At 51.5% G+C, this 142,393-nt stretch overlaps 3 protein-coding genes and 1 long non-coding RNA gene across 6 annotated transcripts in view; 2 read left to right on the top strand and 2 right to left on the bottom strand.

The window, feature by feature from the left end:
- Positions 1-11,499, bottom strand: part of PPP5C (protein phosphatase 5 catalytic subunit) — a 20,940-nt gene extending 9,441 nt beyond the window's left edge. The window contains exons 1-5 of the mRNA XM_077318450.1: positions 11,237-11,499; positions 6,896-7,137; positions 5,000-5,147; positions 1,943-2,064; positions 1,165-1,230 (exon numbers count right to left, since the gene is read on the bottom strand). Coding sequence (XP_077174565.1) covers positions 1,165-1,230; positions 1,943-2,064; positions 5,000-5,147; positions 6,896-7,137; positions 11,237-11,357 — 699 coding nt within the window. The 5' untranslated portion in view covers positions 11,358-11,499. The remainder of the gene's footprint in view (positions 1-1,164; positions 1,231-1,942; positions 2,065-4,999; positions 5,148-6,895; positions 7,138-11,236) is intronic.
- Positions 11,500-23,413: 11,914 nt separating this feature from the next.
- HIF3A (hypoxia inducible factor 3 subunit alpha) lies at positions 23,414-72,478 on the bottom strand. 3 transcript variants are annotated; one of them, XM_077318655.1, is made up of 15 exons: positions 72,360-72,478; positions 50,288-50,478; positions 48,065-48,210; positions 46,451-46,535; positions 44,266-44,375; positions 42,831-43,045; positions 41,564-41,670; positions 40,409-40,556; positions 38,548-38,708; positions 38,186-38,448; positions 37,644-37,739; positions 36,881-37,260; positions 34,416-34,527; positions 33,450-33,555; positions 23,414-31,631 (listed from the first exon to the last, which is right to left on the bottom strand). In XM_077318655.1, the coding sequence occupies exons 1-15, from the start codon at positions 72,383-72,385 to the stop codon at positions 31,480-31,482; spliced, it is 2,298 nt and encodes a 765-aa protein (XP_077174770.1). In that variant the 5' UTR covers positions 72,386-72,478; the 3' UTR covers positions 23,414-31,479. The 3 variants fall into 3 exon arrangements, with proteins under 3 accessions (XP_077174770.1, XP_077174771.1, XP_077174772.1); XM_077318656.1 differs by lacking the exon at positions 72,360-72,478 and adding an exon at positions 69,360-69,495; XM_077318657.1 differs by lacking the exon at positions 72,360-72,478 and adding an exon at positions 52,839-52,976.
- Positions 72,479-74,124: 1,646 nt separating this feature from the next.
- Positions 74,125-83,842, top strand: LOC143828237 (uncharacterized). Its single transcript, XR_013227568.1, has 3 exons — positions 74,125-74,574; positions 78,418-78,537; positions 82,872-83,842. It is a non-coding gene; the product is annotated as an uncharacterized LOC143828237 (long non-coding RNA).
- A 12,782-nt stretch (positions 83,843-96,624) lies between these two features.
- LOC143828337 (forkhead box protein G1-like) lies at positions 96,625-97,638 on the top strand. The gene has a single exon (XM_077318703.1). It carries the CDS (start codon positions 96,625-96,627, stop codon positions 97,636-97,638), a length of 1,014 nt encoding a protein of 337 aa, XP_077174818.1.
- The last annotated feature ends 44,755 nt before the right edge of the window (positions 97,639-142,393 follow it).

The following is a 142,393-nucleotide window of genomic DNA, read 5'->3' as shown; positions in this document are numbered from 1 at the left end:
GGCAGCGCTGTTATGCAGAGGCAGGCCATGGCCGACCACCCTCTGTCTGTCTCTGCTGCAGCCGGGACAGCCTAGGCTAACTGAGTCTTCTCAGAGCACAGAAGCCAAGCAGGGTCAGCCCCGGTTAAGACTGGCCAGGGAGACCCCTGAGGAGGTGCAGGGTCGCTGTGCAGAGGCAGGCCATGGCCGAACACCTCCATCTGTCTCTGCCCTGACCTGGATGGTGCCCCCAACTCATCTGATTTCAGAAGCCAAGCAGTGGTGGGCCTGGCTAGTGTTACTTATTGAGAATTCCATTTATATCCCACCCCTCGCTTGCGTCTCGGAGCGGCTAAAAGGACCGTTAAAAATACCATACGAATAACAACAATAACCATGGCCATTAAAATAGTAACATCCAGAAAACTAAATGAAACCAGGAGGCTTCCAACTTCATTGGTCGCGAGTGAAGGCGTGTCCACCTGACCCGGGAACAACTGAGGGCGTCAGGATGGGAGAGCACTGAGGAAGCCCAAGGTCCCTACGGAGGCAGGCAAGGGCACATCCCCTCGGAACCTCTCACGCCCTGAACATCCAAGGGGCTGACATAAGCAGGTTGCAGCCTGACAGCCTTTTCCACTGCAGAAGCAGAGGCCAAAGGAGCTGCTCGGAGATGCCTCCCTATCAGCCCCCAGCTGCCTGCGGTCAAAGGGAGTCAAGCGCAGGGATAGAACTTCCTCCACCTGAGACGCTGGCCGGCCACTGCCGGTTGCAGAAGATGACATGGAGCTGGACAGGCCAACGGTTTAAGGTTGCATTGTACGTTCATATGCACACACAGAGAGAGCCTTCGCCTGCTCATAAAATTTGCATTTCAAGGGTTGCTGAGAAACCAGGACAGTTAAAAGATACACGGACAGGCCAGCTCGGGCTGCTGATGCAGCTCATGGAAAAAGCAGCAGGTCAGCACAAAGTATGAGATTGGGGTGGGGGGAGGGAGCCTCTTGGCACCTGACTGCAAGAGAAAGGAGGCAAAGACCTGGGGCTGGCCATTTTCACAGGCGGGAAGGCCTGGGCCACATGCAGGCAGAGATGAGCAGTATTTGGGGACAGGAGGGAAGGAAGGGAGCACCTCACCTGCCCTGACCCCAGAGATGAAGGCGGGGCACAAAGAGAGAGACGTACCTCTTTTAACGTCATTTCTACTAAGGTGGGGAGTTTCGATAGCACCTCTTTCACTTGCACCAAGATCTGCAAAATGCAAGAAAAGAAATTGGGGTGGGGATCAATACAAAATATCAAGAGTTAACAGAAATTCTAGCTGCCTAAATAGTATTCTTGCTGGCATTTCTGTAAACATTTTAAGAGACAAGCTTTTAGTCCTTGCACCTGCAGGAAGGGAGAGAAAAAGATAGGGAGGGAGGGAAAAGGTACTTAAGAACTCAGAATCCCTGGAAATCCCAAGGTAGGGTTGTCAACTCTGGGTTAGGAAATATCTGGAGCCTTTAGGGGTGGAGCCAGGAGTGGGTGGAATTTGGGGCAGGAAGTGGCATTATGCAGTGTGCAGAGTTGTAGAATGCTATGGAATCCACCCTTCCAACAGCCATTTTCTTCAGGGGAAGTGATCTCTTTAGTCTGGAGATGGGCTATAATTCTGGGGGATCCCCAGGTCCCACCTGGAGCCTGGCATCCCTATCCAAAGGAGTAGGAAATCTTCCCGATTCTCGGCCCCAGCCACGCTGCCGGGGTATGCAATCTCCACCCGATGCAACTTTAATTACAGACCAGGTGCAACAGTAGCTGCCTTCTGCTTAAATTATTCAAGGCAATTTTTACATCACGGCCCAGGAGTCATTAGGCCTGTTGGCGAAGTAGGTTAGATCTGATAGGCTATGGTGGCACTGATTCTGCGTCATCTCCGCCACGGCGGCTCTTGGGAGGGACGGGGGGCGGGGAGGGCTACCTGGTAGGCACATTTCCTGTGCAGCTTCTTCTGGTCCTTGTACCACTGCATGAGCTCCTTCATGAACGCAGGCGTCACCCTCCCATCCTCCAGCTTTGGGCCGCTGTACTCGTCTTCGATGGCTACAGGAAGCAGGAATAGGAAGTTTCACGTTAGGCAGGAAGGGGCTGAGCCCTCGCCTGGATAGCCCAGCCTAGCCAAATCTCGTCAGGAGCTCAGAAGCTAAGCAGGGTCAGCCTTGAGTCCTTTCTGGAGCAGAGATGAGCAAGAAAGAGGTGCTTGGGTTTGGCGCCCCGCTTTTTACTACCCAAAGGTGCCTCCTAGCAGCTCACAATGGCCTAGAGAGAGCTGGGGTTTTTTTATGCCTCGCTTTTCACTACCTGAAGGAGTCTCAAAGCGGCTTCCAACCACCTTCGCTTCCTCTCCTCACAAGAAACACCTTGTGAGATCAGTGAGAGAACTGGGACTGGCCCAAGGTCACCCAGCTGGCTACATGTAGAGGCACGGGGAATCAAATCATCCAGCAGGCCTCGTCTGTCTCAAAGAGGGTTACAATCGCCTACCCTTCAGACACCCCGTGTAGTAGGTGGGGCTGAGAGAGCTCTGAGAGAACTGGGACTGGCCCAAGGTCACTTGCATGTGGAGGAGGCGGCATGGGGGAGTCATGCCCCAATCTGGCAGGGATCTCAGCCCCTTGCCAGGCCTTGCCTTCACATTTCTCAGAGAAGGTGGGCACATTAAGGCCCTCTCTTTCAGTTACTCTGTCATGTCACGCTTCGTCATTTCTCCAGGCTAGAAAGTCCTGGCAGTTCAGCTGGCCTCCAAGCACGGCAGTTCCCTCCCTTGCATGCCCCTTTTACAGCTTTATCCGAGCCAGTTGTGCCTGCAGCGAGGCAAAGTGCTTGCAGAAGTTTCCAATACAGAATGCACGGCTCTCCACGGACCACGGGATGCAAAGGTCTAACTTGCTTAGCCAGGACTCCGGGATTAAAGGCCCGGCCTGTTTGAGCAGCTGGCCCCATTGTTAACACCGGTCTATTTATTTCGCCCTGATTAAGCCTCTCCATGCCGATATCTATTTATGATCCAAGATACTGATCTATTTTGGGCAATGGCAGGAAGCCTTGACACGGCCATCCTGGGGGGTAACGGCCTTAGTCATGAGGATGGGGGTGGATGGGCTTCCTTGGGAGGGAAGGGTGCTGTGGCTAGGCCGCCTGCACGGGAGCTCCTGATCCACACCCCCAGCAAGTTCAGAAGCGCTCGACGCTTACCATGTGCTTTAAGCAGCAACCTTTTACCCAGGGAGACTTAAACCTCCTAGAAGATGGATTCTGCCATAGTGTTTTCTTTTCAAACACAGCTCCCCAAGGGGACCTTAGTTCTAAGCAGTTTCCCAACTCCTATTTTTTCCAAAATGATGCATTAGATCAGGGGTAGTCAAACTGCGGCCCTCCAGATGTCCACGGACTACAATTCCCATGAGCCCCTGCCAGCGAACGCTGGCAGGGGCTCATGGGAATTTTAGTCCGTGGACATCTGGAGGGCCGCAGTTTGACTACCCCTGCATTAGATTCACACCAGACTGTCAACACACAGTGGGCTCTCAGATCCAAGCCTAATAAATTCCACACCTGAACTTCAGGACAGATTTGGCATCGAGCATGCCCAAATCAGTCCATGCAACCCTCCTGTTTTCCCATTCGTTGTGAAGAACTATTTTTATACCCCGCTTTTCACGGCTTGAAGGACTCTCAAAGTGGCTACTAAACAAATTTCCCTTCCTTTCCCCACAACAGACACTCTGTGACGTAGGAGGGGTCGAGAGAGCTCTGAGAGAACTGATATGCAAGAACAGCTCTGAGAACTGTGACAAGCCCAAACTTGCCCAGCTGGCTGTGTGGGGAGGAGGAGTGGGGAATCAAACCTGGTTCTCCAGATTAGGGTCTACTGTTCTTAACCACCACACTCTTTTTGGATTTGGGGCAACCAAACCTCCCAGTCCGGAGCTGCCAGATGGGATACTTTAGCATTGCTTTAGGATGCTTAGGGCTGATCCTGCGTAGAGCAGGGGGTTGGACTAGATGGCCTGCATGGCCCCTTCCAACTCTATGGTTCTATGATTCTATGATACAAATAAAAGTAAATGAAGGGGCTTATAATGGCAGGCAAGTTTCCCCGCCCTAGCAACCAACAGCAGCAAAGGAGTATGGTATAACTTCTGCAGCAAAGTGCACAGTTTACATGGGAGTAAACTGCTCTGCAGAAGCGGAATGCATGACCCCATTTGGATAACCCAGGGAAGCCTGATCCCCTCAGATCTCGGAAGGTAAGCAGGGTCAGTCACGGCTAGCACTTGGAAGGGTGAACACCCAGATTGTGATGTGGGGGAGGCAATGGGGCAACCACCCCTGGCAGCCAAACAATTTCAGGGTCTCCTGACTACATTACACACATGCAGCCAACGAATGGACTACATGGAACATAGCAACGAAACATCAAGGGAATCCATGCAGGCTCAATAAGCCGTTGAATGAGGGAGCCTCCGGACAGGAGTGTGAAAGTTATTCCAACAGAATAACCAATGTCCCGGTGGATTACCCTTGTGTGGGTAAACTTCGTCAGCGCATAATGTAACAATGGCCACTGCACGGTCCTGGAGAGAACACAGAGTGTTTGCCATTGCATCTCATTTGTCCACCGATTGTTACATTATACACTGACAAAGTTCACCGAGACAAGGGTCATTCCCCAGGACGTTTGTTATTTTGATGGAAATTGGCACACTCCTGTTAGGTTGAAATGGTTTACTGAGCCTGCATGGATTCACTTGGTGTTTAGTGACAGAACACATGGGCGGCTTGGAATATACTCCAAAATCCTCCGTAGCAAGCTGGAGCTCCACGGTGGGCATTCCCTTTGCCAACAAGCCAACGTGGAATGGGTTTTCCCTGAAACAGGAAGCTTCCATGGCCGCTCCTATAAAGTCCATTCCCTACAAGGTGTCCGACCAGACGCACCCTATGCCCCCCCAGACTGGGCCCCTCCCCCACTCACTCATGCTCTCTATGTCCAGGGAGTCCACCACGGACCGCTTGTGTTCCTCGCTGGCGATGGCGCGCTCAAAGGCCTTCTGCTTCACAATCTTGTTGCATTCCTGGTACTTCATCTTGGCATCCTTATCGTTCGGTTTCACCTTGACAACCTGGGCAGAGAGGGGAGACCCTCGTGAAGGCACACACATTTTGTATGTATTTTGGTTTTTTATATCGATTTTACTGGGGTTTTTATCTGAGTTCTGTAACCTGCCTCGAGCCTTAGGGGGGAGGCGGGTAATTAATAACAACAACAACAACAATAATAAACACCACCCACAACACAATAGCCAGTTTCTCTGATGGGGGAACTTAAATAACCCCACCCATCCCTTTCCTTTCCTTTCCTTTCCTTTCCTTTCCTTTCCTTTCCTTTCCTTTCCTTTCCTTTCCTTTCCTTTCCTTTCCCTCTCTGTCTCTCTGTAAAATCACATGTTCTTTGACCTTTATAATCACGTGGAAATTCTGAGACAGGGCTGTGAGCGTCACACCAAAATGGTACCTAAAGAAGGCAGAGCCAAAACAAGGATGGCTGCTTCACGGGATGCAGCCAAATTGAATACCTTGCCTCTGATGCTTTCTAAGAGGAAGGAAATGGCCAAGGGCAAGAGAAACCACACTCTGGCTATGGGAAGCCCAGGGGTCACCAGCCCTCCTGATTCTCCAGTGGAAAACCCTTTCAACTGAAAGAGGACAGCTAGTAACAAGCTCTCCCTTACAACAGACTCACCCAGTTTCTGAAAAGCTTGATGGGTGCCAAGCGATGCCATGTTGCCCATGGGCATCATGTTGGGGATCCCTATTCTAAACTTCTATTGGGTGTGGCAAAACTGTGGCTCTCCAGATGCTCATGGACTACAATTCCCATGAACCCCTGCCTGCACCTGCAGGTGCTGGCAAGGGCTGATGGGAATTGTAGTCCATGGGCATCTGGAGAGCCACAGTTTGGTGACCCCCGCAATACTCAAGTTCATCTCCATGTGACTGCAATCAAACCTCCACAATGTCATGAATGGCAGTCCCCCCCCCGAAAGAAAAAACAAAAAACAAAAAACCCTGCTCTTCTGAGTGAACAGCTGGCAAGGTTGGGGATCTCCCCTCATTTTCACTGTGTTTTCGAAAGGGTTAAGAATTTTAAAGAGTCCCTTGCACTGCTCAGAAGATTCCCCGGCTGCTGGCTCCCTAGAAAGGCCCACAGAATCCACTGTCCAATACAAGATGGCGGGAGCATGCCTAGGAGCTAAAACAATGGCAGGGTGCTATCATGGAACTGAACCCCAAGGTTCATAGAAACCAAACTCCAACACAATGCAGGAAATTGATAGCAACCTCCCCCTTCACTCCCCCCTGATCTGCGCTCAGAGGAAAATAAAAACCCTCCAGGATCCTCAGGCCAACCTGACCTTCCTGATTGCAAAGTAGCAATCACATTACCTTGGGCATGCAAGAAGGGGCTGTGAGAGCCAAGCACTGGCTCACCCCTTCCTGCCTGCTCTCTCACAGAATCAGCATGGCTGCCCAATGGCCATCTAGCCTCTTAAACCTCCAAGGAAGGAGAGCCCACCACCTCCCAAATAAGCCCACCTCACTGAGGAACTGCTCTGACCATCCGAATTAATTCCAACCCACTGACCCTCTGGGGCTGCAGGGAACAACTCTGCTCTGTCCTCTCTACAGCTGCCCCCCAATTATCCAAAGATGGCTCACCTAGCAAACCCAAAATGCACACTCTCGTCCATGAGGAGCTACTATTCAAAGTTGGGCTCTCCTTAGTTACTGCAGCATCCCCCTTGCAGGTAGGAAAATGGGAAGGGCATTGAGGGCAGCCGCTTCCCGGCCAGGACCCCTCCCCACTTACTGCCTCGTAGTCCCGCAAGGCCGCCTTGAACTTCCCCAGGGCCATGTTGCTGGTGGCCCGCCGGTAATAGCCTTTGATGTACTTCTTGTCCAGCTCGATGGACTTGGTGGCGTCGGCCAAAGCGTAGCCATAGCATTCCGTGCGCAGGTAGGCCAGGCTCCGGTTGCCATAATAGATAGCGTTGGCGGGGTTCAGCTCGATGGCCTGGGAGTAATACTTCACTGCATTCTCGTAGTCCTTTGCTGGGAAGGGAGAAGGAGAAGGGCTGTTATCAAAGAACTAAAACACTAGTTGGTGGCAGTACAAGAGCCCAGGGCGGTAACTAAACAGAGGCTTTCTCTGTGAGTCTATAGTAGGACCAAGCAGATTTTTCAGGCTATGAGTTTTTGAGAGCCAAAACTCCCTCTGTCAGATATTCCCGTCAGATACTTTTGCAGGGTCCTGTAGCAGCCTGGAGACCAATAAGATTTTCAAGGCATGAACCAGAGTCAAAGCTCCGTCAAAAGGACAAAGGGAGTTTTGAATTTTGAAAGCTCATTCCCTGTCTTGCTGGTCTCTGAGGCAATACTGAATTCACACCTCACTGATCAGCAGAGACTACGTCCACACAAGATAATAATCAGCGAAAGGGTCTTTTAGTGGAGGATATTCTAATAGTGCTTGCCTGCAGAATTGCATCTCCCCCCCCAAGAGAAAATGGTCTACAGAAAAATTAGAATCACCCCCCCCCCCGGTTCTCTTATTTGCATTTGACAGAAGGAAGCAGCTCTCCTCTATGGTTTGGAGGCACGTTCTAGGGAGAGAGGGGGTACGCTGTCTCAGAACCCTTTAGGGATGCAACATCAGTCAGGGACCAGGAGCTAAAAAGCACACGAAGGAGCCATTTGGCAGATATTACGTGAATGTGAAGAACTGCAGGTCGTACACAGAGTAAAAACCAGTGGAACTTCTCAGGGGAAAAAGAAACAGAAAAACACACTCCTTGTATATACACACACACACACACACACACACACACACGACCCCCGCACCACCAATGAATCCGTAAGACTGAGGATTAGGCACAATCCTGCACGAGGCAGTAAGCCTTCCAGGGCCACGGGCCAACACTGCCGAGCATTGCAGGACGGATGTAACCTGGGATTTGGCAGAGGAGCTTCAGAAGGCAGAGGACAGTCTGCAGTCTGCGGCCGAAACTTTTAATTATAGGCTTTGCCGCAACGTGGCCTTAGGGCATGGCTAAAAGGTAAGCCTCCTAATGGCCCAGAATCAGAAAGGTCTCCCAAAGCCACCCTGAGGCAGAGGCAGGAGCTGTCAAAGGCCAGGAGCCCTGGCCCAGGGCTTCCGTTACCTGGCCCAGGTAGGCAAGCCACTGACTTGCAAGCTCCAAGGACGAGGCTTGTGCCAGCCTGCCGTTTGGAAAGAGCTGGCAAAGCGATGCAGCTTCCCTTTCTCACTATCACAGGCTGCTATCTTATACAACAGGCGGTTGGTTTAGCAAGGTCAGGACTGCATACGCTGACTGCCAGCGGTTCTTCAGGCAATGAAAGATCTTTTGCATCACCTGCTACCTGGACCTTTTAAAAACTAGAGCATGCCACTAGCTGACCAGCCCCTTCTCCAAGGCAACGGGTACTTCCTGAACCTCTTACAAGGGGCACGCAAATGATCTGTGTGTACCTGTTTCTAACTGCATTCAACCCGCCCAAGAAAGTGGCTGAAAACAAAACTGGCCGCTAAGCTTCCAGGCACCCTGCTCACTGATGCCCTCAAAGGTCTAGAGCAGGGGTAGTCAAACTGCGGCCCTCCAGATGTCAATGGACTACAATTCCCAGGAGCCCCTGCCAGCATTTGCCACTGGCATCAATGGAGACCAACAACCTACAAGGTAACACGAGAGGAGCCCCTGAAACTGATAGGCAGTAGGTTCAGGATAGCTATTAAAATGTGAAATTGGCTGCTCAAGCGTGCCAAGGGGGCCACAGGAATAAGTGCCTTGAAAAGGGGATTCAGATAGCTGGATGGAGGAGAAGTCTATCAAAAGAAGAGTTGGTTCTTATATGCTGCTTTTCTCTACCCGAAGGAGGCTCAAAGTGGCTTACAGTCGCCATCCCTTTCCTCTCCCCACAACAGACACCCTGTGAGGTGGGTAAGGCTGAGAGAGCTCTGTTATCACTGCTCAGTCAGAACAGCTTTATCAGTGCTGTGGTGAGCCCAAGGTCACCCAGCTGGTTGCATGTGGGGGAGTGCAGAATCCAGCCTTGCTCACCAGATTAGAAGTCCACACTCCTATCCACTGCACCAAACTGGGACAGAGGGGAACTTCCACATTCAGAGGCACTAATGCTCTGAATCCCAGAACCAGGAGGCAACCTGAGGGGTAGGTCTCATCTTCCATACCCTGTTATTCCACCTCAAGAGGAACTGATTGGCCACTGTGTGAGATGGGATGCTGGATTTAGATGGACCCTGTTGGACCTCCAGGGGAAATAGTTGGCCCCTGTGCAAGGTGGGATGCTGGACTAGACAGAAGCTCCATGGTCTCACTCAGTAGGGCTTTTCCTTTATTCTTATCAGGGGAAAGCCTCGGCCTCCCTGCCCTGTGGCTGGCCCTCCAGAAAAACTGGCTGGCCCCTGGGTGAGACGGGAGGCTGGACTGGATGGACCCTCCCTAGTCTGACCCTGATGTTCTTATATAATGGCTAGAGAGACAGCTAGTAGGAGACCCAGATTCAAATCCTCATACAGTCAAGCTAAGAAGTCAACAACTCTCCCACAAGGAAGGGAATAAATTAGTACAATCCTAGTCCGGTTTTATACCCCTTGAATACCAGTAAGCCTAATGGATTTAGAAGAGAATAATTCTTTTTAGGATTATACTTCAATTTGCCAATGCTTGGTGAAGGAAGGGCAGGATAAAAATGGGTAGTTAACCGGCAATTCCTAGTTGTTATGAGCTGTCTGACGGTTGCACCAGCCAATGAGCAACGCGCTCCACTCCTCCACAGTGCATGGGACTGGCTGTGGGCTGAACGGGCAAGTGTCACAAGAAGGAAGAGCGAAACAAGTTGCAGGAAACACACGTGGCCACAAAGCAGAGCAGCAGTGTTCTGCCTCATCCAACACTTCCCACCCAGCCCTGAGGGACCAAATAAGAGTGTAACGTAAGCAAATAGGAGAAGGCATGTTGGATTAAGAAGAAGATGAAGAAGAGTTGGTTCTTATAAGAGTTGGTTCTTAAGCCAACGGACGATCCAGTCCAACACTCTGGGTCACGCAGTGGCTCATACCCAGGGGCCATCAGAAGGTCCCCCAGTGGGGCCAGAAATCCAGAAACCCTCCCACCACTGCCACGAAGCACCAAGAAGCCCTGTCCCTGACATAAGTGAAGAGAAACCATGTTGGATCAGGTCAATGGCCTATCCAGTCCAACAATCTGTGTCCCACAGTCACCAAAACTCAGGGGCCACCAGGAGGTCCCCCAGCAGGACCAGAACTGCAGAAGGCCTCCCACCATGGCCCCCCAACAGTATTGTTAATATCCAGCGGTCAAAGCACAGACCAGCGCTTTTCAACCTCTAAGGGGCAAAGACGCCTCCCTGGATGGGTCCCATCAGGAGCTGCTTTTTTCATCAGGAGCTGCTTTTTGAACAGACCCACAACCAATGCTCTTCTTGCATGCAGACTGAAGAAGAATCGGGAAGAAGAGGGGCATCCCTGCAGGGCTCCAGCTTATGGCTCATCCCACAGTTCTCAATGTTTGGCCCGCACTTCCAAGTTTTGCCGGGGGACTGAGCAGACACGTGGGGGCAGCTGAGAGGGTCCCAAGCTTGCCCCCCACGTGGAAGGTCTGAAGGTGAGGCTTGGTCCAGGTCGTGTGCAGAGCGCCCCCTCCCCAAAGCAAAGGTGGGCCTGCCCCTGCCAGGGTCTCCTGGCCCGAGAGTGTCGCAATCAGAAGGGCACCTCCCCCCCCCCCCACCCCCGAGCCCCTTTGCCCTCCTGGCCTTCTTCCCTCCCCAAACGCCCCCTCCCCAGGAGCCCTTTCCCTGGGGCCTCCCCCTCCTTCCCCCAATGACCCCTGGCCAGCCGCTGCCTAACAAAGGCCCTTTCCCAGGGGAAGCCCCCTCCCCACTGACTTCTCCCACCCTCGGGGGGCCAAAGCCCACCTTCCCCTCAGCGCCCTGCAGGAGCCCCCTCCCCTCTCTCCCGATTGGCTCCCCGCCTCCGAAAGCCTCTCCAGGATTGGCCGCCCTCGGGGGGCTCCCGCTCCCCATTGGCCCCTCCCCCGGGAAGCCCCTCCCCCTCGCTGGCCCCGCCCCTTCGCCCCGCCTCAGGCGTCACCCTTGAAGAACTCGTTCGCCTGCGTCTTGAGGGCCTCGGCGCGCTCCAGCGACCCCGCCTCGGCTTCCTGAGGCGGCCGCCCGGGGCTCCCGCTGCTCTCCGCCCGCTCTCCCTCCGCCATCGCCGCCGGGCCGTAAAGCGAGCTGCCCTGACGACCCGCGAAGGGAGGGGGGAATCCGGCGGCCGTCAAGCGCGGCCGTCGCAAACGCCACCTAGCGGGAAAGGGAGGGAGGAGGGCTCGCGCGGCCGCGCACGCGCAGCAGCGTCTCCGGGCTGTCTCCTGGAGGTTTCCCTGACGCAGGCGGGGGGGCTGGGCTCCAAGAGGGGCCCCCGGCCATTCAGCGCGGAAGGGGATTCCTCCGGTGAGGGGGCGGGGCCGGCGGCTTGAGAGGCCAGATGCCGACTCAGCGTGATTGGACAGAGCGCTACCTGGGGGGGTATGTGATTGGCTGGTTTAGTCAGAGCGCGCACGAGGTGGGGTGGAGGCGAAGCCTGATTGGACCACCGCCAGGCGGGGACGGGATTGGTGCAGACCTGGAGGGACTCATCCAGGGGCCGCCAGACTGGCTCTCCAGAGGTCCATATACTATAGTTCATATGAGACCCTGCCAGCATCTGCTAGCAGGGGCTCATGGGAATTGTAGTCCACGGACATCTACCGTCTGGCCACCCCCGCAGCTCTGTCTCTTTGCATAGCCTGCAATTAAATGTTGCTCTCGCCTAGCAGCGGGGCGAAGGGGAAAGAATGGACGCATTTCTGGCGGTTCTTGCTCTTACGTGGCCTGAGCAGAGCAAGCTGCCTTTTCTTGGTGCAGCAAGGTCAGGATCGCCTGCGCAGGCTGGCAGCGGCTCTCAGGCCAAGGTCTTCCACCGCAACTCCCCCTGGACGTTTCCACTGGAGAGGTCGGAGATTGGACCTTCTGCCGGGGATTGGCCATTGGGCCATGCCTCCTCCCCAAAACACCGTATACCAAAACCAAGGTCACTCTTGTGTGCTCAGGAGGGCAGCGGCTCTTCAGGGTCTCCGGCAGAGGTCTTCTCATCCTTGTAACTAGAAATGCTGAGGTTTGAACCCAGGACCTTACGCCAAGCAGATGCTCTGCCCCTTCCAATGATAATGATGTGCATATTCCTGCCACTCATTGATGCTAATAGAATGACTGTAAATTAATATTCATAAATGTCTTCGATAGTTTTGTGTTATTGAATAGGACACATTGAGTATTAATATTAATCGTAAAACAACAATGGAATATTGTCCTAACCTAATTTGTAACCTACCGCTTGGAATGGGATTGAAACCTGGAACCCAAAAAGGTCACAATAAAGAAAATGAATTTAAACCTCTGTTGGGTAGAAGACCATTTAAATAACTTAGTATTAATATTTATTAAAGTTAAAAACCCAAGGCTTATCACATAGCCTAAAAAAAGGCTAACTCTGTAGACAGCAATCTTTGTAATTCTTGTATTTTCTGTAGGCTGTTTTTGTTTCATGCCTGACCATTGATAAAAGCAGGGATGCTGAAATGCATCTGGTCAGTGGAGGCCTTGGGATGCAGGTATGCACGGATTTTATTGAGGCTAAAAGCCTTTGGTTTTTAACTTTAATAAACATTAGTACTAAATTTTAAAAAATTATGTTCTACCCCACAGAGGCTTAAATTCATTTTCCTTATTTTGAAGATTTGGTTCTTATACCCCACTTTTCTCTACCCAAAGGAGTGGCTTACAGTCGCCTTCCCTTTCCTCTCCCCACAACAGACACCCTGTGAGGGAGGGGAGGCTGAGAGAGCCCTGAGATTACTGAAGAATAAAGTTGGTTCTTATATGCCGCTTTTCTCTACCCGTAGGAGGCTCAAAGCAGCTTCCAATCGCCTTCCCTTTCCTCTCCCCACAACAGACACCCTGTGGGGTAGGTGAGGCCGAGAGAGCCCTGATATTCCTGCTCTGTCAGAACAGCTTTATCAGTGCCATGGCAAGCTCAAGGTCACTCAGCTGGCTGCAGGTGGAGGAGGAATGGGGATCAGACTCGGCGAGTATCTGGGCCAACAGCTTTCCCATGGGGAAGGAGCCGATCTTCCTGACCCAGCCTCATCCAAAAGCCTGGCGGAAGAACTCCATTTACAGGCCCTGCGGAACATTGACAGTTCCATCAAAGCCCTTAGCTCTTCTGGGAGCTCATTCCACCAGGTTAGAGCCAGGACCAAGAAAGCCCTGGCCCTGGTTGAGGCCAGGTGTGCCTCCCGGGGGCCAGAGATAACCAGCAGATTCCTACCTGCAGAGCAAAGGGCCCTGCAGGGGACATAAGGAGACAAGCTGTCCCTCAGATAAATGGGATCCAAGCCACTTAAAGGTAAACCAAAACCTTGAACCTGATTCAGAAGCTGCTTGGCAACCAATGCAGCTGCCTCAGCAGAGGCTGGACATGAGCCTTCCAGGATAACTTTGTGAGGACTCTGGCAGCTGCATTTTGCACCAGCTGTAATTTCCGGGTCAGAGACAAGGGAAGGCCTGCATAAAGGGAGTTACGGAAGTCTAGTCTGGAAGTGACCGTTGCATGGGTCACCATGGCCAGGTGGTCTGGGGACAGGTGGGGCGCTAGTAGCTGAGCCTGGCGCAGATGGAAAAATGCCACTTGAGCTACTCTTGTGACCTGAGTCTCCATAGACAGGGAGATATCTAAGATTTCTCCAAGATTCCTGGCCTCAGGCACAGATGTAAGCTGTACCCCATCAGGCAGGGCTTTCTGGCCCTGCCCCCTTCTTCCCAGCCACAGGACCTCCGTCTTGGAGGAGTTGATTTTTAGGCGACTCTTCCTGATACGGCTTCCAAACATCTGGCAAATGTTTCGGGGGGGCGGGATCTGGCCATCGATTCATCAGGAGATAGAGCAAGGTGTCATCTGCATATTGATGACAGCCCAGTCCAAATCCCCGTATGGTCTGTGCTAGAGGGCGCATATAGATGGTAAAAAGCATGGGTGAGAGTATCGCCCCCTGACAGCTCTTCACCCACTGTAACCCTCTGTGTCTGGTTATACTATGAATTTACACTGTAATATTCCTACGTTTTATGTAAAACACCACGAGCCTGAGGGGAGGGCAGCATAAAAATATAATTAACGAACAAACAAATAAAACTACCATTAAAAGAGAACATCCAACAAACTAAATAAAATCTAAAAGGCTTCCAACTTCATTGGCCCCTTCCTTTAATCTCTAAACCCACAAGTCACCCCAAACAATTTCTTTTCTTTCCTGCACGACGTCAACAAGAGGTTTCATAAAGGATGTTGTGGTGTTCTCTCTGACCAGTGCTGTAAGTTTAGCCATTTCAGTTAGCTCTGGCATCTTCAACAGCCTGCCCTCTTTTGTAGGGAAGCTTGTAATTTTGCAATTCTGGGCATAGAAAAGTCTTGCGTTTGTGGCAGGAAAGTAACTGTTGATCACAGAATCATAGAGTTGGAAGGGGCCATACAGGCCATCTAGTCCAACCCCCTGCTCAACGCAGGATCTGCCCAAAGCATCCTAAAGCATCCAAGAAAAGTGTGTATCCAACCTTTGCTTGAAGATTTCCAGTGAGGGGGAGCTCACCACCTCCTTAGGCAGCCTATTCCACTGCTGAACTACTCTGACTGTGAAAAACTTTTTCCTGATATCTAGCCTATATCGTACTTGTAGTTTAAACCCATTACTGCGTGTCCTTTCCTCTGCAGCCAACGGAAACAGCATCCTGCCCTCCTCCAAATGACAACCTTTCAAATACTTAAAGAGGGATATCATGTCCCCTCTCAACCTCCTGTTCTCCAGGCTGAACATTCCCAAGTCCCTCAACCTATCTTCATAGGGCTTGGTCCCTTGGCCCCAGATCATCTTTGTCGCTCTCCTCTGTACCCTTTCAATTTTATCGACGTCCTTCTTGAAGTGAGGCCTCCAGAACTGCACACAGTACTCCAGGTGTGGTCTGACCAGTGCCGTATGAAATGGAACTATGACATTTTGTGATTTTGATGTGATGCCCCTGTTGATACAGCCCAAAATGGTATTCGCCTTTTTTACCGCTGCATCACACTGCCTGCTCATGTTTAGTTTACAATCCACAAGTACCCCAAGGTCTCATTCACACACAGTGTTACCTAGAAGCGTATCCCCCATCCAGTAGGCATGCTTTTCATTTTTCTGACCCAGATGCAGAACTTTACACTTATCTTTATTAAATTGCATCTTGTTCTCATTTGCCCATTTTTCCATTGTGTTCAGATCTCGTTGAACTCTGTCTCTATCTTCCGGAGTATTTGCCAGTCCTCCCAATTTGGTGTCATCTGCAAACCTGATGAGTAGTCCCTCCACCCCCTCATCTAGATCATTAATAAATATGTTAAAAAGTACCGGGCCGAGCACCAAGCCCTGAGGTACCCCGCTACTCACCTCTCTCCAGTCTGATGATCCTCTTCGCACCTTCCTTAGCTTTCCTTCATTCTCACTGTGCTTTTGGACAATGTTGATTTTCGTTCTTTATTTGAGTGGTCCCCAACCTTTTTGAGGCTGGGGACCGGCAGGGCAACTGCCCCGCCCACGCATGCTGCACATGCGCACCCACGCATTGCGCATGCGCGGCCCTGATTCTCTCTCCCCCCCTCCCACAGTAAGAAGCTTCCTGGGGTGGCGGGGAGAGGGAGCCATGGCCCGGCTCCATGGCCTTCGCGGCCCGGCACCGGGCCACAGCCCAGTGGGTTGGGGACCACTGCTTTATTTCATTTGGGTTAGACCAAGTTCAGAACTTTGGAAGAGATTACTTATAAAGCAACCAAATACCTTCATGCAGATAGGTCAGGCAGGGTGGTAAAGATTAGAATGGCGGGGAGCAGCAGGCCTTTGTGGACTGGCCGATCTATTTTCTCCGTGGTTACGGACAGAGGGTAGCAATTGGAGAGAGACAGTCAACCTGCTGTGAACTCACCTGTGGAATTTCGCAAGGAGGGGTCCTCTTTCCAGTCTTATTCAACATCTTTATGCACCCTCTCACCCAGCTGGTGCAAAGGTTCAGGCTTGGGTGCCATCAATGTGCCGATGATACCCAGCTCTTCCTCCTGATGAATGGCTGTTCTGATTCATAGAATTATAGAATCATAGATTTGGAAGGGACCCCCAGGGTCCTCTAGTCCAACTCCCTGCACAATACAGGAACGCACAACTACCTCCCAACCCACAGTGACCCCAATATCATGTCCAAGTGATCCCCACATCAAAAATCTCCAGAAACCAGCCTGGCCTGGAGGGAATTCACCTACCATTCCACAGTGGCGATCAGCAATTCTGGGGGTATGCAAGGAAGGGCCCCAAGAGACGAAAACTGGCACATCCGTTCCTGCCCACCCACTCACAACCTGCCTAAGTTCATAAAATCAGCCTTTCTGGCAGATGACTATCTAGCCTCTGCTAAAAAACTTCCAACGATGGAGAACCCACCACCTCCCGAGGAAGCCTGTTCCTCTGAGGAATCGCTCTAACTGTCAGGAACCTCTTCCAGATGTTTAGCTGAAAATTCTTTTGAATTAATTTCAACCCACTGGTTCTGGTCAAGAGACAATGACTCTGCTCCATCTTCTTTATGACAGTATTTGAAGATGGTTATCAGATCACCTCTTAGTCATCTTATCTCCAGGCTAAACAGACCAAACTCCCTCAGCCTTTCCTCATAGGACTTGGACTTCAAACCCCTCACCATCTTCCTAGAATCATAAAATCATAGAGTTGGAAGGGGCCATACAGGCCATCTAGTTCAACCCCCTGCTCAACGCAGGATCAGCCCTAAGCATCCTAAAGCGTCCAAGAAAAGTGTGTATCCAACTGTGCCCTAGCCCTCCTCTGGACACGCTCCAATTTCTCTCTTCATCTTTCTTCAGTTGTGCCCCAAACTGAACACAGGACTCCAAGTGAGGTCTTACCAGAGCAGAGTAAAGCGGTAACATCACCTCACATGATCACTCTCAGAATCTTTTTCCAGGTGCCAGGAAGTGGTGACAAGGTGGCTCAAGCAGAGTTGTCTGAAGCTCAACCCTTAAAAGACAAAGGTCCTATGGCTGGGCAGGAAGGGACCATGCGAGGAAGCGCATCTTCCCGACCTAGACAGGATGCAGCTATCAGTAGCTCACTCCACCAGAAATCTAGGTGTGATCCTTGATGCCTCCCTCTCTGAGGAGGTGCAGGTAGCAAAAGTAGCACAGCTAGTGTTCTTCCACCTGCCCCAAGCCAAACTACTAGCGCCCTACTGCCCACAGAGATCCATGCGATGGTCACTAGACTGGATTTCTGCAACTCGCTGTATGCAAGCCTGATCTGGAAACTACAACTGGTCCAGAATGCAGCAGCCAGGGTTCTCGCAAGAATATAATGGAGGGTCCACATCTGGCCCATACTCTGCACTAGTTATCAGTCAAATTCTGGATCAGGCTTAATGTTCTGGTAATCACCTTTAAGGCCATACGCAGTCTGGGCCCAGTGTACCCGAGGGACCGCCTCTCTGCCTATGCCCCTCAACGAGCTCTGCGCTCCGCCACCTCCAACCGGCTAGTGATCCCTGGCCCCAAGGAAGCCCGGCTGACCTCACCCAAGGCTGGAGCTTTCTGTGTCCTAGTCCGCACCTGGTGGAACGAGCTCCCAGAGGAGATCAGGACCCGGTCCGAGCCAGCACGGTCCGACAGGACCTGCAAAACAGAGCTCTTCCGCCCGGTTTCTGGTCCAGGCCAATGATAACATAAATTGCTGCCCCCGCCCCCAGACGAGCACACTGCAGACAAAGAAATGTACCTGAAACATGTTATATTGTACTATGACTGATTCAAATGGGTCACTGTGTTGGTCTGAAGTAGCACAACAAAATGGAGCCCAATAGCACCTTTAATACCAGTGATTTATTCAAGGTGTGAGCTTCCGAGTGCTAACTGGTAGGGGAGTGCCAACTGTGAAGGATGAGCAAACTCTTTGTGATGGGATGAAATTAATTAAAAAAAAATTCCATCTAAACGTCCGGAAGAAGTTCCTGACAGTTAGAGTGGTTCCTCAGTGGAACAGGCTTCCTCGGGAGGTGGTGGGTTCTCCATCTTTGGAGATTTTTAAACAGAGGCTGGAGCCATCTGACAGAGAGGCTGATTCTGGGAAGGCAAAGGGGTGGCAGGTGACAGTAGATGAGTGATTGGGATGTGAGTGTCCTGCATTGTGGAGGAGGTTGGACTAGATGACACATGAGGCCCCTTCCAACTCTTATTATTCTATGACTCTATGATTTTATTGCTGTCATTTTATACTCCACACGAATCAAACAAAGTCGCACTTATCGGTAAGTAACTCTTCTTCATGGTGCATCTTCTGTGCATGAGCACCAGAGAGCTCTGCCTCCAGAGAGGTTCTTGCAGCTACAAGTCTTGAAGGGGTGCTGCATGCCGGAGCCAGAAAAAACAGAAGGAGCAAACCAACTATGCCCAGGGACAATGTGCTTCCCCGCAGCAGAGCCCCCGACCCCAATTCCTTTCTTGCTGCCAAAGCATAGAGTTGCCCCTCTCCAATCTTTTGCCTTGGAGGAATTCCTTTCCTGCTTTGCTGCTGTGGTTTTGGCTTCTGAATTGGAATGGTTGCTCTTTTCCAAAAATGCTGGTGAAGATGACCCAAGCCAATGAGTGTCACTTCTGTCTGTTTTATTTATTTATTTATTACATTTGTATATTTTGACTGGGTGAGGGACACGATGCTCCCGCATGTAAGGCCTGCCAACGGAAAGCATGTCAGTACTTTTCTCTGTGTTTACAGGCCTGCCCCTCTGGCAGATTCCCTCTCAGGCCGCTAGAGGATGGTAAAAGACCAGGACAGAGGCGTGCTGCTCCGCTAAGGACTTGGCTGGTTTGGGTGCCTCAGAATACCAAGGTGGCAATTCTGCAACTGGTTTCCTGGGACCAAGCCCTACTGAAGTGGGGAGAACTGTTTTCGGTCCCCGTGCCTCAGGTCGGGGTGCACAGCTGGTCCCGTCTGTCGTATTCAGTCATAGCTCCGACTCATTTTCACCAGGCTTTCACGGAATATCACTTTGTCCATGAATTTATTTATCGCATGACATAGTTTAATCACAGGAAGCATATAAAATATGTAGCCACGTAGGGTGCAATGGTTATGCAGACAGATTGGCCACTCCACCTAAAGACTCATATCTAAGTTTCAATTCCACTCGATCACAGCTGGGGGGGGGGGGGAGAGCAAAGAACTCTGTCACATCCCCCTGGGAAGCACGACATTCACATTCCTGTGACAGATGGGAAATAGTTTGCCGCTCTGCAAAACAATTGCATTTGGGACTAGGCTCTCCAGGTTGAATCCGGCTGCCAGAGGGGGGTGGGGGGTTCTTTCCAGGAGCTCCCCGATGTATTTATGTAACCCAAAAGCAACATCAGCACATTGGAGATGTCTGGGTGCAAAGCGCTGATTTTGGGGCAGAACTCTATGGTAGAATTTGCTTAAAAACATAAGAGTTTTGCCCCCAAACTAGAGTGTCCCCCCCCCCACAATCTCAGCGTGCCAACATCACTGTGAGATGATGTGAGCACATTGGTCACATTCTTCCAGGTTCAGTGAGTTGGCGTGCAGGATTTCATATACCTGCCCAGGAGAGCCCAGCCTCTCTTGTCCCCATGCGTGGCTTTCATCTGCAGGCAAACCATCCCTTTGCAGGGGTAGTCGAACTGCGGCCCTCCAGATGTGCATGGACTACAATTCCCATGAGCCCCTGCCAGCGTTTGCTCCACACCCAGCTTTCTGAAGTACTGTCTTTCCCCCTAAGGCCCTGCCAAGAGCTAAGGCCACAGGATAGCCGGAGCTACCACAGTTCCACAGGGCCTGCAAGATGGAGCTCTTCCACCAGGCATTCAGTCGCGGCTGGGGCTTGAGGATCTTTGGGTCCTTCCTCCCCTCTCCCTCTTTTCATTTTCATTGGTATCCTCCCTTATCTCATCACAGCACAGGGTCTCTGAGGCCTGCCTAGGGAGGTCAGGATAGTTTTAGAGAGGAGCAAACCAACTATGTCATTAGAAGGGAAGATATTGCGGCTGAAGCTCACTGACTTTGGACACGTCATGCGATCAAACTCGCTAGAAAAATCCGTAATGCTCGGCATGGTCTGCGGCAAAAGGAAACGTGGTCGCCAAAGGATCCGCTGGCTCGACACGATCAAAGCCGATACAGGGATGACCACAAACCAACTAAAATAAGCAGTCAGAGACAGGGACACATGGCAGTGATTTTCCTATAGAATCGCCGAGGGTTGGACTGAACGGATAACATCATCATCATCAAAGGAGGTAATGGTTAGGTGAATCATTGCTGTCTTGTGTTGTTACGGGTTGGCGGGGGGGTTTAAACTGCAGTTTTATTATTTTAGAATACTGTATTTCTGTAAGCTGCAGCAAGCCAGTTTTCTGAGATCAGCGGCCAACAAATCCCCAAACCAACCAAGCAAGGGCAAAGCCTGCCTGACTCTCCCATCCATAAAAAAATGGTCATTTGGTAGGTACTCAAGTAAGGGCCTTTTTAGTGGCAGCACCTGGGGAAGTCCATGTGGGCCTCTCACTTTCAATGCTTAGGAGGCAGCTGAAAATAGTATTAGTAGATGCAACCAATTCCTGAATTGTGGTTTTAAATTTTGGTTTCATGCTTCTCTGCAATTCTCATTTTCCCCACTTCCAAGTTTCTGTTCCTTCCAGTGTTGGGGGGGGGGGGGTCTGTCCCACATGTTCTCTTTTCAGCATAAAAACCTGCAGTTTAAAACCTGCATTCCTGGCTGGAGGGCACCTCTGGGCTGAGAGCTCTCTCTGCGTGAGCGACAGGAACCAGGGAGAGGGTACAGGAGCGGCAGCCATTTAGATGCCGACTGGAACAACAAAGAGAAGATGGGAAGGTGCAGGGCCTAGGAGATCTTGCCTTTCCCAGCATTTCCAGGGGCAAAATTAGACCAATGCCCGGGGGGGGGGGGGGAGCAGCAAGTTCCAGCTGATTTTCAGCAATCACTCGGGATTTTCAGGGCCAAAGACTTGTCAAAAGTATAGATTCAAATGGGAAGCCATGCTGGTCTGAAGTAGCACAATAAACTCAGGGCAATTCCGCACAGCGGGCCATTTCGCTAAGTCTGAGAGCTATTGAAAAGCGCTGGAAGCAAAAGCGGCAGGTCTCGGTAAAGCACACAGCCGGGTCAATTGAAAAAAAGGATCTCCCACTAGCTCTGCTATCGTAACACACAAGTTTCTAGTCTCGCCGAAATCGCAACAAAGAAGGCGATATTTTTCCGCGCTTCCTCCCTCCCCTGGCCGTCAATCAAAGAGAACAGCCAATTAACTGTTGTGTTCGTGTTTCCCTTTAAAAACGTTTTTTAAAAACACAAACAGACCAGTAGCAACGCATATTTGTTCATTCGATGTATTAGAAATACCTTTTTTTTGCTGGCTTAGGAGCTGGTGCTTATTCGTTTACACGTTCTGAAATTAACCCCCCCCGCCATGCTATTTCTGGCCAAAATTAGTGCAATGTCGAACGGGGGGCTATATTGTGCTCGGAAACTTTACGGACAATTGCTTGTGGAGGGATTTCAGCCATAGAAGCATCACTGGTTCGTTGCTTTGGCCAGTTAATGGGGAAAAAATAGCGATCGGGACGCCGGAAACTCGGGTGCGAGAGATTAGGGAGGGACATGCTTGCTACCGCTGTTTTGAGAACCCACGCGTCTTTTTTGGATGTGTTTCAGATTGTTCTCAAGAGACAAGCGGTTTTTTTAAGGGGGAATCCACTTTTATGGATTCCCGGAAAATCGCTACAATGAAGCGATTTTTGCGGGAGTGTTGCGGATTGTGTACGATGTTGTGAATAACCCAAAATAAATAGTGTTACACAATGGTAACACTTCGGCAACATTAGCGCTGTGCGGAACGGCCCTCAGAGTCCAGTAGCACCTTTAAGATCAACAAAGATTTATTCAAGGTGTGAGCTTTTGAGTGCTTGCACATGAAAGCTCACGCCTTGAATAAATCGTTGTTGGTCTTGCTATTGGACTCTGATTTATTGACAGAAGTAGTTTGTCCTTGCATAGCAACCCTGGACTTCCCATCCAAGATTGGTCCTGCTTAGCCTCTGAGATCTGACAAGATCGAGGTAAACTGGGTTATCTAGGACACGGCAGGCAAGCAGAGGTGGCTCGTTCTCACTTGCCTCTGCGTAGCAACCCTGGGCTAATAATAACAGTTGGAACTCTTTGGTGTTCAGTGACCCTGCTCATTAAACCCCTGTACAATGCAGGTTGCCTGCAGGTTAAGCAGAGGGCCCTTGGTCTGGGTTTCTTTTAGGTCCCCACAGGTTCGAAAGGGTTGTATAGTATTGAATTGACCCCTAGAGAGAGTGAAACACGTGTGGAGCAGGTGAACCCTCCCCCCAAATAAACAAGAATGTGGAAAACCCAAATTCTTAAGCTGCCTTGAGCTCCCTAACAAAGGTCGCTAATATACTGATTTACACATAAGCATTTTTGAATAAAGGTCTTTTTCCACTTTTGAGTTTTAAGTCTTCATAACACTCTTCTCCAGTTTTGATGGAGTGTGCATTTATAATTGCACACTAAAGATCGGGATTCACTGTTCTTCCCCCTTACACAATTCATGTCTGAGAAGAATTCATTTGTCCTACTCAGGAAATATAGTAACTTTGGAATGACAAACCATGCTGTAGGACAGCCACGCTGCAAACAAAAGGGCTAAAACAAGGACATCCAGCGGCCATTGTGTTCTTCTTGGGTGGTGGTAGGAATGTTTGACAGCATCTACTGGGCCCTCCGGACACCCCTCCTATCACAGATGCCTTCTGGATCCATCACAGGGGTGATTTCCAATCTGCTGGGTTACGGCCAAACATTAAAAGGTTTGATGGTGAAATGTTCAGTGACGTTGAGGCAGTGGGCAGAGTCTGATTCACAGAACGTGCTGCACCTGCCATGCTGGAGCACGTCTCCTGAGATCTATCTATGGTGAACTGGCCTGAGCTGTAAGGGAGGATGGCACAAAAATGTCAACCCATGAACAACAGACGCTGCGATCGCGGTTCAATCGGCATGGCCTGTCCCTGCGCAATAAAAGAAGCCACGCAGAGGCAAGTGATGTTACCAGACGTATTTTATGTCTCACAACAGCGATAGATACAGACGCAGCAGGAGGCAAACCCGATCCCACCACAGAGGGGGAAATTAAGCATACACAAGGGGGGGGGAGGAAACAATATAAAATAGATATAAAAGCAGATTTCCCCGAAGCCTGGACAGATGCTGCGTCCTCCTATAGCCTGCCCTCCCCGTCGGTGAAGCCCCTCCCACACCCCCATGTCATAGCCAGCAAGCCCTCCTGCGCCCAGCATAGGACATTGTGACACTGCAGTCGGTTGTAGCTGGAATATCGTGTGCGGACTGTGGCTGCAGCGGCACAATGTCCAATGAGGTGCGGACCCAACGCCTTCGTTGGCCCATGGTCTACTAACTCCGGGATATCCCATGCAGGGAATCTGCCCCTCCCTCTCCAGCCCCTGGTTCAAGAGCAGGCCTCTGTACACAGGATTTCCCATTCAAGAATGTCAGGGATCCTTCTGCTTTCTCACCCAGCATTTTACTTACCATCAGTTGGAACGGGGGGTCAGTAGAGAAGCAGTGCCCTCCCTATGACTCTGGGAGCAGTTTTCTGGTCAACACACACTCAGGTGAATGAAATGCTTGGAATTAGGGACTCCCCCAGCATCTCAAGTCAATTCAACCACCCCCAAAAGTCCCTTGTCAACACTGATCTGAGCTAAGGCTGACGTGTGCCTTCAACACTGAAAGCATATTTTCCTGATCCCTTGATGCCAGTGTCACCAATTCAAATGAGTGGCCGTGTTGGTCTGACGTAGCACAATAAAATCAGAGTCCAGTGGCACCTTTAAGACCCACAAAGATTTATTCAAGGCGTGAGCTTTCGAGTGCAAGCACTCGAAAGCTCACGCCTTGAATAAATCTTTGTGGGTCTTAAAGGTGCTATTGGACTCTGATTTTATAGTGTTACCGATGTAATCGCCCTAATGTTTGCAAGTTTAGCCCACTTCAGAATTTAGCTGTTTAACTTCCAGGGTGATTCTGTCTCTGGGCAGGTTTGCCTCTCCACTACAACTGCCAATCTGGACCACACCTCCCCGCAATCGCTCCCAATTTATTCCTAGGTGTTTGTTTGTTGACTTTGATGGCCAACATTGGATCCACTGGAGCAGGGCCCTCCAGCTGTCCATGGACTACAATTCCCATGAGCCCCTGCCAGCGTTTGCTGGCAGGGGTTCATGGGAATTGTAGTCCATGGACATCTGGAGGGCCACAGGTTGACTACCCCTGCACTGGAGGATCCAACTGAAGGTTGTCATAGAATCATAGAATCATAGAGTTGGAAGGGGCCGTAGGGGCCATCTAGTCCAACCCCCTGCTCAACGAAGGATCAGCCCAAAGCAGCCTAAAGCATCCAAGAAAAGTGTGTATCCAACCTTTGCTTGAAGACTGCCAGTGAGGGGGAGCTCACCACCTCCTGAGGCAGCCTATTCCACTGCTGAACTACTCTGACTGTGAAAAACTTTTTCCTGATATCTAGCCTATATCGTTGTACTTGAAGTTTAAACCCATTACTGCGTGTCCTCTCCTCTGCAGCCAGCAGAAACAGCATCCTGCCCTCCTCCAAGTGACAACCTTGTGAGCCCTCAGCCAAACAGGCACAAGCTAGATTCAACTGGCCCTGGTTGCTGCTATTTACTTACAGGCCAGTCAATATATCCTTGAGGAGCACACCAAAGGAGGAGTCTCGAAAATAAGGCCTTGACTTGACCAAGAACCAAGTTCAGTGGTTTTCAAGCTTTCCATCTTCAGGGAACACCTGCCACCTAAACCTGGTGACTTGGTGCCAGAGAATTCTGGCCGACATGCAATGTGCGCAGTCTGCCCACGCAGGGCCTCATAATCTTTGCACGGGAAAGGGGGGACCAAACCAAACCAATCGCCGGGAGAGCCCTAAATGGGTCTCCACCATCAGTACATGGTTGCTGGGTGGTGCCAGCGGTGCAGGATCGGGGTCGGTAATAGGAGGGGGGAACCTTAACTCTTTTTTCCTATCCTATCTTCCTCTTTTGAAATGTCACTTCCGTTTGCCCCATAGGGCAAGAGATACAAACATCAAGGAAATCCGTACACTACCCCCAGAGAGTTAGCTTGGTGGAGTGGTTAGGAGTGCGGCCTTCTACTCTGGCAAGCTGGATTTGATGCCCAGCTCTCCCACATGCAGCCAGCTGGGTGACCTTGGGCTCACCATGGCACTGATAAAGCTGTTCTGACGGAGCAGGAATCTCAGGGATCTCTCAGCCTCACCCACCTCACAGGGTGTCTGTTGTGGGAAGAGGAAAGGGAAGGTGAATGGAAGCCGCTTTGAGACTCCTTCGGGTAGGGAAAAGCGGCATATAAGAACCAACTCTTCTTCTTCGTTAGTGTCTTCACTCCTCGGGCAGGAAAGGATCACTGTAGCTACTATTTCCCAACCTAAAATGTCCAGGGTGTCTGATCTGGACTCTCCCAGCGGTTTGTTTAGAAAGGGGGTCCTTCCTAGCACACCCAAGGCCCTCTCCTAAGACACTTGTTGCAGGAAAGGGTGTCAGTCGAGGCCAATGCTCCGTCTGGACGGCCATTACTGATCTCAGCACAGAGGAGATCTGAGACAAGCTCCCCAAAAGTCTCAGGCGTCCCCGGCAGCCATTTTGAAAACCGACCTCCCCATTCAGTGCTGGCTGGCATGACAAATGCTTGGAGGGAAGGGGGGGCTATGTGCGTGTATAAGCGTGGCAGGAGGGGAGGTTGTGTCTCCCGGTTATGTACGCTTTGACATAATCTGTGACATGGCAGCTCGTTCTCTTTCGAGGGGATCCGGAGAAGTGAACCAGACAGATCCCCGTTGGGTCAGCTAAGGGGCTCCCTTTGAGCAGCCTAGCCAAATGCCACAGGTTGCCGAGTGGCTGCCGCTGACAGAAGGGGGGAGCCGCATCTCCTGCATAGCCCAGCCGCCACCACCACTAAATGGAGGGGCGGAGCACCAGGGCTTTCCTCGTGGCTTGGTGACTGCCACTCGGGACGGAGGGGCGTGTCCCTTGGTGCACCAGGTGCGAGTCCCCCCTTCATGCTTCTAACAGCTGGAGCGGGAAAGCTGATGACACATTCCTACTCCGGGGTGCCGAATTCAGAGGCCTCCCGTGCCTTTTTAGAGTTGCGGGGAAGTCAGAGAGAGAGAGAGCCGGCGGGCCTCCGTCCCCCGTCACGGTGCTTTTCATGACAGGAGACACGGCCCCCGGTGGACTTCCCCCGCTTTATGCCACTGTTCACAGCACAGGGGCGCTCGAATAACGGCCCCCCTCGGCAACGGGGCAACACCGCCCTTCTGGAAAAATAAAACAGGCAGGCAACCCGACTCATGGCCTAGCACCGTGGCAGCCCTATCCGTGGCCTAGCACCATGGCAATCCTACCCGTGGCCTATGCAGGCCCTGGGAATGAAGGGAGGTATGTGTGTGTGTGTGTGGAGCACCACGCATTGGGGGTGGGGCTACCAACCACCAATTGGAGCTGAGTGTTGACAGGTGGGTGGAGCTGGCCGCCACCCTCTCTGTGAAGGCTGACTGGAGGAAGTGGGGGGGAGAAGCACCACGGCCACCATGTGGCCTAAAACGCTACCCCAGGGACAGAATAGCACCTCATGCTCCGTTTGCATGATACGTCCCCGGAAGTAGGGATGGCAGGAGGGGGCAGCGAGCCGCCCCAGTCGATAGGGATGCCACCAAGTACATGAGATGAGCTGCCTCTGAAGAAGGGGCGGAGGCGTGCAGGGAGTCCATCGCCCCCCAGGCACGAGAACGAGTGCTTGTCACAGAGAGGGAGAGAGACACAACCTCCCCCCCTGCTTTATTTCCTGAAAAAAAGTTGCAGGACTGGTTAGAATCCAGAGGGGAGGGGGTTCGGACGGCAGCTAGGTCACAGTGTCAGGCTTCGGGGTCGGACGAGAAATTAAAACGCTACAACCCTACCATAATAAACAACGGAAACACTAGTCGAAAAAGGGGAGGGGCATAATCATTCACCACAGTCTCGGGGGTGGGGGAATCATAATAAAGAGAGACAAAAACGAAACCATGTAAAAATCGACAACGGCAGCGGCGGGGCGGGTGGCGAGAGCGGGACACCCGCCCCCAAAGGAAACGAGAAGAGTTTTGAGAGAGAGAGAGAAAGAATGACAACATCCTGTGTTCTTCACCTGGCTTTGAGATTCTATTGTTCTGTGCGTGTTATCGAGTGCGGCTTCTGAGAAACAACAAAAAAAAATGAGCTGCCTGGGCCACAAGCGGCCTGTCGTTGTGAGATTGCACATGCTTACGATTGTGTCTTGGTGCGTTGTTATCTCGGCGCGCGCGCGCATGTGTGTGTGTGTACGTGTGTGTTTCGCATGCAATGAACCTGGAACGGTTTGTACAACTTGGCACCCACTGCCGGGGCTCCTCCCCTCCCCCCACCCCCAAATATACCTACCCCATAACCTCAAAAAGCATAACACGAGGCAGGAGAAATCTGGGAGAAGGAAGCCTGTAAGGAAAGGAGAAGAGGTTGCCAGATGTGCTTGCCCAAAACAGGGGCTCCACTTCAGTGGGAAAAGCGGGGGACCTGGCTGACTTTGGTCCCCCCACCCCCTGTATTCTCCCATGCCACCTACGGTTGTTCTCACCAACCCGGAAGAGATCGGTGGGTTTTTTTGGTGCTGGTGAAATCTTCAGCGTTGAAGGCACAGGTGAATGGTGCAGCTCAGGCAACCTGGTTTGGGGCATCGTCCTTCGGAAACGGCGGTTCCCAAGGGACTTCCTCCGGGATGGAGGGGCAGATGCCCTTTTGATTTACCCCGCTCTCTTGGGTGTTGGAGGGGCGGGCTGAGGGCACGTGTGATCTGAGCATAGTGAAGTTTTTGCAAGGCGGGCGTTCCCAGTAGGAAGTGGGGGGGGAGAGACCGCAGCAGTGGCCTTAGCTCTGCGGTCCGTGTTGATGGAACCCTCCACCTACCTGCTTGCTTGGGTGCCCTCAACGCCCCGTGTAGGGCGGGAATGCAGAGCTTGTCCACCTGTGTATGCTTTCCAGCAAAGCTTCCTTCTCCTGCCTCTTTATGGGTCCTCCAGCGAACTATCGCGAGATGCGCTGGAATTGGGGAGCAGAAGGGAAGGTAGCCAAGCCATGTCAGAGGCAGTGCCTGGGGCGTTTGTTTCTCCCCGGTGCTCACCAGCTGACGGAGCCAGTATATGGAGGAAAAGGGGAATATCTTAGCCAGGGAGGGCCACGACGGCCATCTCCCCAATATCCACGTGCATGGCACACACACACAAACACACCCCAAGGGTCTCTGGCACTTCCTGCGGAAGTGGGGAGAAACCCTGATTTAGCTTACAGACTTTTCTTACTGAAGTTTAATCCAAGGGCACTGGCCTGGCGGGGGGGGCGGGGGGAGTGGTGCATTACGCTAAATAAGCCTGGACTGGGAGTTACAAAATCCAGTATTAACAACAACAATAAAAGTTTAAGTAAAAATGGCAAGGGAGAAAGAAGTGAGGTTTTAAAAACAAGACTCGTTTTTAAACTGAGACTAATGGGGAATTTTTGCCACTAAGTGGAGAAATAATTGAGGGGAGGTATTCACCAGCATCCCTGTGGGGTGGGGGCAAAGGATTCCTTTGACTTTAACAGTGCAATAGAAGAGAGGATTTCTGCCCGTACCACTTCCCCCACCTCAATAATATGGGGCGGGGGGGAGAAACTGCACTTACCTAGGTCCTCTCTACTGTTTGAACTGTAAAAGCCAGAGGAGGTCTGTCCTGCGTAAAATTCGGGGCAACTTTATGAGGAATGATGACTATCAGGAGTCTCTCAAATCGAAAGACATAGAAGAGGTAAGGCAATTGAATCTATTCACCAACCATAGCTGGTGCAGAAGTATGCAGGGTTTTGAGCTATACAGAACTCTTTGGACAGAATGGAAAGGTGACCCAGCTTCTGGGCAGTAGAAGGAGTTAAGGACCTGACATTTCGGTCATATCGTGGCCATTCCAATTCCTTTTGCACAGCGGCTGAGAACAGATCACCTTTCCATGCTGTTTTAGAACATCGTAGCTGAGATTGCAATCCTATGCATACTGGCCTGGGAGTAAACCCCGGTCAACGCAGTGGGGCTTACTTGAGAGTAAATATGCATTCAAGCAGGCTGGGAAAGGGTTAGGGCGAGGATCTCAAACCTGTACGCTGGAGTCGGTTCCATTCAATTCAACAGAGCAGGCCCCAAAGAAAGCGCGTTCAGGACGGGGGCAAGAGAAAGACGGAGGCTTTCTCTTCGAAATTTTACACCCCCCTCCACCAAACCCCTGGTCAAAACAGAAAAACTGGAATTAAATTTTAAACAAAATCAAATCCTAGTAAAAAAAAAATGCTGTTTTTTTTTTTTTTTCATATGAAGCTATTTTCAGGTTGGAATTGCATATATCTTACTGGATTGCTAATCCCAGTGGGTCAACGTCCCCTGTTAAATTCACTTGTCTTAAATCAATTCTGGGGTTTTCCAGGATTGTCTTCAAAAGCTTCTGATTCTATCAATAACATTTGGGTTCCTTAAAATTTGCTATGTAGTTTCCGATTCTTTCATCCCTGTTTGCTTGTCCAGCTCTTTGTGGCTTGCATGATGCTAAAAGCCGTATATTTTTTTGTTTGCTTTGCCTTTTTTTCCTAATAAAAAGTTTGCGATTTTTATTACAATTTTTAGGATTCATTGAGCCACAAAATTACCCCCACTCGATGAAAAAGAGGGTGGGAGGAGCTTCCTCCAAAAAAGCTAGAAATATTTCTGATAATAATACGAGGAGCTGAGGTCTAAAATCCTATTTTTAAACAGGTATTTTTTTAAAAATAGGTTGCCTCCCCTGATCTTTGCAATACATTCAGATCCTTTACGTTTTAAAACACGTGGCCATGACACCAAGAAGTGTTTCGGCTCCTGCAAGTGTAAACGGAGCTTAAACAGGGTCATAAATGTGGCCAAAAGCACCATGATTGCCTCTACCTTGCTGTAGAAAATAATTCAAACCTATTACATTTTTGGCCACTTCAGGAAAAAAACATTAATGGAATATGGGGTAGCAACCAAAAAGAAAAAATGGACCGTGACCAAAAATGTGTCTCTCGGTTAACTGAGGCGCTGTTGAGGCCCTCCGTGTCCCTTTGGTAAGGGCGAGGGGCTCGCTGAGGTAAATGAGTCGGGCGCTACCGCCAAAGAGGCACCTGAAGGATTCTGGGAAATAGAGGACAGGGGTCTCCTGAGAGGCGCACAGCTGACGTCAACCCTCCTCCCAAAGAGTCGTGCGATATTAGAGCAAGTCCCCCTTTCTCCCCATCCCAAGATCGGGTGGTCCCAGTTGACTTCAGGAATGGGTGGATTCGTGTGAGAAGCTGGGGACATGGACGAGGAAAATGGCCCCGCTTATGTTCACAGGCAACAGCTTTGGGGTTGGCACGAAACTGAGGACGGGGAAAGGACAGTGCGCAACGCACACTGCGTCCCTTATTCCAGAGGAGGCAGATGTAAGCCGGGGATCCTGGCCATCCCTGGCCGGACCGCCCCACGTCTCCCATTGTCGTTCTGCCTCCTCCTTTGGGAAATGAACGGCGCCGCGTCCTCTGACCGTTAGGTGGGACCGGGGTGCGCTGACGTCACCCCACCACCTGGCTTCTAGCCTCAGGAATATTCAAAGGATACGCATTCGGGGTCAGGCGGGCGGTTGTCCCTAAGGGGGCAGGCTCCTAGGTTCTGCTGGGCCTTCCTCCCTCACCATCTCCAGAGGAGAGGCTGCCCTGTGAGGGGGTCGGGACTGAGGTAGGAAGATTTCTAAGGACCCTGGCGGAGGCTGGGGGAGGCCGGGGGAAGAAGGCTTAGAGGAGGCGCAGGGCGAGGGGGAGGAGGAGGAGGAGGAGGAGGAGGAGGAAGGAGCCCCTCCAACTCTGCCTCTCATGGATGATTCGGGGTTGGATTTGGTTCCGTTTGTCCCATCTGCGAAGCAGGAGTGTGGTATGAAGTTGTGGCGGAGGCGTGGCTGCCTTCTCCTCAGGTGGCCTGGTCCAACTCAACGAGGAGCTCCTCCCCGAGCTGGAAATGCTCTCCACTGCGCACCGAAGCCTCGTCCTCACCATCGTACAGGGCCAGCTGAGAGAGCGCTGGTCCGTCCACCACAAAAGGCAGCATGTCCCCCAGGAGGCCTGGAGACGGGAGGGAGGAAGAGGCCAGACAAGGGGAGACAAGGAGGGGTAGAATATTGCAGGTGTTGAAACCAAAGTGGTGCCTTTGGGGGACAAAATACGGGATGATCATGGGGCAGCGGGTTCCGCAGGCTGCCTAGGACAAGGGAACTAACCCATCCTGGATTCAGGGCAGACCCAGAAGCCTACAGGGAACCCCAGATCGATCACCGGTGCTCCAGTGAGCAGCAGCATTATGACACTGGAGAGGGACAAAGGGTCCTCCATGCGATTTCTGCACAGTCCTATGGCCTGGTTTGCAGATCACAGATCTGTTGCCCTCACGGCTATCTGTCGTGCCTACGGACCAAGCAGAAGTGATTAAAGGAGAGCATTTCTTGGAGAGGAGCAGAGCTGGGACGTCACGGATCACCTCACGAGGTTACTTCTATCAGAGATAATGTCTTCCCTCCCCTCCCAGTTCCTGCCTTCTGCTGTTCTACCAGGAATCTCTGCTGTTACATTCGAGGGTTATCGTACCTAAATCCACCTGCTGATTGACTGAATTAACTTTGTTTTCCTTTGCTCTTAAGAGTCGAATGATGTTATTGTTCAAACGTGGTTGTTATTTTCTAACGGGCATATTGACTGCCCAGATAATTCCATCGTACTTGGAATCCACCTTGACTCTCAGGAAGACAGGTAGACTCCGAGTGATAATAATGAAACACAAAAGAAGGGGTAGTCAAACTGCGGCCCTCCAGATGTCCATGGACTACAATTCCCACGAGCCCCTGCCAGCAAATGCTACCCCTTTGACTACCCCTGCACAAAAGACATAGGATGGACTGCGATGCTCTTTTGCTACGCTGCTTGGGTCCGTGCAGAATTCACACAGCTCTTGTGCATCACTAAACTCATGTTTACTGGGGGCCCCAAATCCTCATTATTACGGACTTGTGTATTAAAATCTTACCTCGCCATGCATAGAAAACAAGAGGTTCCTAGGACAAGACTTCCAAAGAACCTTTTGCACAGGAGATATGTAACGATGCCGTGTAGAAAGAAACTCAGGGTAGAAGTAAGGGCAAGGGTCCCCAACGCGATGCCTGGGGGCAGCATGGGGGCTGCCAACCCCTTCCCTTGCACTTAGCATGTAGAGCAGGGGTAGTCAAACTGCGGCCCTCCAGATGTCCATGGACTACAATTCCCAGAAGCCCCCTGCCAGCGAATTGTAGTCCATGGACATCTGGAGGGCCGCAGTTTGACTACCCCTGATGTAGAGTATCTACCTCAAAGGCTGACAAGTTACTATGCCGGGCACTCTTACTCCATGTTTAAGCAGCCTCTTGTCACTCCCCCTCGCCCCAGTCCTCCTGAAGCCTGCCTATCAACATGGGCTGTGATGTCACTTCCAGGAGCATGGCAGGGAGGCGTGGCCAGCTGTTATCACACATGCTCCATTCCATCCCCCTTCAAGCCCTCTTAACCTAAAAAATTCTTTCAGGGGCTCCTCCATGGCCAAAAGGTTGAAAAAGGCTGGTTTAACTTATGTTAATACTTATGGCTTTGCGTCCCCTCTGACAGCATCCACCTTTCCACAAGTCAAATCCTACTGCACCATTCCACCCTGTGGAATCCGCCTGGAATCCCAGAAAGAAAGGCAGACTAGAAGTAACTTGAATAAACCAATGGTCCCTACTGGGACAGGACACAAGGGTACGAACCACGTCTGCAGGCTTGCGAGTTTTATCCCCGCTGCCTATTTAGGCCTGCCCACCCCACGGCCTTCGTCCGCACGTGCAAATCGGCCACAGAAACCAAGCATGCAATGCTCACTCATCGGCTCTTCCAGGGACAGTAGCTTCCTGCCCAAAGCCATGTTGCTCCCAAAGCCACGCTCAGATCTGGCGTCCAGACATTCCTCGACACTCAACAGGAAGCCCTGGAAGGAAGAGAAAAGGAGTCCCCTAAAGGAGGAGCTGGAGGACAGGGGAGGGGGCCAAACTGACACTTTTGTGCTTAGCTGCGATTAGTTATATTCTGGTTTTCTCCCCAGTTGGGGCACAAACAGTGGGTTTAGGACATTAGAAGAAGAATTGGTTCTTATATGCCGCTTTTCCCTACCCGAAGGAGGCTCAAAGCGGCTTCCAATCGCCTTCCCTTCCTCTCCCCACAACAGACACCTTGTGAGGTGGGTGAGGCTGAGAGAGCCCTGATATCACTGCCCGGTCAGAACAGCTTTATCAGTGCCGTGGCGAGCCCAAGGTCACCCAGCTGGCTGCACGTGGGGGAGCGCAGAATCGAACCCGGCATGCCAGATTAGAAGTCCGCACTCCTAACCACTACACCAAACTGGCTCTCGCATTTTCTCACAAGTGTAGACAGCTCCAAGAGGGGACTGGAGAAGCATGTGGTGCAAAGATCCATGCCTGGCTATGAGCCACAAGGTCTAGGCAGAACAGTGATGCTTCGTCTTCTTGGTGCTTGGGGGGCCACAAGGGGAGGGCTTTTTGAGCTCAAGCCTCACTGGTTGACCTCCTGAGGACCCCTGACACAGAGTGCCTGACTGGAGGGACCACTGGCCTGATCCAATATGGCTCCTCTTCTGCACTTTGATTTAGGCCAGGGCGAGAGTTTGTGACAGAACCAAGGTCACCCAACCTGCTACAAATGCTAGAAATGGGGATGACCCTCGGTCTTAGTCCGTCACTGCTGCCAATTGACCACGCTGGCTTTCGGTGTGAGCACACCCCGGGGCTGCAGGGAAGGGAGGGGGATGAGTGAGACAACTTTTGCACCTACCAGGCTCAGGGATGGCATCAGGAACCCGTCGGGCTCGTGGCCATGCGCCCGCTTGGGCGGCCCTGCCTCCAGGTAGATGTCCCCCTCTTCTTCCACACTCAGCTCCCGAGCCCTGCAAGAGGGGCAGGGAACAGAAGATTTGAGCCAAGTACAAAACCAAGGCAGACAGAAACAGGAGCAGGAATGAAATGTCACAGCGGAACAAGCCCCCACCCCAAACAAGGACATCCACCTGAGCCGTCTTGGCCCCCCCCCATCCCCGCCCCGACCTTCTTTTGATCTGCTGATTAGGGAAAACATATAAAAATTTGGCATCACAACACCTTTGAACCCCCACCCCTTGAAGTTCCCCACCTTTTCTTTGTTGTTACCCGCCCCGAGCCAACTGGAAAGGGCAGGCTATAAAATTACAACAACAATAATAATTATTATTAATATACTCTTCTGGACAGCCATTCTTTGGATGGCCCAGGCTGGCGCAATCTCATCAGAAGCCGAGCATGTCAGCCCAGGTTAGGACTGGGAGGGATTAGATAAGGGGAAGTGAAACGGCGGCCCTCCAGATGTCCATGGACTACAAATCCCATGAGCCCCTGCCAGCATTCGCTGGCAGGGGCTCATGAGAATTGTAGTCCGTGGACATCTGGAGGGCTGCAGTTTGAAGAGTTTACACTGGGGATCCTTGAGAAGGGTTATACTGAAGATTTATACGGCGGACAGTATTTGAGGCGGATTTTCTCCTGAAGGGGGACATGGTGGTTGAGGGCAATGATCCTGTCATGTCTTAATGTCCCCGTCCCCCTCAATAAATGCCCCCATAGAAACATTATAATCTGGAGAGATCTAGAGATTGTGGGAGGGGCAACGTTGATGACGGAGGCTGCTATTAAACGCAGATGCTGGTTTTAATGTCTTTAATATGTCCTTGATTTTAACCTAGAATTGTATGGTTTTATGATATACACCACCCTGAGCCGGCTTGCAGGAGGACGGTATAGAAAGTGTAATCAAAATAAATTAAAAAAATAGATCATCCAGCGCCAACATGCTGTCTGTCCCTGGCTCAAAAGAAGTACATCTGGCCTCAACCGGGCCCAGGGCCAAAAGGATCCGAATGCCAGGGGTAGTCAACCTGTGGTCCTCCAGATGTCCATGGACTACAATTCCCATGAGCCCCTGCCAGCAAATGCTGGCAGGGGCTCATGGGAATTGTAGTCCTTGGACATCTGGAGGACCACAGGTTGACTATCCCTGCTGTATGCAACCTGGTGGAATCTGCTGCCAGTCGAGATCTGAGTCCTATTGGAGTTCAGCAGGGCCTGTACAATGGCACTAAGGTTGAGACCAGACCAAATAAATAAAATCAACACATCTCCCCTCCCTTCCCAGAATGCAGCCCCTCCAAGTATACCAGCCCAGATGGCTGGATGAAATCGATACAAGGCTAGGAGGTGAGAAACTGGGCACTCGGGGTTGTAATTTTGTGGTTTTGCTGTTTTAGGGTTTTGTTAGAATTTATATAGAGAGCTTTTAACATGTTGTACACTGCCCCAAGCCAATCAATCAATTGATCGATCAATCAGTCAATCAAGCAATCAATCGATCAATCAAATACACATTTCCTGTGGGAATGCCAGCCAGAACAGAAAATCAGTCCTGGTTCCAGGGCAGAAACGAACAAACAAAGCCCAAAGCAAAAAGGGCTTAAGCCTTAAGGCATCAATTAATTAAACTCCTGGATGACTCTTCAAGGCCACAGTTGACCAGCAAGCGACGGAAAGGCTCACAGCCTTAATCTTTGCCCGATCCCAAGTCTGATGCAAGAGTAATCGGCTGAACGTGCCAGGAAGTGTGAACTCAGAGGCCAAGTAAAAGATCCTGTGGCCAAATGGAATTCACGGCTCAGTGAAAACTACGGGCTTCCATCTTCACGTTTCCACACAGGCCGGCAGTCATCAAAACAAAACCTCGCCTCTGCCCTTGTTTGTAACTAGCTCCACCCACACGTGGGCAGGGACCGGGAGCCCACAAACAGAAGCTCCCTGCTTGCACCTTCACCCTGGCCCTCGGATACCACCCTGGCATCGTGGTTTGATTTATGGGATGTGCTCCCGGCAGGGGTCTCCTACCTTTCTGAGCCCACAGGCACGTTTGGGCTTCTGGCATAGCATGGTGGGCGCAGCCACAAAATGGTGGCCATGGTTTCAGTCCCCACCCAACTGCCAAAGCAACACTTAAAAAAATAGACACAGCCGATGAAATCTCCACTAGCCAATCAAAAGTCTTGCTGGGCAAAAGTCCTACCTGGCCCCATCCATTACTAAAAACTCATGGGGGGGGGGGAGAAGGTGTACAGGCAGAGACCACGTTGGCGACTCCTGCGGTAGAGACTGGAAGCGCATTTTCAATGGAGCGGCTTAATCTGAATTTATTACTGGCTTGCCTTCCTCCCACGCCCCACTCACCTCTTCCTCCCTCCCAAGGGCAGAGCGGCCCCCGGGACGTGTGGGTTGGTCCCTTCCTCCAGCCCCTGGATCTTCACGGAGGCCACCATCTCCACCACTTGCCCCGCATCGCACTGGTCACTCTCTTGTGGCTGGGCGGGGCGGGGCTGGCTCAGGCTGGTGTCGCTGCCCCAGCGAGGAAGGGTGGGTGATTCGGGCGGGCGAGGAGACACCCCATGGAAGCTTCTGGAACGAGGCCGCGGAGGTGGCGAGGTTGGCCGGGTCCCCAAGTCCCCCCGCTTCTCGGCCAGCCACGGGGGGTGCTCGGTACTGCTCAGCTGGAAGTCGTCATCCATGGAGATGTAGGGAGCAAGCATCTCCAAGTCCAGGCCTTCATAGTCCTGCAGGGGGCAGCAGAGAGTTGTTGGCAACAAGGGAGGCGCATGACTCTCCCCGTTCCAGGGAATTCTCACCCCTGCGCGGTTTGGATCAGTTTGCAAAAAGGCTTAAAAATTAAGTTCGAGCTGGGGGTCTGTTTCAAACACACCACATTCTTAAATATAAAGAAGAATAAAATCATGGATAATGTTAAATTAAGGGACGGTAACACAGCAACATCACGGTTGGTCTGCTGAATCGTAACGCTGTTCTTCAAAGACTGTCTTTCGGATATTTGAATGTTTATATCAGATTGCCGTCCCCCCCCCCCACTCGCAAAAAAAGGAACTCTCAAACTCGGCAAAGGAACTGGAGACCCACACTTCCCTCTCCACCCCGGCAGTACCTGCAGCGCCGTCTCCACCGACTGAGTCTCCTTATTGGCAGCAAAGAGCTTCTGGACGTTCTCCATGTCAAAAAGTAGCTCATCCGGCAGGTCAGTCTGGAGAAATAGGAGCAGGAAAGAGAGAACGGAAAAGACTCTTCAGGACTAGGAAGTTGACCTCTCTCCTCCGCAGCAAAAAGGCAGGGCCACGTTTTTTCTGCTCACTTCTTAGAACTCGCTTTATTCTAGGCGTGGCCAAACTGTGGCTCTCCAGGTGCCCATGGACTACAAGGACCATGAGCCCCCGCCTGCTGGACAGCCAGTTTAGCTACCCCTGCTCGATACAATCCATTTCTCACAGGAAAACCTCACCACAAGGCGAGAAATGTCCATCTGTGTTTATCCACAGTGCCGTCTTATTCTTATTCCTCAGCCCGAGAGCCTTCATCCCTGCCTCTCCCTCTCCATGCACCCCCCACCACACCCCCCAAAAGCCATTCCTCCGTGATGAAGCTGCACAAGTCCTGCCAAACCTGCCCTCTGGCCCCCTTGTGCCCACATACCCCTGCGGTCTCGCCCAACAGTTTCCTGATTGGGCTGCTGTTTCCAGAAGTGTTCTTGACGGCCACGGCAGGTTTGGGAGCTGGCGCTGGGGGCCGCGCCCGCGGAGCCCCTCCAGGTGGGCTCGGAGCTCCGGGAGGGTCAAAGATTGGGCCCAGGAGCTTCTGGAGGTCGGGGCTGCAGAAGCGCTTGGGGTCCAGCTGCAGTTCTTCCTCGCTGATGTTGGCCGGACGCAGGAAGGCCAGGACCTTGGGCCCCCGCAGCTCTGGAGGAGGAGAGAGAGGAGAGAGCAGAGTTGTGGCTGGCCCCTGGTCCCCCCTCTCCCCCTCCTTCTCCAGTGCTCAGCCCCCCGATATCTCTGTACCGAAGCTGAGGTTGATAATGGTGTCCCCGCCGTTAGCATCCAGCTCCTCCAGGCTGCCGTCTGAGTCCAATCCTTCGAGAGTGGGCGGGGGCAGCCGGCGGTGTTCCCCTTGCCGGTCGGTCTGCTCCAGGGAGAGCACCAAGCCCACCTCCTCCACCTGGCTGTAGAAGGCCGACACGCCTGTTAGGGGGGTCACCATCCCGGCTGCACAACGCCTCCCTGACAAGGTAGGGTTTGGCTTGGGATGGGGGGGGGGGGTTCCACTCAGGCGGCCACAAAAGCAAAAGAAGCTGGTTTCTGCTAAAGGCAGACCAAGCAAGCATCTGAATCCAGGAGCCAGATTCGAGTCTCAGGAGCACCTGACGAGATTTTGGGGATACGGGCTTTCAAAAGCCAGAGCTACCTTTGTCAGATATGAAAGCAGCTTGAATCTGGGCCTTTAACCAGCAGGGCTCCCGCAGGTCACAGTCAGAGAAAGTGAGCGACAAATCAGTTCTGCTCCCACCTCCGCAGGGAGAAGTCCCCAAACCAGGACTGGGTTGTCGCTGCCCTCCTCCAGCATCTCGGATTACACCCTTTCTCCAAGAAGATCGCAAAAGTGTGTGTAGTTCCCTGTCCTCCTTTTAATCTTCACAGAAACCCTGTGCGGGAAGCTGGGGGAGAGGGGGCACAGGTGTGTGGCCCCAGGTCACCCAGCAACCTTCACAGCAGCAAAAAACAACACAGTTTGTGTGTACATAGATGCATGCAATAATACAATAACATGGAAGTAGAAAATTCTGAGTCCTGGTTATTATTCAGTCCTTGAAAGCTGAACTGGATTCCGGTATAACAAAGCCTGTTTCGTAACTTTCTTCAGCAGCATGAACTAAATTTGAGGACGCAAACTCTCAAGTAGATACTACAAAAATGCCTGCTGCAGTCTCTCCATTAAGAGGTGAGACACCAGCCGCGGTGAGCCAGGGGCCACTGAGATCGTACGTTTGTCTAATGCTGCTGAAGAAAGTTATGAGGGTCACTTCAAAAAGGACATGGACAAAATGGAGAGGGTTCGGGGGAGAGCGACAAGAATGAGGAAAGGCCAAGGGGCTTCAGAAAGTTCAGCCCGGAGAAGAAGAGATTGAGAGGCGACAGGATGGCTCTCTTGAAGTATAAGACAGCTTGTCCCTTAGACGAGGGCAGGGAGTGGTTCCTGTTGGTAGCAGAGAAGAGGACCCACAATAATGAGCATAAACTATGTGTAGAATGAGTGGCTAGCTCTCAGGAAAAACATTTTCACAGCCAGAGTAGTTCAGGAGGTGGGGAGCTCCCCCTCATTGGCCGTCTTCAAGCACCGGCTGGACAGATCCTTCTCCTGGATGCTGGAGGCTGATCCTGCACTGAGCAGGGGGTGGGACTAGATGGCCTCTATGGCCCCTTCCCACTCTAGGATTCTGTGAGTCTATGAAGCAGGTTTTGTTATATCAGAATTATGTTCAGCATGCATTCTAGAGAATTTATCCTTTGGGTCCCAAGGTCTGGATAATAAACAGAACTCAGAATATTTTATTTAAATATTGTATTATTGTGTACACATCTCTGTTTTGTCGCTGTTATCTTCTTTGTGTGCTCCTGTTGTTTGAGGACACTGCTGCTACTGCTGGAGGAGGATGCTGGCTTTAGCAGGAGGTAAACTTTTATTCTCATGAATCTGGCTTACCCGTTCCCCAGTGGAAAGCCCACCCATTTGAATAAGGGCAGCCTGTGCCAAGGCCGGCCTCACAACGCCCCCCCCCCCACATTCTGAAAAGCTCAGCAGGCACCTGGGCACCGTGTTGGGGAGCCCCACCCTCTAAACCGTTGCGTCCTCCCAAAATCTGACCTCAGGATGAAGTGCACGCAGACAATGCTCTCGGGCTGGGAGTTTTTGCTGCTGGAGATGACGGTGGCTTGGGTCTGAGCCCACAGGTAGCCTCCATTCCTGGCCAGGAAACGGTACTGTCCGGTCACAGCCTGCCCCTTGCTCAGCACTGCCAGAAGGAAGTGAAAGACAGGCAGGGGGACTGATCAGCTGGGGCGGAGTGGGAGGCGGCACAGGCTGGGCTCTCTCACTGTCCAAAAGTTTCAGTTCCTCCAATTTTTTTCCAGTTGAGAACCCCCTGAAATATTCTCCAGGCTTCGAGAAACACCACAAGTGGGGCGATGTTGCAGAATATGGCTGGGAAGCAGAGCTGTGGACACGCCCACCCGGGGCCCCTCCCCTCCCCACCCCCTCCAGGCCCATCAGTGGCCATTTTGGGAAGGAGGATGGGTCAGCATGACCATATATGGCAGTGGTTCTCAACCTGGGGGTCGGGACCTCTTTGGGGGTCGAACGACCTTTTCACAGGGGTCACGGCAGGGCAAGCAGCTTGGCCGTGGCGGGGGGGGGGGGCACCACCTCTATAGAGAGGGGGGGCACTTGGCTCTTGTGCCCCTTTCTTGCACGCCCAGGAAAACACCCTTTGGGATCAGGACGCAAATTTCTTCCAGGCGAGAGGTTCTGCTTGGGTGGTGGGTCATCACCCGGGCATGGAGTTTGGGTCACTGTGGGTGGGCAAGTAGTGGTGAATGCCCGGCATTCTGCAGGGCGGTTGGACTAGATGACCACAGGGGTCCCTTCCAACGCTGGGATTCTATGATTCTAAGCCAGGGGTAGTCAAACTGCGGCCCTCCAGATGTCCATGGACTACAATTCCCATGAGCCCCTGCCAGCATTCGCTGGCAGGGGCTCATGGGAATTGTAGTCCATGGACATCTGGAGGGCCGCAGTTTGACTACCCCTGTTCTAAGCCAAAAACGGTGTTCTCAGAACAGTCGTTTCCGTCCCCTCTCCCACATTCTGCACACAGCCAATACACCCCAAACGCCACCTTTCTCTGCCTGCCTCTGCTTTCCTTTTGCTGGAGGAAGGGTAATTAGTTTGTCACCCTCCCGAAAAACCAATAAAACCTGCGGGAGGAAAGGCGAGACCAGGCATGGGGCAGGCGTGTCTTACGGGTGTTGATGCTCTTGCTGACGGAATCCGAATCCAGGGCGTGGATGTACTCGTAGATTGAGCAGCCCAGCAGATCTCTGGGGGTGTATCCAGCCACCTCGGCAATCCTGCCCGGAGAGAAAGGCAGCCAGAGTGAGACAGGTGAGTGGCTTTCCGGGGGGGGGGTGTTAAAAGGAGCAGCTTCCCGAAATATGGCCCTGCGGCAGCCAGAGCCTCCCCCTAGCGTGTGTGGGGGAATCCCCAGGACTCTCGGCCGAGGGACAGAAATCCCTGTGCCACCCTGCCACTGAGAGGCCAGTAACGCCGCATTGCCGGCTGCCTCTGACCAGCGTGGGGACAGGGATGGAGGACTCTGTGAAGGAGGAGAGGGCCGAGGGCTAACAAGGGAGACGAGGAGGGAAAAAACCATAAAACGAGAAGCCCGCCAGTGTCACTGGCCAAGAACTGCATATTCATTGGGTGGATGAGGAGGATACGAGAACAGAGCATGTGATCCTGTAACGTGAAGGCCAGGCCTTATGAGACTGCCGAACAGTTTACGTTATGAGCTAGAAACAAGCAGACCGGAGGCCTAAAGGAGTAATCCTGCAGAAAGCCAGTGTGGTGCAGAGGTTGCAGCCTGGATCAGCTTCAAGGTTTTGGTGTTAACCTTCAAGGCCATCTGCGGGCCCCTCGTATCTGCAGGACCGCCTGTCTCCTTATGTCCCCCACGGGGCTCTTCGTGCCGTGGGTATGAACTGGTTGGAGGTCCCTGGCCCAAGGGAGGCTCACCTGGCCTCATCCAGGGCCAGTGATGGCTGGTTTAGAGATGAGAAGTCTTGCATCCCCTCCTCCCCAAGAAGCAGGGCCCAAGAGATCTCTTGAGAATCCACCCCCAGTGGGCCTCCATCTGGCCATCTCATGGCCTGGGCCCCAAAGGACTCCTGTTTGCCCTCCCAATGGTGCCTACCAAAATCCAAGCCACGTGGAATGGCCACAACAGGGTTTCATGGCAAAGCCTAAGAGGATGACGAAGAGAAATGTGGGAAGATGGATTTAGCTCTTCTGTGGGCTGCTCTCCATGAAAGGATTTTTAGTGGCAGCAAGGGAAGGCGGAAAGCTAGGCTTCCACCCACTGCTGGAAGCAGGGATTTGGTCTTATTTATTGCAGGCAACTTTTGACGATGGCTACTCTATATAAGGCACCCAGGAGTAGAAGCCACGAAGATGCTTTGCATTGAATCAGGCCCAGGGAAACGTCCCCCTCCCCCAGCTGCTTCCAGCTCACCTCTCGTCGCAGTAGGTGAACTTCATGTCCATGGTGTGGCGGCTGAGGAAGGTGCCGCTGTCCAGGGGTGTCTCGATGTTGGCCGGGTGCGGTATGGCCTCACAGATCAGCACCAGGCAACGCAACGGGGGCTCTGTGAAGCCCCCCTCCAGCTCCTTGTCCCCCGCTGGCTTGGCAGGGGCATAGGACCTCATGTGGCCGGCACAGTGCAGGACCTGCGGGGAGCAACAGGGAAGGTCACCAAAGCCAAAGAGAAGCCCTGTTGGAGCAGGCCAGTGGCCCTTCCAGTCCCGCCCTGGGTTCTGGCCCCACAGTGACCCAAACTCATGTGTCATCAGGAAGCCCACCAATGGGGCCCAAAAGTGTAGGCGTCCTGCTTATTTTGCCTTTGTGGATTAATCTGGGAGGGCAATTTTTATATCAGCCACGGCGATCACCAATTAGAGAGGCTGTGAATTAAGGGAAATTTTTAAACAGAGGCTGGAGAGCCATCTGACGGAGAGGCTGATTCTGTGAAGGCTCAAGGGGGTGGCAGGTGACAGTGGATGAGCAATTGGGATGTGAGTGTCCTGCATAGTGCAGGGGGTTGGACTAGATGACCCAGGAGGTCCCTTCTAACTCTATTATTCTATGATTCCTTGCGATGGATGTTCACTGAAATCCCCGTTTCACAAAGAGGACACTTTCTCCAGCTGCCTCTTCTTTATAAAGGAAAACATAAAAAGTGATACAACATTTATTCTGCCCCTTAAGTGTTAGCCCTCATGGCTTTTACTATAGAGCCCTGGAGTTCATGGACATCTGTTTGGCCATCCCTGTAATTAAACCAGAGCATAGAAATTGGGGTTTTTACCAATCTGCTAGAGCTGGTTTCGAGATGCCCCTCCAACCAACATGTCGGGATTTCTCCGACTTCGCCGCTCCTACCCGGGGACTCACCAACGAGAGGCGTATCACCTGGACCTTTATCCAACCCTGCAGAGTCGGGTCTGGGGGAGTCCTCAACGAGGAGCAGTGTTTGCACTTGGAGGACCGGGGAGGAGTGAGGAGCGGTCTTGGCCAGGCAAGGAGCCGCCCAAGATTGAAACGACGGATGCAAGACGCCGGAGCTTCTCCTTTAAGGGTTCGGTGGGCGGGGGATGCGAGGGAGGAAAGCTACTTAATGGGAGAGGTTGGCGTCAGTGAGGAGGTGGGGTTCGGGATAGTGCAAGAAACTATCACGAACCCGGGAGTTTCAGCCCGGGTTTCCCGGTGGACTCCATTCTGAGACGTCGACTATCTGCCTCAAGTGCTATTCTGACCTGCCTTCCCGTCTGTCGACACCGTGGCGGAGCAAAGAAGAGGAGCGGACCCCTCAAACCCTGACACAACACTCCTTCCCCGACCCACCCATGCATGCTGTGCCTTGCGCACTCTCCGTCCTGCGCACACTCACTTTCCAGGTGGCCGACTTCAGGTTGACAGTGCGCCCACGGGTGGTCAGGGTGCTCTTCATGCGCAAGGAGAAGCTGCGCTCCGTCTTCACTTCCTTCTTCTTCGAAAAACCTGAGGGAGGCGAGGGGGGCAAGAAACGGGCCATAAAGAGGCGGGGCAGGAAGACAGCAAGGAAGAAGAGCTGGTTTTTGCCTACTCCACTTTTTGCTACCCAAAATGGTAGCTGATGGTCACCTTCCCTTCCTCTCCCCACCACTGACAACCTGTAGGGCTGAGAGAGCTCTGAGAGAATTGGGACTACCCAGCTGGCTGCATGTGGAGGGAGAGTGGGGAATCCAACCCCAATTGATTTTATGGCTCATGTTATTATGTTTTAATGGGATTTTATGGGTTATACTGTTTCATTGTCCTATTCTGTAAGCCGCCTCGAGGCGACGTTGTTCAAGAGAGGCAGGGTATAAATTCTAAATCCAAAAAACTCAAAAAACAAAAAGGGTCTCGAGCTTAGCCACCGCAACTCTTAACCATGACCCCAAGGTGGCTCTCTGGTACTGGAACTTGCTAAGGCCCCTCCTCTCTGCCCTTCAGAGGTTCCACCCCAAATCTCCAGCTATTCCCCCCCACCCCACCCCACCCCACCCCACCCTGGGAGCTTGCTCCCCTACTCTGCAAGGGCTGTGTAAAGAAACTCACATGGGAAGCTACCAAGTCCGACACGCCCTCATTCTCCAGCATCTCAGGCAGAGAAGGGTTTTTTCCCAGAGAACTGCCACCTGTGATTTCTGAGCTGGAGATGTCGGGGAGCACACTGGGGACTTCTGGGTGACCCAGACGTTCGACAGCTTAGCCACCGTTCCCCCCCCCATGGGCAGAAACAAGCTGGTTGCATGCAGAGGAAGAGTGGATGTTTTTGGAAAGCAACCGGGTTCAGAGAAAAACTGGAGATCTTGAGGGTGGGGTTTGAGGAGAGTTGGGTTTGGAGAGGGGGGGGTTTCAGTGGGCTGAAGTGCCACGGAGTCCACCTTTTCAGAGCAGCTGTTTTCCCCACGGGGTCTGATAGCTAATCAGCTGGAGATCAGCTGTAATCCCAGGAGGCCTCCAGCCCCCACCAACCATTCGTCGGTCAGTATATCCTGTGGGATCCTTCCCTGGATCATCGAGCAGGCTATGAGCAGCTTGAAAAAGCACCACGGATAATTAGTTCACTTTTTGGAGAAGTCAATTTGTTGTTTATTCCCTTGAGAAACTTGTTAATGTCATTACTTCTGTTAGATCCATTGGAGAAGCCGCCTTGCAAAACAGGCAATCGCACTTGTTGAACTCTCGTATTATTATGAAACAAATTTACAGTATCGTTTGGTTATTATGATTGTCATTATGGGGCTTTATAAATGACTATTCTGCGCTTTTGGAAATTATAATTATTGACTGTAATTTCAGAGTCAAGATTACACAGCCCCCTTTTCTTCTGGTAATTTACTGTGCACCCCAGTTCTTGTTGTCCCACCTGGAGGACTTTATCAACGTAGTCCGGGAATGAATGTGTGCATGCACATTTCATTAAAAAAAAAACACGCTAATATTTATCTGCATGGCTGATGGAAGCACTGGAAAGGCATGGGGTTGTGTAGAATATAAAGAAAAGTTAAAAAATAGGAATGCTGCAGGTATGTCTCCCCAAAATTCAAGCTAAGGGGTGGGAGAGATGATTACACTTGACCAAGTCCGGGGAACGGGGAGGGGAGGTGCTCAGTCTAGACCAGGGGTAGTCAAACTGCGGCCCTCCAGATGTCCATGGACTACAATTCCCAGGAGCCCCTGCCAGCAAACGCTGGCAGGGGCTCCTGGGAATTGTAGTCCATGGACATCTGGAGGGCCGCAGTTTGACTACCCCTGGTCTAGACTGTAACCACGTGACCGCAATCTTGGGTATTGATGTCATTTTAGAAATCAAAGAGCGCTATTTTAGAAAGATTCAAGCGGGTCGCCATGTTGGTTTGAAGCAGCAGGACAGATTTAGGGTCCAGGGGCCCCTTTAAGACCAACCAAGTTTTATTCAAGGGAGAAGCTTTTGTGCCTACGCACACTTCTCTGGATGCAGTGAAACATAATGCATCAGTGCCCCACGGGGGCGCTCGGGCTCTCCCCACTCCGTCTTGTAAATGTCGGCTGCGTGCAAGACTCACCCTGCCTGGGGCTCAGTACATCTTGCAGTTCTTCCTGGTCGCAGGGATGAATGAAATCAAAGACGCTGTGCCCAATGAGCTCCAGCTAGTGGGAGAAAAGGGGAAAATGAGAACCAGGAGGGTGGGGGGGGGGGGACATCGAGCATGACGCCACACGCGGAAACATGTGCGTGGGACAGCGTCTCTGCCAAGAGCCAGCCGATTGGCTGAGGGGGACCTCGGAGCCAGCCAATCCGGCAACCCCCCCACCCCATGTTCCCTTTTCCCATCTTCCCACGTATGTCATTAAGGACTTGAAAGTGGAGTCACATCTCAGGAAGGAGACGTCCTCTGGGGGCATGCGTTCGAGGGGCAGCAGAAAAGATTACAAAAGGGAAGGCAAGCCCCCCCCCCACACACACAATAATAATAATAATAAGGGGGAATATTTTGCAGAAACACTTAAGCCGACATGATGGAAACAAATGTAATCACTCAGTTTCAAAGGAGAAAGAGCCTTTGGTAGATTCTGGAGTGTAAATTAGAGCATTTGAGCCTCACCCGCGTAGGGGAGGGGTGCAATTTCCCTCGGAGGGAGGGATTATTATTGCAAAAGAAAACAAAACAAAACTGCAGCCACTGTGTTTGAAATTCTCCAGCAGAACGGCAAAGATCAATTAAGAAATCAATTTGCTGGTTTTGGGAAGGGGATTAAGAAGTCTCTCTGAAACACACAGAGAAAAATGCAGGCATTGTTGAACGAGGCTGAAAGAGCCTTTTGTATTTGTTGTTTTTTTTTTTTTTTTAATCTGGAGAAGTTTCCAATGCTCAGAGACAATAAGCATGGGAAGGCTTTGACAGAAGTTACTTTCAAACGAAGTAGGGACCAAGTCTGCATTTAATACCTTCTTTAAAAAAGGGGAGGGGGTTCCTAGGTACAATATTCTACAACTTGGGGAGAGGGATTTGATCCAAACTACATATTAAGAACTAACTCTGCTGGGTCAGACCAGGGAGGGCCCATCCAGTCCAGCCTCCCGTCTCACCCAGGGGCCAGCCAGTTCTCCTGGAGGGCCAGCCACAGGGCAGGGAGGCCGAGGACTTCATAAGACCCTCAGAAGAGCCCTGCTGGGTCAGGCCAGGGAGGGTCCCTCCAGTCCAGCCTCCCGTCTCACCCAGGGGCCTGCCAGTTCCGTCCCCCCCCTGGCTAGTGGCCACTGATCAACCTGTCCTCCATGAATCTACCTAATCAATACATTCTTCTGGCAGCAAATTCCATATTGTAATCACCGGCTGTATGAAGAACCATATCCTGAACCTACTGCCCACCAGCTTCATCTAGGCATGGAATTGGGACCACTGTGGGTCGGCAGATAGTTGTGAGTTTCCTGCATTCTGCAGGGGGTTGGATTAGATGACTCTGGAGGTCCCTTCCAACTCTATCATTTTATCCACCGCAATCCCATGTTGTTGTGAGTGCAAATGCAGTGTTTTCAGCTGCTGTTGCAGCTTCCCCTCTGCCATCTCCCCAGCCAGGCATTTCCCACCAGCCTGGCCAAGGAGCAAGCGCTTTCACCCCCGTCCTGAACTCCCCCCTCCTCCCCTCCTGCAAGGTGGATCAAGAGCAGTCAGCACCTGACTGAGGCCCAGATGTTTGTTGACGTTCTCGGAGAGGTAGATCATGTCACCCTCCTCCGTCAGGACCATGAGGAAACCATCCAGGGCCTTCAGGTAATAGGCATCCACCTGCTCCTCCGCCTCCACTTCGTTCTTCCAGTCTCCTGCAACAAAGCGGCGGAAGAGAGCCACCGTGAGGAAAGGCAGCCCTGGCTGATTGGCTGAGCATGTCCCTCAAGGGACTCACAGCTCCCAGGTCCATTCCGCACAACTTCAATGTTGCAAAAGGCTTCCAAATTGTAAACGCTACTAATTTGCAGTTATGCACAACGTCGCACACAATCTGCCACGCTCCTGAAACAATCCCGCAAAAAGCGATTCGTTGTAGTGCTTAAAGAGAAATCCAGAAAAGTGGATTCACCCTCCGAAAAGCACTACACTCTTACAAACAACCTGCAACACTAGCGAAAAAGGCCTGTGCTTTCCCATTGTTGTGGTTCCAGCCAAGTCCCTCCCCCTGGCTCTCTCCTCCGAACTTCCGGCGAAGCGATCACCATTTTTTTTTCTCGGAGCAAGCAAACGCTGGCAGGGGCTCATGGGAATTGTAGTCCATGGACATCTGGAGGACCACAGGTTGACTACCCCTGCCTTATCCCAAGACGGCCTCACCCTGCTTTCCCAGGAACCTCGGAAGAGACTCCCTCCTAAGGAAGCTGCTCAGAAGTCCCCAACAAGGTGCCCACAGGGGCCCCCGAGCACCCTTCCTGGGGGCCACCAGGAGCTTTTAGAAAGTAGCTAGGGCCAGGTGATGGCTTTTTTAAAAAGCCCACTGCGTTGACAGCAGCGGCCACCAGCACTGTGGGACTGAAGGTAAGCTGCAGCAGCCGTTCTGTGGCTGTGCCCCCCGCGCCATCTCAGAAAGCCCAGGGGGGCCCATAGGCTGAGGGAGGTTGGGGGCCCACAGCTTAGAGCAGGGGTGGGCACACTGTGGCCCTCCAGATGTCCATGGACTACAATTCCCATGAGCCCCTGCCAACATTTGGGTCCCAGCTTGCCCACCCCTGGCTTAGAGCATAGCGTGTATAGATCCACAAAACAAGAGGAGTTTACAATGATGGGGAAAAAGAGGAAAGGTACTATAGAGAGGGTCAACCGGGAAAGAAGGTTCCTGTGGGTAGCCGTGTTGGTTTGAAGCAGCAGAACAAATCCCTTGGTCTTCAAGGTGCCCCTAGAATAGAAATTTCTTCGGGAAAGAAGGTGTATTCAGTTGTGCAGATGTTGGCTTAGTTTGGGGGTGGGATGGAGGCACAGAGGCCATTCACAGAAGAGCTGGCTTTGGAGGAGCAAGTTTAAAGAAGCAAGAAGAGTGTTTGGGGAGCTCCAATCCACGCTCAAGGATCGCCCCTGTGCGCTTTACAGTTTTTCGTCCACCACCAGGTAATACAAGCCGCTTCCTCCCCGAAACTTTTCCTGTTCTGTTCCCACCCTTTCTGAGACCACAGTTAAGCCTGCAGTGAGTTCTTGGACACAAGGAGAGGGTGGTTGGTGCACAAGACCCTCTGGAACATCTCCATGTGGGAAGCCTGTGGCGTCTGACTTCCAGAGGCACAGCTAGGGCCCTCCCTGCTATACTCTGATGTGGGTCAGCTTCCGGGGCCCTCGGCTTCTGGGGGAGGGCCAGCAGCCACGGATCCCTTGCCCACAGGCCAGCACTCCCACGTGCCAGTTTGCATCCCCTCCCCCCTGCTTGGTACTTGGCAGGCAGGGCGAGGACTCTTTGGGCACTCCCACACATGCTAAGGGATGTCTTTTCAATCCGCTTGGGAATTGGATTTTGCTGAGTGGAACAGCAAACAGTCACCAAAGTGTCTTTAAACTACATTATTTAGCACAGGGGTAGTCAAACCGCGGCCCTCCAGATGTCCATGGACTACAATTCCAATGAGCCCCTGCCAGCATTCGCTGGCAGGGGCTCATGGGAATTGTAGTCCATGGACATCTGGAGGGCCGCGGTTTGACTACCCCTGATTTAGTGTGTCTGAAAATGCCGTGAAGGGTGAAGGCAATGCCAGTCAGGGAGCAGAGGCAAGGGGGCCCAGGCACTCTGCCTGGGGCTTCCCGAAACCTAGAACAAGCCCGGTTCAGGGGTGAGATGTGGCTGGAAAGATTATCCAGCCTTCCCCCAGCGCGCGAGAGAGAGAGGTTGCAAGTCGGTTCCCCCGCCCTGAAGAGGGTCCTTACCAGAGGTCAGCAGCTTGTGCATCCTCAAGTAGCTGATGGTCAAGCGCATGATGGAGGCCTTGTCCAGGTGGGCGCTGACCCCCCGGGCGAAGGGCAAGGTGTGGGCCAGCTGGTAGAACACCTCTGTCTCCTTGCTGCGGCGGCATCGTGCTGCGTCCCGGGACTTCTCCTTCCGGATCTCGGTGGTGGTTCTGCGTGGGGGAGAGGAGAGAGAGAGAGAGAGAGCACGGGTCAAGGCCAGCTCCCAAGCAAGGGAGAACTTAGGCTGAGCCTTTAGGGCAGGGGTAGTCAAACGCTGGCAGGGGCTCCTGGGAATTGTAGTCCATGGACATCTGGAGGGCCGCAGTTTGACTACCCCTGCGTTGGGGGGTCCTGCCAAACTGGAGATGGATCTGCCGTGAGAATTCCCGCCGCCCACTCTAAGAGGTCCGTGGCTCCCCACAGGGGATCAGGTCCGTGGTCTGTTGCCACACAAAGATGGCAGGGTCCCCAACGTGGCTCCCATGGGCACCACAACACCTCCAGACAAACTTTCCCAGTTCCCACCAAGTGCTTTTGGAAAGGGGAAGGACTGGGTGGGGGGCTTCCGAAGGACTGTGCAGACACAACAGCACCCTGTGAAACGGAACTCCTGGAAGAAATGTCGAAGAAGTACAAGTTACGTATAGCCTCGCGCCAGGACATTTTGCGGCTGGCTCCGTCTCCTGGGGCAGCCGTTTTCCGACTGCACCCGCTGCCCTGTGTAAGAACTTCTCGTGTGTTTTGCATGCTCAAAAATCGCTGAACCGGCACAAGCGGCTCTCTTTCTCTCCGCAAGTTGTCGTTTCTAGAGAAGGCCTCATTCATTCAAGCGTTTCCTTCCATTCAGCGAGAGAGAAATGGCTCAGAGGGAGTGGTAACTTTTGGGCTTTTCTCCTTACAATCCAAATAAGGCCTCTGAGGATTATTTCTCTTCAGAGTAGCCAGGGAAGAGGCTTGGGGGGGGGGGATGAAGCGCACCCCCCCTGCATTGGGAATTCCCTGCTTGCCCCCAATCCACATTGGCTCCAAGGAGGTCCAGTCCTTGCACAAACAACCGCCACCCACAGACACGCCTCTAAGCCAGGCCCTGGATGCGAAACATGCCCTTCCCACAACTGGCTATTCCTCTCTCGGGAAGCGCCACTACAACCAACACAACTGTTTCCACAACTGAAAAACCCCATTATCACACCAGAGAAAAACACAAGCACACAAACTTGTTTACAGAACAGCGTGACTCCTGACAGACCTTTACATGGCAAATGCTCATTTTCATTCAGGTATGCATTAGTTAATTAATGATGCGGCCCTCCAGGTGTCCAAGGACTACAGTTCCCATGAGCCCTGGCCACATGTGTCACGTGGCCAGGAGATCCCAGAACGGTCTGCCTGCCGGGCAAGGGATGTTTGCAGGTGCCTTGGCCCTGCCTGTCTCTGTGACGCGGTCACCAGCATTCCTTTGGGGGTCGACCTTCCAAATACGAAGCAGCTTCTGGGCTGGGACAGGACTGGGCTTGCCCGGGCAAAGCAGGGTCTTCCCACAAAAAGAGAAGTCCAAAAGCCAATTGAAAAAGAAAAACGAAACGAACTTCTCAGACTTCCCTACAGGCCACCAACCTCCCAAAATGATGGCAGGGAAGTCCCACACAGGGAGAACAAAACCCCATGTAGGGAGGGAAGAGATGCACCTGCATTAGCGATCTGGGGAAGAAAACCCCGAGAGGGCAGAAGGTCCCCTTCCTCAGTCAAAAGCTTCCTCGGTCCCCGTATTTGGAGTCAGACTATTTCAGCCGCACGTGCCAGCCAACCCTTGCCCCTGATATCTGTTGTTGTCCCCCCCCCCCCGGTCTTCATCAAGGCGCCCCCCCTCCATTCTCATCTCCTTCCTGCCTGATCCTGCCCTGTTTGGGTGCAGCAAACCTCTCCCAACAACCGTTCCAGACACCCTAACCTTCCAGAGCGACCCCCTCTGTGCTGGCCCCCCACAAATGCAGTGAGCGCCCACCAGGGTACAGTCACCCCAGGGAATCGCCCAGCTGAACTAGGGCTTTACAGGTGTCACCGATCAAAAAGAGACAGCCCAAGAGGAGAGAGGGGCTCGAGCCCCCCCACTGGAGGAGGAAGAGGGCACTGCACGTCTGCCCAGGATCCAGGGAAGCCACCCCAACAAGCCGCCCCAAAACTCTGCAGGATCTCAATGCGAGAACCGTCCCCATCGAACGGAAGCCCGTACTATTCCGCAAAAGCCAAGCCCAAACATCGGCCCCCTGAATTCAAAGAGAGCTGCAAAACATGCTCCATACGTCTCCAGAGGGCCACTGTCGCCTCACAAGAGAGTCCCGGAGCTACTCTGCAACTAGTTTCCCACAAAAGCAAGGCTTTTCAGCATGCAGTCCCACAGTGGCGGGACCAGAACTCGGGCCCCACAGGACAAAAGTTCACTGTGCCAACAGACTGCCCCACACACACGCCACTGCATCCCGTCCTGACCCTTCCACCCGGTCCCCTCATGCGCTCCAAGCCCCCTCACCTGTACCATCTCCTGCCCCTCAGCCTCTTCCGCCGCCGCCGCATGCCCTGTGCGCTTCCGCCGGTTCGCTCCCCAGGAAGAACAAGCCGGACTTTCAGCTCCCCATTCCTCCCCCAGCATGCTTCCACCGTCCCTGCCCTCCTCCCAGCTCCGCTGGTCCCACGAAGGGTACAGCATGTTCCATTTCTGTCTCTTGGCTCCCTGCCCACGGCTCCGGGCTGCTGAGAACAAGCTGTTTTGCCACTGGGTATCGCAGCGCCTTATCTGCTCCCGTTCGGCTCAGACGAAAGGGGGGTCGCTCAGGGGCCGTGGCCGCCAGCCAGGTGGGCCACAGGGCACCAGACGTGGCCGGCAGCAAGTGGATCCTCATGTGCAGCCACAGGCAAAGAGGCAAGACAGTCGGGCTCAAGGGAAGGGCTCCGGTGCCCCGGACTGAGCGGCAAAGGGCTCGCTGGAATGCCAAACCCTCCTGCTTCCCCGGAAGCAGGATCCTTTGCCAGTATTCCCAGGCATGCTACTTGGGGACTAGCGACATGCTGTATCTGTAGTAAAAACCCTGTGCCTGTCTTTTTCACAGAAGGGAAGCATCTTTGGAGCGGGAGAGCAAGAAAGAAGTGAAGGGGCCAGAAGGGTATGTTACTCGTCTTATACCTGCAGCTTCCCCGTAAGACAGGGGTGGCCAAACTGGCTCCCAGATTCCATAGACTGCAATTCCCATAAACCCCTGCTGACACAGGCAATTGCTCATGGGAATTGTAGTCCATGGACAGCTGGCAAGCCAGAGTCTGGCCAATCCTGCCTTACATGCATCACTCTCCCTCACACACACACACACGCCCCGCTGGAATCTTTAAAAGTTAGCTAAACTCTGCTCATGAACAGAGGCAGAAATTCCTCGTGCGGTCCAAAACTGACCCTGCGGTTCTAAATATCTTCTGGGGCAAATCCTCAAGAATGAAACAATTATTTCCGATTATTTTTAGTTTCTTTGCTATCTTCACCCCAAAGCGGTTGACGTTATTTGCCCCTCCTCGATTTTGTCCTCACAACAGCCCTGTGGTTAGGCTGAGAATGCGTGGTCCGCCAGCGAGCTTCCACGGACCGAGCGGGGACTCGAACCTGGCTCTCCCACGCCCCACTGGGACACTAGAACGACGACACCTTGATTGATTGATTGATTGACTCATTGACACCTTGCTGCCTCTCCAAACAAACAGCAGCATTTCCACCTGTTTCTGCTTCCAGAACTTTGCTACAAAAATAAAATCATGGATGTGGGGTAGAGTTTAGCTGCTCGGCTAGGTTCAGCCACTCCGGTGAGCCCGAAGCAGTGCATAGGAGGCCAGCACTGTGGTGCAGAGAGGAGGGGTGACGGGGCACGCCAGCCAGCAGCCAAACGCAGGCGCATGCACCTGCGTTCGGCTGCTGGCTGGCGTGCCGCCGTCACCCCTCCTCTCCGTGCCACGGTGCTGGCCACCTTGGGTTTCGGTGATTGCCAAGGCAGCCAAACTGAGCCAAAGTGCACACCCCTGTGTGTGGTTTTGTTAGAGGCGTGTCTTTCCCGAAGGCCTCCCTTTGTGGAGGTGTCAGACTCTGCCTAGAGGAGCGAGAGAAGAGACACGGCTGAAGATGCGATTTAAATATCGCCCTTGAATTTCTGATCCGGCTTCGCGCCGTTCCCTTGGCTGCCCTGTCCTCTTTGTAACCTGGGGCAGAATCCGACACTCCAAGATGGTTTCCTCCAGGAGGGCTTCGGGGCCCTAAGTCTGCAACGGCTGGCCCAGTTTCAGGAGGGGGACTGCTCTGGCCTCCCGCAAAAGAATTCGGCTCGAGCCCAACAGGACCTCAGAGATGGGTGAAGGATTCCCCGGGACAAGTGTCTGCGAACTGAAGCTCCCTTTGATTCTCAAAAGGCCGTACCCTGGAAATGTTGTTGGTCTCAAAGGTGGTGCTGGATTCAAATCCAGATGAAAAGTATATGGCGCTGCCCTTGGAGAAATCCCCCAAAAGGCGAATGGGGCAAGACACCCCTAAAATCCACTTCTGATGCAGCAAGACAGAGCAGCGGACTAAAATGAAATCCCCACTTCTACCACGGAACCACTTCAAACTCTTGCCCTGGCCTTCCTCGCAGGGTCGGTGCTGCGAGAAAACGGAGGTAGAGAAAAAGGGAGCTATAAATTAAACCATGCACATAGATGTATAATGAGCCCTGTAAAATGGTGTTGACTACAAAAGGCCTTTTTCAAAGGACGCTCCCAGAATCCCCTTGGAGTCCCACGCCCGGCAGAGTTATTTGAAATATTTATACCCTGCCTCTTTCCTACAGAAAGAACAAAACAAGAAGATGCTGAGCGCAATAAAAACATCAAAGGACAACCGACAGTGCGCCTGCACATGCTGCAGGATAAAAATCTTCCCAAGGAAAGTTCTGAATGACTAACAAAAGCCAGAGAGTGAAAATCAGCCATCTTGGGGGGGGAGGGGGGTGTCTAAAAATCGGGAAGGAAGCAAAACAGTCATTGCCCGGAGAACATATAAAGCTGCCTTATACGGAATCAGACCCTTGATCCTTCTAGGTCCGTATTGTCCACTCAGGCTGGAAGGTGCTCTCCAGGGTCTCAGGTCAAGGTCTTTCCCATCACCTCCTGCCTGGTCCTTTAAGCAGAGATGCCGGGAATTGAACCTGAGACCTTCCACATGTCACATACAAAGCTAGATCAATCCACTTATTCACCCAAGTTGGTATTGCCTGCTCAGGCTAGAAGCTGCTCTGCAAAGTCTCAAGGGAGAGGTCTTTCATGGCCACCCCCACTCTATTAGCTAGAGATGGTGGGGATTGAACCTGGGACTTCCTGTATGCCACATAGGAAGCAACCCTATACCACATGAGACCCTCAGTTCCTCTAAGCCAGTATTGCCTGCTCAGGCTGGAAGCTGTTCTCCAGAGGTTCAGGCAGAGAGAGGCCTTTCCCACCACCTCCTGCCTGGGACGCCGGGGATTGAACCTGGGACCTTCTGCATGCCAAGCAGAGGCTCTTCCACAAAACCAGGGCCCCTCCCCATTGCGCACACAGAGCCTTCAGGCTGTTTCTCCACCGGGATCAATATTGCCTACTCAGACTGGCAGCTGCTTCCCAGCGCCTCAGGCCGAAGTCTTTCAAAAGGCCTCCTGCCTGACCCTTGTAACTAGAGATGCTGCCGGGGATTGAACCCGAGACCTTCCGCATGCCAAGCAGATGTTCTGCCACTGAGCCACGGCCTTCCCTGAAAAGAATCCACACGTAGCACCTGGTGTGCCTCTGTGGGACTAGGCCAGGGGGAGTCAAACTGCGGCCCTCGAGATGTCCATGGACTGCAATTCCCATGAGCCCTGCCAGCATTCGCTGGCAGGGGCTCATGGGAATTGCAGTCCATGGACATCTCGAGGGCCCAGTTTGACTCCCCCTGGCCTAGGCCTACAGCGCAGGGCTGGGTCACTCTTGGAGGGCTGTACTCCCCCTGTGAAAAGCTTTGGTCCTGCCCACGAAGGTCTACACCTGTGTGCCTGCTGGCTGAGCTAAACAGCACGCTGTGCCACGCCTTTGGAAAGGAAGTGGAGGAGCAGACGGGCAACCCATCCGAGGGCCCCAAAGTTTGTTGTTGTGCTGCACGGAGGCTGGCCTTGATAACCGGAGTCTTCGCCAGGCACAGAATGCATCTCCTGGCGCCGTCTGCTCAGATCAGGCATCTCTGACGTCAGCTTCCTTCCTCCGCAGAGGATATCGGAGCTGCACACATGCGGATTCTTGCCGGCAGCCTTGCTCCACACCGAGCCTCTTTCGTTCTTGCGGCCGAACTGGAACCGGGGCGGGGAACGGCACACGAGCAGCACTGCCTCCTTAGGCACAGCAAGGCCGAGACCTCCCCCAAAGGGCTCCCCCCCCCCAAGCAGAGCTCTCAACGCAGCCTTAGATCGGTCGGTGCAGGGGTGGTCAACCTGCGGCCCTCCAGATGTCCAAACACTGGCAGGGGATCATGGGAATTGTAGTCCATTGACATCTGGAGGGCCGCAGGTTGACTACCCCTGGGGCACAGACAGGCCGAGCAGAGTGCTCAAAGGGCTGCTAAGAAGGCGGCCGGGTCGGGAAGGTGCAAAAAGTCTTTGCTGAAGTTTAGAAAGGGGAAGGGACGAAGGGTGGCAAAATGGTTCGTGAGCGGTTTGCACGTCCAACTTGGATTTAATCAATTGCTGCATTTGGGAGGTGGGAAGTAACTCAGCCACCCTGTCGGATTGTCTGAGAACCAGCCTGGCGAAGAATGTCAGACTCAGATTTGAGTCTCCACACTTGCCGTGATCACACCCCCTTGGCCTAACCCACCGCACAAGTTGTGAGGAGGGGGCCCTTTGGGTCCTGAAAGGGAAGGGAAGAAGAGTGCCAACAAATGAAATAAACAAATGCCTTGTGAGCCTAGCAAGAGATGTCCTTGTTGTGCAGCTTGGCTTGCTTCTTTGAGTTACTCGGCTGCATACAATCCAGGACACCTTTGAGGCCAACAAAGATTTATTTTGGGCCTGAGCATGCATGCTACTTCAGAGATGTATGTTGGGTGAGGGAGGGGGGGAGATCTTCAGACGGGGGAGGACTTCTTGACGGGGTGGGGGACAAGGTAGCCGGAACAGCCGGCCTTTGGACCCCTCCAAATCAAGCAGCGGCCCCCAGCTGCATGCACGGTGCTCCCAAGCGCTCCCGACAGCTCTGCCGAATCCTCTGCGTCGCCCTGGGCAGTCCAGCAAAGCGGGCTGCCCTTCCACGCTCCTGCGCCTGCAGCAGCCAGCTCCCTCCCCCGCCTGCTGGCACCCAGCCCGGAGCCCCCCCCTCCCCGCTCCGCACAGCACAGATGCAAACCCTTTAATCGCAGCCCCCCCCCACAGAAATCCTGCTGCACGTGCTCCTGGCAGTGCCTTGAGTTGTTCTGTCCACGTCCGTCCGGGACACTGTGTTCTGCAGACAGGGACCACTGCCAAGTGTGTGTCGCTGCTGGCGGAGGGGGGTGGGTGGAGGATCAGTGACGTTGTTTGAGGAAGGGGAGGGGGAGGGCGGGAAGAGGGCCCAGCGGCACTGCCAGCCATTCACAAAACCCTTCGCGAGGCAGAGCGGTGGAGGGCGGGGGGCCTCCCACGTGTCCGTCCTCCCCCCCACACACACACAATCCTCTTACTGTACTATCCTCAAGAGACACAGATTCAGCGTCCGGGGGCACCTGTAAGAGCAACCCTTGTTTATTCAAGGGATGAGCTTCCGTGTGCTGAGCCTGCCCGCCAGAGCCCCCCCCCCCCTGAATGAAACTGGGCTGGTCTTAAAGGTGCCCCTGGACTCTCGGTCTGTTCTGCTGCAGCTTCAGACCAACAGGGCCATGCCCCCCCCCGCCCCCCCCGCCCCCCCCCCCCGCCCTTCACCACCCACTCCAGGGCCTCTCCCTCCGGGCGGGGTGGGAACGCAATGTTCCTGGCACAGATCGGCCTCCCCGCCCGGCCGCTTTGCATCTGGAGAGGGTGAGCCAGCGGGGAGGGTGGACAAAAGGAGGGGAGCCCTACCTTTCACCTGAACCCGGGCGGGGAGGGGCAGGGGGCCCGCAAGCACGAGCACGGCAGGCAGAAGGCCTCTCTGCGCCACCCAAGATGGCCACCCGCCTGCTGATCCCTCCAGAGGTGTTTTGGGGCTCTCGGCTTAGCTGCCAAAGTCATTTGTAATCCCAGCTGGTGGGTTATAATGCCCTGCTTCTTCCGTACCCAAAGGGGTCTCCGAGCGGTTTACCATCGCCCTCCCTTCCTCTCCTTTGCAAGGCCGGTGAGGCTGAGATAGCTCTAGGAGAAATGCTCTCTTGAACTGTGACTGGCCCAAGGTCACCCAGCAGATTTCACATGGTTTACGCCTGCCCTTTCTCCCCCCCACAACAGACAGCCTGTGAGGTAGATGGGACTGAGAGAGCTCTAAGAGAACTGCTCTGCACAAGCATCTCTGGCAGAACTGTGACTGATCCAAGGACAGCCAGCAGGCCTCACGTGTCTCAAAGCACTTTACGCCTAACCTTCTTCTCCCCAAACAGGCACCCTGAGAGGCAGCCTCTGGGGCTGAGAGAACTCTGAGAGAACCGTGACTAACCCAGGGCCACCCAGCTGGCTGCATGCGGGGGGGGGGGAGTAGTGGGGGAATCGAACCCAGTTCTGCATATCGGAGGCCGCCACTCTTAACCACAATCCCCCAGTTTTCCAGGTTGACGCACTGAGGCTGCAAGAGGACAGGGGTTCGATCACGCCAGTGGCCCCTGAACTCTTTGCAGTCTTTCTCTGCCCTTTTCTAGGTGAAGGGTCTGAGTTCTAACCCACACCAAGGTCTCAGACGGAAATCGGCGGCCCTGGACACCCGGCCCCCAGGGTGCGGCTCCCCTGAACCCAAATCCATCCCTCCGTCCCGGGTAACAAACATGGGGTGGCCGATCCCTGCAGCCTCTAATTACCTCAAGCAGAACAGCTTATCAAGTCAAGCAATCAAATTTTGTTTTCTCCTCTCCCACGTAGGATCAATGCTTTGCACTGACATCACAAAGTACAATGGAGCCACGGCTCCCGTGATCCCCCGTCCGAATCTTATCTCTGCCGTGAATCCACTAGTGGGCGTCCTGCGGGCTGTTTTCTCCTTGCCTCAGCCCTCTCCGGTCTGCGACACGGCCTACCTTGCCGAGCTGTTGTACGGGCTGCAAATAGATAACTTTGAACATCGACCCTCATGCAATGCTGTTTCGTTTACATGCGTGGGGATGTCAGCACATCCACACAGGATGCTTCAGGAAGCCAGCATCCTGGTTAATCTCACCTGCACCTTTGGGCAGTGGGGGCAAAATATCTGCCATCCATTCCCTAAAACAGGGGTAGTCCACCTGTGGTCCTCCAGTTTTACCGAGGGTCAATATGTATCGGTTCTGTGCAATAACATGATTAATATTGATATTTCGCAAGCCAGCTTGGTATAGTGCAGGGGTAGTCAAACTGCGGCCCTCCAGATGTCCATGGACTACAATTCCCATGAGCCCCTGCAAGCATTCGCTGGCAGGGACTCATGGGAATTGTAGTCCATGGACATCTGGAGGGCCGCAGTTTGACTACCCCTGGTATAGTGTTTAGGAGTGGGGGCTCCTAATCTGGGGAGCCGAGTTTGATTCCCTGCTCCTCCACATGCAACCAGCTGGGTGACCTTGGGCTGGTCCCAGTCCTGATAGTCCTGTTCTCATAGAGCAATTCTGTCAGAGCTCTCTCAGCCTCACCCACCTCACAGGGTGTCAGTTGTGGGGAGAGGAAAGGGAAGGAGATTGTAAGCCGCTTTGAGACTCCTTCGGGTAGAAAAAATCAGAATATAAAAACTAACTCTTCTTCTTCTTAAATGGGCACATGAATATAGTAATAAATATTTGTACTTCAGCTTTTAGTATATTCTGCTGCTCCAACTCTAAGGTTCCTAACTTATATTACACACTTGCCTTATGATAAATAAATAATAACTTCTGAATCAGATCACTGGTCCACTGAAATCAGACTGGCAGCTGCTCTCCCGGGTCTCAGGCAAAGGACTTTCCCATCACCCATCGCCTGACCTTTTTCACCCAGAGCTGCCAGGAATCGAACCCAGGACTGTCTGCATACCAAGCAGAGGCTTTCCCCCTGAGCCACAACCCCGCCCAACACACAGGGCAGCTGCCCTATAGCCAAGTCCAGGGGTAGTCAAACTGCGGCCCTCCAGATGTCCATGGACTACAATTCCCATGAGCCCCTGCCAGCGAATGCTGGCAGGGGCTCCTGGGAATTGTAGTCCATGGACATCTGGAGGGTCGCAGTTTGACTACCCCTGGCCAAATCAGTAGACTGACAGCCTGAGACTGAGCTTTTCCACATCACCTTCTGCCGGAACTGGAGGAGTCAGGAATTCACCCTGAGGCTTTATGCATGCCAAGCAGATGCGCTGCCACTGAGCCACGGCGCTTCCTTGTGCATGCGTGCGTGTGCGTATGGTGTGTGTGCGTATCTGTGTGTCCGTAAACGCTTATGCCCGTCCCCATCTCTCAACACATGCCCCCCCCCCACTCTCTGCAGTCCAGCTGCCCCTCGGCGCCAACAGAGCACCTGCCCCTGTACAGAGATCCCTTGTTGAGTGCTGAAGGAAGCACCTCTCGGATGGGCCCCCCTCCCGCTGAAGGGCACCTGCCCTTAGCAGCGACGGCCAAGAGGCACCTGGGCCAGCGTCTCCAATTGCCTGCGCTGTTTCGTGCAGCGTCGGGCCTGTCGGACCCTGCGCGGCATCTTGCAAAACTCCCAGGACAAAGTCAGGACCCCCCCCAGCACCGAGGGGGGAGAAGCCCCACAACAGAGGCCCTCCTTGGCCCCTTTCCACGGCCTGTTCTCTCCCAGAGCCAGCGGAGGAAGCCAAGAACATACATTGCGTGTGGATAAACAGAGAAAGCTTGGAACAGGAGCCTCTCGCAGGCCAAGCGGAGTGGCAGAGACGGTGCCAGGGCGCCCGTGTTTTCCGATTCACCCCCTGCCCTGGCAAACACGTCCCTCTGAAAGAAGCCGCTAGGAATTCTGGCACACCTCAGCCTGCCTTTTATCTACGGCAAGTAACAGAAATCAGGGGGTCATCTTTTGGGCCTCCTCTGTTCAAGCAAAACACATCTGCAAACGCTCCCCAGGGAAAAGGACGGATGCAGACGCTCGAGGCTCTAACTCAGGGGTAGTCAAACGGCGGCCCTCCAGATGTCCATGGACTACAATTCCCAGAAGCCCCTGCCAGCGAATGCTGGCAGGGGCTTCTGGGAATTGTAGTCCATGGACATCTGGAGGGCCGCAGTTTGATTAACCCTGCTCTAACTCCACCACAGAACAGAATTGCATTCCCAGTCCGGTGCTCCAAGGCCGGGGCGGAAAACCCACATGCTTTTTGTACTCACAAACCTCCTGGGTCAGTTCGAGAGGAGCCCCGTGCTAATTCAGGAGCACCAAAGAGAAGTATCTTCCCCGGTCTTTTTATTCCCTACTTTTTCAAAGGCAAGATTTGTAGAAATTTCACCGACTCACCCACCCACCCAACCCTGAAACATTGTGACCCGGCCTCTTCCTCCACAAAATTCTGGTTGGGGTCCGTATTCCCTGCCACCAGGGCTGCCTCCCAAGCACACCGGGAGCGAGGGTGGCACAAACCACCGGGAAACAAATGCCATCCCCTCCCCGCCCCCCCCCACGGGAAATACGGCAGAGAAAGGGGGGCAGGACAGTGGCTTCCTCTGGGCTAGCCGGGGAGATCCACCTGCATCGAGCTCATAAGGACAGGTTCGACTTCCGCAGGCATGGCCTGCTCCCCAAGCTGCGGAGGAGGTGCCAAAATGTGCCTCGGTGTGGCAGCCACAGTGCGCAGTGCCTTGCCCGCCCACCCACCCAAACAACCTGGGCCTGGCCTGCCGTGAGCTCCTCGGAGGCCTTCTGGGGCCTGCCGTTCTGGGCTCAGCCTGGCGGAGCACTCATGAGCCAGCTTGGGAGGCCGCCGGGGGGGGGGGGGGCCTGGCTCAGCCTGGGCCTACGTGAGCCGAGCGAGAGGAGGGGGGCCGGCCAGGCCGAGCGCAGCCAACCAGCGGCCGGGTTTTCCTCCCGTTTGCTTGCTAATTTCGGCTGAGAACACTGCGCTGCCATTGGGCAGGCGGCTCTGTTGCGCAGCGCATGGGCCTGCCGCCAGAAGGGACGGCCTCGGCACGCTGAGGCCGGAGGGGTGGCTGAGGGGGAAAGTGTGGGGGACCTTAGAGGGGGGGTGGACGCAGGCAGGGGAAGGGGGCCCGAAAACACATTTTCCGACAGGCTCAACCTTTCCTCTGAAAAAAGGCCCCTCTCGAATATCAGCTCCGGCTCAGCCTCATGCAAAGATGGGAAACAGACTACAAATGTGAGGCAACTTTTTAAGGGCGGGTGCAAATCTCTTGCACACCTCGCGGTGTTCTGAATGCCGACGCGACAGCCACACGGATGTCTGTTCCTCCCTGGAGGGAGGGCTGATTCCTGCGCACACATGTTTACTGGAAAGATTTCCGTTTTCGAAAGGAGTTCTGAAAATGCACAGTTCTAAGCCACACAAGATGGAAGTCAACAAACCAAACAGAGCCGGAAAACACATTTTTTTTGCATTGCACAGATGCTGAGCTTGCATGTCAGTGCAAGGAGTATTTTTAAAAAGGAATAGTTTTGAAATATTTTCCTGTATTTTAAAAAAGGAATAGGTTTGAGTCGCTGGATCAACAGTGGTTTGATTCTAATTCCAGTTTGTATGTTTGAAATGCAAAAGGCCCGAGAAAGACACTCAACAACACGGGCAGAGAATTTAAGTGGGAAGACCCAGGTTCAAATCCTCCCTCTTGGTCGGAACCTACAGTTGCAGAGAAAACAGAACGGAGGAGAGAAGCACCTATGCTGCTCCAAAACTAATCTGCAACAGGGATCGGGTCCAGGCTGCAGAATCTCAAGTTCCGTATGCACATGAGCCCTTCCTCTTGGGCAGATTTTGGTTTCAGAGGCTCCATCTTGCTTCCCTGTTTTGGAGACTTTGCTCACCGCATCAGCCACATGCACAAAAATTTCGGGTTCGGTCTCTGTGTCCGTTTATCTGGTGTCCAATTCTAGTTTTGCCAACCCAGACTGAGCGATTTCCCACCACCCTCGGAGTCACAGTAGCGAACTAAAAGGTAACTGGTCTAAAGTCTAGGGGTGTGCGTTTTGACTCAGTTCGCCCGCCTTGGCAATCACCGAAGCCTGAGGCAGCCAGCACCGTGGCGTGGAAAGGAGGAGCAGCCCTGGCACACCAACCGGCAGCCATGCACCTGTGCATGGCTGCTGGCTAGTACGTCTCTGCCGCCCCTCCTCTCCACGCCGTGGCACTGGCCTCCTACGCGCTGCTTCGGGCTTCAGTGATTGCTGCGGCGGCCAAACTGAGCCGAACCACAAGCCTTACATGATCTAATGCTCCTAGGTTGGCCAGCAGTCGGACATGCTGGCCGTCATATGAATGCATGAAGCTGCTTTGAACTGAATGAGACCACTGCTCCATTGCAGTCAAGACTGCCTGGACTCAGCCGGCAGATGCTCTCCAGGGTCTCAGGCAGAAAAAAAAGGCCTTTCACGTCACCAGCTGCCTGGTCCTTGGAACTGGAAATGTTGGGGATTGAACCCAGGATCTTCTGCGTGCCACATAGGAGCCTCCCTTCTACCAAATCGGAAGAGTGGGTCATCCGAGTCAGCATTGCCTGCTCAGGGTGGAAGCAGCTCCCCAGGGTCTCAGGCAGAGGTCTTTCCCAGCAACTACTGCCTGGCTCTTTGCACTGGAGAAGAGCTGGTTTGTCCCTCTGCTTTCTGCTACCCGAAGGAGCCGGCTTACAACTGCTTTCCCTTCTTCTCCCCACAACAGACACCCTGCGAGGTAGGTAGGGCTGAGGGAGCTATGAGAGAACTGTGCTAGGCCCAGGTCACCCAGAGGAGTGAGGAATTGAACCTGGGTCTCCAGATTAGAGGACGCCGCTCTCTAACCATGACGCCAAGCTGGCTCTTGGAGGCCAGGGACTGAGCAGGGGCCTTCTGCGCGCCAAGCAAGGGATCTCCCTCCGCTCTCAGTTTGGCTCTTCTCCCTTCCAGGGATCAGGGATTTTGTGAGGATAAAAACAGTACTGCGAGCCAGGAGGGGGTTAAGCGTCTTCTCCTCCAGACCTCCCATTCTGATCTAGGAGCATTCATCCCCTCCTAAGCCTGAACTTACCAGGCTACTGCTAAAACCAAAAACTGGCAACTCGGCATGCACCCTGCTGCGGCAGAACCAGGGGAAGACCCACATCCCTCTCCATCCCCAGGGCAAGAAATCCCCGAGGCAAGGAGACGCAGGGGCCGGCCTGCTTCAAGCCCCCGGACAGTCATGCGCTCTGCGCAAGGTGCCCAACCCAGAGGGCCCGGCTTGCCCACTGCTCCCGCCTCACGGAAATGACACGATGGCAGTGCCACTTCGCCTGCACCCAGCAACAGGCGCCACAATTCGGCACAACCTCCGCCGCACTGGAATGGGTCTCAGAAGAGAAAGGTGTAGAGCCACATGAGCAGGGCGACTCTTGCCCACCCTTGCACCCCCGGGACAAATTACACCAGAGGGGTGACGTATTTGCCTGCATGGAAACCACTGGGGTTATTCTAGGCAGCAGAGCGTGGTTTCCAAGAGGGTCTCGCCACTTGTGGGGTGCTGGTTTATTCATTTTTTGAACCTCCAGTACAGGGATAGTCAAACTGCGGCCCTCCAGATGTCCATGGACTACAATTCCCACGAGCCCCTGCCAGCATTCGCTGGCAGGGGCTCGTGGGAATTGTAGTCCATGGACATCTGGAGGGCCGCAGTTTGACTACCCCTGCTCCAGTACAATAGGTTCAGCAGGTTTTTGTATTGTTTTGAACAGGAGTTTAAACAATCTTGACCAAGAACAAGAGAGAATCGGGGTCAACCCCACGCAAGCCAAGCAGCAGTTCTCTTCAAAACAAGACTGCCCATTTCCGGCTTCGGGACGGAGCACAGACAAAGCCACCCGGGCAAGGGGGTTCAGGAGCACGAATGACCCACACACCCTCATCGACACCATCCGAGGCTTTTAGAGAAAAAGCAACTGAGCAGGTTTGATTTTGGCAAAAGGATCCACATGACTGCTGAGGAAGGCAGCCTTGAGCTCCCCACTACAGGGGGTCGCAATAAATCGGCTGCAATTCGATGGTGCTTTTACAGGCATGCACAAATCGCAAGGCGGCAAAGGACAGGCCACCCGAGCCCTTGAAGTTTCTTAGAAAACCTCCAACGGGTTTTTGCACCCATCTCTAAACATGTCGGAGGCGTTTCCATCCCTCAGAGCGGAATCTCTTCCGTTCACCCTTATGATAAAGGGCGGCTGGATACCTGACATGCCTGTCGCTCAGTCCCTTCCTGTGTTATCCCCAACAGATCTCTCCCTCTTGGGAGGGGAGCAGAGGTCAGCAGAGGACACGGGGAGTGAAAGGAAGGCTGTCCCTCTGCAAACCAGGATCTGTGAGTTTTGCTTCTCAACTCCGGGAAAGAAGCAGAGCTTTCAACGTTACTGCATGTCGAAAGATCAAGATGGGCTGCCACGATAGACCGTCTGCAGCAGCAGAAAAGAGCAAAAGAGAGCTTCTTACAGACTAACAACATTTCGTGACTCATGGAAGCTCCAGCCCTGCCACAGATTTTGTTGGTCTTTGAGGTGTTGCTGGATTCGAGGCCACCAGGTTAGAACCCAGGTGGGCGACAGGCACCAGGGGCACCCTCAGACAGCTCCAGATTAACGGATTAGTAAACCACGAACTCTGGTTCCAGTTTCCACCAATTTCTGGATTTTGCTTGGTATATAAAAGCAGAGTGGGGAGTTTCTAACCAAGCCAGGAAAAAAGATGCCCCAAGGAGGCCTGTCAAGATTCGAGATTAGAAACCAACGCGATTTCGGGGAGACAATAATAATATAATTTTAAACTGCCCCGAGCCTTCGGGGAGGGCATTATATATAAATATATAAATATAATAATAAATAAAATTTGATTTAATAACGCGCCCTCCCCCCAATGCTTAAGGCGGGTACCAATGTTATATAAACAGTAAATACTACAATATATAGTTGTATAATAGTCATAGATTGAACTCACAATATTCCGGTTAAAATCAATCCATTCTAAAAAGGTCCAAGTTTGCTTTATTAGATACAGATTTTCTCCTGGAAATCTTGATAGGCTCCCATCTCGCTGTTTTACTGCAGATCGACTCAGCCACCCCCCGAAACGATAATGTGGACTAGAATCCCTGAATCCACACACAGCCTGGCTCTCCCCACTGGAGCCGATCAAAACGCCCAGTTGACTCATTCGTTTTTAAGACCACAAAGAATGAGCCGGACTCGCTGCCTTCCCACCATCACGCTGCGGGGCAGGGCCCGGCACACCTTCCAGGTGCCAGAACCAAGAGGGCGAGGCTGCGAAATTGGAGCGGCTCAACGGAGGGTGCTGAGCGAGCCCATGGCAGAGACAGAAAGCCGTACGGGGATAGCGGGCACCAATCCTGCCACGCCCACGGCTCCTAAATGCCACACATTTTTGCCCTGAGCTTCCTGCCAGTGCTCACGTATTCTCATCCAAGAGCAACTGGAGTGGAATATGGGCACTGGGTTCAAATCTTTTTAGGGTAAGGTCCCCTAAGGGGGGGGGCATGCTGGCCTTTGTGGGCCCTGGGACACCGTGTTATCAGTGGGCTGTCTGAAGCCCCACTGTGTCCTTGAGAACGTGCAGAGTGCTTTCCCTTAACACCAGCCACGAAAGGGGTAGCCCTTCTGATGTTTTTGAAAACTGGTGCCTTCTGTTGGCGAAAATGGGAAACCCCACCCCACAGAAAGAAGATCCGTAGAATCCACAGGAGGTCCCTCGACATCCTCTGGGCCCTGGCCAGTGCCCACCAGGCCTACCTTGCAAGGGTGTTTTGGGGAAAATAACGGACGCGCCCTGCCTTGCTCACCTCCCCACGCTCCTTCAGGGGATTCCGATTATGTGACGGGAAATAAAATTGGGGGCAGAATTGACGATTCGCAACCATTTAGGCACAAACAACACACCAATTTAAGCAGGCCTTGTGGGATGGGGCTTTCTTACAACAGAAAGTAAGCTTTTGACAATCTTTTCATCTTGTCCTCACACACACCATGCAAGGTAAGCCGCTATCTACATTTCCAGAGCTGGGAAATCAATGCCAGCAGATATGTGCCAGGGAAAACAACACAGGTATCGCTCAGAACCAAACTTTCTGCATTTCTTCCCCAGGCGATGGACTCGCACCCAACTTGTATGCCGTCTCGTGCTTTGCGCTGGGCCACAGAACCAGTGCGCAGGGCATAGCTCAAGTCACTAAGAGGATACCTCTGGCATGGAAGGAGTAACCCTGCCTACACAGCACACCTGATATCAGAGCTTGCAGATGAGAGAGAGGGAGCATTGATCTAGGGAAATACAAGTTCCAAGATTTAATTTTAAAAATTAGCCAATCCTGCGTTTCGCAATCGGAACATCTCCTGAATTCCTTCGCTCCCTTTCTACCTGCAAGGCTTGGCCGCTGCCGGCAACATGCATCATGATAAGGAACACAAATCGGCTCTCCCTAAACCACAGAAAAGGGACTCCTTTTTCTGACCACGAGTCGCTCTTCCAGCAATGAAACATAAACCATGAGGATTTCTGCCTCCTGTTGGTGTCTGTTACCCACTTCGTGGAAGGGGGACACTGAGGGACGGACACGGGAAGATGGCAGCGCCACAAAGCTACAAATATTCTTTGAAGGAAAGGAACCCAGGAAGCCTGCTGACACACCCAACCCAATTCTAAGAAGGGGGAAACTAAGGCACAGCCCCTGGAAGAGTGTCGAAACAGAAAGCCACAAACTCTTTCCAAAGGAAGAGAGCCCAGGACGCTCCCAATTCAAACACCCAACAATATTCCCCCTTCCAGGCCTGAAAACTAGAACCCAGGTCTCCAGCAGCAGAACTTCTGGGCCCACGGCCTTCCCTGAAACAACAAACAGACATAGATTCTCTCTTTCCACCCGATATAGTTCTTTAGCCAACGGGAAGGGGCCCCAATTTGTGGATTTTTCCATCCCCACAGTGGAATTAACGGAAGGAAAAACAAGAGAAATCCGTCACTACTGAAATGCAACAGAGACATGACAAAAAGCCTCATTTACCCCTGGTCCTGGGTCCGCAGAACAACCTACGCTGCTTTGCGAATTACAGCCAATGTTTACGCCGATCCTGCACTGCTGTCTTTCTCTTGCTGCTCTCCAAGCCACAACTGGGGGAGCACGAGGCCAGGCAGGCAGGCCTGGAAACCACAGACGACAAGCTGGATCCACGGGTGGAAGGGAGCAGCCCCCCAGACATGGATTTTCAGGAGACACAACAAGCGGGCAAAGATAGAAGGTGTGACAAGGGAGTGACAAAAACGACAGAAGGAAAGGGTGAGAAGACAATACAAAATGGAAGAAAGTGATGAGCGAGGAAAAAGATGCGTCCGCGCACTCCGCTGGAATGAAACGCACTTTGGGAACAGGAAAAGTCATAAAGGGGGCCAAAAGGAGAATGGAGGAAGGAGAACAGTACAGAGCGGCACCAGAAGAGGGTAGTGCAGGGAGCAGAAAACTCAGAGGAGGAGAAAAGGGCCGGAGTGGAAAAGGAGCTCAGGCAGAAGGAAGTCTAGGAGGGAGGAGAGACCATGCCAGGAGGAAGGGGGAGCGAAAAGGAGAGATCCGGGGTGAAGCAGGAGATGGGCAGAAAGGAAAAGGCATCGAGGAGAGCAACACAAGAAAGTACGGCAGGATGCCAAGCCGAGAGGAACAGCTGCGCCAGCCACCTCCTGCCCCTGGCAGTGCCCACACTCACCAGCCAACCAAGAGCCCTACCGAAGAGGTACCCACAGGCCCTGCTCCTCGCCGGCCCAGCCCGCCCGTCCCCGCCGTCTGCTGACCACCGACTCGCTGCCAACCCCCTAGCCGAAAGGGCTCCTCTCAGTGAAGGAACTGCCCCCTGCCTCCGCCCACCGCGTCACGGCCTGGCACGGGGCCGGGAACACGTGATGTACACAAGCCCCGTCATGCGTCCGTCCTCCGGCGCACGAGGGCCAGTGGCTTGCCTGCCAGGAGGAGAAACAGTCAACAGCGAGCGCTGGGGGGAAGGAAGGACATGTGCGAGGAGGTTGGGTTGGGCCCGATGCCAGTCCACACGCCTACAAGGGGAGAGAAACGTCAGAGCCAAAGGAACCCGAGCAAGTCCTAGGAGGGCCACCAGGAGGTGCTGGAGGGGGACACAGGATCCAGCCACGCCAGGGCAAGAGAACACCAAGTGAAGACGCCCCGGGAAATATCGTCCAGTGTTGACGCTAAGCTGCAGCAACTTCGGTGCCAGCGGGAAATGGGTGGGCAGGGATAAAAAATCGAGCTTGGGTAGCCTTCCTAAATTCAGGAGCCACGCTGGGGGCATCAGCCCCAGGCTGCAGGCGTTTCTCTGCCGAGCCAGCAAGGGGACGGTTCTCCAGCCAGGCAGGGATTCCCCCAGGTAGCTTCCGTCTGTGAAAAGCCAAGTCAAGTCGCTGGGATCTGACCTCGGGAAGCCCTTGGCCCGCAAACACAGAGCGCTGCTAAAAATAAAACAAGCGTGTTCCCTTCCCCGCCCAGAAGGGGGCACTGTGGGTCAGACTCAGACTGCCCCCTGGGTGCATGATCCACATTACCAAAGAGGTGCAAAATTTAACCCAGGACACCGATGGTCCATTTGTGGGGAGGGAGCAAAACCAAAGGGCCAGGGACCGGAGACGGGAGCCCCAGAATTCTTTCCCCACCAGCTCTTCCAGGGCAGTGGTAAGGAGTCCTAACAGCAGGGAAGCAAAGATTTCACGTCCCTCCTTTTAGAGGGCCGTTCCTTGGTACAGAACGCACAAAAAATGGGGACCGGTCCCTTATTTCCGAAGGCCAACCTATCCTTTGACTTCCGTCTTGTCCTGCAACCCCAGAAAGCTCTCACGCCAGCATAGCAACAGCTCCTAAAAGACCTGCGTCCTGCGAAAGCAAAGAAAAGGGCAAATTCACACGGTTAGTTCCAGGTTGGCCCAGTGCCCTCGGAACGCGGGGGGAGCGGGGAGGACGGTGCCAGGTCCAAGCCGCCTGGCAACGGAGCCCGAGATCCTCCGTGGGACATCGGGCGCAACGAGTCCCACGGCACAGCAATCCGATGGAGCGATGGGACGGCACACCCACCTGGGCACAGAGGCTGCACAAACAGGCGCACATACAGCTGGCACCGGTACCCAGATCCACCCGCCCGCCGCCACCAAGTTCTAAAACTCTTCTACGGGGCAGAGAAAGTGTGCGCCAGACTCCGCTATGTGCCAAGTTCTGCTCTCTACCTGGGCACACGCAAAGAGGACGAAAAAGAGACAGAAGTCCCGTCACCCCAAATTCTCCCTGACCTAATTCTGAGATGATCTCCACCGCGCTGACCTACATCTGAAAGGGATCTCGGCTGGCTCCCCGGCGGGCAAGCTCCGTGCCACGGCTTTACTCGTTGCCCGGTTTTTGGAAGCCCCTTGAAGCTTCCGATCCTTCCAAGCTGTTGCCGAGAGCTCCGTGGTCAGAGGACCCCCCTCTGCCGCTTGGCTGGCGATTCCAGCACCGCTTGGGTGGACGGTCCTCAGTGCGGCACCAAAACACCCCGGGCAGCTCTGACATCCCAGAAATGTGTCAAGGGAATCCTGCTGGCAAAGGCTTTTCGTTCCGGTATTTCCCACCAGGTTCCTACATTCCCTCGTCCCCAGATTTCGCCTTTCCTGCACTCTGCCAAGACTTCCGCGCGATTCACCTGTGCCCAAACCGGGCTCCCAGCAAACCCCGTGGCCCTTAGTGGCGCACCACCCACCCACCCACCCACTCCCATCCCATCTGCAGACAGAACAGGGCAGTGGAGAAGGCAAAAAGACCCCTAAAGTGGAGGCGCTTGTGGGGGTGCAAGAAGACCCTTTCCTCCCCTCCACCCTGGATGGATCTGCTGGAATGAGGGTCTGGGGGAGGCGGGGGGGGGGGTCTCAACGCCCGGAGAGGCGAGGGCAGCGCTGTCAACAAGGGGTGCGGGACCAATGCACAACCTGCCCCCCCCCGCCCCAACCCAAAGGAAGACCCCCGTCCCTCCTGCCTCCGCGGGGCGCCCTGGGCTGTGTGGCAGGACTCGATCCGGTGCGGCTCCTGGCACGTCCCCTGGGCAGGGATCGGGGGCTCTCTTCGGGACGGGGCTCTGCGGGGATCGACTGGATCCTCGCGCCGGTGAGACAGACCCTGCCCCCCCCTCCCGGCGCCAGGGCAGCCGCAGCCCTCCGGGCCCCTCTGCCGCATCCCGGACGGGCTCTTGGGGCGGGGGGGGGGGGCTTGGGCTGTTCCCAAAACACCCCCGGGACCCCCCACCCCCACCTGCACGCCCGCACCCAGCGACGCCCCCGCGACAATACAAGACCCCCCCCAAAAAAAGCCCCGCATTCCCCAATCAATCGAGGGCGACCCCCCCCCCCGCCTGGAGGTCGGCCGGCTTGCTGGTCCCAGCGCCCTTTCCCCGCAGGGCTGGGCCGGGGGCCGGGCGATCCGGGGCTGGAAAGGAATGTGCGCGGGGGGGGTCTCCAAGGGGCGCCCGCAGGGGGACCCCGGAAGCCTCCACGGGGTCTCCCCTCCCCCTCCCCCTCCGCTGACTCTGCGCGGCCCCCCTCCCCCCAAGAAGCACCCTCCCGGCGGGGGGGGGGCGGGGGGGCAAGGCCACTGCGGGGGGGTCTCAGCAGGCGAAGCCCCCAAAGCGCAGTCAGGGGTGGGGGGGTGGGGGGGTTGCAGCGCGCGCCCTGCCGCTCACCTTGACGCCTGCAAGCCATTCTCCATGGCTGCCCGCCCGTCCGTCCCTGCGCGCCTCGCCTGCCTGCCTGCCTGCCGTCGCCTCTGCCCGGCTGCGCCGCTCCCCGCCCGCCCCGTCCCGTCCCGTCCCCGCCCGCGAAGCCCCCTCCCCGCCGGCGACTCCCACCGCCCCTCCCCCACCACCGCCCCCTCCCCTCGCGCCCGCCGCGCTCGGGCCCGCCTCCCTCGCCCGCGCCGCGCGGCCATTGGGCGCCGGCGCTGTCCGTCCGGGATCCGGCCCCGCGAGCCCCCCCCCACCCGCCCCCCACCCGCGGCCGGCCCAAGGGGCGACGCTGCTCCACTGCGGAGGAGGGAGGGAGGGAGGGGGGCGGCTCTCCGCGGGGACCGGGCCGGTGGGAGATGCGCGCGGCGGAGGGAGGCCGGAGCGAATCCGGATTCAGACAGATGGCGGGGCTGCCCAGCCGCAATTCCCGAGCCGCACGTCGGACCCCCCCCCCCCCCGCAGGCAACCTTCTCGACTGAATCCGGATTCACTTCGGGAGAGTCCGCATTCAGTGTGGGGCAAATGCCTTCGAATCGGCTTTCCGGGGCTCATCGAGAGCTGCGTGGCTTCTTCGGAGAACCGGATCTGGAGGGGTTAAAATCTCCCCCCTCCCCGCCCCGATCTGTTTATTTTGGAGGCGAAGGTGGGACTGGCGCAATAGCCGCGCACAGGTTAGATGCGAAGCCCGGCGCGGTGCGGTGCGGCCGGTTGCGAGGCGCTCCGGGGGCAATCCGGCCTTGCACGGTTCCGCCTGCCAACTGGATCCGGATTCAGAAGGGAAGGCTGAGCTCCTTCTGGAATGAATCCATATGCGGTGCAAGTTTACTCCCAGGCAAAGCCTTATAGGATTGCAGCTTTAGAGAACATTAAGCAAGTTTCACTGTAAACCACCCTGAGCCAGAAAGGTGGCTCAGGTCAAGGACGTAAAATGGCATAAAATTAAAGAAGCAAATAAGCAGAATTTGAGACCGGGAGCCCCTTTCAGACAAAGTCCCAAAGCTGGACTCAAATTTTATCCTGCTGCTTCAGCCCAAGAGGGCTCCGGACCTGAACCAAATAGAGAGAGGTAGATTCTTTTCTGGTTCTTATTGATAGAGCAGACCAGGGGTAGTCAAACTGCGGTCCTCCTGTTCAAAACAATACAAAAACCTGCTGAACCTATTGTACTGGAGCAGGGGTAGTCAAACTGCGGCCCTCCAGATGTCCATGGACTACAATTCCCACGAGCCCCTGCCAGCGAACGCTGGCAGGGGCTCCTGGGAATTGTAGTCCATGGACATCTGGAGGGCCGCAGTTTGACTACCCCTGGAGCAGACCTTTCCTTCACATGCTCTTTGACTCCTGCTGTCCTCGGGGACCGGGTCATTTGATAGGCTAAAGCAGCATTTGAGCAACCTGCATTTACTTGAGAGTAAGACCTCTTGTGGCGCAGAGTGGTAAGGCAGTGACATGCTGTCTGAAGCTCTGACCACGAGTCTGGGGGTTCAATCCCAGCAGCCGGCTCAAGGTTGACTCAGCCTTCCATCCTTCCGAGGTCGGCAAAATGAGGACCCAGCTTGCTTGCTGGGGGGTAAAACGGTCATGACTGGGGAAGGCACTGGCAAACCACCCCGTACTGAGTCTGCCATGAAAACGCTGGAGGGCGTCACCCCAAGGGTCAGACATGGCCCGGTGCTTGCACAGGGGATACCTTTACCTTTAAGACCTCTGCTTGAAATGAGTTCTTCTGGGTAGTCTTTGGTATAAAAGAAAGTGAATCCAGATCAGCAGGGCCTTCTTGCTGTGGGCCTTACTTTAAAAGCACACAGGATCTTAATCCCCCTGATGGGACTGTGAAATAACTCTCCCCAACAAGTAGGAAATCCAAGCCAGAGTAAAAGAAAGGGTGTGACTCCAGTTTCTCAGCCAGAAATAGATTTGGATTTCCTATGTCCAGGGCCAAAATCAGCAGCTGTTATTTCCCTTTTACTCTCCATTCCTTGTTCAAGGCTGGAAAGGGATAGCAGTAACCCTTGGGTGTAAATTTTCCCCACTCCTCACAATATTTCCCTGAAATAATTTCAGACTTACCTTCAATCGACAGGTTCAATTTCGCTTACAGGCATAAAAAAAATTCCTACCCCAAGAAGCTAGAATTGATTGTGAAAATGCGCCCCCGTGTGGTGAGAGAAAGGTATGAGCACAACTTATTTTCTATTTTGGAATTTTTTCCCAACCTCTAATGGTAGAGGCAGGCATGTCATAGGAGCACAACAAAATTTGAGTCCAATGGCACCTTTAAGGCTGACAAAAATTCATTCAAAGCATGCACACTTCCTCAGACAATGGAAGAAGGATAATAAGAGTCCAGTTTCAGTTGTGAAAAGAAGTACTTAAAAGAGACTTGTTGCTAGCCCCATCCGTCTCCACCCAAGCATGGAAGCATCCCCATAATGACAAGCCATGCTGAGTTTTTTATCCTGTCATGAAACCAAAATGTTAGATTCTAAATTATGTGACATACGTACTTACATCACATTACAGTCCCATTGTCCCCCAAAAACTGTCATGACAGCCTGACTCTCAGACGGTATGGGGGACACAAACCTGCTCTGGAGTGACTTGGTTAGGGCCCCTTCCCTCCCTCACACAAACAGAGAGAGACATACAAAGACCCCCTTCCCTCCCCCCCATTGACCCCCTTACCTGTTGGTTTCCCAAACTTGCTTCCTCTCCCTCACTCACACACACAGACAGAGACATGCAAAGACCCCCTTCCCTCCCCCCCATTTCCCCCTTTACCTGTTGGTTTCCCAACCACTCTCCCTCCAAGCAAGTAAGCCAATGCACGCGTACACGGGCGCACACACTCCCTTCCCCTGCTTACCTGCTCATCCACTGCTGCCTCGGCCCTCACAGGTCGCACAATGGCTGCCTAGGCCTGAGGGTCCAGCGCGGCCACTGCAAACATCTTGGGGGCAGGCCCCTCTGCCCCTGCAGGTTGTTCAGCAGCTGCCCAGGCCCTCCTCATCTTCTGACCGCTTTGTGGACAGGACAGACGTCACATCCGTCTACATTTCCGTTTGATGGGCACCAGAAGATGTGTTCCACATCAATAATGGGACTAGCAATTAGTCTCTTTTAATCACTTCTTTTCACAAAGAGAAGTGCCTGCCATTAAGCACTAACCTTGACATTTTTATTGCCCCAATGTTTTTGTGAAGGACAATTGAACCCAAAGGACTGATTAGCTTTTCTAGCAAGGTATTATCCTTATACTGTTTATTTTGGATGTTATGATGCTATTTAGTAATTTGCTACTAATTTACTTTCTCTTTCTATCGGTACTCTTATGATCTCTGTTTCATTGTATCCCAGGAAGTGTGCATACACATGAAAGCTCACACCTTGAATATATCTTTGTTGGTCTTAAAGGTGCCACTGGACTCTGATTTTTTGGTTGTTGTTGTGCTGATTGGACACAGTTTGCAGAGGGATCAGCTCTCTTGGGGGCTGATCTCCCTTTACACTCGGTTATCTCGGATACGTAGGAGTCTCTCATAGGAATATTGCAGCCTGAATGTTTCGTGACCCTTTAATCCCATGAATTTCCTCCCCTATGGCTTTGTCTGGGTGTGTTTTGCCAACAGATGGTCTTCGTGCAACCAACAAAGAAGAATTCCACCCCCATGAATATCTGGCACAATAAATGTGAGAGTTTTCAAGGTGCCTTGTTGTTTCTTTTTTCTTTTTGGACATTCAAGTTTCAGGTTGCTGGAGATAAACCCTTAAGGGAGGTTCGGGCATCCAGGAATCGTGGATTACTTGTTTGGTCGTTGCCAAATAATTGCCACGTGTTCATGTCTGAATGTCAGCATTATACATCAAGTGTGTTTCCTCTCTCTTTACGTTCGACTATATTTCGGTATTCTATTTCTATTTCAATTTTATTATTCAGTTTATTTCCTGCCGCTCCCAGCAAGCCATCTTGTGGTGGGTTACAGAATAAAAACCCCACATAAAAACATACAAAATATGTTTCCCATTTTAAAGTACCCAGGTGGCAACTGTGTCCAAACCCCACAACCACTCCCGGTGCACCTTGGGGGACTCCAGATGCTGGCAATCCACCAGTGGTGATGGTTGGCCCGGTGGCGATCTCTTCTGGGGGGCCCCATCTGACCTTCCAAGCCATAGCCTCAGCCATAGACCTGGTGGAAGAGCCCCGTCCTGAATGCGGAAAGCTCCCGCAGGGCCCTCAGCTCTTCCGGGAGCTCATTCCACTAGGTTGGGACCTGGACTGAAGAAGCCCTGCCTACTTGGGGCCAGGAATCACCAACAAATTACTATCCACAGAGTGTGAAGTCCTGCAGGGGCATAGGGCAACAGGCGGTCCTTCAGATACGTGGGTCCCAGACCATGAAGGGCCTTAAAGGTCAAAGCCAAAACCTTGAACCAGATCCGGGCTACAACCTGTAGCCCAGTGGTCCCCAACCCCCAGGCCGGGTACCGTTACTGGTCCGTGGATCAGTCAGTACCAGGCCATGGCTCCTCCTCCTCGTCCTCCCTGGCTGCTGCCTCGGGGGCTGCCCTGCCACTCTGCTGCTGGCTCACCTTTGGTGCTCTCCAGTGGCTGCCATGGCTGGGGTTCCCCCTTGGTGTGGCACTGTGCAGCTGCTGCTGGCAGCGCCCCCTAGTGGGCGGCAGGAAGTCAGGGGCGCCGGTGGGAAAGCAAGCAGAGCAGGGGCTCAAGCGGCGGCGATGTCCCTCGGAAAAAGACTAACCCCCCCGGGCCTCAGTAAAATTGTCAAGCATTGACCGGTCCCCGGTGATAAAAAGGTTGAGGACCACTGCTGTAGCCAATTCAGCTGCCTCAGCACAGGCTGGATATGGGCCCTCCAAGGTGTCCCAGTGAAGACCCTGGCAGCTGCATATGGCACCAGCTGCAATTTCCAGATCAGAGACAAGGGCAGGCCCATGTAGAGTGAGTTACAGAAGTCAATTCTGGCTAGGTGCTCAGAAGACAGGTAGGGCGCTAGTAGCCTCACCTGACAGAGATGATAAAATGCTTGGCGGGATGCCTTCGTGACCTGAACCTCCATAGACAGCGTGGTACCCAGTGTCACCCTCAAATTTCTGGCCAGAGATGTGGTTTTCAGTTGTGTCCCGGTCACAGAGGGTAAGCACACTTCCTGTCCCACCTCCTTCCTTCCCAGCCACAGGACCTCCGTCTTGGAGGGGCTGAGTTTCAGGCGACTCTTCTTGAGCCATCCAGCTACGGCTTCCAAACATCTGGCAAACTGTTCCGGGGGAGGGGAGGGCGGTCTGGCCAGCCGGCCATGAGGAGATAGAGCTGGGTGTCATCTGCATACTGATGACAACCCAGCCCAAAGCTTCACACCAGCTGAGCCAGAGGGCACATAAAGATGTTGACAAGAGTGGAGGGAAGCACCGCCCCCTGAGGGACCTCACAAGGGAGTCGACAGGAGCACAATGACTCCTCCCTGACAGCCACCCTCTGGGTCTGGTTCTGAAGGAAGGAGCACGGCCATGGGATAGGGGTCTGTCCCCCTATCCCCACCCTGGCAAGGCCAACTCGTGGTTGACCATCAAATGTGGCCGACAGATCTAACTTCATAAGGACGGCTGAACCGCCTTGTTAGTCCTCTTATGGGAGACACCCAAGGAAGTCCAGGGTTGCTACAAAGAGGCAGAGGCCATGGCACTCCACCTCCGTTTGTCTCTGTCCTGACCTGGATGGCCCAGTCTAGCCCAATCTTCTCACATCGTAGAAGCTGTGCAGGGCCTGGTCGGGTTAGCAGGGATGGGCACAAACCGGGGAAATTTGGTGTGCTCATGGTGTGTCCCATGCATGAATCACGAACCATCATAAACGTTTACCCATCAAACTTGCTGGGGATATAGAGCATCATTGGGGGAAGGTCACCTGCAATTCCCGTATCTTTAGGTTGAACAAGATCTATTCTGCACACAACTGAACCTCCTGAACTTGGGCCTCTCAAAATAATTTTCACAGATGCTGGTTCAAGAAGTTCAGAGGTATATAGAATGGATCCTGTTCAAGCTGAAGACACCAAACTCGTGGGAGACTCTCCCAGACGCTCCTTTTCGTGCCCTTGAAGTTGCTGCTTAGCAGGTTTATAAACATTTTGCTTGACTGGAGACAGTTTGTCTGGAAGTGTATCTGCTCACCAACCAGCAGGGACTTCCAGGAACAGCTCAGGAGTTTATGGGAAGTTCAGGCTGGTTGAGCAGCCACAAATATTAATTCACAAAGCACAGGTTGCCAAAAAACTTGTTACGAACTTTAGTTCATGAGCCGGTTTGTGCCCATTCCTACTGGTTAGTCCTTGGATAGTTGCTTTGCAGAGACAAGCAATGAAGAGTAACCTCTGCCCTGACCTGGATGGCCCAGGCTAGCCAGATCTTGTGACATCACAGATGCTATGCAGGGTCAGTCTCGGTTTGTACTTGGATGGGAGACCACCAAGGGTTGCTGGGCAGAGGCAGGCAATGGCAAACCACCTCTGAACATCCCTTGCCTTGATAGCCCCAGGAGGGGGCTGCTGTACATCGACTGCACCTTGATTACAAAGAGAAGCAGCAGAGGCTCCCTTTGGAAAGGCCAGTTTTGCAACCACCTTTAAATCCCTGGTGCATTTTGCAACCGGCCCAGGAGCACCACTGGCCACAGAGGTCACAGAGGGATTCTTCCGGCAATTCCTCCCTTTCACCCAGGAGCCTTATCAGAACCATCGCAGGTGCTCAGCTTGTGAAATGCAGATCTTATCAACTTTCCTATCCAGCATGGTTCGGAGCGGTGGCTTTTAACCTGGCAGGCCAGGATTGATTCCCCGCTCCTCCTCCACATGCAGCCAGCTGGGTGACTCTGGGCAAATCACAGTCCAGTTCTCACAGAGCAGTTCCGTCAGAGTTCTCTCAGCCTCCCCTCCCTCACAGGGTGTCTGTTGTGGGGAGAGGAAGGGAAGGCGACTGGAAGCTGCTTGGAGACTCCTTCAGGCAGGGTACAAAAACCAATTTTTCATCATTGTCCACTGAGGCCTTTGCAGAAGCAGCCTGCAATGCTGAAGAAAGCTGTGCCAAGGTGGAGGCCCACGTCCTAGCAGGACCTGGGGCAGAGCCGAGCAGTCCCAGTGTCCCAGGGTCCCCTGCTTCCTCCTCCAGGGCCTACCTAGAATGTGGCCAGTAAGCTAAAGGGACTTAAGTTGTGGGCATGGGCTGTGGGTCAGCAGCAGAGCACCTGCTTGGCATGCAGAAGGTCCAGGTTCCATCCCTGGCCTCTTCAGTTTAAAAGGGCTAAAGGAAGAAAGAGGGATGTGAAAGTAAAGTCCTCTTCCTGAGACTCGGGTGAGCTGTTGCCAGTCTGACTAGCCAAAGGTCCCCTTGATGGACCATTCCATCTAAGGCCGTTTCTTTTCCGTCACTTGGGGAATTCCTGGGGATCTGAGTGTTCAGTCTGGGTGGGGATGGACCTCAGTGGGATCAGGCCAATGAGGACCCATCTAGTCCAGCCTCCCGTCTCACCCAGGGGCCAGCCAGTTCCTCTGGAGGGCCAGCCACAGGGCAGGGAGGCCGAGGCCTTATTAAGGACATCAAGGGAGCCCTGCTGGGTCAGACCAGGGGCCCATCCAGTCCAGCCTCCCGTCTCACCCAGGGGCCAGCCAGTTCCTCTGCAGGGCCAGCCAGAGGGCAGGGAGGCCGAGGCCTTCCTAAGGACATCAGGGGAGCCCTGCTGGGTCAGACCAGGGAGGGCCCATCCAGTCCAGCCTCCCGTCTCACCCAGGGGCCAGCCAGTTCCTCTGGAGGGCCAGTCACAGGGCAGGGAGGCCGAGGCCTTCCTAAGGACATCAGGAGAGCCCTGCTGGGTCAGACTAGGGAGGGCCCATCCAGTCCAGCCTCCCCTCTCACCCAGGGGACAGCCAGTTCCTCTGGAGGGCCAGCCACAGGGCAGGGAGGCCGAGACCTTCATAAGGACATCAGGAGAGCCCTGCTGGGTCAGGCTAGGGAGGGCCCATCCAGTCCAGCCTCCCGTCTCACCCAGGGGCCAGCCAGTTCCTCTGGAGGGCCAGCCACAGGGCAGAGAGGCTGAGGCCTTCCTAAGGACATCAGGGGAGCCCTGCTGGGTCAGACCAGGGAGGGCCCATCCAGTCCAGCCTCCCGTCTCACCCAGGGGCCAGCCAGTTCCTCTGGAGGGCCAGCCACAGGGCAGGGAGCCCGAGGCCTTCCTAAGGACGTCAGGAGAGCCCTGCTGGGTCAGGCCAGGGAGGGCCCATCCAGTCCAGCCTCCCGTCTCACCCAGGGGCAGCCAGTTCCTCTGGAGGGCCAGCCACAGGGCAGGGAGGCCGAGGCCTTCCTAAGGACATCAGGGGAGCCCTGCTGGGTCAGACCAGGGAGGGCCCATCCAATCCAGCCTCCCGTCTCACCCAGGGGCCAGCCAGTTCCTCTGGAGGGCCAGTCACAGGGCAGGGAGGCCGAGGCCTTCCTAAGGACATCAGGAGAGCCCTGCTGGGTCAGACTAGGGAGGGCCCATCCAGTCCAGCCTCCCCTCTCACCCAGGGGCCAGCCACAGGGCAGGGAGGCCGAGGCCTTCCTAAGGACATCAGGGGAGCCCTGCTGGGTCAGACCAGGGAGGGCCCATCCAGTCCAGCCTCCCGTCTCACCCAGGGGCCAGCCACAGGGCAGGGAGGCCGAGGCCTTCCTAAGGACATCAGGAGAGCCCTGCTGGGTCAGACCAGGGAGGGCCCATCCAGTCCAGCCTCCCGTCTCACCCAGGGGCCAGCCAGTTCCCCTGGAGGGCCAGCCACAGGGCAGGGAGGCCAAGGCCTTCCTAAGGACATCAGGGGAGCCCTGCTGGGCCAGACCAGGGAGGGCCCATCCAGTCCAGCCTCCCGTCTCACCCAGGGGCCAGCCAGTTCCTCTGGAGGGCCAGCCACAGGGCAGGGAGGCCGAGGCCTTCCTAAGGACACCAGGAGAGCCCTGCTGGGTCAGACCAGGGAGGGCCCATCCAGTCCAGCCTCCCGTCTCACCCAGGGGCCAGCCAGTTCCTCTGGAGGGCCAGCCACAGGGCAGGGAGGCCGAGGCCTTCCTAAGGACATCAGGGGAGCCCTGCTGGGTCAGGCCAGGGAGGGCCCATCCAGTCCAGCCTCCCGTCTCACCCGGGGGCCAGCCAGTTTCTTTCAGTTCCACTGAAATCTGAATTATACCTATTGGTTGTAACCTTATGAGAAATTGCATAGGTATATTATTTACTGTAACTTTATAAAGATCTGTAAGTGGATGTAAGTACATACAGATAGGTAGTCTTAATGAAGGTATCAGCTACCTCATATGCAACTGAAAGTGCTTACTACCCTCTGTAACTTTAATAGGATCTGTAAATGGATGGAGCACATGCAGTCAGGCGTCCTTAATGAAATGAAATAAATCCACTAGGGTGATAGGGTGTGGTTGGGAGCAATTGGTATTACTGATGATGTCATCCATTCAGTCTATTGGCAGTTCTATAGGAAAGTCTTCGCCATGCGCCCCTGTCTCTGACTGCTTCTTTCCGTTGGTTTGTGGTCATCCCTGTATCGGCTTTAATCGTGTCGAGCCAGCGGATCCCTTGGCGACCACGTTTCCTTTTGCTGCTGACCCTACCAAGCATTAATGATTTTTCTAGCGAGTTTGATTGCATGATGTGTCCAAAGTCAGTGAGCTTTAGCCGTAATATCTTGCCTTCTAATGACATAGTTGGTTTGCTCCTCTCTAAAACTATCTTGTTGGTAACTTTGGCTGTCCGTAGTATTCGCAGCATTCATCTCCAACACCGTAATTCGAATGCTTCTATTCTCCTCCTGTCTTCTTTCTTCAGGGTCCAGCTTTCGCATCCATAGCTTGTTATGGGGAAGACAACGGTGTTGACTAGCCAGTGCTTTGTATTAAGGCTGTTGTGTCTGTTGTGGGGAGAGGAATGGGAAGGCGACTGTAAACCGCTTTGAGCCTCCTTCGGGTAGGGAAAAGCAGCATATAAGAACCAACTCTTCTTCTTCTTCTGATTTCCTCACTCTTCCATATCTGGTTCATGCCTAACATTGTGTTCCGGCCCAGGGTTATTCTCCATTTGATTTCTTGGCTGCACCCACCACTTTGACTGACTGAATATCTTGAAATCATCAAGACATTCAATGGTTTTATTAGCCTCCCCATAGTGAAGAGTCAAAGGCCGAGATATAGGCCATATTATTCAATAGAGGTGAGAACGATATTTGATTAGGGAACATATTTATACATTTTGAAATCTGAAATTAACATTCGATGATTTTAGGATTATATCCTTTTTAGGTTGAATTTCACAATTTGGATGTTCATTATATTTACATTCAAAGGTGAGGGAGAGTATGGGTTTACTTGTATGTGTATAATTGCTTTCAATTTGGAAAGATATTAATTTTGAGCATTTATGTTTAGGACAACCATTGAGGAAAATTTCCATTTGAAAACGGGACATATCTAGAAACCGTTCTGTTTGGATCCTACACAACAACAAACAAACAAGAACGAAGAACCCTTTACTTCATTTATTCTGTAATAATTCTTGTAACATCTATAGTAGCCTTGGGATAGGTTTTCTCTTTCTCTTATTGTATTCACTACAAACCGCCCCACTTGTCTATATTGCCCACCTGGAGGCTGGCACCCCTAGTCGCTGTGTTGGTCTGAAGCGATACAACAAAATTTGTGTCCTGGGGCACCTTGAAGAACAACAAAGTTTCATTCTGGGTAGAGGTTCCTGTGTGCAGGCACACTTCCTCACACCGGCTCCCTCAAACCTCACACACACAAGCTTCTGCCCAGCATTAAATTTTGTTGGTTCTTCAAGGTTGCACTGCACTCTTCGACAGCCAGTCTATGGAAAAAAGAAAACTTTGGAGAGAAACCAGAGTGGGACCGGACTGTATATCTGGCAACCGCTGCAGACCCGAGGCCGTGGCTCTTTCCCCTGGCACAATGCCACGATGGACAATAACTCCAGGGGCTGATTTATGGGGCTCGCAGGCCAACGGATCGATTCCGCCTGTTCTCGCCAGAGGGCAGTGAGGCCGCGGATCGGCTCCCCCTCCTCACTTATCGCTGAGCTAATGAGACTGTTGAAAGAAATCCCCTTTCAGGCGAAAACAGTAACCAAACACGGTGGGAGCCGTTGAGCTGAGTGATGGTGGCTTGACGGTGTGGCGAGGCAAGATGAGATCCCTGCAGTGAGGAAAATATACCTTTCTGTGGTCAGTGGTTAATGATGGCAGATCTGGGGGTTTTTTTCACCCTAAGGATGCTGAGTGCATCCGGGCTCCTCTTGCTGGAGCAAACAAGGGGACGGGGTGAAACCAACCATGGGCCTGCAAACTGGACCGTGGCCAGACTGGGTGGCCTCTAACTCAGTTTAGGAATGATAAAATCAGAGTCCAGGAGCACCTTTAAGACCAAAAAAGATTTATTCAAGCCAAGCATTTGAAAGCTCACGCCTTGATTAAATCTTTGTTGGCCTTAAAGGTGCTCCTGGACTCTTGAATTTATTGTGCTCCTTTAGACCAACACGGCGACCCATTTGAATCAGTTCAGGAAATCCTGGTGCAAATCCAAGATGGGGCCGCATGGAAGAGGCAGTGGGGGAAGACAAAGGTCCTTTCCGCACAAGTAAAATGTAGCAGGAGTGCGGCAAATTGTAATCGCTACTAATTTGCAGTTATGCACGATGTCGCACACAATCTGCCACACTCATGAAAACGATCCGCAAAAAGCACTTCGTTGTAGCGCTTAAAGGGAAATCCCAAAAAGTGGATTCACCCTCTGGAAAGCGCTACACTCTTGCAAACAATCTGCAACAGTTTCGAAAAAGTTCTGTGCGTTACCATTGTTGCGGTTTCAGCAAAGTCCCTCCCCCTGGCTCTCTCCTCTGAACTTCTGGCGAAGTGATCGCCATTTTTTTTTCTCGGAGCGAGCGGAGAGCAACGAACCGGCGAGCCTTCATTCACCCAGAGAGGCTTCCCCAGCTGCAGTCCCTCCACAGAGCTGCTTTAAGTCACCAGGCACAACACAGTCCCCTTTATTTTCGGCCGAAAATCGCGCCCGTTCACGGAGGGGGGGATTTTTTTTTCACTTGGGGGAGCGTGGCAACGATGAATCGCCAACTCATACACCACCTGGCAGCAGATTCGTTGCAATGTGTATTTTTTTAAAAACCTGTCTTAAAGGGAAAGGGGCTTTTCGGGAGCATGATAACGGCTGCCCATTGGCTGTTTGTTTGAGTGACGGCCAGGGGTGGGACAAAGCATACAAAAAATTGCTTCCTTTCTAGCGATTTTTGGACCGGAAACCTGTGGGAAATGATTGCAACACTACTGAATCCAACTACAAAGGCAGGTATGCACAACGCCAAATTCCACTATTTTAAATTCCAGAATTGTTTAGTGTAAACAATTGGCCACATTGATTCTTGTGCGGAATGGGCCAAAGGATTGGGATGACCTGGGAACACGGCCTTTCTCAAGCACCGTAGGCCCCTCTTAGCATTTGTCTTTCTTGTCAGCCTCACAGGGCTGCTGTGAGGACTGTTTTTGCTCGCATCTGTCTCCCTGGTTGATGATGATGATGATGATGATGATGATGATGATGATGATGATATTATTATTATTAAATTTATATCCCGCCTCCCGTGCTTCTAATCTCAGAGGGCTGCCTGGTCTGAGGTTAATTCAGGGGGAAATTTACATCAAAGGTCCCTGGAACTCAGGGTTGCCAACTTCCAAGTGGGACATGGAAATCTGAATGCTTTCCCCTCAAAGGTCTTAGAGGGAAGATTCCACCGTATCCCATACCATGTGAGACTCTGTCCGTGTGGTTCTGGTTGCCCTGACTCTGTCTCACACATTTTGTTAGATTGCCCCTTATATGAGCAGTGTCGGGATGACAGCTTTGTTGCTTTGCTGGGAAACAAGCCTTCTGTAAGTGAATCTATGACCTTGCAATTTCTGCTCTCTGACAAAGACCCAGAGGTCACCATTTTAGTTGCCAGAGTTTTAACTAAGAACCTTTTATAATATGCTGCCTACCTTGTATTTTATCTTTTATAGTTTATTTAATCATTTTAAGATCTGTTTGGTTATGTAACCCCATGGCCTATTTTATTATTTTGTTGAAATTTTAAACCCTATTTTTATATGTCTCATACATATTTTATGCCAATAAAAGGTTACTGACTGACTGACATGGAAATCTACTTTTACAGTTGATCTCCAGATGGACAAGATCAGACTCCCTGGAGAACCAGGCTGATTTGGGGGGGGGGCTGTTTTGAAGGGTGGGTGCAGTGGCATTATACCTTGCTCCAGGTGTTTCCCAACCTGGAACTGGCAACCCCACAGTACAGCAGGCTGCGAAGTACAGCAAAGTTGCCACAGCTACTGGGGGGGGGGACTTCCAAGCCTCAGCCCTGCTCCACACCAACTGCGGCTTCCCAGCATCCTCACTCTGCCAGGGGGCAAATGTGGGCACAGAATCCCTTGGCTGGCTGCTGCCAAAAAACACCAAATTGTACATTTGGGGCCTCATCTAGAGTTACTGCTAGAGTCACACAGCCTCACTCTCTGCCATTTTACCATTTCTCCGCCTCCTGCAGCCGCCATTTTGAAGTTGCATCCCCTACCTTATGCCAGAATTCCAAAGGTGCCCCTGGGCTCAGAAAGGGCCCCTGGGGACCCCGGCTCTAGAGCACTGTTATTCAGGCCCCAACTCGAAATAAACCACAGTTGCCATGACAATATCATCTTCCCAACACAGAGCATTAGGGTGGCACGTAGCAGAGCAGTGGGCTTGCGGACAGAGGCCCAAGCCTATGGAAAGGAAAGGAATAGAGGCCAAAGGGGAACCAGGACAAGGGACTGCAGCTGCCCAGATGTTGAGAGACGAGGAGAAAGAGGAGGCCGCGTGCAGAGAGACAAGAAAAGTCTGGCAGGAGCTGGATCAGAATGTGTGCGGAGGGGGGAAGCTGAGAGACGCCGAAGGAGGCAAGGTGGCCATTAGGTGGCTGACCAACTGGATGGGAAAGAAATGGACAACACCATTATTGCGATTTGCAAGATGGGAATGGGCCACGGCTCGAAGGCACAGCCCCTGCGTCGCACACAGAAGGTCCCTGGTTCAATCCCCAGCATCTCCAGTTGAAAGGACCAGGCAGGAGGTGACGGGAAAGACTTCCGCCTGAGACGATGGAGAGCCGCTGCCACCTGAAGAAGAGTTGGTTTTTATACTCTGCTTTTCACTGCCTGAAGGAGTCTCAAAGCTGCTTACGGTCGCCTTCCCTTCCTCTCCCCACAACGGACATCCTGTGAGGTAGGTGGGGCTGAGAGAGCCCTGAGATTACTGAAGAAGAAGAGTTGGTTCTTATATGCCGCTTTTCTCTACCCGAAGGAGTCTCAAAGCAGTTTAGTCACCTTCCCTTTCCTCTCCCCACAACAGACACCCTGTGAGGTGGGTGAGGCTTAGAGAGCCCTGATATTACTGAAGAAGAAGAAGAGTTGGTTCTTATATGCCGCTTTTCTCTACCCGAAGGAGTCTCAAAGCAGTTTACAGTCACCTTCCCTTTCCTCTCCCCACAACAGACACCCTGTGAGGTGGGTGAGGCTTAGAGAGCCCTGAGATTACTGAAGAAGAAGAAGAGTTGGTTCTTATATGCCGCTTTTCTCTACCCGAAGGAGTCTCAAAGCAGTTTACAGTCACCTTCCCTTTCCTCTCCCCACAACAGACACCCTGTGAGGTGGGTGAGGCTTAGAGAGCCCTGATATTACTGAAGAAGAAGAAGAGTTGGTTCTTATATGCCGCTTTTCTCTACCCGAAGGAGTCTCAAAGCGGTTTACAGTCGCCTTCCCTTTCCTCTCCCTCCACCCCGTGAGGGAGGTGAGGCTGAGAGAGCTCTGACCAGATTGCTTGGTCATAACTGCACTATGAGGGCTGTGACAAGCCCGAGGTCAATCAGTGGGCTGTAGACAGAGGAGCAGGGAATCAAACCCAGTTTACCAGATTAGAAGCCGCCTCTCTTAATCACTGCCTCTCGCTGGCTGCCCCATGTTGGGTGGGCAAGGGAGAACTCAATGGATCTGTGGCTTGACTCAGTGTTCTAGATGTGATGGTTACCATTCAAAACAGAAAGCTCTAGAAATGAGAAAGCCGGCAAAGGACAGCAGGATGAAACTGCAGAAAAACACTTGAAAATCTGCAGCCCATAAAAACAACAGCAAAAGAGCCTACTGGGCAGGGTGGGGAAGCAGTTGAGGTGGGGCATCTCAAAGGCCCATTTGGGGGGTTACACGGGGGTAGCCTAAGACATGGGGCATCAATGCCGAGGTAGAACATCAAAAGGGCATTCTGGGCAAGGCAGCCGCCTACAGGCCCCAGGCTCTGCCCCAGGATACTTCCCCACGTAATACCGTGTTGCTTGTTTGAACGGCTAAAAGAAAAAGACAGCTGCGTACCTGAAATGCAAAGGAAAGGGGAGTTTCACCAACCCTCATCTCCAAATAGGGCTCTTCCTTTCCAAATATCTTTTATCCCAGAACAAAGTCAGAGTCTCCAAATTTGGTTCTGCTGCTCCAGACCATCACGGTTACCCACCTTAATCCATCTTTTATCTCTGTTTGTGTTTCCGTTTCCTATTCTGGCCTAGACCAATGTGAAGAATGAAATGAAAAGGTTTTTTTAAAGTGATTTGGATCTGAGAGGGAGTTTTAAAATGGTTTTTCAGTGACTGGGATGTGAAAAAGCTGGCAGTAACAAAATGATGGATTCTGAAGATTGATCTAAAGCCGGTCTAAAGTCAAATTCTGTTGTCTTATTTGGGTTAAAAATTGCCAAGGGTTTGGGGAGATCTTTGCAAAGATCCAATTTGTAAAACACACAGGGGGAATATTTTTATAGGAAAAAATATTTTTTCCTCCAACTCATTCAAGCTGTGTTTGTGGCACAAATCTGAAAGCTCAAACGAGTAAGTAAAACTTCAATGTTTGTACATTTCAAAAGGTTGAAGGTTGAAATTGTTCGGAAATTTCAGTAATACAAAATCTCAGGTTTTTCTCTTTCCCCAGTTCCTATTGTTATTCTTTTCATTTACAGATCCTTGTTTCTTGTTTCTGCCTTTAAACTGTAACTTTGATGTCTACAATCCCTTTTTCCCCTTTTAAAAGGCTACGCATTCCCAAGAACTACAAACCCCACCAATTTAAATTTGATTGCATCTTTGATTGTTTTCTTACCTTTAAAAGGCAAAATGTAAATAATTTAAGGGGATTATGACAGGAAGATTATTCTGTTGTTCAAACTCTAGAAATAGACGTGGATTTCTTTAGATCCCGGTCTTACCCATCTAATTAGCAAAATCTGGAAAATGTATTTAATTAGAGATGACTTTACCTGAATACTGCTTGGATCGTTTTGCTGTTGAAGGACAGAATACCTGAGAGACAAACGGGACTGCGATAGACTCATTATGGTCATCACAAGATTCCATGGAGGAAAAAGGTTTCCTATTATTCTTGACTGGTTGTCAGCAATTTGGCATATTGTTGAAATTATTACATGACAGTAGCAGGGGAATTCTGGGTAAACATGAGTGACAACAGATAATTTGAAAAAAGCAGGGACTTCTATTGAGTGCTGGGAGGAAATTGTCAAGATATTTTTAAGTCTAAAAATTTAAAAAGACCTGGGCTCCTTCTATATATTTGGGGAAGCAATGATCCAGATTTTAAAACATGTATTTTCAAAATAAATTAAATGCTCATTAATCTGGAGAGGTTTGGGGAAACTAAAGATTCAGGTTAATAATTTAACTTGAGGGATTTAAAGTGGTTCATTTTGAAATACGTAAGAGAATTCTCTTTGTCCAAATATTCAGTATGTTACAGTTAAAATTGGATGTTCTCACCATGTTTGTTCCATTATGTTACTGTTCTCCTGTTATGACTCTTTCACTATTGTTCAATTTGTCATGTTATTTGTACTGTTTTTTATTCCAGTTCCATGTAAACCTCCCTGAGCCTCAGGGGAGGGCGGTATATAAATATAATTAATAATAATAAATAAATGATACAAGTCCAGAGGGTAACCATCCTAATCCTAAACATTAAATACAATGAAAGAAAGAGTATTGCAAATACTATCATGAATATATCAGTGCTTTTACTGCATTGTTATATACTTATCCACTTTTTCTTTGATTTGTATTGTATTGTTTATAGTATTCATGCATTAAAAAGTTTGTTGTTCATATATTGTAATACTAGTTCTATTGGACTGTTCATCCATATAGTCTGATTGCCCTGTTTTACATCCTCGGTGTGCTCTGAGTTCTAGCAAACGGACTCTCAAACTAAATGAATTAGTAGTTTTAATTAAAAACCTCCCGTTCAAACCAGGCTACACAATCTGAATGGAACAGAAATTCACCTGCAAAAAGGAATTTAAATAGATTAACAGATGTGGAAAACGAATTTGGTTTATCTAGTTTAGTTCGTTAGATTTTTAGACCACCCTCCCAGCAAACTGACTCAGGGTGGTGTACAAAAAGATATAAAATACAAAATTGTAACAGATAAAATTACATTTAAAATGTATTTAAATAAATACTGACAGGTTAAAAAAAAACAGCAACGATGCTTCTGTAGAAAGTCTACTGTGGATATTGAATTCTCCCCAAAATTCAGGATGACTTGGGAGTGGGTCAGTACATAAGATGAATGGACAGAGGCGTTGGGGGGGGCATAAACAGGTAGGTAGATAGCTGTCAACTTTGGCCCCAACCAAAAGCCTGGTGGAAGAGCTCCGTCTTTGGAATTGCACCAATTCTGACAGGGCCCTGGTGTGCTCTGTGAGCTCATTCCACCAGGTAGGGGCCAGGACTGTCTCACTTGAACTATCCCCCCTCCCACTAAAAAAAAGGCAAGCCGAACCCCAGGTGGTTAGGAGGAATGGTAATGCAACAGACCTACGGATAAGGAAGCTTCCAGTGGGAACGTCGTGTCTGCCACAAACATCACAATTGGTTTATTGTACATATTTATTGCACAAGTGGTTTCTTGCACACAGCAATGCCGTCTAGAACTATAAAATCACTATAGTTCAAATCAATCAGATCAATGCATCCGTCTGAACATTGAGCATTCCGTTGTGGATAAACGGAGAACTGAACCCCTGCTAACACAAGCTGCCCAGTGGGCAGTTTTCTGTGTGATACAAACGTTGGCAGCACCAACAACAGGTAAATAAATTTAAACGACAAAGGCCAATCAGTCGTGCTGCGGGACAGAACCCAAGCCATGCCTCCTGGGAGGTCCACAAAAAGAGTTTTAAAAGAACACAATAAATCTGCTGTGAACTTAGTAGGCATTATTTATTTATTTATTTATTTATTTATTTATTTATTTATTTATCATACGGCGTGTGTGTCATGTCACTCGGATAGCATAAGATTGTCTGGCTGCCAGGCGAGAGACATTCGGGGTGGTCTGCCATCGCCCGCCTGCTGCATCATAACCCTGGTGATTCCTGGCGGTGGCCCTTCCAGTAGCTAGCCAGGGGTGCCACTGCTTAGCTTCCGAGATCTGGGCTCTCCGGGTGGCTGGCTTTTAGCCCGCCCTCCTACATTATGGAATGATGACAATTGTCATACTGTGCAGGGCTGTTGTATAATCAGTTTATTTATTAGATGTTGTAGCCACGAGCCTTAATGTTAACATAAAATCAGAATGGAAACGAAAATAAAAGAATGACAATCACAACAATAAACGGCAGAAAGAATATACAATATAATAAATATAGGCAATAAATACAAGAAACCTTCAAAGCCCAAACCATTAAAATTCAAAAGAGAAAAAATAAAATGACATTCCACTTTTGAATTCCCTCAACAGATTTCTTTCTTGCATTTAATTGATAAACGTGGCAACAGTGATAGAAACAGACGGGCCAACATCAGCCAACGGGGGCTGATGCATCAACGGCGACAAGATAACGGGTTGGATGTATGTGACGTGCTTTGAGGTTCTGTCGAATCCTGAAAGGTTCACTGATAGAACAGTTTGAAATAACCCACCCTATTATCCCTCTTCCCAAGGAAATAATTCTGCAGAGGATGTGATGTGCAATGTGCCAAAACCCCTGTAGGGTTTTCAAGGCAGGAGATGTGGGGGGGGGGGATGGTTTGCCATTGTCTGCCTCCACGTCATGGTCCCCCCTCCAAATACTGACCAGGAGGTATTCTGCATGGAGCCAAATAAAACAGTTAAAAAAACAGCCAGTTTAGACCGATTTATTATATTACAATTGTTGTTCTGCATTGAATATAATGTTGAAAAACTACGTTGCAATGCTCTCTGCATGAAACAATTCATAGCCCTGCCCTGCCCCTTGTAGTTTTGCCAACTCTGCTTTGTTCTCAAATGCAGTCACTAATCTGCATAACTAAAGATCTGCTCTGCATGGCAAATAGGCCGTCTCAGGCAGGCAGGGGAGAAATGAATTGGTGAAAAGCATCTTTCAGAAACAACACTTAAAAGACGCTTAAAGCACCGAAGAGGCAGTTCACCCTGCAGAGCAAAATCAGTTTTGCGGAGTAAATTAAGTCTTCTGTACTGAGATCAGAAAAACAGTGATGTATTTAGTGAGTTTTCATCAGCGTATCCATCATGCAGAAGAGGCCCAGGGCCTTCTGCTTACCTTCTGAGATCTGATGAGATCAAGCTGGGCTATCCAGGTCCAATTTTACCGAAAACGGGTTTTAAATTAGTTATTTTAAATGTGCATTTTAATTTTTTTATTTCTTATTCACTACCAGGTTAGGAACAGGGGGAGGACAGTTTGGGACCAAAAGCAGGTTTAAAATTTCAGGATAAATACACAAATTAAACAAAAGCAGCATTATTATCTTTTTAAAACATGCCCCATCGCATTTCTCGGGAAAGTGTAAAAAAAGCCGGCATCGGTCGGATTTCACACAATTAATTATTCAATATGTTTTAAAGCAAGGGGAGGGGGATTATTTCACAAAATTAATTCAATCTGTCCCCAGGGATTTGGGATGTAAAAGCTGTCAGACGCTGCTGTGTTTTGTAGAGTTTTCAAAAAAACAGATCCTAAAAGTTAAATATGAATTTCCTTGAAACAGTTTTCTCGGTTCTGTTTCAAGAGCTCTGCATTCTGTTTTGAAACAAAGGGACCGTGCTGATTATGCTAAAATATTAGATTTATTGGACACTAGTCAAGAAGCATGCTTATTTTGATGTCTTATTTATTGGTAAATCAGAACCCAGATAAGTAGCCCTCCCCTCCTGAAGACATAAACCATTCGGCTCTCTTATTTACTCATTAAAATAAGAAATGTTGAGTATGATCAAGATGAGACAGGATATGAACACAGGAATACATGGCATCCAGTTACGGATGCCAACCTCCAGGTGGAGCCTGGAGTCTCCAGGAATCTCCAGACTGCAGAGATCAGTTCTCCTGGAGAAAAGGGATGCTTTGAATCATAGAATCATAGAATCATAGAATCATAGAGTTGGAAGGGGCCATACAGGCCATCTAGTCCAACCCCCTGCTCAACGCAGGATTAGCCCTAAGCATCCTAAAGCATCCAAGAAAAGTGTGTATCCAACCTTTGCTTGAAGACTTCCAGTGAGGGGGCACTCACCACCTCCTTAGGCAGCCTATTCCACTGCTGAACGACTCTGACTGAGAAAAACTTTTTCCTGATATCTAGCCTATATCGTTGTACTTGAAGTTTAAACCCATTACTGCGTGTCCTTTCCTCTGCAGCCAGCAGAAACAGCATCCTGCCCTCCTCCAAGTGACAACCTTTCAAATACTTAAAGAGGGCTATCATGTCCCCTCTCAACCTCCTTTTCTCCAGGCTGAACATTCCCAAGTCCCTCAACCTATCTTCATAGGGCTTGGTCCCTTGGCCCCAGATCATCTTCGTCGCTCTCCTCTGTACCCTTTCAATTTTATCGATGTCCTTCTTGAAGTGAGGCCTCCAGAACTGCACACAGTACTCCAGGTGTGGTCTGACCAGTGCCGTATACAATGGGACTATGACATCTTGTGATTTTGATGTGATGCCTCTGTTGATACAGCCCAAAATGGCATTTGCCTTTTTTACCGCTGCATCACACTGCCTGCTCATGTTTAGTTTACAATCCACAAGTACCCCAAGGTCTCGTTCACACACAGTGCTACCTAGAAGCGTATCCCCCATCCAGTAGGCATGCTTTTCATTTTTCTGACCCAGATGCAGAACTTTACACTTATCTTTATTAAATTGCATCTTGTTCTCATTTGCCCATTTTTCCATTGTGTTCAGATCTCGTTGAACTCTGTCTCTATCTTCCGGAGTATTTGCCAGTCCTCCCAATTTGGTGTCATCTGCAAACTTGATGAGTAGTCCCTCCACCCCCTCATCTAGATCATTAATAAATATGTTAAAAAGTACCGGGCCGAGCACCGAACCCTGAGGTACCCCGCTACTCACCTCTCTCCAGTCTGATGAAACACCATTGACAACAACTCTTTGAGTGCGGTTCTCTAACCAATTCCCTATCCACCTAACGATCTGAAAATCCAGATTGCAGTCCTTCAACTTATCCATCAGAACATCATGGGGAACCTTGTCAAAAGCTTTACTAAAATCCAAGTAAATGACATCAACCGAATTTCCCCGATCCAGCAAACCTGTTACTTGGTCAAAAAAGGAAACTAGGTTGGTCTGGCAGGACCTGTTGGAGACAAATCCATGCTGACTTCCTTGGATCACCAAATTGTCCTCCAGATGTTTGCAGATCGCTCCCTTTAATATCTGCTCCATTATCTTCCCCACAACAGAGGTCAGACTCACTGGTCTGTAGTTTCCCGGGTCATCCTTCCTCCCTTTTTTGAAGATCGGAATAACGTTTGCTCTTTTCCAGTCCTCCGGGACATCTCCAGTCCTTAAAGAGGTTCCGAAGATGATGGACAAGGGCTGTGCAAGTTGTCTGGAAAGTTCTTTGAGTACTCTCGGGTGCATTTCATCTGGACCAGGGGATTTGAACTCATCCAGTGCAGCTAAATGCCTCTCGACCACCTCTCTATCCATGTTAACCTGCCACCCAGACACTATCCTTTGGCTACAGCCATCTCTAGATGTGCCTAAACACTTAGACCTGTGGGAAAAAACAGATGTAAAATAGGCACTAAGCCTTTCTGCTTTCTCTGCATCTTTCGTTAGAGTTTGTCCATCCGCACCCAACAGCGGGCCTATTGCCTCCTTTACTTTACGTTTGCTCCTCACGTAACTGAAAAATCTTTTCTTGTTACAATGGGCTTCCCTGGCCAATCTTAGCTCACTCTCAGCTTTGGCCTTTCTGATGATTGATCTACAGTGCCTAGTAACCTGTAGGTACTCTTCTTTAGAGCTCTGTCCTTCCCTCCATTTCCTGAACATTTTCCTTTTCTTTCTTAGTTCCTCTTGAAGTTCTCTGTTCATCCAAATAGGCTTCTTAGAGCTCCTGCAGTGTTTTCGTCTTTCTGGAATAGTCATTGATTGAGCATGCAATAGCTCTTGTTTGAGTAGCGCCCACCCTTCACATGCTCCCTTCCCTTCCAGCATTCTCGTCCATGGTATGACACTCATCATGTCTCTGAGTTTATTAAAGTTTGCCCTACGAAAATCCAACATCCGCGTCTGGCTACAAGCTTCCTTGGCTCCCCATCTCAAAAGGAATTCTATGAGGACATGGTCACTTCCCCCTAGGGTCCCCACCTCCTTCACCTCATCCACCAACTCTTGCCTGTTGGTCAGTATTAAGTCCAGTATGGCTGAACCTCTTGTGGGTTCATCTACCATTTGATAAATGAGGGTGGACTCTAGGGCATTGTACCCTATTAAGGTCCTGTCTTCCCCAAACTCCACCCCCAAATCTCCAGGTGTTTCCCAACCTTGAAGCTGGCAACCGCCCATTCCCAGCCAGTGGCTGGGGGGGGGGGGGATATGGAAAACCTAGCATGGCGTCGTGGTTAAGAGCAGCCGCTTCTAATCTGGCAAGTCAGGTTTGATTCCCCGCTCCTCTGCATGCAACCAGCAGGATAACCTTGGGTTTGTCCCAGCCCTGATAGTGCTGTTCTCACAGAGCTTCAGGAAGTGAAAATCAGGGTATAAAAACCAACTTCTTCTAGCTCCAGTCCTCCCCTGTGAAGGCCTTGATCCTCTCTTTCTCTCTCTCACACACGCACACACAGTCTTATCTACTTCATAGGGTTGTGAGGATAAAATGAAGGAAGGTCTTGATGACAATGCAATTAATGAATACTTAGAAGAAGAAGAAGAAGAAGAAGAAGAAGAAGAAGAAGAAGAAGAAGAAGAGTTGGTTCTTATATGCCGCTTTTCCCTACCCGAAGGAGGCTCAAAGCGGCTTACAGTCGCCTTCCCATTCCTCTCCCCACAACAGACACCCTGTGAGGTGGGTGAGGCTGAGAGAGCCCTGATATCACTGCCCGGTCAGAACAGTTTTATCAGTGCCGTGGCGAGCCCAAGGTCACCCAGCTGGTTGCATGTGGGGGAGCGCAGAATCGAACCCGGCATGCCAGATTAGAAGTCCGCACTCCTAACCACTACACCAAACTGGCTCTCTCTAGCAAAAACAAAATATTTATAATTGCGGGGGCGGGGAGAATAGAAGAAACTTGGTAACACCACTAGGAAATAAACAGTGGGTTAAGATGGCATCTACTAGCAACATGATTTAGGGATTTCGGTGGCAGGGTATGGAATGTTCCATAGGTCAGATTAAAGTTTGCCTGGCAGAACATGCCAACGCCAATACAAATAGGAACAAATTGGTGCGCCCATGAGCTGCAAGGAGAACTAGTGGAGTCCGGTCTGTTCTGCTGCTCACAAGAGAATGAGGCAATCCAGGGTGTGGCCAGCGAAGCCATCAAGCATGGATTGGCTGAAAGACTAAGATGGCAGGCCACTTTGATTGGATGAACACAAGGAGGAACTGGGCCGTGGAAAAGGCATTGGTTGACGTGGGAGTGGCCAGTTCACCCAAGGAAGATTCTGCAAAGCCTCCAGTTGCCTTGCTGGGCAGGTTGTCCACGATCGCTGGCTCTTGTGTAAATCCAAGAAGACCCTCCTGGGCCGGCCATGGAAGGGTTAAGCACCAACAGCTGGGTCCTGAAATCTCCCTTCAGCATCATGAACCTTCTCCAAGACGTGGCCTCCGGCGAAAATCCTGGGGGACCTCTGTCATCACCGCCTGGGGAAGAAGGGGGCACCGTGGCGGCCGGCGACAGACTGGAGAGGCTGAGAAAAGACGATCCTTCCGGGGAAAGGGGAGGGAAACCCGAGAAGCCCCCCTTCAGCTACAACGCTCTCATCATGATGGCTCTCCGGCAGAGCCCGGAGAAGCGGCTCACCCTCAACGGCATCTACGAATTCATAATGGGCCACTTCCCCTACTACAAGGAGAACAGGCAGGGCTGGCAGAACTCCATCCGCCACAACCTCAGCCTCAACAAATGCTTCGTCAAGGTGCCCCGGCACTACGACGACCCTGGCAAAGGCAACTACTGGATGCTGGACCCTTCCAGCGAGGACGTCTTCATCGGAGGCGCCACTGGCAAGTTGAGGAGGCGGCCCGCCGCTTCCCGGGCCAAGCTGGCCTTCAGGAGGGGAGCCAGGCTGGCTTCGGCTGGGGTGACCCTGGCTGGGCCCTTCTACTGGCCCTTCTCCCCTCTCTACGGTGCCGCCTCAGCCTACCTTGGCCCTCTACCCAGCTCCTTCTCTTCTATTTTCTCCCAGCAGACCATAATTCCTCCAGGAACACCCAGAGAGACGGACAGCAATGACTCTTCCAGCAGCCACCAGCCCACTGTTGCCACAACGACACGGGCTTCGGCCTTGCCCTACCGCTTGGCCCTGCCTGAGCACCTGAACTCTTGCTCGGTCAACTGCCTTCCGGGCCAGGCAAGCTATGTCTTCTCTCAGCGACACCATCATGCCTTGCCGATGACTCCTCCGGCCAGCCTCCCCGCCAAACGGGTGGAAGATCTCCTTGGCGGACTCCCTCCGGCTTTCCCTGGGCGGCTCTCTCCAGAACTCCCAAGCTACTTTTCTTTCCAGAATCAAGGCGTTCCCTTTAATCTAACGCTGCCTTGATATTACCGTCCACATAGAGAAAGATTTATTTTGTTGCTATTGACGCCTAAACAGCCTCTGTGTATCAAAGACATACAGCAGGAAGCGTTCTGGTCTGCACCATATTGCTTTTCCCGGAAACTCCGGAGAAAGGGGGATAATTTTCTCTGCTGTAATCCATGAGTTTTTTCCTCCCCCCCCCCCCTGTCATTTCTGGTGTGAGAGACCTCGGGATGCGTCTGGGAGCACCAGCATGTCTTCTTGTGAATCTTTTGAACTGGAAAGGACTGTATTCAAGTGATGCAAACTGGCATTTTTCTCACGTCAGTCAAAAGTCTTCTTTGCTGTGTGACCGCACTTCTGGGGTTCTGAGGCGCAGATGAGGCAGGAGCACCTCAGAGGTTGCGAGGCAAAAGACTGCCCTAAATTGAGCACATCTGCAGCAGAAACTGTTTTTATTTGCCTTTTGATTTCACAATGCAGACCCTGGCAAGGCACACATTTTTCTGCGTTGTTTTCCTTTGGGATCCAAGGCGGTTTCTTGTGTTGGACGCACAAACCAGAGAGATGCTAGGCTGTGGTTTGTTCGTCAAGCTCAGGGACGTCCTAAATACCTTTCGAAGCCGGTTGATTTCAGTGGGCTGAGAAGGGCGGGACGCCGCTCAGGTTGGTGCCGTGAAGCTATCTTCCTGCGGCAGACATTTTTTCACATTTAGGATTGAGGAGCCCAAGGTGATGGGGCACTAAGACCTGCTGAGAATACCCCTTGCCAAGTGTTTTGTGGGTGTTCATTTATACAACATAGATCATTGTTAATGATGCTTTACAGTGTTTCGCCAGCAAAAATGTCAGGTCTTTGCTCCAAGGAGCTTGCAGGGTCTTGTCCACTCAGTCTGGACCTGGCCGGAGGCAATGATGGCGAGTGAGGCCCTTGGTGGCACCAGCCAGGTCCAAGTCCTTCTGTCTCTGCAGTGCCGGCCGCTCAACTCGGAAGGCTCCTGGGCTGCTTCAACTCAGCTCGGGCCTCGTCTTGAGGCTGGGCTGCAAGGTAAGGAATGCCCCAAATATCCCAAGCGGGGTGGGGGGAGGGGGAAACATGCATGCAGGTCAGCACAAGACATGTGGCTTTCTCACCCTGCTCCTTGCGGCATTACAAGGACCGTTTCACAGACGTTGAGCCACACATCTTGTGGGCTGGAGATTTCAAAAGTGGGTGCGAAAACTGCTTTGCCAGATCAGCCCATCCACCCAAGCACCTTGTCTTCACGCGGTAGCATCACAAGGAAGCTCGCAATCAAAAAAGCTCATATGTCAACAGATATACAGCTCCTGAATGTGGAAGTTTCAATTTTAATCGTTACAGCCAATATTAAAGTATCCTTCTGTGAATTTAACCGTTTTTTAACGGAGCAAAAAAACATGAAGCTAGTGGCCGTCCATGTAAACTTGCAAATAAGAGTTCCTTCAACGAATTGTGCACCGTTAATTCTATTATGTCTTTCCTATCATTTGTACTGAACTTATAAATCAATTGTGTCGGATGCCCCAGAATTCAAGACTTCTGAAAGCAAATAACTGTTCAAATTGCTACGGCCCAGGCTAGCCTGATATGGTTACTTGTTGGAAGCTAAGCAGAGCCAGCTCTGGCTGGGACTGGGATGGGAGGCCACAGAGAAAGGACAACCACCTTCTGCCTGGAGATCCCTGCATGGCAGCCAGAAATCAGTCGTGCTTTCCACCACCAACAATCAGCTCTTGGAAGTAAGCCCCTACAGTTCTCTAAATTAATTGTTGTAGCTTCATCCAGGATACAGCTCTGAGCATCTGAATGCAAGCTCTACTTAATTTATCCCTCCTCCCATTGGATGTCTCTGAATCAGTATGCTTTGGAATGCACAAATTAGTTTCTATCCAAATGCTCTGGGTTAATTGGCTTACGGATGAAGGGCACGCAACCACTGATCTCTGTTGAATTCGATGCAGAGCTTGCGTACCCTTGAATGGCTTCCCCAAGCCCTGCTACGGAGCACATGAAATCAAAACTTCCTACTAAATCCATCAGGCTGCCAATGTTAGAAGAATCAGGGTGCTGAAAAGCCGTTTAGCAACAGCTCAGCATTAACGGCTTGCTTTCTCAGTGCTTCTGTTGTGGTTGTTCTAATTACTGTGCATTTGTACTTGTTTCAATTTCAGTTTTCCTCGATTCAGGGAAATGCCGGGCCCTTAACATGCAGTCCAGACTTAATTTTGCAGATAATTACTCCTTCAAGAAAAGAAGTGCAATTTATATCACTTAAAAGAATTCTGATTTCTACTTTTGTGTGTGTGTGTGTGTGTGTGTTTTGTTTAAAATGTGACAGGGACTTGAGAGGGAGTGAGTGCCAGGTCCTGTTTTTACAATGTGGTTTTCACAATAATCTTGATCGTTTTGAAGGGGGAAATTTATGTTTATTTTTTGGGCGTTTTTTGTTTAAACATTCTATTTCCAACCAGTTAGTGTGAGTATTTTTTTAAAGGGGGCTCTACCCACCCAGCCCGCTGCTCCAAGCCCGTGAATGCAATCCTGGTTAAGGAGCCAGCTGTGGAATCAGCAACATCTGTCGACAGAGCCCTCTTTAAGCCAGTGGTTCTCACCCTGGGGGTTGGGACCCCTTGGGGGGTCAAAGGACCCTTTTACAGGGGCTGCAGCAGGGCAAGCAGCTTGGCGGGGGTGGGGAGGGCTCTGCCACTGTTGCTGCTACTCCTGCAGGCACCCGCTGTCGGCTCGGTGGGTCAAGAGGCAGAACTGAACTGAGAAACCCCTGGGGAAAAAAACAATTTCTATACAATCATGAAGAATGGATCTTCACGCCATTGGTCAGTTTCGGTTTAATTTCTGTGAAAGAACCCTTGCATAATTTTATGGTTGGGGGGTCTCCACAACAGGAGGAACTGGATTAAAGGGCCGTGGCATTAGGAAGGTTGAGAACCACTGCTTTAAGCCAATTCTGCTTGCCTGTGGGAATGTACCTTAACCTCTGATGTTGCAGTTAATTGAACCGTGTGAATCCATGTCCCAGAACTCAATAAAGAGACTTACGACGCGCTTCCCATATACTGAGACTTGCATTTTATTGTGGAACTGCCACTTCTGTGATTAAAGATGCGAAGGCAGAGGATGGGGGAACTAGAAGGAAAGTCGGCTAGATTCATCTGCGGTTCTAAAAATGGGGAGACCCAACTCCCTTGCAAGAAGGGAGGAAATGATTTTCTTCACTTATGCCCCAGCTTTCTTCCCAGTGGGGATTAGGGTTTTTAGGCCCCCTGGAACCACCAGCAGGGGAGGCAGGGTTGCCAGCTCCAGGTTGGGAAACTCCTGGAGATTTGGGGGTGAAGCCTAGATAGAGCCGTGAGGGACAGTGCCACTGAGAACACCCTCCAAAGCATGTGCTTTCTCCACGGGAACCTCAGGTGTCCCTCAATCTGGGTAGGAGACAGGATTTTCATATTACGTATTTCCCCCACTTTCCCATAACTCCTTGCAAGCCCTGAAACTTTTTTCTTCTAACAACAGATCTTGGGGTTGAGCCCTGAGGCTGAAGACAGCAAAACCAGGCCAGCTGCAAACCTGGTGGAGGGGCTGCAGCTCAGAGGCAGAGCCTCCGCTCGGCACACGCACGGTCCCCGTTCAATCCCTGGCATCTCCAATTAGAAAGACCAAGCAGGAGGGGATGGAAGACCCCTATCTAAGACCCCAGAGAGGCACAGCCGGTCTGAATAGACAACACTGGCCTTGAGAGCCAGCATAATGCAGTGCTTAAGAGCAGCGGCCTGGACAGCCAAGTTTGATTCTTCGCTCCTCCTTCACGTGCAGCCAGCTGGGTGACCTTGGGCTCGTCACAGTCCTGTTAGAGCTGTTCTCATGGAGCAATTCTGTCAGAGCTCTCTCAGCCTCAACTACCTCACAGAGTGTCTGCTGTGGGGAAGGGAAAGGGAAGGCGATTGGAAGCCGCTTTGAGACTCCCTCAGGCAGTGAAATCAAGGTATAAACAGCCAACTCTTCTTCTTGATGGACCCAAGGATCTGGTTCAGTACAAGGCTGCTTCATGTGTGTGTTTCATGGTGTGGGTTTCCGTCTCCCCCTAGGAGAATATCGGTCACACTTGAAAGAATGTTTATTAAAAACAAGAAGGAAAAACGACTGATGAGGACCAAGCATCACTGTTGCTCTTTGAATGCAGCTAAAGAATAATAATAATAGGAATGGGATTTTATACCTTGCTTTTCACTGCCCAAAGGTGTCTCAAAGCAGCTTCCCTTCCTCTCCGCACAACAGACACCCTGCGAGGTAGGTGCGGCTGAGAGAGCCCTGATGTTCCACAGGGCCTGCAAAACGAAGCTCTTCTGCCACATTTATAGTTGAATAAACAGAAATTCCAAGCTGGCGATGGCAAAAAGCTTTATTCAGAACGAGTTCCTAGGTATAAAACCTCGTTTTCGTACTTTACTTCTTCAGTAAACTTATATTTTATATACTTTATATTTTACATTTTAAGTCATATAATTTGGGTCTATTAGTATCAAAGGTCCCTAAAGGACCTATCTTACAAATTAGTTACCTTTATGTACCGTTGATAATAATAGACCCAAATTATATGACTTAAAATTTCTTTCTGTTTATTCGTCTTCGGCTGATGGGTCCTCTCTGCACATCTGTAGTTGAGGCTGACGTGGCAAGGAAGATCTGATGGGCCCCCAGCATTAAGATTATAAGCTCCCACCATGTCATTTGTGTTCCATGCTCCCACTCCTATATTAGATTTTGAGGGGCTACTGGGTTACTGACCGCCATGTTTTTTTTTAAAATTATTTATTTATTTGTTTGTTTGTTTATCTATTTATTTATCTTTTTATTTATTTATATTTCTATGCCGCCCATTTCTTTGCAGCTCTGGGCGGTTTACACTGAACGTTATATAACTTACATGGAACATTATACAGACTATAACATCAAAACAACTTTCAATAAAACATCAAAAAATTACATCATGCAAAACGAACTCAGAAAAGCATTCAGAATCTGTTTTAAGGTCAATGATGCTTTTGCAATTTTGAAGAGTCATATTAGTTCGCACAATTTCAGTGTGATTTATTACTTACTTATTATTTATTATTGTTTTAGGAGTCTGTTTTTTAGGAATCTGTATTGAGTGGGGTTTCAATTGGTTTTTTAACCGACTGTTTACACCAGGGGTAGTCAAACTGCGGCCCTCCAGATGTCCATGGGACTACAATTCCCATGAGCCCCCTGCCAGCAAATGCTGGCAGGGGGCTCCTGGGAATTGTAGTCCATGGACATCTGGAGGGCTGCAGTTTGACTACCTCTGGTTTACACCATACGGTTTACACTGCTGCTCTTAACCACTATACCATGTTGGAACAAATCATTTGTCAGCCACAATGCTTTAAGGTATTCCCATCTTCCAGAACCTATAAAGGTGAAAATAAAGGAAATGAACATAAGGGTAGAATACCACGTTAAAATTAAGTACTAATATTTATAAATTAAAAACCCAAGGCTTACAGCAGAGCCTCAATAAAATCCATGCACAAATGCATCTCAATGCCTCTGCTGACTGGGTGTGTTTTGGCCTTACCGCCTTTATCAATGGTCAGGCATCAAATAAAACCAGCATAAATTAATTACAATAAATACAAGAATTGTTATCTACAGTTAGCTCCTTTACATAAATAAAATAATATGATATAAAATTATATACTCAGGACACTATGGATCTCTGAAAGGAAAAAAGAAGAAAAGCTGTTTTATGATAGCATGACATAAATCCATTAGGGAAACTTAAAAATAAATATTATTATTATAAGCTTCTTACTTACTAGTCAATTTAGTGGACCAGAAGGCCAAATAAAATTATTTGAGGCCTCCAAAGATCAAAAGCAGGCCCTGGCCAAGGCAAGCACCTATAAATGTTATAAGTATGTAATTATCAGAAATTTTCATATGCTAATTATGATACACATATATATAAATGTATAAATATATAAATGTTCATTTATATATTGAATCTATGCCTATCACATCTGAATCAGATGGAAACTTCCAGGGAACTGTCAGTATGGAACATATTCTACATTTAATGTTTAACACTGTTAAATATATATGCTTGCTCTCACAATTCTGCAGGGACGACAGAGGCCTCAGCGGGGTTCAAGGCCATACAGTCCCTCCTCCAAAGCATCCCCTTTCTCCAGGGGAACCGATCTCGAGTCTGGCGATGAGCTGTAATGAGATCCCCACGTCCCACCGGGCGGCTGGCATCCCTAAAACACCCCGTTGTTCTCCCATTTGTAACTATCATACAAAGGGTGAACACAACCATGCCTCTAGGCCTGAGACTCAGGTGGCCAGGTGAACGTCATTCCAACTTTCGTGGGTTTCCACCAGACCTCACCTCCATTCTAGCCCATCTGGCATTCAGGGGACACCAGCAGTGTGGGCATGTGACTTTCAAGGGCGAAGTCCGGGCAAGCAGACATGCGAGATGGGTGGGCAGCTGCTGGTAACCAGAGTGTCTGTTGATTAAACATAAGACTTGTGTGAGTACATCTCTCTCCCTCTCTCTCTCACTGGCAGGCATCTGCTGGCTTTTATGGCCTTCCACGTATCCACAATGCAGTGGCGTCTTCTGTGGTGTAAGTGGATCTGCCGGAGACTCATATTGAGGTTCGAGGCAGGATACAAGTAGACGCGTAACTGACCAGTCGGTTTAAACCAATCAATGCTAATCTGGCCAATTGAACATATGGGTGGAGAGACCCAATGTCTGCTTTGTGTATATAAGCTGGGGTTTTCTGAAGGGCTTCTCAGGGCGATTCCGCACATCTGTAAAAATAGCGTTACGCCAGCCAAATGGCGTAATGCTAAAAATTATCGTGCCTTCCAGCCTCTCCTCACCATTTTCCTGTACTGCTCTTCTCTACAGCCTTTTTGCACTTCTTCCCCTCCACACTGCCAGCTTGAAATGGTGGAAGAGAGCAACATGCTTTGTACATGACTCTCTTCCACCTGTCAATCAAGCCAGACAACCTATCCCCTTTCTCCTATGCATTCTACTACGAACCCACATATTTTACACTGGCAATGTGGATGGGATCGTGATGCTAGGTATGGAACTCTGGGAAGCAATCGCCTACAGCCACTGAATCACTGGTGCCACCGAGGAGGGACAGACAACCAGCTGAATCACTTGAAGAGACCATCCACTGACATCCTACTGACATGACATCACAAAGAGCTCACCTGTGTTCTCTCCTCTCCAGACAATACAGGTGAGCTCTATCAGTAGGTCTCCAGACATGACGTCAGATAGAGCTCACCTGTGTTGTCTGGATAGGAGAGGAGGCCTCTTACTGGCTTTGGCGGTGATCTTGAAACAGACTAGGAGTCGCACAGGGAGCCAACCTCCAGAGAGAGGTCACAAAGAGCTCCAGAGACACTGGAGACAGAACTCTAGAGAGACACTGGAGACCTACTGATATGACATCACAAAGAACTTACCTGAGTCAGAAAGGGCGCCAACCTCCAGACAGACACTGGTTGTTGTTGTTAGGTGAGAAGTCGTACCCGACCCATCGCGACCCCATGGACTATGATCCTCCAGGCCTTCCTGTCCTCTACAATTCCGCAGAGTCGATTTAAGTTTTTACCTACTGCTTCAGGGACTCCAGCCACCTCATTCTCTGTCATCCCCTTCTTCTTTTGCCCTCAATCGCTCCCAGAATTAGGCTCTTCTCCAGGGAGTCCTTCCTTCTCATGAGGTGGCCAAAGTATTTCAGTTTCATCTTCAGGATCTGACTTTCTAAGGAGCAGTCAGGGCTGATCTCCTCTAGGACTGACCGGTTTGTTTGCCTTGCAGCCCAAGGGACTCGCAAGAGTCTTCTCCAGCACCAGAGTTCAAAAGCCTCAATCCTTTGACGCTCGGCCTTCCTTATGGTCCAAATTTGGCAGCCATACATTGCAACTGGGAATACAATAGCCTTGACTAGATGCACTTTTGTAGGCAGGGTGATGTCTCTGCTTTTTAGGATGCTGTCTAGATTCGCCATAGCTTTCCTCCCCAGGAGCAAGAATCTTTTAATTTCTTTGCTGCAGTCCCCATCTGCAGTGAACTTGGAGCACAGAAAAATAAAATCTTTCACTACCACCATTTCTTCCCCATCTATTTACACACTCCTCCTTCACCCGCATCAACAGGCTCCTTAGTTCGTCTTTCTTTTCTGCCATTAGAGTGGTATCATCTGCATATCTGAGGTTGTTGATATTGCTCCCAGCCGCTTACTGGCCTTGTTATGAGGGGGTCCAAATTTGGCAGCCATACATTGCAACTGGGAATACAATAGCCTTGACTAGATGCACTTTTGTAGGCAGGGTGATGTCTCTGCTTTTTAGGATGCTGTCTAGATTCGCCATAGCTTTCCTCCCCAGGAGCAAGAATCTTTTAATTTCTTTGCTGCAGTCCCCATCTGCAGTGAACTTGGAGCACAGAAAAATAAAATCTTTCACTACCACCATTTCTTCCCCATCTATTTACACACTCCTCCTTCACCCGCATCAACAGGCTCCTTAGTTCGTCTTTCTTTTCTGCCATTAGAGTGGTATCATCTGCATATCTGAGGTTGTTGATATTGCTCCCAGCCGCTTACTGGCCTTGTTATGAGGGGGTTGGGGACTCTAAAAACATTATAAGTCAGACAGTGGGCCTACCTCCATAGAGAAAGTGGAGAGCAACGGACATGACATCACAAAGAGCTCACCTCTGTTGCCTGGAGAGGAAGGGATGCCGCTTACAGGCCTTGTTATGAGGGGGTTGGGGACTCTAAAAACATTATAAGTCAGACAGTGGGCCTAGCTCCACAGAGAAAGTGGAGAGCAACGGACATGACATCACAAAGAGCTCACCTCTGTTGCCTGGAGAGGAAGGGATGCCGCTTACAGGCCTTGTTATGAGGGGGTTGGGGACTCTAAAAACATTATAAGTCAGACAGTGGGCCTAGCTCCACAGAGAAAGTGGAGAGCAACGGACATGACATCACAAAGAGCTCACCTCTGTTGCCTGGAGAGGAAGGGATGCCGCTTACAGGCCTTGTTATGAGGGGGGCGGGATCTCTAAAAACATTATAAGTCAGACAGTGGGCGAACCTCCACAGAGAAAGTAGAGAGCAATGGACATGACATCACAAAGAGCTCACCTCTGTTGCCTGGAGAGGAAGGGATGCCGCTTACAGGCATTGTTATGGGGGGGGGGGGGACTCTAAAAACATTATAAGTCAGACAGTGGGCAAACCTCCACAGAGAAAGTGGAGAGCAACGGACATGACATCACAAAGAGCTCACCTCTGTTGCCTGGAGAGGAAGGGATGTCGCTTACAGGCCTTGTTATGGGGGGGTTGGGGACTCTAAAAACATTATAAGTCAGACAGTGGGCCTAGCTCCACACAGAAAGTGGAGAGCAACGGACATGACATCACAAAGAGCTCACCTCTGTTGCCTGGAGAGGAAGGGATGCCGCTTACAGGCCTTGTTATGAGGGGGGCGGGATCTCTAAAAACATTATAAGTCAGACAGTGGGCTTACCTCCACAGAGAAAGTGGAGAGCAATGGACATGACATCACAAAGAGCTCACCTCTGTTTCCTGGAGAGGAACGAATGCCGCTTACAGGCCTTGGTATGGGCGGAGGGATACCTAAAAACATTATAATGCTGACAGTGGGCCTACCTCCACAGAGAAAGTGGAGAGCAACGGACATGACATCACAAAGAGCTCACCTCTGTTGCCTGGAGAGGAAGGGATGCCGCTTACAGGGCTTGTTATGGGGGGGGGGGGACTCTAAAAACATTATAAGTCAGACAGTGGGCAAACTTCCACAGAGAAAGTGGAGAGCAACGGACATGACATCACAAAGAGCTCAACTCTGTTTCCTGGAGAGGAAGGGATGCCGCTTACAGGCCTTGGTATGGGCGGGGGGATCCCAAAAAACATTATAATGCTGACAGTGGGCCTACCTCCACAGAGAAAGTGGAGAGCAACGGACATGACATCACAAAGAGCTCACCTCTGTTGCCTGGAGACGAAGGGATGCCGCTTACAGGCCTTGTTATGGGGGGGGGGGACTCTAAAAACATTATAAGTCAGACAGTGGGCTTACCTCCACAGAGAAAGTGGAGAGCAACGGACATGACATCACAAAGAGCTCACCTCTGTTGCCTGGAGACGAAGGGATGCCGCTTACAGGGCTTGTTATGGGGGGGGGGAGGACTCTAAAAACATTATAAGTCAGACAGTGGGCTTACCTCCACAGAAAAAGTGGAGAGCAACGGACATGACATCACAAAGAGCTCCTCTCTGTTGCCTGGAGAGGAAGGGATGCCGCTAAAAGGCCTTCTTATGGGGGGGGGGGGATCTCTAAAAACATTATAAGTCAGACAGTGGGCCTACCTCCACAGAGAAAGTGGAGAGCAACGGACATGACATCACAAAGAGCTCACCTCTGTTGCCTGGAGAGGAAGGGATGCCGCTTACAGGCCTTCTTATGGGGGGGGGGATCTCTAAAAACATTATAAGTCAGACAGTGGGCTTACCTCCATAGAGAAATTGGAGAGCAACGGACATGACATCATAAAGAGCTCACCTCTCTTGCCTGGAGAGGAAGGGATGCCGCTTACAGGCCTTGTTATGGGGGGGGGGGGGGAAATCTTTAAAAACATTGTAAGTCAGACAGTGGGTGAACCTCCATAGAGAATGTGGAGAGCAACGGACGTGACATCACAAACAGCTCACCTCTGTTGCCTGGAGAGGAAGGGATGCCGCTTACAGGCCTTGTTATGGGGGGGTTGGGGACTCTAAAAACATTATAAGTCAGACAGTGGGCAAACCTCCACAGAGAAAGTGGAGAGCAACGGACATGACATCACAAAGAGCTCAACTCTGTTTCCTGGAGAGGAAGGAATGCCGCTTACAGGCCTTGGTATGGGTGGGGGGATCCCAAAAAACATTATAAGTCAGACAGTGGGCCTACCTCCACAGAGAAAGTGGAGAGCAACGGACATGACATCACAAAGAGCTCACCTGTGTTGCCTGGAGAGGAAGGGATGCCGCTTACAGGCCTTGTTATGGGGGGGGGAGGACGCTAAAAACATTATAAGTCACACAGTGGGCAAACCTCCACAGAGAAAGTGGAGAGCAACGGACATGACATCACAAAGAGCTCAACTCTGTTTCCTGGAGAGGAAGGGATGCCGCTTACAGGCCTTGGTATGGGCGGGGGGATCCCAAAAAACATTATAATGCTGACAGTGGGCCTACCTCCACAGAGAAAGTGGAGAGCAACGGACATGACATCACAAAGAGCTCACCTCTGTTGCCTGGAGACGAAGGGATGCCGCTTACAGGCCTTGTTATGGGGGGGGGGGACTCTAAAAACATTATAAGTCACACAGTGGGCGAACCTCCACAGAGAAATTGGAGAGCAACGGACATGACATCACAAAGAACTCCCCTCTGTTGCCTGGAGAGGAAGGGATGCCGCTTACAGGCCTTCTTATGCGGGCGGGGGATCTCTAAAAACATTATAAGTCAGACAGTGGGCCTACCTCCACAGAGAAAGTGGAGAGCAACGGACATGACATCACAAAGAGCTCACCTCTGTTGCCTGGAGAGGAAGGGATGCCGCTTACAGGCCTTCTTATGGGGGGGGGGATCTCTAAAAACATTATAAGTCAGACAGTGGGCCTACCTCCACAGAGAAAGTGGAGAGCAACGGACATGACATCACAAAGAGCTCACCTCTGTTGCCTGGAGAGGAAGGGATGCCGCTTACAGGCCTTCTTATGCGGGCGGGGGATCTCTAAAAACATTATAAGTCAGACAGTGGGCTTACCTCCATAGAGAAAGTGGAGAGCAACGGACATGACATCACAAAGAGCTCACCTCTGTTGCCTGGAGAGGAAGGGATGCCGCTTACAGGCCTTGTTATGGGGGGGGGGGATCTTTAAAAACATTGTAAGTCAGACAGTGGGTGAACCTCCATAGAGAATGTGGAGAGCAACGGACGTGACATCACAAACAGCTCACCTCTGTTGCCTGGAGAGGAAGGGATGCCGCTTACAGGCCTTGTTATGGGGGGGTTGGGGACTCTAAAAACATTATAAGTCAGACAGTGGGCTTACCTCCACAGAGAAAGTGGAGAGCAACGGACATGACATCACAAAGAGCTCACCTCTGTTGCCTGGAGAGGAAGGGATGCCGCTTACAGGGCTTGTTATGGGGGGGGGGAGGACTCTAAAAACATTATAAGTCAGACAGTGGGCTTACCTCCACAGAGAAAGTGGAGAGCAACGGACATGACATCACAAAGAGCTCACCTCTGTTGCCTGGAGAGGAAGGGATGCCGCTTACAGGCCTTGTTATGGGGGGGGGGGACTCTAAAAACATTATAAGTCAGACAGTGGGCGAACCTCCACAGAGAAAGTGGAGAGCAACGGACATGACATCACAAAGAGCTCACCTCTGTTTCCTGGAGAGGAAGGAATGCCGCTTACAGGCCTTCTTATGGGGGGGGGGAGGACTCTAAAAACATTATAAGTCAGACAGTGGGCTTACCTCCACAGAGAAAGTGGAGAGCAACGGACATGACATCACAAAGAGCTCACCTCTGTTGCCTGAAGAGGAAGGGATGCCGCTTACAGGCCTTCTTATGGGGGGGGGATCTCTAAAAACATTATAAGTCAGACAGTGGGCTTACCTCCATAGAGAAAGTGGAGAGCAACGGACATGACATCATAAAGAGCTCACCTCTCTTGCCTGGAGAGGAAGGGATGCCGCTTACAGGCCTTCTTATGGGGGGGGGATCTCTAAAAACATTATAAGTCAGACAGTGGGCCTACCTCCACAGAGAAAGTGGAGAGCAACGGACATGACATCACAAAGAGCTCATCTCTGTTGCCTGGTGAGGTAGGGATGCCGCTTACAGGCCTTGTTATGGGGGGGGGGGATCTCTAAAAACATTATAAGTCAGACAGTGGGCCTACCTCCACAGAGAAAGTGGAGAGCAACGGACATGACATCACAAAGAGCTCACCTCTGTTGCCTGGAGAGGAAGGGATGCCGCTTACAGGCCTTGTTATGGGGGGGGGGGATTCTAAAAACATTATAAGTCAGACAGTGGGCGAACCTCCACAGAGAAAGTGGAGAGCAACGGACATGACATCACAAAGAGCTCACCTCTGTTGCCTGGAGAGGAAGGGATGCCGCTTACAGGCCTTGTTATAAGGGGGGGGGGATTCTAAAAACATTATAAGTCAGACAGTGGGCGAACCTCCATAGAGAATGTGGAGAGCAACGGACATGACATCACAAAGAACTCCCCTCTGTTGCCTGGAGAGGAAGGGATGCCGCTTACAGGCCTTCTTATGCGGGCGGGGGATCTCTAAAAACATTATAAGTCAGACAGTGGGCGTACCTCCATAGAGAAAGTGGAGAGCAACGGACATGACATCACAAAGAGCTCACCTCTGTTGCCTGGAGAGGAAGGGATGCCGCTTATAGGCCTTCTTATGGGGGGGGGGATCTCTAAAAACATTATAAGTCAGACAGTGGGCCTACCTCCACAGAGAAAGTGGAGAGCAACGGACATGACATCACAAAGAGCTCACCTCTGTTGCCTGGAGAGGAAGGGATGCCGCTTACAGGCCTTCTTATGCGGGCGGGGGAACTCTAAAAACATTATAAGTCAGACAGTGGGCTTACCTCCATAGAGAAAGTGGAGAGCAACGGACATGACATCACAAAGAACTCCCCTCTGTTGCCTGGAGAGGAAGGGATGCCGCTTACAGGCCTTGTTATGGGGGGGGGGGGATCTTTAAAAACATTGTAAGTCAGACAGTGGGTGAACCTCCATAGAGAATGTGGAGAGCAACGGACGTGACATTACAAAGAGCTCACCTCTGTTGCCTGGTGAGGAAGGGATGCCGCTTACAGGCCTTGTTATGGGGGGGGGGATCTCTAAAAACATTATAAGTCAGACAGTGGGCTTACCTCCACAGAGAAAGTGGAGAGCAACGGACATGACATCACAAAGAGCTCACCTCTGTTGCCTGGAGAGGAAGGGATGCCGCTTACAGGCCTTGTTATGGGGGGGGTGGGGATTTCTAAAAACATTTTAAGTCAGACAGTGGGCCTAGCTCCACAGAGAAAGTGGAGAGCAACGGACATGACATCACAAAGAGCTCACCTCTGTTGCCTGGAGAGGAAGGGATGCCGCTTACAGGCCTTGTTATGGGGGGGGGGATCTCTAAAAACATTATAAGTCAGACAGTGGGCTTACGTCCACAGAGAAAGTGGAGAGCAACGGACATGACATCACAAAGAGCTCACCTCTGTTTCCTGGAGAGGAAGGGATGCCGCTTACAGGCCTTGTTATGGGGGGGGGGGAGGACTCTAAAAACATTATAAGTCAGACAGTGGGCTTACCTCCACAGAGAAAGTGGAGAGCAACGGACATGACATCACAAAGAGCTCACCTCTGTTGCCTGGAGAGGAAGGGATGCCGCTTACAGGTCTTGTTATGAGGGGGGAGGGATCTCTAAAAACATTATAAGTCAGACAGTGGGCCTACCTCCACAGAGAAAGTGGAGAGCAACGGACATGACATCACAAAGAGCTCACCTCTGTTGCCTGGAGAGGAAGGGATGCCGCTTACAGGCCTTCTTATGGGGGGGTTGGGGACTCTAAAAACATTATAAGTCAGACAGTGGGCGAACCTCCACAGAGAATGTGGAGAGCAACGGACATGACATCACAAAGAGCTCACCTCTGTTGCCTGGAGAGGAAGGGATGCCGCTTACAGGCCTTCTTATGGGGGGGTTGGGGACATCACAAAGAGCTCACCTCTGTTGCCTGGAGAGGAAGGCATGCCGCTTACAGGCCTTCTTATGGGGGGGTTGGGGACTCTAAAAACATTATAAGTCAAACAGTGGGCTTACCTCCATAGAGAATGTGGAGAGCAACGGACATGACTTCACAAAGAGCTCACCTCTGTTGCCTGGAGAGGAAGGGATGCCGCTTACAGGCCTTCTTATGGGGGGGTTGGGGACTCTAAAAACATTGTAAGTCAGACAGTGGGCGAACCTCCACAGAGAATGTGGAGAGCAACGGACATGACATCACAAAGAGCTCACCTCTGTTGCCTGGAGAGGAAGGGATGCCGCTTACAGGCCTTGTTATGGGGGGATTGGGGACTCTAAAAACATTATAAGTCAGACAGTGGGCGAACCTCCACAGAGAATGTGGAGAGCAACGGACATGACATCACAAAGAGCTCACCTCTGTTGCCTGGAGAGGAAGGGATGCCGCTTACAGGCCTTCTTATGGGGGGGTTGGGGACTCTAAAAACATTATAAGTCAGACAGTGGGCGAACCTCCACAGAGAATGTGGAGAGCAACGGACATGACATCACAAAGAGCTCACCTCTGTTGCCTGGAGAGGAAGGCATGCCGCTTACAGGCCTTCTTATGGGGGGGTTGGGGACTCTAAAAACATTGTAAGTCAGACAGTGGGCGAACCTGCACAGAGAATGTGGAGAGCAACAGACATGACATCACAAAGAGCTCACCTCTGTTGCCTGGAGAGGAAGGGATGCCGCTTACAGGCCTTGTTATGGGGGGGTTGGGGACTCTAAAAACATTATAAGTCAGACAGTGGGCGAACCTCCACAGAGAATGTGGAGAGCAAGGGACATGACATCACAAAGAGCTCACCTCTGTTGCCTGGAGAGGAAGGGATGCCGCTTACAGGCCTTGTTATGGGGGGGTTGGGGACTCTAAAAACATTATAAGTCAGACAGTGGGCCTACCTCCATAGAGATAGTGGAGAGCAACGGACATGACATCACAAAGAGCTCACCTCTGTTGCCTGGAGAGGAAGGGATGCCGCTTACAGGCCTTGTTATGGGGGGGTTGGGGACTCTAAAAACATTATAAGTCAGACAGTGGGCGAACCTCCACAGAGAATGTGGAGAGCAAGGGACATGACATCACAAAGAGCTCACCTCTGTTGCCTGGAGAGGAAGGGATGCCGCTTACAGGCCTTGTTATGGGGGGGTTGGGGACTCTAAAAACATTATAAGTCAGACAGTGGGCCTACCTCCATAGAGATAGTGGAGAGCAACGGACATGACATCACAAAGAGCTCACCTGTGTTGCCTGGAGAGGAAGGGATGCCGCTTACAGGCCTTGTTATGGGGGGGGGGAGGACGCTAAAAACATTATAAGTCACACAGTGGGCAAACCTCCACAGAGAAAGTGGAGAGCAACGGACATGACATCACAAAGAGCTCAACTCTGTTTCCTGGAGAGGAAGGGATGCCGCTTACAGGCCTTGGTATGGGCGGGGGGATCCCAAAAAACATTATAATGCTGACAGTGGGCCTACCTCCACAGAGAAAGTGGAGAGCAACGGACATGACATCACAAAGAGCTCACCTCTGTTGCCTGGAGACGAAGGGATGCCGCTTACAGGCCTTGTTATGGGGGGGGGGGACTCTAAAAACATTATAAGTCACACAGTGGGCGAACCTCCACAGAGAAATTGGAGAGCAACGGACATGACATCACAAAGAACTCCCCTCTGTTGCCTGGAGAGGAAGGGATGCCGCTTACAGGCCTTCTTATGCGGGCGGGGGATCTCTAAAAACATTATAAGTCAGACAGTGGGCCTACCTCCACAGAGAAAGTGGAGAGCAACGGACATGACATCACAAAGAGCTCACCTCTGTTGCCTGGAGAGGAAGGGATGCCGCTTACAGGCCTTCTTATGGGGGGGGGATCTCTAAAAACATTATAAGTCAGACAGTGGGCCTACCTCCACAGAGAAAGTGGAGAGCAACGGACATGACATCACAAAGAGCTCACCTCTGTTGCCTGGAGAGGAAGGGATGCCGCTTACAGGCCTTCTTATGCGGGCGGGGGATCTCTAAAAACATTATAAGTCAGACAGTGGGCTTACCTCCATAGAGAAAGTGGAGAGCAACGGACATGACATCACAAAGAACTCCCCTCTGTTGCCTGGAGAGGAAGGGATGCCGCTTACAGGCCTTGTTATGGGGGGGGGGGGATCTTTAAAAACATTGTAAGTCAGACAGTGGGTGAACCTCCATAGAGAATGTGGAGAGCAACGGACGTGACATCACAAACAGCTCACCTCTGTTGCCTGGAGAGGAAGGGATGCCGCTTACAGGCCTTGTTATGGGGGGGTTGGGGACTCTAAAAACATTATAAGTCAGACAGTGGGCTTACCTCCACAGAGAAAGTGGAGAGCAACGGACATGACATCACAAAGAGCTCACCTCTGTTGCCTGGAGAGGAAGGGATGCCGCTTACAGGGCTTGTTATGGGGGGGGGGAGGACTCTAAAAACATTATAAGTCAGACAGTGGGCTTACCTCCACAGAGAAAGTGGAGAGCAACGGACATGACATCACAAAGAGCTCACCTCTGTTGCCTGGAGAGGAAGGGATGCCGCTTACAGGCCTTGTTATGGGGGGGGGGGGGACTCTAAAAACATTATAAGTCAGACAGTGGGCGAACCTCCACAGAGAAAGTGGAGAGCAACGGACATGACATCACAAAGAGCTCACCTCTGTTTCCTGGAGAGGAAGGAATGCCGCTTACAGGCCTTCTTATGGGGGGGGGGAGGACTCTAAAAACATTATAAGTCAGACAGTGGGCTTACCTCCACAGAGAAAGTGGAGAGCAACGGACATGACATCACAAAGAGCTCACCTCTGTTGCCTGAAGAGGAAGGGATGCCGCTTACAGGCCTTCTTATGGGGGGGGGATCTCTAAAAACATTATAAGTCAGACAGTGGGCTTACCTCCATAGAGAAAGTGGAGAGCAACGGACATGACATCATAAAGAGCTCACCTCTCTTGCCTGGAGAGGAAGGGATGCCGCTTACAGGCCTTCTTATGGGGGGGGGATCTCTAAAAACATTATAAGTCAGACAGTGGGCCTACCTCCACAGAGAAAGTGGAGAGCAACGGACATGACATCACAAAGAGCTCATCTCTGTTGCCTGGTGAGGTAGGGATGCCGCTTACAGGCCTTGTTATGGGGGGGGGGGATCTCTAAAAACATTATAAGTCAGACAGTGGGCCTACCTCCACAGAGAAAGTGGAGAGCAACGGACATTACATCACAAAGAGCTCACCTCTGTTGCCTGGAGAGGAAGGGATGCCGCTTACAGGCCTTGTTATGGGGGGGGGGGGATTCTAAAAACATTATAAGTCAGACAGTGGGCGAACCTCCACAGAGAAAGTGGAGAGCAACGGACATGACATCACAAAGAGCTCACCTCTGTTGCCTGGAGAGGAAGGGATGCCGCTTACAGGCCTTGTTATAAGGGGGGGGGATTCTAAAAACATTATAAGTCAGACAGTGGGCGAACCTCCATAGAGAATGTGGAGAGCAACGGACATGACATCACAAAGAACTCCCCTCTGTTGCCTGGAGAGGAAGGGATGCCGCTTACAGGCCTTCTTATGCGGGCGGGGGATCTCTAAAAACATTATAAGTCAGACAGTGGGCGTACCTCCATAGAGAAAGTGGAGAGCAACGGACATGACATCACAAAGAGCTCACCTCTGTTGCCTGGAGAGGAAGGGATGCCGCTTATAGGCCTTCTTATGGGGGGGGGGATCTCTAAAAACATTATAAGTCAGACAGTGGGCCTACCTCCACAGAGAAAGTGGAGAGCAACGGACATGACATCACAAAGAGCTCACCTCTGTTGCCTGGAGAGGAAGGGATGCCGCTTACAGGCCTTCTTATGCGGGCGGGGGAACTCTAAAAACATTATAAGTCAGACAGTGGGCTTACCTCCATAGAGAAAGTGGAGAGCAACGGACATGACATCACAAAGAACTCCCCTCTGTTGCCTGGAGAGGAAGGGATGCCGCTTACAGGCCTTGTTATGGGGGGGGGGGGATCTTTAAAAACATTGTAAGTCAGACAGTGGGTGAACCTCCATAGAGAATGTGGAGAGCAACGGACGTGACATTACAAAGAGCTCACCTCTGTTGCCTGGTGAGGAAGGGATGCCGCTTACAGGCCTTGTTATGGGGGGGGGGATCTCTAAAAACATTATAAGTCAGACAGTGGGCTTACCTCCACAGAGAAAGTGGAGAGCAACGGACATGACATCACAAAGAGCTCACCTCTGTTGCCTGGAGAGGAAGGGATGCCGCTTACAGGCCTTGTTATGGGGGGGGTGGGGATTTCTAAAAACATTGTAAGTCAGACAGTGGGCCTAGCTCCACAGAGAAAGTGGAGAGCAACGGACATGACATCACAAAGAGCTCACCTCTGTTGCCTGGAGAGGAAGGGATGCCGCTTACAGGCCTTGTTATGGGGGGGGGGATCTCTAAAAACATTATAAGTCAGACAGTGGGCTTACGTCCACAGAGAAAGTGGAGAGCAACGGACATGACATCACAAAGAGCTCACCTCTGTTTCCTGGAGAGGAAGGGATGCCGCTTACAGGCCTTGTTATGGGGGGGGGGGAGGACTCTAAAAACATTATAAGTCAGACAGTGGGCTTACCTCCACAGAGAAAGTGGAGAGCAACGGACATGACATCACAAAGAGCTCACCTCTGTTGCCTGGAGAGGAAGGGATGCCGCTTACAGGTCTTGTTATGAGGGGGGAGGGATCTCTAAAAACATTATAAGTCAGACAGTGGGCCTACCTCCACAGAGAAAGTGGAGAGCAACGGACATGACATCACAAAGAGCTCAGCTCTGTTGCCTGGAGAGGAAGGGATGCCGCTTACAGGCCTTCTTATGGGGGGGTTGGGGACTCTAAAAACATTATAAGTCAGACAGTGGGCGAACCTCCACAGAGAATGTGGAGAGCAACGGACATGACATCACAAAGAGCTCACCTCTGTTGCCTGGAGAGGAAGGGATGCCGCTTACAGGCCTTCTTATGGGGGGGTTGGGGACATCACAAAGAGCTCACCTCTGTTGCCTGGAGAGGAAGGCATGCCGCTTACAGGCCTTCTTATGGGGGGGTTGGGGACTCTAAAAACATTATAAGTCAAACAGTGGGCTTACCTCCATAGAGAATGTGGAGAGCAACGGACATGACTTCACAAAGAGCTCACCTCTGTTGCCTGGAGAGGAAGGGATGCCGCTTACAGGCCTTCTTATGGGGGGGTTGGGGACTCTAAAAACATTGTAAGTCAGACAGTGGGCGAACCTCCACAGAGAATGTGGAGAGCAACGGACATGACATCACAAAGAGCTCACCTCTGTTGCCTGGAGAGGAAGGGATGCCGCTTACAGGCCTTGTTATGGGGGGATTGGGGACTCTAAAAACATTATAAGTCAGACAGTGGGCGAACCTCCACAGAGAATGTGGAGAGCAACGGACATGACATCACAAAGAGCTCACCTCTGTTGCCTGGAGAGGAAGGGATGCCGCTTACAGGCCTTCTTATGGGGGGGTTGGGGACTCTAAAAACATTATAAGTCAGACAGTGGGCGAACCTCCACAGAGAATGTGGAGAGCAACGGACATGACATCACAAAGAGCTCACCTCTGTTGCCTGGAGAGGAAGGCATGCCGCTTACAGGCCTTCTTATGGGGGGGTTGGGGACTCTAAAAACATTGTAAGTCAGACAGTGGGCGAACCTGCACAGAGAATGTGGAGAGCAACAGACATGACATCACAAAGAGCTCACCTCTGTTGCCTGGAGAGGAAGGGATGCCGCTTACAGGCCTTGTTATGGGGGGGTTGGGGACTCTAAAAACATTATAAGTCAGACAGTGGGCGAACCTCCACAGAGAATGTGGAGAGCAAGGGACATGACATCACAAAGAGCTCACCTCTGTTGCCTGGAGAGGAAGGGATGCCGCTTACAGGCCTTGTTATGGGGGGGTTGGGGACTCTAAAAACATTATAAGTCAGACAGTGGGCCTACCTCCATAGAGATAGTGGAGAGCAACGGACATGACATCACAAAGAGCTCACCTCTGTTGCCTGGAGAGGAAGGGATGCCGCTTACAGTTCTTGTTATGAGGGGACGGGATCTCTAAAAACATTATAAGTCAGACAGTGGGCTTACCTTCATAGAGAATGTGGAGAGCAACGGACATAACATCAGAAAGAGCTCACCTCTGTTGCCTGGAGAGGAAGGGATGCCGCTTACATGCCTTGTTATGGGGGGGTTGGGGACTCTAAAAACATTATAAGTCAGACAGTGGGCCTACCTCCATAGAGATACTGGAGAGCAACGGACATGACATCAGAAAGAGCTCACCTCTGTTGCCTGGAGAGGAAGGGATGCCGCTTACAGGCCTTGTAATGGAGGGGTTGGGGACTCTAAAAACATTATAAGTCAGACAGTGGGCTTACCTCCATAGAGAATGTGGGGAGCAACGGAGATGACATCAGAAAGAGCTCACCTCTGTTGCCTGGAGAGGAAGGGATGCCGCTTACAGGCCTTGTTATGGGGGGGTTGGGGACTCTAAAAACATTATAAGTAAGACAGTGGGCTTACCTCCATAGAGAATGTGGAGAGCAACGGACATGACATCAGAAAGAGCTCACCTCTGTTGCCTGGAGAGGAAGGGATGCCGCTTACAGGCCTTCTTATGGAGGGGTTGGGGACTCTAAAAACATTATAAGTCAGACAGTGAGCTTACTTCCATAGAGAATGTGGAGAGCAACGGACATGACATAAGAAAGAGCTCACCTCTGTTGCCTGGAGAGGAAGGGATGCCGCTTACAGGCCTTGTTATGGGGGGGTTGGGGACTCTAAAAACATTATAAGTCAGACAGTGGGCTTACCTCCATAGAGAATGTGGAGAGCAACGGACATGACATCAGAAAGAGCTCACCTCTGTTGCCTGGAGTGGAAGGGATGCCGCTTACAGGCCTTCTTATGGGGGGGTTGGGGACTCTAAAAACATTATAAGTCAGACAGTGGGCTTACCTCCATAGAGAATGTGGAGAGCAACGGACATGACATCAGAAAGAGCTCACCTCTGTTGCCTGGAGAGGAAGGGATGCCGCTTACAGGCCTTCTTATGGGGGGGTTGGGGACTCTAAAAACATTATAAGTCACACAGTGGGCCTACCTCCACAGAGAAAGTGGAGAACAACGGACATGACATCACAAAGAGCTCACCTCTGTTGCCTGAAGAGGAAGGGATGTCGCTTACAGGCCTTGTTATGGGGGGGGGGGGAATCTAAAAACATTATAAGTCAGACAGTGGGCTTACCTCCACAGAGAAAGTGGAGAGCAACGGACATGACATCACAAAGAGCTCATCTCTGTTGCCTGGAGAGGAAGGGATGCCGCTTACAGGCCTTCTTATGGGGGGGGGGGGATCTCTAAAAACATTATAAGTCAGACAGTGGGCCTACCTCCACAGAGAAAGTGGAGAGCAACGGACATGACATCATAAAGAGCTCACCTCTCTTGCCTGGAGAGGAAGGTATGCCGCTTACAGGCCTTCTTATGGGGGGGGGATCTCTAAAAACAATATAAGTCAGACAGTGGGCCTACCTCCACAGAGAAAGTGGAGAGCAACGGACATGATATCAGAAAGAGCTCATCTCTGTTGCCTGGTGAGGAAGGGATGCCGCTTACAGGCCTTGTTATGGGGGGCGGGGATCTCTAACAACATTATAAGTCAGACAGTGGGCCTACCTCCACAGAGAAAGTGGAGAGCAACGGACATGACATCACAAAGAGCTCATCTCTGTTGCCTTGAGAGGAAGGGATGCCGCTTACAGGCCTTCTTATGGGGGGGGATCTCTAAAAACAATATAAGTCAGACAGTGGGCCTACCTCCACAGAGAAAGTGGAGAGCAACGGACATGATATCACAAAGAGCTCATCTCTGTTGCCTGGTGAGGAAGGGATGCCGCTTACAGGCCTTGTTATGGGGGGCGGGGATCTCTAAAAACATTATAAGTCAGACAGTGGGCGAAACTCCATAGAGAAAGTGGAGAGCAACGGACATGACATCACAAAGAGCTCACCTCTGTTGCCTGGAGAGGAAGGGATGCCGCTTACAGGCCTTCTTATGGGGAGGGGGGGGGAACTCTAAAAACATTATAAGTCAGACAGTGGGCGAACCTCCATAGAGAATGTGGAGAGCAACAGACATGACATCACAAAGTGCTCACCTCTGTTGCCTGGAGAGGAAGGGATGCCGCTTACAGGCCTTGTAATGGGCGGGGGGGATCTCTAAAAACATTATAAGTCAGACAGTGGGCGAACCTCCATAGAGAAAGTGGAGAGCAACGGACATGACATCACAAAGAGCTCACCTCTGTTGCCTGGAGAGGAAGGGATGCCGCTTACAAGCCTTGTAATGGGCGGGGGGATCTCTAAAAACATTATAAGTCAGACAGTGGGCGAACATCCATAGAGAAAGTGGAGAGCAACGGACATGACATCACAAAGTGCTCACCTCTGTTGCCTGGAGAGGAAGGGATGCCGCTTACAGGCCTTGTAATGGGCGGGGGGATCTCTAAAAACATTATAAGTCAGACAGTGGGCCTAGCTCCACAGAGAAAGTGGAGAGCTACGGACATGACATCACAAAGAGCTCACCTCTGTTGCCTGGAGAGGAAGGGATGCCGCTTACAGGTCTTGTTAAGGGGGGGTTGGGGACTCTAAAAACATTATAAGTCAGACAGTGGGCAAACCTCCACAGAGAAAGTGGAGAGCAACGGACATGACATCACAAAGAGCTCACCTCTGTTGCCTGGAGAGGAAGGGATGCCGCTTACAGGTCTTGTTATGGGGGGCGGGGATCTCTAACAACATTATAAGTCAGACAGTGGGCATACCTCCACAGAGAAAGTGGAGAGCAACGGACATGACATCACAAAGAGCTCATCTCTGTTGCCTGGAGAGGAAGGGTTGCCGCTTACAGGCCTTCTTATGGGGGGGGATCTCTAAAAACAATATAAGTCAGACAGTGGGCCTACCTCCACAGAGAAAGTGGAGAGCAACGGACATGATATCACAAAGAGCTCATCTCTGTTGCCTGGTGAGGAAGGGATGCCGCTTACAGGCCTTGTTATGGGGGGCGGGGATCTCTAAAAACATTATAAGTCAGACAGTGGGCGAAACTCCATAGAGAAAGTGGAGAGCAACGGACATGACATCACAAAGAGCTCACCTCTGTTGCCTGGAGAGGAAGGGATGCCGCTTACAGGCCTTGTAATGGGCGGGGGGATCTCTAAAAACATTATAAGTCAGACAGTGGGCGAACATCCATAGAGAAAGTGGAGAGCAACGGACATGACATAACAAAGTGCTCACCTCTGTTGCCTGGAGAGGAAGGGATGCCGCTTACAGGCCTTGTAATGGGCGGGGGGATCTCTAAAAACATTATAAGTCAGACAGTGGGCGAACCTCCACAGAGAAAGTGGAGAGCAACGGACATGACATCACAAAGTGCTCACCTCTGTTGCCTGGAGAGGAAGGGATGCCGCTTACAGGCCTTGTAATGGGCGGGGGGATCTCTAAAAACATTATAAGTCAGACAGTGGGCGAACCTCCATAGAGAAAGTGGAGAGCAACGGACATGACATCACAAAGTGCTCACCTCTGTTGCCTGGAGAGGAAGGGATGCCGCTTACAGGCCTTGTTATGGGGGGGGGACTCTAAAAACATTATAAGTCAGACAGTGGGCCTACCTCCATAGAGAATGTGGAGAGTAAGGGACATGACATCATAAAGAGCTCACCTCTGTTGCCTGGAGAGGAAGGGATGCCGCTTACAGGCCTTGTAATGGGCGGGGGGATCTTTAAAAACATTATAAGTCAGACAGTGGGCGAACCTCCATAGAGAAAGTGGAGAGCAACGGACATGATATCACAAAGAGCTCATCTCTGTTGCCTGGTGAGGAAGGGATGCCGCTTACAGGCCTTGTTATGGGGGGCGGGGATCTCTAAAAACATTATAAGTCAGACAGTGGGCGAAACTCCATAGAGAAAGTGGAGAGCAACGGACATGACATCACAAAGAGCTCACCTCTGTTGCCTGGAGAGGAAGGGATGCCGCTTACAGGCCTTCTTATGGGGGGGGGGGGGACTCTAAAAACATTATAAGTCAGACAGTGGGCGAACCTCCATAGAGAAAGTGGAGAGCAACGGACATGACATCACAAAGAGCTCACCTCTGTTGCCTGGAGAGGAAGGGATGCCGCTTACAGGCCTTGTAATGGGCGGGGGGATCTCTAAAAACATTATAAGTCAGACAGTGGGCGAACATCCATAGAGAAAGTGGAGAGCAACGGACATGACATCACAAAGTGCTCACCTCTGTTGCCTGGAGAGGAAGGGATGCCGCTTACAGGCCTTGTAATGGGCGGGGGGATCTCTAAAAACATTATAAGTCAGACAGTGGGCGAACCTCCACAGAGAAAGTGGAGAGCAACGGACATGACATCACAAAGTGCTCACCTCTGTTGCCTGGAGAGGAAGGGATGCCGCTTACAGGCCTTGTAATGGGCGGGGGGATCTCTAAAAACATTATAAGTCAGACAGTGGGCGAACCTCCATAGAGAAAGTGGAGAGCAACGGACATGACATCACAAAGTGCTCACCTCTGTTGCCTGGAGAGGAAGGGATGCCGCTTACAGGCCTTGTTATGGGGGGGGGACTCTAAAAACATTATAAGTCAGACAGTGGGCGAACCTCCATAGAGAAAGTGGAGAGCAACGGACTTGACATCACAAAGAGCTCACCTCTGTTGCCTGGAGAGGAAGGGATGCCGCTTACAGGTCTTGTTATGAGGGGGGCGGGATCTCTAAAAACATTATAAGTCAGACAGTGGGCCTACCTCCATAGAGAAAGTGGACAGCAACGGACATGACATCACAAAGAGCTCACCTCTGTTGCCTGGAGAATAAGGGATGCCGCTTACAGGTCTTGTTATGAGGGGGGCGGGATCTCTAAAAACATTATAAGTCAGAAAGTGGGCTTATCTTCATAGAGAATGTGGAGAGCAATGGACATGACATCACAAAGAGCTCACCTCTGTTGCCTGGAGAGGAAGGGATGCCGCTTACAGGCCTTGTAATGGGCGGGGGTATCTCTAAAAACATTATAAGTCAGACAGTGGGCCTACCTCCACAGAGAAAGTGGAGAGCAACGGACATGACATCACAAAGAGCTCACCTCTGTTGCCTGGAGAGGAAGGGATGCCGCTTACAGGCCTTGTTATGGGGTGGGGGGGATTTCTAAAAACATTATAAGTCAGACAGTGGGCCTACCTCCACAGAGAAAGTGGAGAGCAACGGACATGACATCATAAAGAGCTCATCTCTGTTGCCTGGAGAGGAAGGGATGCCGCTTACAGGCCTTGTTATGGGGGGGGGGAACTCTAAAAACATTATAAGTCAGACAGTGGGCTTACCTCCATAGAGAAAGTGGAGAGCAACGGACATGACAAAACAAAGGGCTCATCTCTGTTGCCTGGAGAGGAAGGGATGCCGCTTACAGGCCTTGTTATGGGGGGGGGGATCTCTAAAAACATTATAAATCAGACAGTGGGCTCCACAGAGAAAGTGGAGAGCAACGGACATGACATCATAAAGAGCTCACCTCTGTTGCCTGGAGAGGAAGGGATGCCGCTTACAGGCCTTGTAATGGGCGGGGGGATCTCTAAAAACATTATAAGTCAGACAGTGGGCGAAACTCCATAGAGAAAGTGGAGAGCAACGGACATGACATCACAAAGAGCTCACCTCTGTTGCCTGGAGAGGAAGGGATGCCGCTTACAGGCCTTCTTATGGGGGGGGGGAACTCTAAAAACATTATAAGTCAGACAGTGGGCGAACCTCCATAGAGAATGTGGAGAGCAACAGACATGACATCACAAAGTGCTCACCTCTGTTGCCTGGAGAGGAAGGGATGCCGCTTACAGGCCTTGTAATGGGCGGGGGGATCACTAAAAACATTATAAGTCAGACAGTGGGCGAACCTCCATAGAGAAAGTGGAGAGCAACGGACATGACATCACAAAGAGCTCACCTCTGTTGCCTGGAGAGGAAGGGATGCTGCTTACAGGCCTTGTAATGGGCGGGGGGATCTCTAAAAACATTATAAGTCAGACAGTGGGCGAACATCCATAGAGAAAGTGGAGAGCAACGGACATGACATCACAAAGTGCTCACCTCTGTTGCCTGGAGAGGAAGGGATGCCGCTTACAGGCCTTGTAATGGGCGGGGGGATCTCTAAAAACATTATAAGTCAGACAGTGGGCGAACATCCATAGAGAAAGTGGAGAGCAACGGACATGACATCACAAAGAGCTCACCTCTGTTGCCTGGAGAGGAAGGGATGCCGCTTACAGGCCTTGTTAAGGGGGGGAGGGATCTCTAAAAACATTATAAGTCAGACAGTGGGCCTACCTCCACAGAGAAAGTGGAGAGCAATGGACATGACATCAGAAAGAGCTCACCTCTGTTGCCTGGAGAGGAAGGGATGCCGCTTACAGGCCTTCTTATGGGGGGGGGGATCTCTAAAAACATTATAAGTCAGACAGTGGGCCTACCTCCACAGAGAAAGTGGAGAGCAATGGACATGACATCAGAAAGAGCTCACCTCTGTTGCCTGGAGAGGAAGGGATGCCGCTTACAGGCCTTGTTATGGGGTGGGGATTCTAAAAACATTATAAGTCAGACAGTGGGCCTACCTCCATAGAGAATGTGGAGAGTAAGGGACATGATATCAGAAAGAGCTCACCTCTGTTGCCTGGAGAGGAAGGGATGCCGCTTACAGGCCTTGTTATGGGGGGGGGGGATTTCTAAAAACATTATAAGTCAGACAGTGGGCTTACCTCCATAGAGAATGTGGAGAGCAACGGACATGACATCAGAAAGAGCTCACCTCTGTTGCCTGGAGAGGAAGGGATGCCGCTTACAGGCCTTGATATGGAGGGGTTGGGGACTCTAAAAACATTATAAGTCAGACAGTGGGCTTACCTCCATAGAGAATGTGGAGAGCAACGGACATGACATCAGAAAGAGCTCACCTCTGTTGCCTGGAGAGGAAGGGATGCCGCTTACAGGCCTTGTAATGGAGGGGTTGGGGACTCTAAAAACATTATAAGTCAGACAGTAGGCTTACCTCCATAGAGAATGTGGGGAGCAACGGAGATGACATCAGAAAGAGCTCACCTCTGTTGCCTGGAGAGGAAGGGATGCCGCTTACAGGCCTTGTTATGGGGGGGTTGGGGACTCTAAAAACATTATAAGTCAGACAATGGGCCTACCTCCACAGAGAAAGTGGAGAGCAACGGACATGACATCACAAAGAGCTCACCTCTGTTGCCTGGAGAGGAAGGGATGCCGCTTACAGGCCTTGTTATGGGGTGGGGGGGATTTCTAAAAACATTATAAGTCAGACAGTGGGCCTACCTCCACAGAGAAAGTGGAGAGCAACGGACATGACATCATAAAGAGCTCATCTCTGTTGCCTGGAGAGGAAGGGATGCCGCTTACAGGCCTTGTTATGGGGGGGGGGGGACTCTAAAAACATTATAAGTCAGACAGTGGGCCTACCTCCATAGAGAAAGTGGAGAGCAACGGACATGACAAAACAAAGAGCTCATCTCTGTTGCCTGGAGAGGAAGGGATGCTGCTTACAGGCCTTGTAATGGGCCGGGGGATCTCTAAAAACATTATAAGTCAGACAGTGTGCGAACCTCCACAGAGAAAGTGGAGAGCAACGGACATGACATCACAAAGAGCTCACCTCTGTTGCCTGGAGAGGAAGGGATGCCGCTTACAGGTCTTGTTATGGGGGGGTTGGGAACTCTAAAAACATTATAAGTCAGACAGTGGGCAAACCTCCACAGAGAAAGTGGAGAGCAACGGACATGACATCACAAAGAGCTCACCTCTGTTGCCTGGAGAGGAAGGGATGCCGCTTACAGGCCTTGTTATGGGGGGGGGGGACTCTAAAAACATTATAAGTCAGACAGTGGGCCTAGCTCCACAGAGAAAGTGGATAGCAACGGACATGACATCACAAAGAGCTCACCTCTGTTGCCTGGAGAGGAAGGGATGCCGCTTACAGGCCTTGTGATGGGGGGGGGACTCTAAAAACATTATAAGTCAGACAGTGGGCAAACCTCCACAGAGAAAGTGGAGAGCAACGGACATGACATCACAAAGAGCTCACCTCTGTTGCCTGGAGAGGAAGGGATGCCGCTTACAGGCCTTGTTATGGGGGGGTTGGGGACTCTAAAAACATTATAAGTCAGACAGTGGGCAAACCTCCACAGAGAAAGTGGAGAGCAACGGACATGACATCACAAAGAGCTCACCTCTGTTGCCTGGAGAGGAAGGGATGCCGCTTACAGGTCTTGTTATGAGGGGGGCGGGATCTCTAAAAACATTATAAGTCAGACAGTGGGCCTAGCTCCACAGAGAAAGTGGAGAGCAACGGACATGACATCACAAAGAGCTCACCTCTGTTGCCTGGAGAGGAAGGGATGCCGCTTACAGGTCTTGTTATGGGGGGGTTGGGGACTCTAAAAACATTATAAGTCAGACAGTGGGCAAACCTCCACAGAGAAAGTGGAGAGCAACGGACATGACATCACAAAGAGCTCACCTCTGTTGCCTGGAGAGGAAGGGATGCCGCTTACAGGTCTTGTTATGGGGGGGTTGGGAACTCTAAAAACATTATAAGTCAGACAGTGGGCAAACCTCCACAGAGAAAGTGGAGAGCAACGGACATGACATCACAAAGAGCTCACCTCTGTTGCCTGGAGAGGAAGGGATGCCGCTTACAGGTCTTGTTATGGGGGGGTTGGGGACTCTAAAAACATTATAAGTCAGACAGTGGGCAAACCTCCACAGAGAAAGTGGAGAGCAACGGACATGACATCACAAAGAGCTCACCTCTGTTGCCTGGAGAGGAAGGGATGCCGCTTACAGGTCTTGTTAGGGGGGGGTTGCGGACTCTAAAAACATTATAAGTCAGACAGTGGGCAAACCTCCACAGAGAAAGTGGAGAGCAATGGACATGACATCACAAAGAGCTCACCTCTGTTGCCTGGAGAGGAAGGGATGCCGCTTACAGGCCTTGTTATGGGGGGGGGGACTCTAAAAACATTATAAGTCAGACAGTGGGCCTAGCTCCACAGAGAAAGTGGAGAGCAACGGACATGACATCACAAAGAGCTCACCTCTGTTGCCTGGAGAGGAAGGGATGCCGCTTACAGGCCTTGTTATGGGGGGGGGGGGATCTCTAAAAACATTATAAGTCAGACAGTGGGCCTAGCTCCACAGAGAAAGTGGAGAGCAACGGACATGACATCACAAAGAGCTCACCTCTATTACCTGGAGAGGAAGGGATGCCGCTTACAGGCCTTGTTATGGGCGGGGGGATCTCTAAAAACATTATAAGTCAGACAGTGGGCCTAGCTCCACAGAGAAAGTGGAGAGCAACGGACATGACATCACAAAGAGCTCACCTCTGTTGCCTGGAGAGGAAGGGATGCCGCTTACAGGTCTTGTTATGAGGGGGGCGGGATCTCTAAAAACATTATAAGTCAGACAGTGGGCAAACCTCCACAGAGAAAGTGGAGAGCAACGGACATGACATCACAAAGAGCTCACCTCTGTTGCCTGGAGAGGAAGGGATGCCGCTTACAGGCCTTGTTATGGGGTGGGGGGGATCTCTAAAAACATTATAAGTCAGACAGTGTGCCTAGCTCCACAGAGAAAGTGGAGAGCAACGGACATGACATCACAAAGAGCTCACCTCTGTTGCCTGGAGAGGAAGGGATGCCGCTTACAGGCCTTGTTATGGGGGGGTTGCGGACTCTAAAAACATTATAAGTCAGACAGTGGGCCTAGCTCCACAGAGAAAGTGGAGAGCAACGGACATGACATCACAAAGAGCTCACCTCTGTTGCCTGGAGAGGAAGGGATGCCGCTTATAGGTCTTGTTATGAGGGGGGCGGGATCTCTAAAAACATTATAAGTCAGACAGTGGGCCTAGCTCCACAGAGAAAGTTGAGAGCAACGGACATGACATCACAAAGAGCTCACCTTTGTTGCCTGGAGAGGAAGGGATGCCGCTTACAGGCCTTGTTATGAGGGGGGCGGGATCTCTAAAAACATTATAAGTCAGACAGTGGGCGAACCTCCACAGAGAAAGTAGAGAGCAATGGACATGACATCACAAAGAGCTCACCTCTGTTGCCTGGAGAGGAAGGGATGCCGCTTACAGGCATTGTTATGGGGGGGGGGGACTCTAAAAACATTATAAGTCAGACAGTGGGCAAACCTCCACAGAGAAAGTGGAGAGCAACGGACATGACATCACAAAGAGCTCACCTCTGTTGCCTGGAGAGGAAGGGATGTCACTTACAGGCCTTGTTATGGGGGGGTTGGGGACTCTAAAAACATTATAAGTCAGACAGTGGGCCTAGCTCCACACAGAAAGTGGAGAGCAACGGACATGACATCACAAAGAGCTCACCTCTGTTGCCTGGAGAGGAAGGGATGCCGCTTACAGGCCTTGTTATGAGGGGGGCGGGATCTCTAAAAACATTATAAGTCAGACAGTGGGCCTAGCTCCACAGAGAAAGTGGAGAGCAACGGACATGACATCACAAAGAGCTCACCTCTGTTGCCTGGAGAGGAAGGGATGCCGCTTACAGGTCTTGTTATGAGGGGGGCGGGATCTCTAAAAACATTATAAGTCAGACAGTGGGCTTACCTCCATAGAGAAAGTGGAGAGCAACGGACATGACATCACAAAGAGCTCACCTCTGTTGCCTGGAGAGGAAGGGATGCCGCTTACAGGTCTTGTTATGAGGGGGGCGGGATCTCTAAAAACATTATAAGTCAGACAGTAGGCTTACCTCCATAGAGAAAGTGGAGAGCAACGGACATGACATCACAAAGAGCTCACCTCTGTTGCCTGGAGAGGAAGGGATGCCGCTTACAGGTCTTGTTATGAGGGGGGCGGGATCTCTAAAAACATTATAAGTCAGACAGTGGGCTTACCTCCATAGAGAAAGTGGAGAGCAACGGACATGACATCACAAAGAGCTCACCTCTGTTGCCTGGAGAGGAAGGGATGCCGCTTACAGGCCTTGTTATGAGGGGGTTGGGGACTCTAAAAACATTATAAGTCAGACAGTGGGCCTAGCTCCACAGAGAAAGTGGAGAGCAACGGACATGACATCACAAAGAGCTCACCTCTGTTGCCTGGAGAGGAAGGGATGCCGCTTACAGGCCTTGTTATGAGGGGGTTGGGGACTCTAAAAACATTATAAGTCAGACAGTGGGCCTACCTCCATAGAGAAAGTGGAGAGCAACGGACATGACATCACAAAGAGCTCACCTCTGTTGCCTGGAGAGGAAGGGATGCCGCTTACAGGCCTTGTTATGAGGGGGTTGGGGACTCTAAAAACATTATAAGTCAGACAGTGGGCCTAGCTCCACAGAGAAAGTGGAGAGCAACGGACATGACATCACAAAGAGCTCACCTCTGTTGCCTGGAGAGGAAGGGATGCCGCTTACAGGTCTTGTTATGAGGGGGGCGGGATCTCTAAAAACATTATAAGTCAGACAGTGGGCTTACCTCCATAGAGAAAGTGGAGAGCAACGGACATGACATCACAAAGAGCTCACCTCTGTTGCCTGGAGAGGAAGGGATGCCGCTTACAGGTCTTGTTATGAGGGGGGCGGGATCTCTAAAAACATTATAAGTCAGACAGTGGGCTTACCTCCATAGAGAAAGTGGAGAGCAACGGACATGACATCACAAAGAGCTCACCTCTGTTGCCTGGAGAGGAAGGGATGCCGCTTACAGGTCTTGTTATGAGGGGGGCGGGATCTCTAAAAACATTATAAGTCAGACAGTAGGCTTACCTCCATAGAGAAAGTGGAGAGCAACGGACATGACATCACAAAGAGCTCACCTCTGTTGCCTGGAGAGGAAGGGATGCCGCTTACAGGTCTTGTTATGAGGGGGGCGGGATCTCTAAAAACATTATAAGTCAGACAGTGGGCTTACCTCCATAGAGAAAGTGGAGAGCAACGGACATGACATCACAAAGAGCTCACCTCTGTTGCCTGGAGAGGAAGGGATGCCGCTTACAGGCCTTGTTATGAGGGGGTTGGGGACTCTAAAAACATTATAAGTCAGACAGTGGTCCTAGCTCCACAAAGAAAGTGGAGAGCAACAGACATGACATCACAAAGAGCTCACCTCTGTTGCCTGGAGAGGAAGGGATGCCGCTTACAGGCCTTGTTATGAGGGGGTTGGGGACTCTAAAAACATTATAAGTCAGACAGTGGGCAAACCTCCACAGAGAAAGTGGAGAACAACGGACATGACATCACAAAGAGCTCACCTCTGTTGCCTGGAGAGGAAGGGATGCCGCTTACAGGTCTTGTTATGAGGGGGGCGGGATCTCTAAAAACATTATAAGTCAGACAGTGGGCCTAGCTCCACAGAGAAAGTGGAGAGCAACGGACATGACATCACAAAGAGCTCACCTCTGTTGCCTGGAGAGGAAGGGATGCCGCTTACAGGTCTTGTTATGAGGGGGCGGGATCTCTAAAAACATTATAAGTCAGACAGTGGGCCTAGCTCCACAGAGAAAGTGGAGAGCAACGGACATGACATCACAAAGAGCTCACCTCTGTTGCCTGGAGAGGAAGGGATGCCGCTTACAGGTCTTGTTATGAGGGGGGCGGGATCTCTAAAAACATTATAAGTCAGACAGTGGGCTTACCTCCACAGAGAAAGTGGAGAGCAACGGACATGACATCACAAAGAGCTCACCTCTGTTGCCTGGAGAGGAAGGGATGCCGCTTACAGGTCTTGTTATGAGGGGGGCGGGATCTCTAAAAACATTATAAGTCAGACAGTGGGCCTAGCTCCACAGAGAAAGTGGAGAGCAACGGACATGACATCACAAAGAGCTCACCTCTGTTGCCTGGAGAGGAAGGGATGCCGCTTACAGGCCTTGTTATGAGGGGGGCGGGATCTCTAAAAACATTATAAGTCAGACAGTGGGCCTAGCTCCACAGAGAAAGTGGAGAGCAACGGACATGACATCACAAAGAGCTCACCTCTATTGCCTGGAGAGGAAGGGATGCCGCTTACAGGTCTTGTTATGAGGGGGGCGGGATCTCTAAAAACATTATAAGTCAGACAGTGGGCCTAGCTCCACAGAGAAAGTGGAGAGCAACGGACATGACATCACAAAGAGCTCACCTCTGTTGCCTGGAGAGGAAGGGATTCCGCTTACAGGTCTTGTTATGAGGGGGGCGGGATCTCTAAAAACATTATAAGTCAGACAGTGGGCCTAGCTCCACAGAGAAAGTGGAGAGCAACGGACATGACATCACAAAGAGCTCACCTCTGTTGCCTGGAGAGGAAGGGATGCCGCTTACAGGCCTTGTTATGGGGGGGTTGGGGACTCTAAAAACATTATAAGTCAGACAGTGGGCAAACCTCCACAGAGAAAGTGGAGAGCAACGGACATGACATCACAAAGAGCTCACCTCTGTTGCCTGGAGAGGAAGGGATGCCGCTTACAGGCCTTGTTATGGGGGGGTTGCGGACTCTAAAAACATTATAAGTCAGACAGTGGGCGAACCTCCACAGAGAAAGTGGAGAGCAACGGACATGACATCACAAAGAGCTCACCTCTGTTGCCTGGAGAGGAAGGGATGCCGCTTACAGGTCTTGTTATGAGGGGGGCGGGATCTCTAAAAACATTATAAGTCAGACAGTGGGCCTAGCTCCACAGAGAAAGTGGAGAGCAACGGACAGGACATCACAAAGAGCTCACCTCTGTTGCCTGGAGAGGAAGGGATGCCGCTTACAGGCCTTGTTATGAGGGGGGCGGGATCTCTAAAAACATTATAAGTCAGACAGTGGGCCTAGCTCCACAGAGAAAGTGGAGAGCAACGGACAGGACATCACAAAGAGCTCACCTCTGTTGCCTGGAGAGGAAGGGATGCCGCTTACAGTCCTTGTTATGAGGGGGTTGGGGACTCTAAAAACATTATAAGTCAGACAGTGGGCATAGCTCCACAGAGAAAGTGGAGAGCAACGGACATGACATCACAAAGAGCTCACCTCTGTTGCCTGGAGAGGAAGGGATGCCGCTTACAGGCTTTGTTATGAGGGGGTTGGGGACTCTAAAAACATTATAAGTCAGACAGTGGGCATAGCTCCACAGAGAAAGTGGAGAGCAACGGACATGACATCACAAAGAGCTCACCTCTGTTGCCTGGAGAGGAAGGGATGCCGCTTACAGGCCTTGTTATGAGGGGGGCGGGATCTCTAAAAACATTATAAGTCAGACAGTGGGCTTACCTCCATAGAGAAAGTGGAGAGCAACGGACATGACATCACAAAGAGCTCACCTCTGTTGCCTGGAGAGGAAGGGATGCCGCTTACAGGTCTTGTTATGAGGGGGGCGGGATCTCTAAAAACATTATAAGTCAGACAGTGGGCATAGCTCCACAGAGAAAGTGGAGAGCAACGGACATGACATCACAAAAAGCTCACCTCTGTTGCCTGGAGAGGAAGGGATGCCGCTTATAGGCCTTGTTATGAGGGGGGCGGGATCTCTAAAAACATTATAAGTCAGACAGTGGGCTTACCTCCATAGTGAAAGTGGAGAGCAACGGACATGACATCACAAAGAGCTCACCTCTGTTGCCTGGAGAGGAAGGGATGCCGCTTACAGGCCTTGTTATGAGGGGGTTGGGGACTCTAAAAACATTATAAGTCAGACAGTGGGTCTAGCTCCACAGAGAAAGTGGAGAGCAACGGACATGACATCACAAAGAGCTCACCTCTGTTGCCTGGAGAGGAATGGATGCCGCTTACAGGCCTTGTTATGAGGGGGTTGGGGACTCTAAAAACATTATAAGTCAGACAGGGGGCCTAGCTCCACAGAGAAAGTGGAGAGCAACGGACATGACATCACAAAGAGCTCACCTCTGTTGCCTGGAGAGGAAGGGATGCCGCTTTCAGGTCTTGTTATGGGGGGGTTGGGGACTCTAAAAACATTATAAGTCAGACAGTGGGCAAACCTCCACAGAGAAAGTGGAGAGCAACGGACTTGACATCACAAAGAGCTCACCTCTGTTGCCTGGAGAGGAAGGGATGCCGCTTACAGGCCTTGTTATGAGGGGGTTGGGGACTCTAAAAACATTATAAGTCAGACAGTGGGCCTAGCTCCACAGAGAAAGTGGAGAGCAACGGACATGACATCACAAAGAGCTCACCTCTGTTGCCTGGAGAGGAAGGGATGCCGCTTACAGGCCTTGTTATGAGGGGGTTGGGGACTCTAAAAACATTATAAGTCAGACAGTGGGCCTAGCTCCACAGAGAAAGTGGAGAGCAACGGACATGACATCACAAAGAGCTCACCTCTGTTGCCTGGAGAGGAAGGGATGCCGCTTACAGGCCTTGTTATGGGGGGGTTGGGGACTCTAAAAACATTATAAGTCAGACAGTGGGCAAACCTCCACAGAGAAAGTGGAGAGCAACGGACATGACATCACAAAGAGCTCACCTCTGTAGCCTGGAGAGGAAGGGATGCCGCTTACAGGCCTTGTTATGGGGGGGTTGCGTACTCTAAAAACATTATAAGTCAGACAGTGGGCTTACCTCCACAGAGAAAGTGGAGAGGAACGGACATGACATCACAAAGAGCTTACCTCTGTTGCCTGGAGAGGAAGGGATGCCGCTTACAGGCCTTGTTATGAGGGGGTTGGGGACTCTAAAAACATTATAAGTCAGACAGTGGGCATAGCTCCACAGAGAAAGTGGAGAGCAATGGACATGACATCACAAAGAGCTCACCTCTGTTGCCTGGAGAGGAAGGGATGCCGCTTACAGGTCTTGTTATGAGGGGGGCGGGATCTCTAAAAACATTATAAGTCAGACAGTGGGCTTACCTCCACAGAGAAAGTGGAGAGGAACGGACATGACATCACAAAGAGCTTACCTCTGTTGCCTGGAGAGGAAGGGATGCCGCTTACAGGTCTTGTTATGAGGGGGGCGGGATCTCTAAAAACATTATAAGTCAGACAGTGGGCTTACCTCCACAGAGAAAGTGGAGAGCAACGGACATGACATCACAAAGAGCTCACCTCTGTTGCCTGGAGAGGAAGGGATGCCGCTTACAGGTCTTGTTATGAGGGGGGCGGGATCTCTAAAATCATTATAAGTCAGACAGTGGGCTTACCTCCACAGAGAAAGTGGAGAGGAACGGACATGACAACACAAAGAGCTCACCTCTGTTGCCTGGAGAGGAAGGGATGCCGCTTACAGGTCTTGTTATGAGGGGGGCGGGATCTCTAAAAACATTATAAGTCAGACAGTGGGCTTACCTCCACAGAGAAAGTGGAGAGCAACGGACATGACATCACAAAGAGCTCACCTCTGTTGCCTGGAGAGGAAGGGATGCCGCTTACAGGTCTTGTTATGAGGGGGGCGGGATCTCTAAAAACATTATAAGTCAGACAGTGGGCAAACCTCCACAGAGAAAGTGGAGAGCAACGGATATGACATCACAAAGAGCTCACCTCTGTTGCCTGGAGAGGAAGGGATGCCGCTTACAGGCCTTGTTATGGGGGGGTTGCGTACTCTAAAAACATTATAAGTCAGACAGTGGGCTTACCTCCACAGAGAAAGTGGAGAGGAACGGACATGACATCACAAAGAGCTTACCTCTGTTGCCTGGAGAGGAAGGGATGCCGCTTACAGGCCTTGTTATGAGGGGGTTGGGGACTCTAAAAACATTATAAGTCAGACAGTGTGCATAGCTCCACAGAGAAAGTGGAGAGCAATGGACATGACATCACAAAGAGCTCACCTCTGTTGCCTGGAGAGGAAGGGATGCCGCTTACAGGTCTTGTTATGAGGGGGGCGGGATCTCTAAAAACATTATAAGTCAGACAGTGGGCTTACCTCCACAGAGAAAGTGGAGAGGAACGGACATGACATCACAAAGAGCTTACCTCTGTTGCCTGGAGAGGAAGGGATGCCGCTTACAGGTCTTGTTATGAGGGGGGCGGGATCTCTAAAAACATTATAAGTCAGACAGTGGGCTTACCTCCACAGAGAAAGTGGAGAGCAACGGACATGACATCACAAAGAGCTCACCTCTGTTGCCTGGAGAGGAAGGGATGCCGCTTACAGGTCTTGTTATGAGGGGGGCGGGATCTCTAAAATCATTATAAGTCAGACAGTGGGCTTACCTCCACAGAGAAAGTGGAGAGGAACGGACATGACAACACAAAGAGCTCACCTCTGTTGCCTGGAGAGGAAGGGATGCCGCTTACAGGTCTTGTTATGAGGGGGGCGGGATCTCTAAAAACATTATAAATCAGACAGTGGGCTTACCTCCACAGAGAAAGTGGAGAGCAACGGACATGACATCACAAAGAGCTCACCTCTGTTGCCTGGAGAGGAAGGGATGCCGCTTACAGGTCTTGTTATGAGGGGGGCGGGATCTCTAAAAACATTATAAGTCAGACAGTGGGCTTACCTCCACAGAGAAAGTGGAGAGGAACGGACATGACATCACAAAGAGCTTACCTCTGTTGCCTGGAGAGGAAGGGATGCCGCTTACAGGCCTTGTTATGAGGGGGTTGGGGACTCTAAAAACATTATAAGTCAGACAGTGGGCATAGCTCCACAGAGAAAGTGGAGAGCAATGGACATGACATCACAAAGAGCTCACCTCTGTTGCCTGGAGAGGAAGGGATGCCGCTTACAGGCCTTGTTATGAGGGGGTTGGGGACTCTAAAAACATTATAAGTCAGACAGTGGGCATAGCTCCACAGAGAAAGTGGAGAGCAACGGACATGACATCACAAAGAGCTTACCTCTGTTGCCTGGAGAGGAAGGGATGCCGCTTACAGGCCTTGTTATGAGGGGGGCGGGATCTCTAAAAACATTATAAGTCAGACAGTGGGCCTAGCTCCACAGAGACAGTGGAGAGCAACGGACATGACATAACAAAGAGCTCACCTCTGTTGCCTGGAGAGGAAGGGATGCCGCTTACAGACCATGTTATGAGGGGGGCGGGATCTCTAAAAACATTATAAGTCAGACAGTGGGCTTACCTCCATAGAGAAAGTGGAGAGCAATGGACATGACATCACAAAGAGCTCACCTCTGTTGCCTGGAGAGGAAGGGATGCCGCTTACAGGTCTTGTTATGAGGGGGGCGGGATCTCTAAAAACATTATAAGTCAGACAGCGGGCCTAGCTCCACAGAGAAAGTGGAGAGCAACGGACATGACATCACAAAGAGCTCACCTCTGTTGCCTGGAGAGGAAGGGATGCCGCTTACAGGTCTTGTTATGAGGGGGGCGGGATCTCTAAAAACATTATAAGTCAGACAGTGGGCTTACCTCCATAGAGAAAGTGGAGAGCAACGGACATGACATCACAAAGAGCTCACCTCTGTTGCCTGGAGAGGAAGGGATGCCGCTTACAGGTCTTGTTATGAGGGGGGCGGGATCTCTAAAAACATTATAAGTCAGACAGTGGGCCTAGCTCCACAGAGAAAGTGGAGAGGAACGGACATGACATCGCAAAGAGCTCACCTCTGTTGCCTGGAGAGGAAGGGATGCCGCTTACAGGTCTTGTTATGAGGGGGGCGGGATCTCTAAAAACATTATAAGTCAGACAGTGGGCCTAGCTCCACAGAGAAAGTGGAGAGCAACGGACATGACATCACAAAGAGCTCACCTCTGTTGCCTGGAGAGGAAGGGATGCCGCTTACAGGCCTTGTTATGAGGGGGGCGGGATCTCTAAAAACATTATAAGTCAGACAGTGGGCTTACCTCCATAGAGAAAGTGGAGAGCAACGGACATGACATCACAAAGAGCTCACCTCTGTTGCCTGGAGAGGAAGGGATGCCGCTTACAGGCCTTGTTATGAGGGGGTTGGGGACTCTAAAAACATTATAAGTCAGACAGTGGGCCTACCTCCACAGAGAAGGAGAGCAACGGACATGACATCACAAAGAGCTCACCTCTGTTGCCTGGAGAGAAAGGGATGCCGCTTACAGGCCTTGTTATGAGGGGGTTGGGGACTCTAAAAACATTATAAGTCAGACAGTGGGCCTAGCTCCACAGAGAAAGTGGAGAGCAACGGACATGACATCACAAAGAGCTCACCTCTGTTGCCTGGAGAGGAAGGGATGCCGCTTACAGGTCTTGTTATGAGGGGGGCGGGATCTCTAAAAACATTATAAGTCAGACAGTGGGCTTACCTCCACAGAGAAAGTGGAGAGCAACGGACATGACATCACAAAGAGCTCACCTCTGTTGCCTGGAGAGGAAGGGATGCCGCTTACAGGTCTTGTTATGAGGGGGGCGGGATCTCTAAAAACATTATAAGTCAGACAGTGGGCTTACCTCCACAGAGAAAGTGGAGAGCAACGGACATGACATCACAAAGAGCTCACCTCTGTTGCCTGGAGAGGAAGGCATGCCGCTTACAGGTCTTGTTATGAGGGGGGCGGGATCTCTAAAAACATTATAAGTCAGACAGTGGGCTTACCTCCACAGACAAAGTGGAGAGGAACGGACATGACATCACAAAGAGCTTACCTCTGTTGCCTGGAGAGGAAGGGATGCCGCTTACAGGTCTTGTTATGAGGGGGGCGGGATCTCTAAAAACATTATAAGTCAGACAGTGGGCATAGCTCCACAGACAAAGTGGAGAGGAACGGACATGACATCACAAAGAGCTTACCTCTGTTGCCTGGAGAGGAAGGGATGCCGCTTACAGGCCTTGTTATGAGGGGGTTGGGGACTCTAAAAACATTATAAGTCAGACAGTGGGCATAGCTCCACAGAGAAAGTGGAGAGCAACGGACATGACATCACAAAGAGCTCACCTCTGTTGCCTGGAGAGGAAGGGATGCCGCTTACAGACCATGTTATGAGGGGGGCGGGATCTCTAAAAACATTATAAGTCAGACAGTGGGCTTACCTCCATAGAGAAAGTGGAGAGCAACGGACATGACATCACAAAGAGCTCACCTCTGTTGCCTGGAGAGGAAGGGATGCCGCTTACAGACCATGTTATGAGGGGGGCGGGATCTCTAAAAACATTATAAGTCAGACAGTGGGCTTACCTCCATAGAGAAAGTGGAGAGCAACGGACATGACATCACAAAGAGCTCACCTCTGTTGCCTGGAGAGGAAGGGATGCCGCTTACAGGTCTTGTTATGAGGGGGGCGGGATCTCTAAAAACATTATAAGTCAGACAGTGGGCCTAGCTCCACAGAGAAAGTGGAGAGCAACGGACATGACATCACAAAGAGCTCACCTCTGTTGCCTGGAGAGGAAGGGATGCCGCTTACAGGCCTTGTTATGAGGGGGGCGGGATCTCTAAAAACATTATAAGTCAGACAGTGGGCTTACCTCCATAGAGAAAGTGGAGAGCAACGGACATGACATCACAAAGAGCTCACCTCTGTTGCCTGGAGAGGAAGGGATGCCGCTTACAGGTGTTGTTATGAGGGGGCGGGATCTCTAAAAACATTATAAGTCAGACAGTGGGCATAGCTCCACAGAGAAAGTGGAGAGCAACGGACATGACATCACAAAGAGCTCACCTCTGTTGCCTGGAGAGTAAGGGATGCCGCTTACAGGCCTTGTTATGAGGGGGGCGGGATCTCTAAAAACATTATAAGTCAGACAGTGGGCTTACCTCCATAGAGAAAGTGGAGAGCAACGGACATGACATCACAAAGAGCTCACCTCTGCTGCCTGGAGAGGAAGGGATGCCGCTTACAGGCCTTGTTATGAGGGGGTTGGGGACTCTAAAAACATTATAAGTCAGACAGTGGGCCTAGCTCCACAGAGAAAGTGGAGAGCAACGGACATGACATCACAAAGAGCTCACCTCTGTTGCCTGGAGAGGAAGGGATGCCGCTTACAGGCCTTGTTATGAGGGGGTTGGGGACTCTAAAAACATTATAAGTCAGACAGTGGGCCTACCTCCACAGAGAAAGTGGAGAGCAACGGACATGACATCACAAAGAGCTCACCTCTGTTGCCTGGAGAGGAAGGGATGCCGCTTACAGGTCTTGTTATGAGGGGGGCGGGATCTCTAAAAACATTATAAATCAGACAGTGGGCTTACCTCCACAGAGAAAGTGGAGAGCAACGGACATGACATCACAAAGAGCTCACCTCTGTTGCCTGGAGAGGAAGGGATGCCGCTTACAGGTCTTGTTATGAGGGGGGCGGGATCTCTAAAAACATTATAAGTCAGACAGTGGGCTTACCTCCACAGAGAAAGTGGAGAGGAACGGACATGACATCACAAAGAGCTTACCTCTGTTGCCTGGAGAGGAAGGGATGCCGCTTACAGGCCTTGTTATAAGGGGGTTGGGGACTCTAAAAACATTATAAGTCAGACAGTGGGCATAGCTCCACAGAGAAAGTGGAGAGCAACGGACATGACATCACAAAGAGCTTACCTCTGTTGCCTGGAGAGGAAGGGATGCCGCTTACAGGCCTTGTTATGAGGGGGTTGGGGACTCTAAAAACATTATAAGTCAGACAGTGGGCATAGCTCCACAGAGAAAGTGGAGAGCAACGGACATGACATCACAAAGAGCTTACCTCTGTTGCCTGGAGAGGAAGGGATGCCGCTTACAGGCCTTGTTATGAGGGGGGCGGGATCTCTAAAAACATTATAAGTCAGACAGTGGGCCTAGCTCCACAGAGACAGTGGAGAGCAACGGACATGACATAACAAAGAGCTCACCTCTGTTGCCTGGAGAGGAAGGGATGCCGCTTACAGACCATGTTATGAGGGGGGCGGGATCTCTAAAAACATTATAAGTCAGACAGTGGGCTTACCTCCATAGAGAAAGTGGAGAGCAATGGACATGACATCACAAAGAGCTCACCTCTGTTGCCTGGAGAGGAAGGGATGCCGCTTACAGGTCTTGTTATGAGGGGGGCGGGATCTCTAAAAACATTATAAGTCAGACAGTGGGCCTAGCTCCACAGAGAAAGTGGAGAGCAACGGACATGACATCACAAAGAGCTCACCTCTGTTGCCTGGAGAGGAAGGGATGCCGCTTACAGGTCTTGTTATGAGGGGGGCGGGATCTCTAAAAACATTATAAGTCAGACAGTGGGCTTACCTCCATAGAGAAAGTGGAGAGCAACGGACATGACATCACAAAGAGCTCACCTCTGTTGCCTGGAGAGGAAGGGATGCCGCTTACAGGTCTTGTTATGAGGGGGGCGGGATCTCTAAAAACATTATAAGTCAGACAGTGGGCCTAGCTCCACAGAGAAAGTGGAGAGGAACGGACATGACATCACAAAGAGCTCACCTCTGTTGCCTGGAGAGGAAGGGATGCCGCTTACAGGTCTTGTTATGAGGGGGGCGGGATCTCTAAAAACATTATAAGTCAGACAGTGGGCCTAGCTCCACAGAGAAAGTGGAGAGCAACGGACATGACATCACAAAGAGCTCACCTCTGTTGCCTGGAGAGGAAGGGATGCCGCTTACAGGCCTTGTTATGAGGGGGGCGGGATCTCTAAAAACATTATAAGTCAGACAGTGGGCTTACCTCCATAGAGAAAGTGGAGAGCAACGGACATGACATCACAAAGAGCTCACCTCTGTTGCCTGGAGAGGAAGGGATGCCGCTTACAGGCCTTGTTATGAGGGGGGCGGGATCTCTAAAAACATTATAAGTCAGACAGTGGGCTTACCTCCATAGAGAAAGTGGAGAGCAACGGACATGACATCACAAAGAGCTCACCTCTGTTGCCTGGAGAGGAAGGGATGCCGCTTACAGGCCTTGTTATGAGGGGGTTGGGGACTCTAAAAACATTATAAGTCAGACAGTGGGCCTAGCTCCACAGAGAAAGTGGAGAGCAACGGACATGACATCACAAAGAGCTCACCTCTGTTGCCTGGAGAGGAAGGGATGCCGCTTACAGGCCTTGTTATGAGGGGGTTGGGGACTCTAAAAACATTATAAGTCAGACAGTGGGCCTACCTCCACAGAGAAGGAGAGCAACGGACATGACATCACAAAGAGCTCACCTCTGTTGCCTGGAGAGAAAGGGATGCCGCTTACAGGCCTTGTTATGAGGGGGTTGGGGACTCTAAAAACATTATAAGTCAGACAGTGGGCCTAGCTCCACAGAGAAAGTGGAGAGCAACGGACATGACATCACAAAGAGCTCACCTCTGTTGCCTGGAGAGGAAGGGATGCCGCTTACAGGTCTTGTTATGAGGGGGGCGGGATCTCTAAAAACATTATAAGTCAGACAGTGGGCTTACCTCCACAGAGAAAGTGGAGAGCAACGGACATGACATCACAAAGAGCTCACCTCTGTTGCCTGGAGAGGAAGGGATGCCGCTTACAGGTCTTGTTATGAGGGGGGCGGGATCTCTAAAAACATTATAAGTCAGACAGTGGGCTTACCTCCACAGAGAAAGTGGAGAGCAACGGACATGACATCACAAAGAGCTCACCTCTGTTGCCTGGAGAGGAAGGCATGCCGCTTACAGGTCTATTTATGAGGGGGGCGGGATCTCTAAAAACATTATAAGTCAGACAGTGGGCTTACCTCCACAGACAAAGTGGAGAGGAACGGACATGACATCACAAAGAGCTTACCTCT

The sequence above is a fragment of the Paroedura picta genome, unplaced genomic scaffold, assembly GCF_049243985.1.
Source record: "Paroedura picta isolate Pp20150507F unplaced genomic scaffold, Ppicta_v3.0 Ppicta_v3_sca21, whole genome shotgun sequence".
Lineage (NCBI taxonomy): Eukaryota > Metazoa > Chordata > Lepidosauria > Squamata > Gekkonidae > Paroedura > Paroedura picta.
This window is presented reverse-complemented; position numbering and strand designations above follow the sequence as displayed.

Excerpts from the sequence above, each read along its gene's own strand:
- HIF3A (XM_077318657.1), bottom strand. The coding sequence starts at position 52,882 with ATGCGGCGGCGGCGGAAGAGGCTGAGGGGCAGGAGATGGTACAG. Across the intron at positions 34,528-36,880 it reads CCCTTGGGAGGGAGGAAGAG|GGCTCGGGAGCTGAGTGTGG; the intron begins GTGAGTGGGGCG and ends CCCCTCTTGCAG. Across the intron at positions 31,632-33,449 it reads GTCCCTGGAAGAGCCGATGA|GCCTCCTGGGGGACATGCTG; the intron begins GTGAGCATTGCA and ends TCCCGTCTCCAG.
- LOC143828337 (XM_077318703.1), top strand. The coding sequence starts at position 96,625 with ATGGAAGGGTTAAGCACCAACAGCTGGGTCCTGAAATCTCCCTTCAGC.